The following is a 144,179-nucleotide window of genomic DNA, read 5'->3' as shown; positions in this document are numbered from 1 at the left end:
CACACTGGCTTCTCAGACATATGTGCTGATCCCTCACCTTTGAACCTGTCATCGGAGTCACTTTCACTCTCACTGTTGTCATCTACAAACAGAGAAAAGAGGTTGTTTGATGTCGAAGGGTCAACTGACAACGTTTTTTTGGTCTGGACATGAACAACTGGAGCACATTCTGAGAGTTTACATCATGGTAAAATCTTTACCTCTAAGAGACGCAGTTTCTATGTTTGAAAGTGAAAGCTTCTTTAGTCTCTTCTTGCCTCTTTTTGTACAGTAGATAGAGTTTATTCTTTGCACCACCTGACAGGGAGAAAATGCATTTTAACAAATTGAAAAAGACTTTCAAGCTGCCCCTTATGTACACATTTACCCTGGAATGTTATTAAGTTCTGCAAATAATATTTTAAGAGGCTGCTGTGTCCAGATGGAAAATATATTGATTTTAGCTATCAATGAGCTCCTAAAAGCCACTGGGACCACTCTATAGCAACTTGTAAAATGTCTGGAACGGGAAAAACAGTCAAACTAAATCTTTCAGTCCTTCAGGGCATTTTTCTTGAGAGTGATATGTGAACTTAAGAAAAAAAAAAAAGTCTATGTTTTTCGCTTTTCTTTTTAAACTCTGCAGCATGTAAACATTACGGTTATGGGCATTCAAATTGTGTTTGGTTCCCTACAAAAAAAAACAGGCGCAGCGGAAAAAGTAGCTGTAAGGCTGATGGGTGTGTTGCACCTAGTTCTGATGAGCCAACTTTAACTCTTAAAGGTAGGGTAGGCAATTTTGGAGAGGCTAGCAATGGAAAAGCTAGCTTTGAAACCATGAGATCCCTTCAACCTCCTCCAAAACACAGCAGAGTCTGCAAAGTGGCCTTGTACCACCTGACTGCTGCAAATTTATTTCGGCATTGATAGTGTTTTAGTGATAGTGATTTACCATCGTATATTCTGCATAATTGGATGTTTTTAAATAAACATAAAATGATAGTGATCACGCAGATTTAGACCTACCTATATTGTATTTACGTATATAAAGCCTTCACAGGCAACTTTGCTTTATTTATTTCCCTCAGCATCGAAATCAGGCACATATGAATGCCAGGAAACACGATTCCTTGCTGCATGTCAATATCCATGGATCACTGGATCTTTGGTAAGTTGTAAGGAACACTATATCGAGTCCAACCTTTAGTGTAAAACTGCTAATTGTTTGTTTTACTCGCGTTTTTGCAGTTTCCCCTATTAAATCCATTCATGCAGCAGGCTCTTTGCCACTCAGTCCAGCTGAGGGAGCGTGTTCTGGCAGGAAAGTGACGTTAATGCATACTCTCTGTTCACAGCACACAAAGACAGCTACATAGACTGCTTTTTGTCTCTGTATTCCCTATTTATTCCAGGCATATGGATCTTGAAATCCATTTCCCATTCACCTTAAAGTAGGGTTTCCCAAAATGTGGTTCTTCAGTTGATGAAAAGCTAATAATTAAATAATAAAAATGTAAAATAAAAATAAATAAATAATTTCAAAACAAAACAAGAACCTTGAATGTCATGTAGCTTTTTTTGTGAACAAGTGAAAGTTGTTAAATTATTAATATATTAACTTAAAATCTCAGTTACTTCAAGTAAATACTGTATGTCAAAGGGGTTTGGCTGACAAAAAAATTGTTGGGAATCCCTGCCTTGAGGAAAGACTTAAAAAAAAAAATCCATTTCACTCCAATCTACCCTCATTGTTTACCTTGGGGACTCGTTTCTGCCTGTGGGAGGCCAAGGTATCGGTGGCAGGGTTCAGGCTGTCATCTAATAGGCCACAGGGGGAGGAAGGCATGCCCAGCTGAGGCAGCAGCAGCATGTCATCATGGCTGTGCCTCTTAGACAAGCGGGATGGGCGCTGGCTCTTCCTGTCAGCAGGAACTGGCAGCCGCAGAGACTGACTACTCGGTTTAGAGGGCAGCTGGTGAGAGGGAAGTTGATAAGAAATGAAACTTTTAGCACAACTAAAAGGAACGTATAGGAAATTCGATATTTATGCATAAAATACAGAACATTATGTTCGGCATATTATTACTAAAATTACTAATAATATGGTGAATTAATGCATTAATACAGAGCATTGATTTTAAATAAAAATCATTGAAAAGCAGGTGTTATCATCACTATCTTACACAGCCAAGGAAACTACCTGGGGAGATGTAATGGACTTCCTGTCCTGGGAGGTCCATAGTCTGTTGAGTGAGTCCCGAGACCTCTCGGGTAACAGGCGGGAATTTCTGGCCAGACATCTCCTCAATGGATCTACATCCTCATATGGATTCTCTTTCTCTGTTTGTAGAAGAGCAGAGGAGAGAGAGAGAGAGAGAGCACGACTCAGACTAAAACCAAACACCAGCTGCCCAAGAGCCAACTTAAAAGGTAGCGAGGTAACATGTCTTCTTAAGGAGTGAGTGGGAAAGAGGCAAACTGATAGGGAAAGGGTGGGCAGAGGTTATGGAAGGCGGTGGAAGATGATAATGAAAAGAAGGAGCCGGAGGCACCCAACGGGGCAGCTATTGAGTGGTGGGAAAGGATTATTCATGGAGGTTTACTGCTTGGCTTGAAACTCAAGTGCATTGTCTCCAGAAACAGTTTCTGCTGGAAATAAGCCTTTGGACAGCACTCTGTCTCCTGAAATAAGGGCCAGAGATGAGTCAAGATAAGAGAATGCAGACAGTCCAGAACCCTAGTCTGACTCCATAACAACAAAAAAACATTATAAATATTTTGAATCCAGCTTCTTTGACCAAATGTGTTGAAGATGATTTCTCTTTTTGCTAACATGTTTTCTCATGTAAAAGGGTGGATCACTTGCTCACCTAAGGATACAGTATAAATAAAATGTTGCTTTCCCCTTCAAGAACCTTTGGTAGACTGATGGGCGGCGAGAAGCGAGGACGGGGTGACCTGAATAAGGTCTGCAAGAGGTTTCAACTCTAATGTGGAAGCATACTACCATTACATATACATACACTATGAAATGAAAACAGTTGTGATGCTTAATATTTTTGTGGAAACCATGATACATTCCAGGATTCTTTGATGAATAGAAAGAACAGCATTTGAAATAGAAATATTTTGTAATATTGTAAATGTCTTTAACTTTTGATCAACTTAATGCATCCTTGCTGAATAAATGTATTAATTTCTTTAAATGTTGCTATATATGTATGTATGTACAGTATGTATGTATGTATTGTATGTATGTAGGTATGTATGTATGTATGTGTGTGTGTATATATATATATATATATATATATATATATATATATAGTAGCAAATTTAAAATAAAAAATAAAGTAATATTATATTACAGTTATATAATAGTTATTTTAAAGGGATGCTGCTGTGAACATATGCCCAGGCACACACAATATATATAAATACATATATGTGTGTGTGTGTGTGTGTGTGTGTGTGTGTGTGTGTGTGTGTGTGTGTGTGTGTGTGTGTGTGTGTGTGTGTGTGTGTGTGTGTGTGTGTGTGTGTGTGTGAGAGTGTGTGCCTGTGCATATGTTCCCAGCAGCATCCCTTTAAAATAACTGTGTTATTCATATTGATCTGATTATTGCATCAATTTGTGCCAGGTCAATATAATGAAATCCTCTAATTAGTTATTCTTTCCATGTCACCAATTCCTGCCTGTCAAGAAAGTGTAATGAAACAAAAGGTCTGAATGCTGCCAGTTTCAATATTATGTAATAGCATTTGTGCACATCCCAAACAAAACATTGCCCTACTTTTCTATTGTTTATCTTATTGTAACACATTGGCATATAACACATCTTTCTGCCCTGTTTCCCTCCACTAGATACACAACAGGGGCCATTTAACATTAATATCCTAACCCTAGAACACCTAATCTAATCTGTGTAGTAATCATGCCGATTTCAGTTAGAAACCTAGCCTGGCTAACGTCAGACCTCTTTCTCATTGAGACGTGGTCTGGGAACCACATGTTTATATTCTCGTATTTGAGGCGTGGTTTACGAATGCCCAGAGCCGTTTATTGGCCGCTACGAATGTCTATCAAATGCGCCTGTACGTAGCTCATAGCCAATCGTTTCAATTATACCAGATGACGTATGTAGAGCGACAGAAATTCGACGAGGAAGAAGACGAAATAAACTTGCGTTCTAAACTACTTAGAACACTATCTAAGGCTGCATCGAAAGGTAACTTCGCGTCTGATGCCATGTTGGATCCATAGATATAAACAAACTGCTTCGGTGTGTTGCATAGACGTCGTCAGCGTCTTGCTGCTCCCTCCCCGTTCTGTGATTGGTTCCCTTTTTGAGGGGAAAATCTGGTCCATGGTGTCCAGGCTGCCTAGCAGCGTGAATAAAATTGCGCTGCGCGAAAGGCAGCATGGGGAAACCCAGGCTATTAGAAACCTGGATTTTGGCAGAGTATAAATTAAGGCTAAGATAGTATGTTTCTGTAATACAGCTCCAGGTACTCTACAGAAGAAAGCAATCAGATCTGTTCAGTTCATGTAGGATCCCTTCTGCAACCATTATGTAATATGCTGTACATATTAACACTTTCGCAAGAAAAAAATGCATGACGTCAAAAGTGCTACTAAGTCAACTTGAGCATAATAATCATAGTGTAACTTCTTGTGAATAGCTTGAGAGAAGGCAAATAACTAGCATACAAACAACAAACTACAGCCTGACCTCATGAGATGTACTACTGAGATTTGCCCTAGTGCCATTAAGGCTGAGAGGCACAATGACAGGCCAGATATTGCCCAGAGTGCTCTGTGAGTCTCCCAAACGAAGCAATGTAATGACAGCATGCTGGAGAAATGATATGCCTTCCTGACCACTCACATACAGGAGGGCACTAATCAACTTCTCTACTTACAGGAGCTCCACAAAACACACAGACAAAAGGAGAGAGAAAGCGGGCACCCCTAACCAAAACATACTGTGCTTCTGTTTACACAATAGGGTTTTCAAAGGAGAGGACGTTGAGTGCTTGATGAGTTACTGAGCAGTACACAATGTCAGTATCAGACTACCAATAAAAGCAACAGACGCAACCATTTTATGACTATTTTGCGGTCTTCCGAAGAACACCATGCAGTCATGTGAAATGAGGAATGGCCATCACATGAAATGGCTTTGTGACATGTAAACAAGCAGAAAGAAAAGCCAAAAAACAGGAATGAAAGGGAGTCTATTCAAAATAATCACACACAGCAATATGGCTACTTCTAAGACCCTCAGTATAGGCTAGGGGTGTAACGGTACACAAACATAACGGTTCGGTACATACCTAGGTATTAAAGTCAGGGTTTGGTACAGGTTCGGTACAGCAAGGGGGGAGTGGTAGACTAAACACAAAATTGCTTTTTTCACAAATGTGTATATGTTTAAGGGCTGCACGATTAATCGCAATGATACCTCACGCAATTTGGCAAAGACTGCGATTATTTTATGCTCAGCTTGTCAGTGCAGCACGGCTGATCGGTATAAATGCTGCTCCATCTGAACGCCAGAGGGCGCTCTCACGCAGACACGCCAAATATGTCCCACCGCAGAAGTACAATGGACATCATTCCAGGGGGCCAATGTTTCGGAAAAAACTGAAGCTTCCCCGGGCGCCGCCATTGATTAGCAGACCCCCACCTGCTGTTAGCATTCCATTGACTCCCATTCATTTTGGCGTCACTTTGACAGTGAATAACTTTACATCTGAGGCGTTTAAAGACTCCATTTGTCCATTATTTGTTTCTAAAGAAACACGAAAATGCTCCATTACCTTGTATCTTAAGTTATGGCCCCGTAGAAGCAGTTTTTGTAAAAAAAGGCTAACGATTGCGTCATAACCACGCGACTCTCTGTCGCACAGTAGAGAAATTACCGTATGGACAGGAGGAGAAGCTCGCGGGCAATCGGGGGGACGTGGAGGCAAAATGACAAAATAATTAATCAGAATACTTAGCAAAAGTTGCTCCTGCTCCTAGCTCATGGACACCTCCTACTCACACTCTCCGTCTCTGCAAGTTTTGGAAGGGAATGATTCAGATTTCTCTTGGCACAGCTACTAGAAGACAGACGGGTTGCTCACATCACATCTACGTCGTCAAGCTCAGTTTGAGTCTGCGCAGTACGCTCAGCCATCAGGAAGTGAGTGCTTCTAAGTGACTTCACTTTTCTCTGTTGAATCCAATGGGGTCGCTGTGTCCATTTATTTTACTGTCAATGCATCATTCCAGGAAATACCTATCGGGCATCATACTATTGAATAAACAAAAGATTGAAACGCTTTGATTGATTAAACATGACTAATAAACACACTACTGCTTTATTCTGTGTAAGAAGCCACATCATCTCACAGAAGGATGCTGTTGTTATGAAGTGAGTTTGGAGTAAAAGCATGTTTTAAATGTTGTCTTTTGTTGGACAAGAGGTTCATAAATGCTTCTCATGTTTGAAAAGATGTTTGACGCGTTTCAAATACACTTTATATGTGACTCAACTCACAGTGCTTTCAGATGGAGCAGCGTTTACAGAGCCGTTCATCAATGACAAGCTGTGCATAAAAAAATTATCGCCGCCTTTTCATTTCAAAATCGCAATAAGCCATCTCGATTTAAGTGCGATTACATGTAAATTGCGATTAATCGTGCAGCCCTAAATAAATTATATTATATTAATATAAATTAAACATTTCTTAAGGATAAAAAAGCTTATCTTAGCTAATGCTGTAAATTATATGGGGAGGCCTTAATTACACATTTCTATAATATTAAAGCTTACAATTAACAACAGAGCCCAAATGATTAAATTGAGTTGCTATTTATTTTTATATATAATATTTAACACTCAAATAAAAAACATGTACCGTAAATTGCACATAAGGCAGGTTTTGCAATAATTTCTAAATCTAATTATAAAGTACATTTTCTACTCCAATTCATTTTTGAAATATAATAATTTACACAGTGGCTGTCATAACTTGTTTCAAATTATTTAAACATACATCAAATAATCAATACATTACTAACAGGTAAAGTAAATAGAATAAATAGTCTCTAGCGAACTAACCTGCTGTCGACACTTAATGCCTGAGGTAAATGTAATGCTACGTGAGATGTTATTCTCAAGCTGTTTTATTGATATCTTTCCGCAGTTGAAACACTGGTTGAGAGATGTAAACATACATAATAAAGGCTAGATGTCTCGTCCGCGCTGCTGGCCAATGGAGGTCGACGTCCGCACCTGGCGGTTTGGTTTGTTATAAACGTCAGAGATGTAGTTATGACACTGCATACTTATGAATAATTATAACCATGGACTTCCATATGAAAATAACATTGAACAGAACAGATAGGTGCAATGAATATACACACGCACAAGGTATTTATGTTATTTGATAAATCAATATATAGGCTACTAAAACTCAGTGTACAGAATGGCAACATGAGATATATATACAGTATATACACGCTTTTATAATATGAATATTACTATTATAATAAAATAATTTGAATTATTACATTTTTATTTTAACTTCTTCAGGGTTGGGCCATAGGCTTTTCCCCCCAACATTGCACTGTGCCTACTTCAGAGATCACTGTTACCACCTATTTTGGCCTACCATCAAATGCCTGACCTCTTTAGAAAGCTGAGATCCTGTAGTTTCTTAGGAAACAGAATAATCAGAATAATTGTGTGAAGTACTGGCCCAGAGTTATAGAGGCTAGAATATTGTTTTTTCTTTCTGCCGGATAACAAGCATCTCTGAACTGAACCTAGAGACAGCTAATTACTACAACCACATCCACAAAGATTGTAATTTAGACAAAAGATTAGTTGTCATAAAATCGTTATTGGTGTCAGTAAAACCTATATATTTGAACAGCTCGATTGTGGTCTCAACCTTGATAACTTGCGCAAGTAGCCATGATACACAACTATGCTGCACGATTAAGTCGTTTTTCGAAAAGCTGCAATTTCAACATGTTCAAGCATCCAGAATCATAGCCACGTTAATAACGTTTGTAAGAAACCAAACCGTTTGTAAATCCGTCAAGATTTCAGCGAGATAAGAGTATTTGTGTTCGTGCAGATCATTCACCTTACATCAGATACCAAAGAGCCCGCCAGAAAGCTTGCCTGTGACAAGATGGCCGCCGGTGATGACGTTAGAGACTCCGCCGTAAGACATCTAGCCTTTATTATGTATATCTATGGATGTAAACATAGAGCAATCGTCTCTTCTTCTGCGCACGCCCCCTTCTGGATTGGAGTGTGGCTCGCAAGTGACTGAATGTCTTTGTCATGCAACTGCATGCACTGAACCGTGACGACCATACCATACGGTTCGAATACATGTACCGTTACACCACTAGTAAAGGCCTTAATTTACTTCCAGAGAAATCGAAGCAAACAAACTGGTGTGATGTCATTTCAAACAAAATCAGGCTAAAACAAGGTTTGTTTGGAGTTAATTTCGGGAGTTTGAAACAGCTTGCCAAAGCGAACTTTGCTCTGGCTGGTAAACACCTTTGACTACAATTGGTCAGTGGTGATTACGTAATAGGTAGGTGTGCTCTGAGATTCCGCCTTCTTTGAGGTGGAAATTTTCTCCTCCAGTCAGACACAAATAAAAACATAAACATGCTGGAGAGCTGCTTTATAGTAAACATTGAAGTTGTAATTCTAATCAAAAGCGACACTGATACTTTATAATACTGTAAAGCTGCTTGCTTTAAAGCAATATATTGTTTAAATTGGTATATTATTAAAATTGACTTGACTGAAGTGCCGTATTGCAAAGCTTGTGCAAACATATGCACATCACGAGGATCAGATGCTTCCCTAGCTGCTATTTTAACACCACTGTCATTTTTATCGTGTTTAACCTATTTTGTTAGGGAGGAAAACACAGAGTACATATTTACATATTCATCTTAACGGGCCCTCAGTAGCATTGGCGACTTTGGGATGTTCACTAACAGTATACCATCTAAAAGATATTTCGAACTTCTTTTTACCCCTAGGTGAAGAACAAAAAAGAACTTTGCCATGAGTATATTGGGGCCTTAAGGACTAAGGAAGAAAGTAGCCTTTGTTGAGGACTATATATCATTGTGACATAAATATGTTTCCCTACAAGAGATTTATCTCTTTGTAAATGTAATATGACCCTGTCATCTGGAGATATTTGGCCAATCCATTATCACTATACCAATGTGCATTGCATATGGGGGATATGTCATAACTGCCACCAGACCAGACAGGCTCTGTGCCAAAATGCCCAAAAGTTCAACCTAAAAGGAAGGTTGCAGGCTAACATGTATACCATAAATACTGTTTACGTTTTAAACTTTTTGTGATATTTTAGTAGGAAACAGGGCAGAAACCTTGGGTTATTTAGTGACAGCCTGAGAAAACAGCCTGATGTGCTAACCACAGCTCTGTGCTTCTGGAGACCACCCTTAGATGCCTCTGTCAGACTCTGTTACACCAATCCCTAGCTCAGTGGTTAGAGCTGGAACTAATCAACATTCGTAAAAATGTGCAACCGCAATGCTTGATCCCACACCCGAGGTGTTCGATGGAACAATGGAACCATTGTCATGGGGAAAAGGCTGAGTCACCCACAACCCAACCGCTAGAGACTGATGCACCACCTTGACCCAGTCGCTATCATCATTTCTAGAACAACATGCAGCAAAGGCAGTATTATTGGCTGTAGAGCTAACAATATGACATGTAAACGTCAAGCCTACCAAACAATGACTGTTTCAACTCATTTGCCAACTGGAGACTTATTTAACCAGACTTCTTAACAGCACCTGATGCCCTAGCCTCATCAGCAATAGCAAGACAGAGATTTACAGTTTGGCCACAGGGCAAGACCCATGAATGTTGTAACAATGTCAACCCCCTCAGGGTCTGAGCATTAGTGCACACAGACTATTTCCTGCCAGAAAGGAATTTAGCACATAAAATCAGCCAGCGCCACATGCCAGTACTTCATCACCTTCAGTAGACAAAAAAGGGAATTTAACCAGGGCTTATGTGAAGAGTGCACAATCAGCACAAATGCTATAAAATATTATATATTATTGTTATATAAAAAAATTAAAGTTAATATAATCTTTAAAAAATAAAACAAAAGTTTAAATATATAATAAAAAAAATGTTTAATAAAAAACATGAAAGGATAAATATGAAAGGGGAAAAAATATATACAATATATAAAAATGTATAATTTATGACATTCATACATTTATTATATAAAATAAATAAATAATTATATAAATAAATGTTTTTGTTATTTCTTATAATTATATATGTTATAATTATTATATAAATTATTTGAAATATATGAAATAAAAATATATATTAAAAACTGTTATTATTGAAAATATAAAAACATATTTAATTTTGTATTAATATCTTTACATATATATATATATATATATATACACTCACCTAAAGGATTATTAGGAGCACCATACTAATACTGTGTTTGACCCCCTTTCGCCTTCAGAACTGCCTTAATTCTACGTGGCATTGATTCAACAAGGTGCTGAAAGCATTCTTTAGAAATGTTGGCCCATATTGATAGGACAGCATCTTGCAGTTGATGGAGATTTGTGGGATGCACATCCAGGGCACGAAGCTCCCGTTCCACCACATCCCAAAAATGCTCTATTGGGTTGAGATCTGGTGACTGTGGGGGCCATTTTAGTACAGTGAACTCATTGTCATGTTCAAGAAACCAATTTGCAATGATTCGAGCTTTGTGACATGGTGCATTATCCTGCTGGAAGTAGCCATCAGAGGATGGGTACATGGTGGTCATAAAGGGATGGACATGGTCAGAAACAATGCTCAGGTAGGCCGTGGCATTTAAACGATGCCCAATTGGCACTAAGGGGCCTAAAGTGTGCCAAGAAAACATCCCCCACACCATTACACCACCACCACCAGCCTGCACAGTGGTAACAAGACATGATGGATCCATGTTCTCATTCTGTTTACGCCAAATTCTGACTCTACCATCTGAATGTCTCAACAGAAATCGAGACTCATCAGACCAGGCAACATTTTTCCAGTCTTCAACTGTCCAATTTTGGTGAGCTTGTGCAAATTGTAGCCTCTTTTTCCTATTTGTAGTGGAGATGAGTGGTACCCGGTGGGGTCTTCTGCTGTTTTAGCCCATCCGCCTCAAAGTTGTGCGTGTTGTGGCTTCACAAATGCTTTGCTGCATACCTCGGTTGTAACGAGTGGTTATTTCAGTCAAAGTTGCTCTTCTATCAGCTTGAATCAGTCGGCCCATTCTCCTCTGACCTCTAGCATCAACAAGGCATTTTGGCCCACAGGACTGCCGCATGCTGGATATTTTTCCCTTTTCACACCATTCTTTGTAAACCCTAGAAATGGTTGTGCGTGAAAATCCCAGTAACTGAGCAGATTGTGAAATACTCAGACCGGCCTGTCTGGCACCAACAACCATGCCACGCTCAAAATTTCTTAAATCACCTTTCTTTCCCATTCTGACATTCAGTTTGGAGTTCAGGAGATTGTCTTGACCAGGACCACACCCCTAAATGCATTGAAGCAACTGCCATGTGATTGGTTGATTAGATAATTGCATTAATGAGAAATTGAACAGGTGTTCCTAATAATCCTTTAGGTGAGTGTATATATACATACATACAGTGTTTATATAAAATACATAAAATATTTTAATTAAAAATAAAATTATAAATATAAAATACATATTTTTATACCATTATAAAATTAAATATCTCTTACTAATAAAAAGTTTTCCCCAAGCCATTTTCATATTCATCAGTAGCTGCGTTTACATGGACCCTGATTGTAATTGGACTACTAGCACAGTCGGAATAAAAAAAGTCACATGTAACCAAGTCAATTGGAATGAATTGGCCAAATTTCATTCGAATTGTAGGGGGTGGTTTAAACCTTTTGCAATCCGATCGAGAGGACATGTAAACTTCTCCCTAGTCCTTGTTACAGACTCTCATCCACAGATGAGTGCGGGAAGGGGCGTTTTTACTGCTTGATAAATATAAGCTGCATGGCACAATGGTTCATGTGCTTGTCATCTCCTAATTAGGACCCAAAATCAAAGAAAAGAAGCAATTTAGGAGAATAGTATGCGCAAACAGCAGGAAATTGTAAATTTGTGCAGTGAGCGCATGTAAAAATAAATAAATAATACAATTCCGATTTGAAGCTTGTGACGTAAACACTACGATCGGATTCATCAATGAATTCATTCCGAATGAATTCATTCCGATTGAAAAAAAGGTGCCCTTATAAACATAGCTAGTTAAAACTTTAGCACACAATCAAAAGGGAGCAAGTAGGATCTATCACCAACTGTTGGCTGTTCTTACCCACTATGTCCTCATATGCATTCTCCTCGAGTGTGCTCTTGGAGCTGGGCCGACAGTGGTTCTTCGTGCCATTCTCTGTGGGTGAGGAGGGGTATGAGGAAGGCAGACTGACAGCATCTTCTGACTCACACGATTCTCTGGAAACAAATAGAGATAAAAAAATTAAAAATTAAAAAAAATCACAGCTTTGGACATGACTTTTGATGAAGAGTAGTTCTGTTAGCTTGGCTTAGGGCAAACATCTTTTATTTGCATGATCACATTCAGACCACCTAAGAAGATGAAAGCATCTTTCACTTATGAGGATCTTAAATGTGTCCAATCGCTCAACAGTTTTTCTGGAAGACACCAATTAAAATGATAAGCAACAAGAGAGGATTGAACAACGTGCTTGAATAAACATGACATATGGTTCCCGCCTCTGATCGGATGGTATTTATTGTTTATGTAAAAGAAGCCAAAATGCATTTGCATGAAAATATACACACAATAACATGGTTAGAAAGCTAACCGAAAGTTGGAACCCCAAATTAGCAGTTTGACATGACACAATCTAATTGCTGGCCTATAGTCTCTAAACGGTCAACTCTGGACCAGTCACAGGAATGTTAAACATGGGCTCAATTGTAGAGCAGTAGAAATGCTCCAGTACACGAGGTTCCCATTCAGTCAGTCACGTTCAACGTTACGTCGGAGCCCAAACACATGCAAGCAGTAGCAAAAGGGGCTTTCGCACCGGAGGAACCTTTTCATAGTTCCTAGAACTATTAGCGGAAGTAACCAGATTTTGGGCGTGTTCGTACCACAGGAACTAGGAACGATTTTAGTTGTAGGAACTAATTTAGCTCCTACTTCAGAGTAGGGTCTAAAGCAGCACTATAGGAACTATCCGTGACGTTAGTGTACGCTGATTGGCCGAACGCACGCAAAACACCAGCACCCGCCATTTAAAAAAAACAAACAGACTTGCTTCGGAGCCGAGCGTTTGTGAACAGCGATCGCTCATTACAGTCATCCTTCAACTGAAGTGGATTCCTGTGCAGAGAAACAGCCATTTTAATTGCTAAAAATTGCTTATTTTGAGGAGATCTCTCCTGCCGTTGTGAGGGTGCATACAGCTGTGATTCACATCCTGAAAGGGCTGTGCACAAATAAGTGCAGCGTTTTACCCCTCTGTGTTTCGGCGCGTAAGAGCAGATTTCCTAAAAGACCTTTTTGAAGACATTTCTCCATCCGTGCATTCCTGGATGCGGTCATTTCCTGTCCTCATTTGACAGCCACGATCGTTGTCTCGCATGCCTAGCATGCTGAGATGGCGTTCGTGGGTGGTTCATGTTCTCGCATGGGAACATGTCCACGTCGGCACGAGGGTCGTGACTCTCCTTTCTCGTAAATGCTTGAGTCCCCTTTGTTGTTGCCCAGGCGCCGCTTGTGTGTAAAAGCACAGCTGCGGGTCTGCTCAACACTTTGGGAGACCAAGGGTTACAGCGAGAACTTTCCGCAGGGAATTCCGACGCGAAGAATGCCTCGCCCTGCCCCCATGCCTTTCTTCACGGAAGTGCATGAAGAGCTTTGGCAGTATGGAGGTACATTAATACAAAAATCTGTTCAAAATGTTTCCTCTCTCTCTACCCTCGACTGTGGGGCGGTCAGGGGGTTTGTGGGGATTCCCCAGGTGGAGTGTGCAATGGTCTGTCCAGCAATTGCAGTGCATTTAAGCCCGCAAAGTGCCACCACCTGGAGGAATCATCCATGGCTCCCGTCCAGCGACGGTGAGACAATGGCAGCTCTGGCTTGCTAAGCCTCACAGTGCCACTGGACAGACCATCTCTGCCTTGCATACAATGGCCATCCTGCAGGCCAAAGCACTCAATGCACGAGGGTAGTTCTGAGCCGGGGTTGATGCAGGAACTGTGCACGGTGACTGACCTTGCCCTCTAGGGCCACTGGCCCAACTGGACCTGGTTCCCAGAAGTGAAAGCTTTAGCATAAGTTCTGCCGGGAAGACTCAATTACTACGTCACCTATTGCCTTCACTTCTATCCAATCTTATTCTTATGCTCACTGTATAAAAGCTCGGTACTTACACATGTTGAGTTCGCAGATACTGAAGCGACGATTACCCCCATCCTCCCCACCACCACCAGGATGGTCCTGTCCATACCTCCCGGGGGGGTCGGCTGCGCCCCTGCCTTCGTCTTCAGGCAGGAATTGCAGATCCGATACCCTCGGATTATGCACTACGGACGGGGCCTACGCCAAATGACTTTGTATATTATCAGCTTGCTGAGCTGTCAATAAATGTACGATTTGTTGAAATAATTCTACCGAGTCTTTCTGGTAGAACTGATGATCCTTGCGACAGCCCGTCCCTGGCGGATCCCTCTGAGAAAGGACCTGCTTTCTCAGAGATGGGGCACCTTGTGGCATCTGCGGCATCTGCGTCCAGACCTCTGGAACCTCCACGTGTGGTCTCCGGAGGACTTAAGTGACCCACCGCCAGCGGTAGTTGACACTATCACTTCAGCGAGAGCCCCCTCTACGAGGCGCGCTTATGCTTTGGAGTGGAACCTGTTCACTGAGTTGCTGAGTGGTGTTCTTCCCGGTGGGAAGACCCCCAGAAATGCCCTGAAATGCCCGGTTGTGTTTTCCTTCCTTAAAGATGGCTTGGAGCGGAGGACAGGGGTTAAAGCAAAAACAAAAACAAAAGTCTTGACTGTAACATTTTCCTCGGCCAAACCCCATTCCACAGCCTGTCACACACCCAGTTTAAGAGCAGTTTTTTTCTTCTTGTAATTAGGAGTATAGTGAGTACATGCTATACCTTTACAAATTAAATACTCAAAGAACATTTGCATTTAAAGAAAGGCCATTTTGAACTGCATTTCTATTATTTACACACTTTTATGAAATTTTCATGTTTTCAATCTAATACTTTTACAAGACTTAACTCTTTGTGATGTAGACATACAAATAATTAACCATTTGCATAACTTTAATACAAGTTTTTATTTCTCAAATAAAAATCCAACAGAGCTTTTGCCGCAAAGTGAGCCAATATCACAAAATATATAATATAATATTTGTTTTTAACCTAGCCATTATACCCTGGACAAAATAATAATAATAATAATAATAATAATAAATTCAGTTTTAACCTGAGCATTATAATAAGAAAAAATGTTCTAACTCAACCTGTTAACACTGAACAGAAGAGGGAAATTAAAAGCACCAGCATCAAAAAGTGCATTTATGGTAGGGATGGGCATTTCAAGCGAAAATAATATTCAATGATCGCTGGGAATTATTTGATTATTATTTGAAAATCGCACCCCTCCCCCATATGCTCACTGGTAAAATGCGTTCGCTCAAATTCTGCTCCAACCTTAAATTTCTCTGTACTGTAGCCATTAAAGAAAACACATTTAGTTTCATATATGTTTGAATAATATAATGTTATTTTTTTATTTCATCTATGTTGATTATATGAAAAGTGAACAACGTGAGTAAGATAGCATCATTAGATGCGCAATATATCGGGAGACATATGGAGTGGATCAGACATGATTTTGACCACTTCATTATGTTTTGTTTTGTATAAAGCCTTTCTTTAAAGTGAATTTCGTTTTGTATAAATTGCATCTTAATTTTAATCAATGTTTCATCAACCAATTGCCTAGATTTAATAAATGAGAAGCAAATATAGCAGACAATATAATCAGGACATGCAAGGCTCCACTCCAGGGTTTGATCATATCCCCCTCAGCAAGGTGAATACACCTCATCTTTTCTTAATTTAAGACCTATTCAAACTAAATTTAAGACATTTATTACACTATTTGAGAAAAGTAAGCCTATTTACGGCCTTAAAGTTATGAAAAGTGAATTTAAGACATTAAGGACAGACGGGAACCCTGCAATTGACGGAAATCCATCATAGGCTCGCTGCAATTAACAGAAATCCGTTGTAGCGATCGAGAACTGTCGCATCACGATGCCATTGATGGCAGGTCACTGGGAAAGCACAACCTGATCATCAGGTTCCTAAGAGGTGCCAGGAAGTTAAATCCTCCCAGGCCGCACCTCATACCCTCCTGGGATCTCTAAGTCATCCTTTCCGGTCTACAGAGAGCTCCATAGAGCACCTAGAGTCATTTGAGCTTAAAATCCTGTTTTTAAAGACAGTTCCTGACCGTGCTCGCTTCCTTCAAGAGGGTGGGGGACCTGCAGGCATTTTCAGTGAGCGAATCGTGCTTAGAGTTTGGGCCGGCCCTGTCTGATACCATCCTGAGACCCCGACCCGTATACGTGCTTCAGCTAAGAGCAACTCTTTGTCTGCTTGGAGGTCAGCAGAAGGAAAAGGCTGTCTTCAAACAGAGGTTGACCCACTGGATAGATGTGGAGCCGGGCCCCCTTGGGGTGAGAGCTCACTTCACTCGGGGTGTTGCTTTCTCTTGGACAATGGCGCATGGCGCGTCTCTGGTAGACATCTGCAGAGCTGCGGGCTGGGCGACACCTAACACATTCGCAAGATTCTATAATCTCCGAGAGGAGCCAGTCTCTTCCTGTGTGTTGGGTACAAACAGGTAATGTGTGGGAAGACTGGCTCGGTGTCTCGCTTGCGGCATCATTCCCCTCTAACAGAGGGATATAAGCGCCTACTTGCTACTGCAGAGATCTTCCATATGAAGCACTGCCCCACGGGTCAATCCATATGTATAATCTCCACACGTTACCTCCCTTTGGGCAGGCTGTGGTCTCTCTGTAGTGTGTTCCCCTCTTTTGGTATTGGGCACGCTTCCCCAGCGTTACCAACATTGGTTTTGGCTGGGAGCAATGGGAATTGAAATCCAAAGCACTCTTCCCCATGAAATGTCACGATAAAGGAACAGCAGCTATGACCATTCCCACAGTAAGTCCTGTCCCTTTCATCCCGAATGGTATGGAGGCCTTCCCCTCGGGCTTACTTGGGGTGCTGGGTAGGTTATGATATTGTGAGAGCAGTTGCCAAAAAGGCATGCGGCAGCTTGTTAGTATCTGCATCTCCAACACCCGTAACACAGTTCAGTGGCTATGGCGCTTTCCATAGGGACCCCATGACGTCAGTCCGACTTAACGTTGAACGTGACTGACTGAATGGGAACTTCTAGGTTTCTATTTCTAATAGGGGTGTAACAATATATTGTGTCACAATATATCGCAATACAGAAATGCAACAATATGTATCGTGGATAGTGACAAGTTTTAGTGTCAGTACTACATTAAACTACATAATGTTGAATATAATGTATAATAATGCAATGGGGGAATATTTGTAGGTCCTGATAATGCCAAATGACTGTAAAAAGTGGCCTACATTATTTTAAATATATCTAGTCAGTGACAGAGTGCAAGCATATTCGTCTGATATAATTCTGTTTTCAGCTTCAGAATCACGAATATTTTTATTCTGGTGTCACTATTGTCCTGTGCATTGGTTCCCAGCACCAAGCCTATTCATTTACACCCAACAATAATATAAAACTTAGCATTTTAATCAACAGTACATTTTTTGTTAACCTTTTACCATATGTCTTGGAGTATCGCAATATTATCGTATCGCGAGTTCAGTATTGTGGTATCGAATCGTGACATGAGGGTATCGTTACACCCCTAATTGTAGGAGGGAACGGAGACGTTAGACCCCCCATACCCCCATCCTGCCACAGCCCTAAACCACCGCTGAATGGCCAGGATCCCTGTCTCAGATCCTCAGCAAAACATGAATGAAGTGAGTAATGCCAGTCATATTTATACCCGTATTTATGGTGTGATTCGGCATGCAAATCTCACCGGCCAATGTCCATTGGCTCATTTGTTACCACTTGGAGGTGATTGGGCTCCCAGGTGAGACCCCATGACGTCAGTCCGATGCAACGTCTCCGTTCCCTCCTTCAGGGAGCGGAGGTTACATTAGTAACCTAGACGTTCTCCATCTCGAGAACCTGGCAGCTCTCCATACCCAGTAACTGGGCTAAACAATCTTTGTGCCAAAGATCATTCACAAGGACATGAGGAATATAAGCTATAAACAACATGAGAGCCCTCAAAAAAGCCAAAAAAGCAGCACCATGAAGCAGTGTTATATCAACTTAACAAGAGGAGATGAAGCAACGTCTCTGAGGTCTTTGAACCTCCAAAAACATTACATTTTCTGCATTTTACTGGTGGGTTTCTAAAAATGAACTCAAAAGTGTTTTATGGAACTGTTGAAGTTATTGCTCATGCTATTTTTGGACTTCTGAACTAAATTTGGAAAATTAAACATTAATATATATAGCATTGACTATTTCAGCAGTATCAGTTTGATGTGTAGATATGTGAAGATGTGAAGATAAAAGAAGGGAAAAAGATGATGTGTGCCATTCACAGAACAATTATGTAACATTTGAAAAAGCAACAAATTCACCTAATATGGTAAAATTATGAAACCCTGAGAAAACTAGCATCTCCATGTTGATCTCTGCTAGTCGTCAAATGCCTGACAGGAAATTTCATTTTGCTTACTTGATTTGTAACATAAGAATCTGTGAAACTGTAGAGGCCAATTCACTGTGAGAGACTTTTAAGTCAGAAACAAAAGCCAATATTTCAAAGTCCAGAGCTATATCAACAAAACAAATGCTTGGCCTGTGGTCCTTATCCTTTTCAACATTCTTGGGACAAGTTTTATACACTTCATTATCCAAGAAAAATAAATGATCTCTTGTTCGTGGGGGAACCGACTAAGTGGAAGTACACAAATTCAGTGCTTCTCAGTCATTTTCTGACATGTTATTTCTTTCTCCAACACAAATCTGCCTGTCTAGTCTTTAGTTTGGACTTATTGGAGGTTAACATCTAGATATTAGAAACTTTTAAATATGACAAATCTCCATAAAACAGTACTATGACATGTACTACAACAACATGGAGCAATGTAGACAAACAAAAAGTTACACCGCTGAAACTAGGGAAAAGCTATGATGTTTTAAATAATACTTAACCTTAAAATTCTCTCATTATTTACTCCTCAAGTATTTCCAAACATTTCATTGCTTTAGTGATATTGACTGTATTGCTGTAACGATTCCTCGATTTAAGTCGAGTACTCGATTAAAAAAATCCTCGATTGCAATTTGCCGTGTCGAGTAACCGGAAAAATACCAGAAGTGGTGCGTACACAGACGACAATCCATGGACCGCAGTATTACACTGTTTTCTAAGGCTACAATTTACAATAGTGCTAGTGCATAATACTATTGTGAAATCACCAAGGCTGCGATTCAGTTAAATAAATAGCACAAGGCTTTAATTATTTACATGTGTGCAGATTACATGTTAAAATTACCTCAGCTTCGTTCCCAGTAATTGGTGCTCCACGCAAACTCAGTATCTGCATGTTTGTTTAGATTTCCAATAACGTGCATTTGGGAACGCAAAAAGTCGGACGCGGTTTGTGTTTCATAGTTGCAATGTTATCATTTATAAGCGTGGAGCGTCTCGGGTTTCTCCAACTCCATCTCTGCACGCTTTGAGTTTGGGTTGCTTAACGTTCATCTGGGAACACATGTGTGCGCTTCTGCGCTATTTCAAAAGATTTGTAACGTAACGCATTTGTAAAATCTACGCCAGCACAGGAGAATACATAAATATGTTTCTAAATTGTTGTTCATCGCAATTTCAAAATAAAAGTTTAAACTCTCGCTCTGAGTTTGCATGTTTTGATGTGTTCTTGTTCAAAAAATTACAGCGGCTGTTGCATTTCTATCATATAGAATTGACCAAATATTAAAGGTTAAGTGGACATTTGAATTAAATGTTGTTTGGCCAATATTAAACAAGGATTTGATCATGCCATAGTGCAACAACAACTAACACCAGGCCGTTGACGCCCTCTGCAGGCATTTGTTATAGTAATGTACATAAGTTATGTTAAAGGAACCGTATGTAAGATTGTGGCCAAAACTGGTACTGCAATCACTTTCAAATTACTGTAGAGCAGTGTATCCCCTCCCCCTCCCCCCTGACTTGAGGTTGCCAGTTAGGCTGCAGGATCCAGCAGGAACGTAGGCTGCTACAAGGAGCTTCCAATGGCAAGTGACGAGTCCTACACAGTAAGTTTTTTTCTGTTAATTTATGTTTATGCTTCATGAGAGATGTTTTGCGAAGAAATTATGTATCGCAAATTTTTTTGCAACGTCTGTCTTCAAATTCTTCTCCGTTTTCAGCCGTCTGAAATACTGAAATTCAACTGAAATTGAAATACATTTCTTACATACGGTTCCTTTAATATTAGTTTATATAATTTATTTGACATGGTGTATTTTAACAGTGTTGTTCAATAAAACCCATATGATTACTTACTTTGATCCTTTATTTGAACCAATTTTTATTGCTTGTTATCATAAATTTGTATTTTAAGTCATTTTAAAGGCTGTTGTTTAACTTGGATCTCTTTTTTTCCCACTTAAAAAAAAAAAAATCTGATTACTCGATTAATCGATGAAATAATCTGTAGAATACTCGATTACTAAAATAATTGACTGAAAATCTTTCCCTGCACCACAGCTCTAATATCTCATTCACATTCAAAACACCATTTTTGACATCAGAATGGCATTGGTTCTTGTGCAGTATGAATAAGTAATTTGTTAAATGAATGAATGCAACTGTAAAATACATCTTCAGGCAGCATCCCTGCAAAGGAGATGTGACAGATGCTGTTTTCATGGGAAAATAATGTACAACAAACCGAAATATATGGTTGAAGACTTGGAATATAGCACATGGCAACTGTATGCTTGCATTGTATGAAAAATATCAAATTAAATATTCTCCTAAACATTTTTATATAGGTTGAAGGTACCTATTAAGCATCACAGCTAGTAAACGTAAGGTTGTCCGTTTGATCCTCACAAGGAGCAAGCCCTGAGCCATCACCATTGTGCCCTTGAGCAAAACACTTATCCCCAACTTACGTTGTGTATCTGTTACATGATTCTGTGGATAAATTAATCTGCTAAATAGCTACATACTACTATACGGACAGGCATGCCATTCATCCACTGTTGAAGATAATCATGTTTCTCACCTATCTTGAGTCTTCTTGGGCAAGCTTTCATCTGTCTTGGAATTTCTCATTATAGCAGGTGCTGGGGTGGAAGGAAGTGGAGGTGGAGATTCAGCATTGGGAGGTAGTCCATTACCAGGCAACAAGCCTCTGTGATTCCGGTTGGCATCATACTCAAATGTTCGTTTGGGTTTGGGCAAAGGGTTCACTGTAATTCCTGAAGAGTCCTGTGCAGTAGGGAGTTCTGGGCTCTCTGATCTGGTAGAGCTGATGCTGAATCTCTGCTTGAGCTTAGAAAGTCTATCAGAGCCTGGAGAAGCTTCAGGTTCTGTGGCCACAGAACAGATGCTGCTCCGCTTGCTGCCACAAGTGCTGTCCAAGTCCTCGATCCCACTGATAGTGAAAGACTTCTGTCTGGACTTGTCAAGGCCGTAGCAATTGCTAAGATACTGCGGTGGGGACGAAGAGGGACTTTCCTTTAATACCTGTTCAATTTTTTTAATGCGGCTGAGCACGGCTGAGGTCTCCTTGCGTGCCGAAAGCGTGCGGAGGAAAATCCCTGAAGACTCTGTTTTTGAAGGCCTTTTCTGGAACCTTACAGGAGCTTCTCGATCCGATACATGCTCATCTTCCTCAGTCTCAGGGTAGGAGCACTCAGAAAATGCTGTGCTCATCCTCCTCACACCCTTAAAGTCAAAGGTCTTCTCGCTGCAGGGTGAGGACAGCAGACTTGGACAACCCTCGCTCCCACCTCCAGGCCTCTTCTCCAGGCAAAGGCTCATCCTAGGCAGAGCCGCCTTCCGACCCTCCCATTCCGAGATCTTTTTGCGTATGGCGACGGATGAGCTGCAGGTCCCAGTACAACTAAGTGAGAGTGTGCGCTTGTGCCCAAGCTTGGTGGTAGGTCCTACTGAAAGAGTACTCCAACTGAGGGGTCCAGTATTCAATCCATCCCCCACAGGGGGGGTCTGTTGTGGCTGGTTCTCCTTCTGATCCTGGTTATCACTGCTTGGTGGCTTATGGATGGTGAGCCTCTTGTCCAGACAGCTAATGCTCCTAGATTTGGTGAGCCTGCTTTGACATTCAAAGTCAGTGGAGAGAGAGGCGCCACTCCTCAAGTTGGCAGTCGTACAGCTCCAGTTCTTTTGGGTCCAGAGTTTAGTGTCAGCTTTAGCGTACCTTCCTGGCTGACTGGTGTCCTCACTGCCAGTGAGATGAGAGGAGCCTGGCTCTTTTCCAGTAGTAAGAATTGGAGGTGAGGACACAGATTGACACCTGAAACAAAAGTAAATCAGCAGAAAGATTAAGAAATCCTAAAAAAAAGTATGCTTGGCACAGAAGAGTGTTATATCCTCACAAACACTTACTATGAATAAGAACACAAAAAAATACTAGTTACTACAAAATGTGTTATAATCAGAACAAGTAACATAATACTACAAGTAATGCAAAAGGAGAACTTTAAAAATGATTTCAGATAAAAGGAAATATTAGTTGTCTAATATGGGAAAGAACAACAACCTGACATAAATTTGGCGGTATAGAATCCTTCACATCAGTGGTGGCTGCTGGTCTTTCAAAGAGGGGAAGCTCATTTTCGGCCTACATCATAAAAATTGTCCATTTATTTATACGTAAATTCTGCCCTACGTTCCTTTTCAAGAAAATGCTCTGTGACCATGTCGTACCAACTAGGCGTCTTTTCCAGTGACTTGACCAGTGTCCTCTCAATGGCCAGCAGACCAAGAAATAGGTTGCAGCAGTTTGTCTTTCGACTACACTTGCAAAATCCGCGATGGGACTGAGCTCGAATAGCTTCAGCGTCAGCGACTTTTTATAGTACAAAATCGCTGTCAATCAAAATGAGATGCAGTCTTTCGACAGACCCTCCAATCATCACGCAGAAGCCCAGGCCAGCCCACTCCTCCGTTCACCCCCAGAGACGCTGAGCGTCCGTGGGCGGGACATTAATGGCAGCATTTATCCAATGACCGTCTAGTTTCGAAGCACTGAAAAAAACTGTTCAAAGCAGCCCAATTGAAGTCAATGGACGCTAGGCTTCAACAGTGAAGTGCACTGTGACGCTACGGGAATGTATGAGAAGGAAATTGAGTCAGCCGACCTGCTATATGTAGCTGATTCTGAACGATTTCTGTTCTAACGCATTTTTAGTCAATAAAATGTTAACACAATAGTACATATTTGACCATACATTTTTTGACATTATAGGGGAAGCCGAGCTTCCCTTGCAGTCTTAAAGAAATCCCCACTGCTTCACATCAAGCCAACGTAAACAGAATTACAAATCATTCCACACAATCATTTTGAAGAACATTTATATGGACCTCCCAAACAAAAAACATTGAAACTATTAAACTTGAGGAATATAAATGAACTCACCCTCACTAACCCTCAGCTTTTTTTCTTAGACGTATGTTCTCTGTAGCAACTGTTTGTTTCTCTTTGCCTACATGGCATCCTCAGGCCGATTGTTCACTTGAGAGAGACACTTCTCACTGCTGCGCAATGATATTAAAGACCCTGCTGACCTCATTTCAGTCTCCTCAGACACACAAACACTTTCTCATCCACCTCAAAATCTAATGCCGCTCATGAGCTTCCAGGAACTAGAAATCGACTTGGCCCACACCTCAGTGAAATTAAGGCAGGCAGATCTGATGTCACAGCGGTGGTTAGAATAACAAGTTGAAGCTGGGAGGAAGCCAAGAGCATGATCCAGGGTGCAGGTTGGGACAGATCAACCAAAAACCTCACCATAACGCCCTTCCCATGAAAAAGGGCAGAGAAACACCATGGCACCTGCAGTCTCGCAGGTGTTGCATGGAAATAAGTGTACAGTCATCCCCCCACATTTACAGTACAATATACAGCACCACCAAATATTACAAGCAGACAAACTTGCACAATCTGTTGTTCCCAACTTTAAAAAAAAATCGAATTCATTTTACATACCAAACACAGTTCTGTTTTAAATTGTCAAAAGGTTCACCCAACACAGGCATTAACTGTATAAAATTAATTTTACTTTATCAAAAAGAAACCACTATATTCTACATTACCATCTACAGTAGAGAAGGGCAAATATGAAAAAAACAAAACAAGTATTTAATATAAATATAAAAACATATATACTACTGTTCAAAAGTTTGGGGTCAGTAAGATTAAATAAATGTTTATTCAGCAAGGATGCATTAAATAGTACAAAAGTGACAGTAAAGACTTTTACACTGTTCCAAAAAAAATCTATTTCACATTAATGCTGTTCTTTTGGCATGGCTTTCAAAGAAAATATTAAGCATCACAGCTGTTTTCATGATATTATGCTATCTTCAGCTGAGTTAAATCTTTCATCATTACTGGCATAATAAACTTGTACTTCAAAATCATGTACACAAAAGAGCTGATTCAGAAGGGAATTAAAGAAAAGGGTATAATACTTCCTCTGAAGATAAAGCTGTAGGCCTCTTTGCATGAAAAGGTGACATATTTGAGTCTGACTGTAATGTGTGTTAAAGCAGATTCTTCAAGTTCAACCTTTACAATGGATCCCCGGCCTGAGAAAAAAAAAAACGTCTTATCCTGGCTAATCAAAGGGGAGGGATGGACAGATGCCAAATCTGTCAAAAGGAGATGGAGGATATTGTTTAGGAGGACAATTTTTGCATCAAGGCTGGTGTTTATAGCACAATTAAAGTTATATAATCTTTGGTCAGATGTTTTCTATAGAATAACACTGCATATCTAAATATGTCTCCACAACTGTCTGAACGAAGACTCCAACAAAGCATAAATTATTGTTTTTATAACTGCAGTATTAGGCTCATGTAAAATCCTTCGCTCAAAGAAAAGCATCAGTTTGAGAATGCTTTCATTGAATCCGCCATGAGTTTGTGTCTGTGGTCTGACGAGGTTCTCTGAGAGGCCGGACAGGGCCAGTAAAAACAAGGCCAGCTCTGGGGAAGCCAGCTGGTCTGGCCACACATGGACCGAGTGGGATGCCAGAGCTGGTTTGGCTCTTTCTGGGTCTTGAGGGCAATGTCAACCACAGGCCATTTCCTGTTGGAAAGCTGTGCCAGGATGGTGAAACTATGAGGTTCCAGGAACACACATCAAAAGAAATATGTCAAGCCCAGATCCAGTGGGTTCTCCCCCACAAAAATGTGGATATTTCATCTGAGATTGAGTTATTTTTTCAGCTATTATCTTTGCTATAAAAAGGGCATATTCTCAGTGCAAGGCCTACCTACCGCCACCCTCATCTGACATATCTGCTTCTTCAGCATTCTCCTATGCTTGTGAATTACAGCTGAAGCCGTATTATCCATGTCTTGGAAGAGAGACTAGCAAAAACTATGCCATCATTTTCCCCACACTCTTCTTTGCATAAATCACAATTTACTTTGATAAATATTTCTGACATCAGAGAGTGTTCAAAGGTAATTATGAAATTAACTCCTCTCACTCTTCAAAGACGTTCTTCACTTGTTCTGATAGCAACTGCAAAGATCCATAGTTAAGCAAAGGCCACAAATAGAACAAAGCCTCTTTTTCTAATCAACTTCCTGGCTTTTACTCATAACCAGGATGTTTACTTTAGCTTTGTATACAACAGTTTGGCCTATGAAGCATCGATGGGCTCATATGTCTATTTCAGCAACTCCTCAATTATGGATAAAAGTTTTGGTTATCATAAGCAGTCGTTGCCTATGAATATTTAGGCAAGCTGTGGAATGGAAACAATTTACCAACTATTTAGAGCTGTCAAATCTAGCACATCTAACTATGAATATACAAAATAAAATCTTCATTCTTCATACAGAGTAAATGTGAATTGCTACAAAAACAACGGTCCAGATTTTTTTCTGATACATTGATCCTCTAAATCTCAATCTCAGAACAGAGCTAAAAAAAAATTATGTTCTAAATTAAACTAGTATTATTAAGCCCTGTTCACACCAAGAAAGATATCTATAAAGATATCTAGATAGATTAGTGTCCACGCCAATGGATGATAGCATTCTGTCCATTATAAGAGCGCACTACAGTTATGTAGCCTGCTGCTTTTAATGGTTCTTTAAATTCGTGTAGATTCAGATTGACTGTCAATGTTTTTATTGTTAATCAGCTGGGAAAAAATCATTCTGAAAGTGATTCCAACAATATTGTTCCTCTATGTTGTTATCATTATAGCTGTGGTGTGGCCTTGGCTATTCTTATTAGAATAATTCTTAAAACTTTATAGTTAAACTAGTATTAGTTCTCATCCTAGCTCTTAAAGGGCCCAGCAAGCAATAGCCGTCATTTCACCTTCTCGGTTAACTACAGACCCGATATAGTCCGGCTATGAGTAACCCACTTCTAGCCAAAATAACCTTGAATTTGGTTACATGTCGTTTTTGCCAAAATAACTTGTGAGATGTTTGACATTCCATCATGTAAGCAAAGTCAACAGTTACAAGTAGAGGTCGACCGATTCATCGGTTTTGCCGATTAATCGGCACCGATAGTTGATTGGTGGAACTATCGTTATCGGCAAAAATACATACCGATAGTTTTTCCGTTGCTGGAGCGGCTGAGAAGCGCGCGCTGTCATTCATTACACAGTAAGAGAGAGCTGAGAAGGGTCTGCTGGCATCATGCAGTACAAGAGCGGCCTCTAGAGGTGTAATAAAAACTATCGCTGATGCCTCGTGTTGTTTATTTCGACACGTGATGCTGCGTGCTGCACTGAGAGCACACGCTGCGTGGAGAGCGCTGACATCAGACGCGCGTTCACCGACAGCTGAAAGGTAGCCTATGTATACAATACATTTTGTCATATCATTATAAAGTGATTCATTTGTTGACTAAATGCTGCATTAGTAGAGAAAGAACAGCACAACTGTATGTTTATTTGCCTTCAAGGCTGAGAGGACGCTAACATTAGTAGTACCTCAAGCGGTTAAAACACTGACAAAAATAAACGTCCGACCCGAATGTTTAATGTCACAATTGTTACCATCTATTTGCATTAGTTTATATCGAGCTGGTCACTTTTATGCATTAAATATGCAGAGAAGTTGCATATTTAAAGACGAATCAGAAAAGCATTCGATTTCAGTTATTTTTTCATCATCACTTTAATACATATTTTGTTATTTTGATCAGATAATCATCAAGTGTTTATAAAATAAAAGCAAAAGTGTGAGACTATACATGTAATATTAATGTCATTTCAATGCTCTGGCGTTGTAGATATTTAAAGTTGGCCATCTTTAAGCATGACTGTTGGATTTATATGAAATGATAACACTTACAATAAAATTCCATATGTAACATTAACTAAGGTTAATAACTGCTGTTTAAGGATTGTTCATTATTTGTTAATTAACATGTACTAATTTATATTAAGTACAATATATACATTTAAATTAAGGTTTTTATTTGTTAACCATAGTTAATGCACTATTAAACTAACATGAATGATCAAGGTGCAATTGTATTGCTCAAATATTATACAGATCAAATTTTGTTACTTTTTTATTCATTAAGTTGGCTTGAAAAAGAACAGTTTAACAGTTACATTTTTTAAGAGCATTACTTTTTGTTTCAGTTTGAATGAATGTATTTTATTGACTTCAATATTTATTCATATTTATACATTTATTTCATTTAGCATGTTTTCATGGTTCAATACAGTTTTATTATTTTTATAATAGTTTTACTTGGAGTGTTATGTTTGTTTTTATCCAGTATCAATTTAAAAAACTATCGGTTGATTAATCGGTTATCGGCAAGTATGGCCCAACCTAGCTATCGTTATCGGTAAAATCCACTATCGGTCGACCTCTAGTTACAAGGTGTTTGGTTAAATTTCATTGACATGTTCTATGCGTAGCCTGTGCGTCTATTATTGGGCTATGGTTAGACGTCTATTAAATTTTCACTGACATCCCATATTTCGTTTTGTTTTAGCCTAGACGTAAGGGCTGTGTTTGGACGGATATTAGACATGTTTTAAAAGCAAAATTGCTATATAATAGTGGTACCGTCATTTTGTGTTGCTGTTTTACCACAATGGTCACAAACAATAGCTTCCTGTAAATAACTGAAAAAGCACAAACAATGGACAAAAACTGCTGACTCATCATCATGACTCTCACCTGTCTGAGTTTTCCTGTGGATCTTTAGCCGCTCCTGATCTCGGTGCAGTTTTGGAGCTCTTGTTGGCAGTCATCTCCCTCTGACAGCTCCCTCACCTGATTAAAAAAAAGTTACTTTCATAAGAAAGCTGTATCATGACCTTTAATGTACTATGATTATACAAATACTGCATTTCTGAACTGCGACCATAAACCAGCCGATCTCTCTCTATGGACAAGACAAGATGTATTAAATGCAGATGACAAAGACTGTTTCAGTTTGATCCGAAAACATATTCAATGAACAATGTAGAGAGTGAACTGGCTATGCATAGTGGGAAACTTTTCTTTCTAGTGATTTGAAATTCTTGGCCCAAAAGACTAACCCATGGATTAACCCTGACTGGCAAATATGAGTCAAAACACAACAAATATGGACCTTGATCTCTACAAAAGAGCAGCAATATTATCCCTGTCATGTAAATAAATCTCTGACCCTCACAAAAAATCCAAACAGCCCCAGCATGTTTCAAGAGAAGAGTGGGTTTGTGTTTTTAGATGCAGGTAATAAATCCTGTTTAAGATACTGAGGTAGAACGTCATAGCACATATCATTCAGAGAAAGAAATACATGCCAGCTTAAAAACAGATGTCTACATTCATAAAAAAGATTCTTTTTTAGTTGTTGCTGCCATGATCCTAGGGTGGTTGACAGGGCATTGCTATATTGTTGCTGAAGTAATCCAATTGATTTTTAGCACGTTGCTTTGCAATTACTACGGTGTTATGGGTGGTTGCTAGGGTATTATGGTCAATTGCTTACTGGCCCAAGTAAAAAAAAGAAGCCCAACCCAGTCTCTGCTTTAACATATAGAATTTTCTGGCCCATTTTATTAACTGTCAGGTGAAAATCCTGAACTACAGTGTAGCCTATCCCCTAGAAAAGTATAAAGCAAATATTGGTTTTAGGTTTTTAAGGGTTTTCTTTCCGACCCCCAGGTTTGAGCAATAATAATAGTAATTCTTGCCAAGCACCACTAATAATAGCAACATTAAATTGTGAACTGATTTGTACAACCCCAGAATATGCAGTCTAAAGAATGGCAGCACTAAGACCTGAAGGTAATTACAGAGCCGGTTTACATGGCCTGTTAGTATAAGAGAGGTTCTAAAAAATCTGTTTGTAGAATCAGAGATCCATGCCAAGTGCCTTTAGTCTATGAAGCAATGTTTGGAGTGTGTTTGTCTTAATGTCTGTTTGAATAGAGTAGCCAAGATTAACAAAGCTGAGCTAGTCTCTTGGCTCATTAAATAGTGATTGCTTTTTCCCATGAACATTTGCACCTTAGGACTAAAAAAAACCTGTTTAATGACAGATATTAGTTTTACAAGCTGGGTCAGGGAGTTGTGGTTTTGGGAGCTTTGAGCACACTGGGACTCAGGTTGGTTGTTGAGAGAGGGAAGGGGCTGGTTTTTCATTTTGTCAGTTGAAGCCATAACAAGACTTGAAAATCTTTGATGAGCAGTAAATCAGATTTAAAAGGCCATGCTTTGCACAGCAAGTCCCTTGGATGATTTTGGATGAACAGATCTTCTTCAATTGACTCTATATCCCAAAAACTATTAAAAGGAATATTCTGGACTAAATACAAATTAAGCTCAACCGACAGAACTCGCGGCATAATGTTGATTAGAAAAACTTGCACAAGTCCTCCTCTTCTTCAAAAAAGTCAAAAATCTGGGTTACAGTGAGGCACTAAACATCAAATCACTTTTGTAAATAAATAAATATTTACAAAATAGAAATAAATAATTAACCTTATGAGTTATATCCAATTCTACAACTTTTTGAAAAACAACTTTACAGGTCACAGTTTTTAACAGAATAATTAAAAAATTTATAAAATTATAAATTGTAATATAAAATTATATTCTCTGCTTTTTAATCATCCAATAATTGGCCTAAAATTACTACTGTTGTAAGTGCCTCATCATAACAGATTGTTGCTCTTTTTTAAGGAAACAAGGGAATTATCTATTGTGGTAATTAGGGCTGTCACTAACAATGATTTTGGTAATCAAGTAATCGTTCGATTATTGTGACGATTAATCGGATCATTTCTTTTTTGTGCTAATAAAAATAGACCTAAGTGAAAATAGCCTTTACATTTATTTAACATACATATAAAATAACAAAGAGCCAATAATAATTGGTTAAAGTAATAACATAAAGCAAGTAAGATAAGATATATGGGTTTTATTGAACAACCATCCTAAAATGCATAATGTAATAGCCTACATAATATACATATAATCAACTTTATGTACATTATGTAATTAATGCCTGCAGAGGGTGCCAACGGCCTGGTGATTTTTTACACTTTACGTTTTAGTTACACTTTACAGCATGTTCAAATCCTTGTTCAATATTGGCTGAACAACATTTAATTAAAATGTCCACTTAATCTTTAATATTTGGCCACTTCTTTACAATAGAAATGCAACAGCCACTGTCATTTCTTGAATAAGATGTGGACATGTAAGGGTTTGAACGTTTATTTTGAAATTGTGATGAACAACAATTCGCCTTTAGAAAATATTGATGTACTGTGTTGGCGTAGGTTTATAAATGATTTACGTTACAAATCTGGTGAAATGAAATGACGCACGTTGAGATCCCAGATGTTATAAACAACCGTACGCAGCAAAAATGCAAAGATAGTGTTTTTTTAACCGAGCTGCTGAGATGCGCAACCATACTAAAATGTAATGATATAGGCCTACATGTAAATGATAACACTGCAACACTTCGATATGAAACACAAAGCGCGTCAGACTTTATAAGCATTCCCATGCATGTTATTGGAAACCCAAATAAGCAGCACATGCAGAGACTGAGTATGTGTGGAGCAGCATTTACTATTAACAGTAACAGAGCCGCTCTTACCTGGATAAAACGCGTAACCTGCACGCATGCAAAATTATTTAAGCGTCGAGCTTCACTCTAAAACCCGCAGTGCATATTAATTTAACTAGGATCGCAGCGTTTGTGATTTCAAAATGGCACTTATGCTATATTATGTATAGCATATATGCTATATCGTGCAGCCTTATAAAACGGTTTAATAATGCAGTTCATTGGATTCTCATCCGTCGAATGGGCCACTTATTTTGATTTTTTTTTTATCGAGCACTCGAATTTAATCGAGGAATCATGACACCCCTAGTAATCTACGAATACTTAAAGTTGCAATCTAACGAAAGTAGCAACAAATATATTCTTCCATGTTGTAATAAATTTATAAAAAAAAACATAAATTTAGTACGGTGTCTTGGTCCATCGTTGGTAATTGGATGAAGGCAGATCTAAATGCTTGCAGTCAATTGTAAGAAAGAGGTGGGGTTTAAGGTCTAAATGATTGAAGAAGTCCAGCACCAGAGAGAAGTCTGTTGTTTGACCCGGATGATCAAGTTATGACATTTTGATTAAAAATTAAACAGTTGGGGGGAAAAAAAGAAAAAAGAAACATGAATGGCTGAAACAAAATAATACATTTCAATGCTAATTCATTCACAATAAGGTCAATTGCGTGCATTTCGGAAAGAGATTTGAATTTCCGTTTACTGCCAACTTTAACTTGTATTGAATCCAGAGTTTCCTTTTAACATAACTATGATCTCAGATTTTCTCCTCACCACAATCACAAGCTCTTCACACCAACACACACACACAGCCATTGCAAACTGTCTTCACGCCAAGAGACATCTTAACTAGCCACCCCTCACAACCACAGTGCCATGTGCAAACACTTGCCACTTCCTCCCATCAATTAGAGGGCCTCATCAGAGACCGAAGTGGGAAAGAATTATCTTCCACATGCAGAAGGAACACCTCCCGTCTTGGCATGCGTTCACTCGTACTGCTGTTTATGGTTTATAAGGAGGTCAATATTACAAGCACTCAAATACAGAGGGGGCTGGGTGTAACTGGGTGCACTGGGGGCTTGTTTACAGGAAGTTGTTGTATGTAGTAGTCGGTCAACCAGCAGCAAAACTAAAAGCCCAACAGAGACAGATGAGAGGAGAGACAGCATTCCTTCTGTCAGCCATTTCCTGTTTCGGAGGACTGCAAAGAACATGCATCTTCATTTTCAATCTAACTGGAGGGCCCTCTAACCGCTCATATTCAGACTTCTGTCGTTTATTTTCAACCTTGATGAATTATTGATAATATCTTGATTTCTTCTGCTATAATACCACTAAACTGGCATTGTCAATGCTGTCCTATGATTTATCACTAATGTAGCTTAGAAACTCTTACTCAACAGTTATAGCATAGATTTTTCTACTTTTGAAGTAACTACAACCACAACCCACAGCTTCACAATTAATAGTGAGATTAATTCACACACGCAATCACTCTGTCATTAATGCATTCAAATAAATGTACTCATTGTGCTAATTTATCTGTAGCTGGTTTAGAACGAGCAGAAATATGTAAGAAATGTTATGACCGTCACCCATAGACAAAATAACTGCGAGAAAGTGAGCTGTTATGTAGGAGCAATCACACTGTGGACAGCGCCATTACATTTCCCTTAGCTCTGCACAAGGCAATCCGTATTCGAGTCCCGGTTCAATTATTTTAAAATCACAAAGATAAAGAAATGCACTCTTTCATTAGGAATAAAATATCCCACATTTAATAGTTTAGCATATATTTACAGTACAAACCTTGTCAGTGAACTATAAAGGGGGGGAAACAAAGCAAAAAAACGTAATAATCGTTCATTAATCGTAATCGAGGTAAAATGTTCAATTAATCGAGATTTTGATTTAAGGTCATATTTACCCTAAATAAAAAAAGCCCTAAATGGTGAAGATTCCAGTGGCAATGATTTAACAAGGTTCATACAAATGAAATAATCTATCTTGTTAGCCACTGAGTTAAAAAGTCTGATGGGAGGTCATTACTTCAGTAATAGCTGACTTTCCCACAGCTTTGTTTGCAACAAAATCAGCTGCCCTTGGGTTACTTTTGACTTACAGTGCAGTGATTACCGTAGAATATTTCCAGCTGAAAACTTCAAAGGGTTGTTGTTATTTTTACAAAAATCACTATAGCTGCAAACAAAAGATAAAGTTATGACCAAACATAACTGAAAATGAAAATATTTTCTTTTCTATGACCTGGGAGGCGAATTTTTTCCGGAACCTATTTTTTCCAACCAGACTGAATATTTTTACTGAGCTGTTGAAAGGTGAACAGCTGTAAAAATAAAGCAGGCTGAACATGGAAATATTGTACACTATCGAAGCATCACTATCATTGAGACTGCAGAGCACTTTTTCTTCCAAAAAGCACAATACAAAATTTAGTACTTAAAATTACAATTAAAGGTGCATTAGGTGATCTGGGAAAAGCTAACTTTAGCCTGCTAACATTGAAAGCATACAATCCCACCCCCCCCCCCTATACAAATCACCGTCCAAAGCCACACCTCCTCCAAAACACATGAAAGCACACAGACCAGAAGCGAGACGACCAGAGGCAAAGTTATTGGATTACATCATGTGTCATTCACAGGTGAGAAAACTTTACAGTACAGTGAGTAACAGTACTACAATAACGAATATAAACAACTGATTGCCTCCCATTCTTGCTCTGTTTACAGCTTGAACAATCTGATGTCGTATGACGTCTGCGTGAACAGGCTGCGCAGTGGTATGCAAATGCACATTGACTGACAGGGAACACGTGCTTTTATTTCATTCGGACCGAATGCAAATAATTGAACAAACATTTTATGGTCCTACGCCTTCCACAGACAATATATATTTATAAAAATACATTTAGACCACTTAACATAGTGATTGCTATGTGAGGAGACTTTCAACCAGCATAACAACAAATATTTCTGTAGAGAATCACCTATTGCACCTTTAAACTAAAAGATGCTGAAAGGTTTTGGATACAGAATTGTTGATGTAGTTCAGAAAAGTAAAAGTAATTTCTTCATAAAACGAGTTATGACTTGCAAATTGACTGAGACGTATAACCTGCTTATGTCAAGGAATATTGAAGGGAAAAAAGACCTGCTGAGTGTGATTGACAGTCTGCTTATTAAAGATGCTGTTCCACGTCAGTCTGCTCTGCATGGATGACTGCAAAGAAGCAGGGTTTGTTCCAACAATGTATCACTAAAACATAAAAATGTAATTACCAAAGCCATGAACTCATAATGCCGGCATACAAGCATTACAAAATATTGATTTCACAGGAAACAACGGTCATATTTATTTTAGCTTGCTCACTAAAAGCTGGCATCATTAAACATTCATCAATATGATTCATTACTCCAGTTTCCATGTTTAATATGCTCAGTAACCATGTGACTCCAGTGGCACCGTTTCAGTGAGAAACAATCATCTCTTTCTCTCAGATATTGATCTACAACAGGAAGAGCAAGAGCTGCTCCCATTTCTCTGAGAAACTGCCAGAAAACCACATAACCTTAAAAATTCATACTGGATATATTGTAAAAGACAATAAATGATTTATGTTTATTTAGACTTGGATGAAAATAAAATCATTGGAATCATAGTTCTTGGATTATCATGTCTGCCATAGATTCAATAGATAGAATAACATTTACATAATATTTTTCCCAAACACAACTCTAGAGTCTGAAGGCCCTAAAAATCTGGAAGAACATTTGCATTTTTCAAGAGTTTATGTACTGTACTGGTCAACCACTAACACAACAGTAAAAAAACAACAACAAAAAAACATACTACAGACACTCATAATTAACTGGTTAAAAGTTAACCGACAGTAATTTTTTAAGTAATGTTTCAAGATATTTAAAATTGTTTGATGCATGGTTAAAAAAATATGCTACAAATATAAAATTGAATTTTTTAGAGAAAAAAAAAACATAAGTCACTAATAAGTTGCATTTTATTACATTCAGTAATGTTTACTAAGTGTAAATCAGGAAACTAGATGGGGGAAATTAAACTACAAATACAAGTTGACGTTCTCTTAATGTGTGCTTGCTCACATGAAAGTGCAAAAACTCTGAATAAATGTAAAAAGAAAATCCTCAAATGACAGTAATCGTGATTATAAATTTTGAGAAACATATTCGTGATTATTATCAGTTTAACCATTGTCGTGCAGCCCTACTCGTGACTCTAATTTAAATGAGTACAAAGACATTTTTAGAGGTCATAACTTCTCGAAAGAAGTAACGCAGACACTAAACAAGGGCAAACTTTCTAGTGCACATGTCAAGCGCTTGTGTTCACGCACACTTTCAAATGGAGTAGGCCTACTTTGAAAGGCTATTCGGCTATACGTATACAGCAAGTGTTCATGTCAAATGTGCAGTATTCTTTCGGCTTAAAGTATGACAATACAATTTATGATGTAGAACCCAATGATAAAGTTTCTTGTATAGCTTATTTAACTCAAACCAATAAAAGCTATTTTAATGGGGTCCTATTATGCCCTTTTACGAAGTCTTGATTTTGTTTTTGGGGTGTACTAGAATACGTTTTATGCTTGATTGTTCAAAAAACGCATAATTATTCACATATTTTACATTAGGGTTAGGGTTAGGGTTTTACTCTCTCCCCAGTCTGTCTCGAACGCGCCGTCTAGGTCCTGTTTCGATGAAGCCCCTCCTTCCGAAATACGAAATGTGCTGTGATTGGTTAGCTGGCCCAGTGTCGTGATTGGCACCCCTTAGCGTGTGTTTGGGAAATGTCCCGCCCTCCCTAACTGCAAGTTCTGCTCTAGTGTAAACATTAAAGCAACACTACGGAACTTTTCCTCTTCGGTCCCCCTACAGGTTGGAAGCGGAATTGTCCATTACCGCTGTCATAAATCATTTTGCAGCCTACTGTCACACGCACACTCGCTGTTTATCCAGCACCGGCTTTGGAATGAACGATGTCCACAGACAAGGTAGAGTATGTTGCATGATTTCATGAAAGTATGATGTATTGCGACATCAGAAACGAAGAAAAACGAAATAATGACTATTGTAACGCTTGACGTAAAGCAAGTCAAATTTGTAGTTTTCTTATGTCTCATTCGAACTACAGAAACGCGACCCGGTTTGGCAAACTTGCATAGTGTGGTTATAGCAGATATAGGGCTGCAAAGCGAATGATGAACCACTGATACGATTTTGGAAACATTATTTTAAGGTCAAAAATGTTCCTTAGTGTTGCTTTAAGGATGGTGTCAATTTCAAACCAATTCAAGCCTGATTCAGACCCTGACAATGTTAATGAACAAGAGGATCATGCAAAACGGACTGCATTCGCACGTTTCAGAGTGGTACGTTTTTTTGTACATTTAATCGTAATATTTGACAAAAAACATAATATAATATAACAGTAATCCGTAACAAAACCATGGTTTATTTTTCTAATATAAAGCGGTGAACCATCTTACAAAAGCGAGAGCTTGAAAAAGCAACAGAAAACAAGCTTTTCTCCATAAAATGTGCAGCTCACAGATAAATGTTGGGGTTACAATGTTCAGGAACAGTGTAAAAAATAAATTTGAACCACTCTTAAGTTTGTCCACCTTAAGAAGGCCAAACAAAGGGTGGAACCAGGGTGGGGGAAAAAATTACCAAGGGAACTGATGGCGAACTAGCCTTCTGGATTGGCCAACAAATTGATGTCATGACTGAATAGCTTCTGATGTCATGACTGAATAGCTTCACAGTCACGAACAGCTCCATTTGCAATTTTAGCAACAGAAGACAGAACATCTTTGTTCGATTTATCCTTGAACAGAGTGTGGCTAAAAAGTAAGCTTCTTTATCAGTGGTTCAAACAAACACTATCTGACCAGCTTCCTCGGGTGAGTGACACAGTTAGGAATGTTCAGGGTTGAAGACGAGACCATCGGGCCATGTTCTTGTCAGCGACGACAGGTCAGTTGGCTAACGGAGCGGTACTCTATTCAAAAGGAATGCACTAATATTTGCCCCATCCGTCAAGGCACACATTCAACACATCAGAGTTTCTGAAAGAGGAGGAATTCTTCAACTGATAGGGAGAGACTCATTTAATGTCAATAAACATGACACCACAAGGTAGATTTTAGTAACTCAGCCATAGAGATTGCGTTAAAATTGGGGTTGAAGCTTTACTCGTTTTGCTGATCATTGACCATAAAGTTATTTATTTCTGTCGGAAAATATTCAAAAACTCATTGGACCTGAATAGCAGAGGTTGACTTGTGTCAAGGCAAAATGCACATTGTTGTGCACATTAGATGAAAAGCTCCCAAAAAAAAGACCAGAGTTTTTAATTCAATTTTCCTGTCAACAGGGTGAATTAGGGTCTTCAGGGACTTTTTGCACTTTCGACTTCTCCAATTTACTGTGATCAGATTTAAGGTGTCCCAGATTACTCCAATTCACCCTACATTTGCCATAATGTTCCCTGCTGATCAGCCACTTTAACTTTAACATCTCTAAAACAAGCAGCAGAGTGTAAACCACTGCACATTCTCAACTGCTCCTACACTTCAAAACCCCTAAGAGGCAATGAACAGGGTTATGTATTTACCAGAGAACATTTTGCACCAGAGACGATTACTCTTTCTCCGTTCTTTACTCATAGCCTGTAAACTCCAAGTCAGTGTTGTTATTACCAAATCAGACATGACTGTGTGAGAATGGGAGTTAGATTACAGCATAAATACCAGAGGAAAGAGGGACCCCCCTTCCAGACTCATAGCTCGCACCATCATATGGTCCTCATCAGGGCTCTCGCTGAGATTTATATACTGCACGAGGTACGTTAATGCTGCTGTTATCAGCCAAGCACGTTGTGTTTAGATTGAGGCAAGAAAAGATGATCAATGCGTCTGTGGTATCGTGAGGAGTTTTTTAAACACGCTCCCACCTGGACGAATCCCTCTGGCACTGCTAATTAAAATTTCCCTGAAAAGTCTGACAGGGAAAAAGGAAGAGGCAGAGCATAAGGGGGCGTCTTTTGTTTCCCTTTCACTCCGTTTCAATCCCAAGTCCGCAGAGCCTGTGAATAATGACAGAGGGTTTGTATCCAGGTTGGGGGCTGTGGGGTGGAGGGAATAGTTGTACCCTGTTGAGCTGCTTAAACGTCTTTCCTTCTGAGCCTTTCATGAACTGTGGAACTTGGCCTGTCACAGATTGCAGCAGCTGCACGTTCCCCACACAATATACCCACGATTCCTTGCTCCCATAGTGCTGACTGGACAGGCCAGATGGAACCAATTTTTAAGCCCTTTTCAGTCTCTGTCTTTCCTGACTTTCAGCTGTTTACAGTTCTTTTTGTTTTCCAAGTCACTAGCAAAAGGAGAGATTCACACATTGAGGAAACTGAGGAATGCTGCTCATAAAAAGTGACATGCAGGAAACTAAAAATTAGAGGCAAATGGATCTTATTTGATTTCAGTGCTCATTTGTAATTGATGGCTTTTACAGCAGTGTTTCTTAAACATACAAATTGTTGGGTTTCTTCAATTTGTTTATGACTTTCAATCAAAACTGCAATGCAAAACCATATTTGTCCTAATAGCCTTCTACTATACGAACACTAAAAATAGAAACGTGTATGGAAACATGAGTGCATTCGGTTCAAAAGACTCAAAGCAGTCATTTTCCTTAAACAACTCAGTACACTGTTCTTATCAGGATTTACAATATTGTCCTTTATCAGGCAGACTGAAGACAGAACGGCTGCTCACACTGAGCCATAAAACTTTTAGAGGTCCTATGAAATCCCAGTCATAAATACTTTTTTTGTGCAGCACACATTTTTGAAGAAAATTTGCAGATTTTCTTCATAGAACAATTAATAGTTACCATATGCGTCAAGCATAAAACAACAAAATAAGACAAACAAATGCAAAAGTAGCATAATTTTAGTCTACATGACTGTATTTCAACCCATATCATAACTTTTGCCACTCTAGCAGTTAATAAACAAAACTGCATGCATCGTGCGGAAGAACTACTCTGCTGTTTATGTATATGACAAGTCACAAAACAAAAGTTAGTGTACCGTTTTGATGGCCAATGCCAATATCTTAGAAAGCAAAGTGGCTGATGCCAATATAAAGATATCATTTATATTCATAATTTATATTTATTTTACTAATTATTTAATAAAATGAACCCATAAAATAAACAGACATACTTTACAACTTCTTGATTCTGTAATATTATTACAGGATTTTTAACAAATAAAGAAATTGTTAAAAAAAATATATTAATAAAAAGGAGGTAAACACTGTAACCAACCAGTTTGTCTGCACTGGGAATCCTATTTTTCCAGTGAAAATTACATGAATATGACATAGTGGGCAACTGAAAATAGCATAGCTTCAAGGGTTTAAAGTTTGTCGATCGTGCGTGTTCCTGTCCGCATTCAATTCGCATGGACAGACAGTCACATGCAGAGTAACACATATGTATGAAACATACAAAACTTTGGCCTTGGCAATATATCAGTCGACCACTAGTAAAAAAAGGTCACGATGAATGAAACGGAAGTAGCGACAAATCTTGGTCAAACTTTAGATTAGGTTCCAATTCCCACTATTAACTAGCCTTACTATTAACTATGACTTTTGCCTCAATAAACTTCAAATTACTGCTAATTAATAGTTAGTACTTAAGGTAGTTGTTAAGTTTAGGTATTGGGTAGGATTAAGGGATGTAGAATATGGTCATGCAGAATAAAGCATTAATATGTGCTTTATAAGTACTAATAAACAGCTAATAGCCTAGTAATATGCATGCTAATAAACAACTAGTTAATAGTGTCAATTGGAATTTAACTGAAGTGTTACCAAAATATTTTCTTCCTTTTGTGATGCAAACGGCTTATCTAAAAATTTAGGGCAGGGACCACTGATAGATCAGTGGCGGGGACTTGGTTCTATCCATCGGTTTGATTGGATTTTGAGATGTGGCCATTGCACTCAAAAATGAATGTGGGCTTGCAGTTGAGTTTAAGCAGGCTAAATGATTGGAGATGTACTGCATATCACCAGAAACAAGTTGTTTTCACAGGAAGATCAAGTATACATTTTGATTTAATATTATAGGTCAAACTGTACAAAAAAAGTAACTTTTTTAATATTTAACTTTACCTTTAAACAACCAACCATTTGAGTAATGTAAGGAAACCAGACTTTTATGCATTGATGCATCAGACTTGCATCATAGTCTATTGTGTTTGATAGCTTACAGAGTAGAATCTCAGACATAGACTTAGAGGATGTTACACAATAACAAGACAAAAAACTACCTTCTCTCCCATAAGAATAACACTGACTCATGTAAACTTAGTATAATCACAACCTTGTCGGATTGACAGGTGGCAGGTGCTGTTTCTGTGTAATACCAATGACACACAACATTACACTAAGTTCCTTGTTATAACTCATAACTCAACTTGGAATAAAATCATCCCTTAGACAATTGTTTTATTAAGGCCTAGATAGGACACATTTTGAAGCACATTGTGTAATCTGAACGTCAACCATCCAACTAATAATGCAAGTCACAACGTGTTGCCTTTTTAAAGTGTATAAAAATTATAGGTGCGTCAAAACGAAAACAACAATGCACTGTCTTTTAAAGGCAATGTCCATTCAGTGTACCACATTGAAAAGGATTTTACAAGTTAAATTGTTCTTTTGTTACAGTGCTTGCTCTCATGGATGAATCGCTTTCATTTAGCCTACAGCCTTAGAAAAACACAAAGTATAACAATTACTATTATCAAACTAGTAAATTAAAAGATAAAGTGCACAAGCAACACAGCTCTGCATCTCGATAACAAGACAAGATACTGAATCTGGGAAGAAAGTGCATAAATGCACAATTGCACATAGTACTGTATTGCATTTTTTTTACACATGAGATCCAGTGTAAATAACAGTCCTTGCATCACTGTTATAACAGCTGACCGTTTGTGGACGAAATCACATTCACACTGGAATGACAAGCAATGGATCAACTAGGCAACAGCTTAACACTATGAAAAGGTTTGATACACATTATAGCAGCAGGGCTGTGCATTTTGTTCAAGGTTTGGTGACATCCCACCCTTATCCATATTGCGCAAGCACTGGACAGAGTACAGAGCGGCTCCCATGGTTGAGCTGACAATCCAGACCAATGAGAAGGAAGGGTCATTGTTCCAATAGCACAATAGACAGTCTGTTCAGAAAGTTCAGGAAAAAAGGGCTTGCAGCTGCAGTAACTGCTAAAGCTGAAAGCAGGGGGCACTATATACTTGTGATCTACAGTGATCATGTAACATTCATGTGTCCATGTCAGTTGGTGTGCTCAAATAAGTGCATGATTTTAGTGGGAATAACTGATGTGACATTAAGGAAGAACTAATTTGCTGTCAATCCTCTCTCAATCAACATTTGCATTACATTTATATTTAAGCATTTAGCAGATGTTTTTATCCAAAGTGACTTACGTTGTATTCAATTTATGCATTGTCTGTAATCAATGTATGCATTCCCTGGGAATCAAACCCATGACCTTCGCATTGCTCAACTGTTTGAGCTACATACAATGCAATACTCAACAGTATTTTGGCCACTAAACAAATCCATAAACTTTTTATCAGGGAAATGTATAAACTAGACTTGACCTTGGGGCACCAAACTATTCCTCAAAGAAAATAAAGAAAGAAAATAAAAAACTCAGCCTATTAAACGTTTGAGTAACGTAAACAACCAACATTCATAAGAGTTGGGAAATTACCAAATAAGGTAAACACATTTGACGTAATACAGTTTCAACCACATTTTTAAGAAAAGTCATGTTCTGACCCACAATACATTTAAAACATCTACTACTTTGGCTGTGACTTAAACCAAGTGAGTTAAGTTAGCATTCATTTTTTGAGCATTTTGAGGTGCCACGCGCCTATCATTTTGCTCCAAAGATGCTCAAAAATGCTTTCTATCAAGGAAGCGAACTAGGTTTTGACACACAGCCTTTGTTTGCGATTGACTGTGCTCATTTTCATACAATGTAACCCCGCTAGAATGAGATAAAAGTTTTACCTGAACGAAACGTCCCGCTGATCGTGCCATTTTGTTCAGCGTCTCACAAACACTCGTAGCGATTGCAAAAAAAATCATCGATTTGCCGGTAATACCTGGAACTTTTCCCTAAACTTCCAGGCATGTCCTTTCAAGCGGGGTAAATCCCTCCCTACTTGAGAACTCTCTCTTGGCAGAAGGCTGAGCTAGTCGCCATGGAGACGGATTGTTTTGCCCCCCACTCGCCTCTCCAAGTTCTCGCGCTCCCAGCCTCCCACACGAAACTAAACTCTCTTCTCATGAGCCACATGGATCTGAACTTTACACGCTGCAATGACAAATTAAGCGCGGTTCAAATAAATACCTTTCACACATAACTATTTTGCCTGATAGTTCCTTCATCCTTCCACAGGAAAAAAACAGCCAAGAATAGCTCCTTATTTGAACTCGTAATTAAAGCTCATCGTACAAAACGGTCTGACAGGGTACGTAACGTTACCGAAGTACTTCAGCTTGCTTACATATATTTTGAAGTGGGTGAAATTGAATTACATTAATGTAACCATTAGCTTACTTTTTTTTCTACTCAAATCTTGCATAAATGAAACGCGCGCTAATCTCAATATTTAATTTAATTGTAATTCGGAATATTCACCACCTGATAAAACACTGAAAGGGATATAGACCTACAACAACAATGTAATATCTAATCTATAAAACCAGTTATCGGTAAAGCAGTAGGATAAACATTAACAATAACAATCTGCATAATTTATTCATGCCGCGGTGCATTGCTGGCAACACGAAAACTCTGCTTTTTTACTTATAGAATTATATATTCTAAATTATTTAATACCAATACACACGTTATTTCGTTTTACAGTATGCTATTTTAAGCTTTATTTGTACATAGGCTACCAATATTTTTCCCCACTGATGTCTTAACGTTATTTAACTTATGCACGGCTATGCCTCTTTTTGTTGCACTAAATAAATATTTACACACAGTTATGTCAGTAGTTGATATAACATTTCAAGCAGTGTCCTTCCGTGTCACATGTCTACAGCGGTTGAATGGATGATTTAATATTATGACATTTTGTACACCAGCGGGGCCCATTTTCATGATGGGCAAACCCACAGGCTCGCCCTGAGAAAAGATAATGTGAAGAATAGGTTACTTGTCATAGTGAACAACATTTATTGATTAATTTTCTTGCTGCTATGGGTTTCATTTTTACTGATTATTAAAAAAGCTTTATATAAATATACATTTTGTGGAGTCATTTACCATTATCCGTATGTTCCAGACATCTTCAGTTTCTCAGCAGCAGCGGACAAGCATAACACATTGCAAACAGCTGTCTAAACTGTGGTATGCAATCACATGTATGTGAAGTATAAGTTCGAGAAAAAACAGACAAAGAACCTTTGAAAGTGTATTTGGGGACAAGACTGGAAAGAAGAAGGCTACATTAAGTATAGAGTAACATTAACTTTGTATATTAGGTTTGTGACATTTTATTAAAAAACAGCTGTTGAGTGTCTGAAATTGACAAACAGTTGTCAAACTATCAAACAAAACTTCAGAATATCTACAGAATAAACCATGCCTGCCAACTTTTTCACATTTTAGCTCTAACTGAGAAAAAAGTAAAATTTTGCGCAATCTGAATATCACTTTTTAAACTGATCCTCCAAGTTCTGTCAAAAGCCAGTCTAATATTAAAATCCCACTTTCAATAAGGTTTGATGCTTTAAAAGTAGTCTATGTTGGACTGAAAGCTGTGCAAATAAGCAACCTGCTGCCAAATAAGCAACCGCAATATAAGAAGCAAGGATCTGTGGTTGACAAAAGCTGTATGATGACAACTTTCTCTGGAACCCTTTCAAATTGTACCAATACCTAATCAGAAATGTGGTATCTGGTGTGTTGAAACACACTGTGGGAGTTTTTCCTCAAATCTGTATTAAATTGCTGATTTAATAGCTCAGGGACAGTTACGCCACAGATCATCACTTCATTCGTTTCCAAGAACAGTCATTCACTCCAGGTGTTTTGAGAGGGAAATAATTCTAGTGTTGGGTCAGTCCAAATACTGAATTGGACCATGACTCTATAAGGAAATACAGAAATGTATTTTTGTTGCAAAACCTTGAGAGACAATAAACCTGAAACTAGTGTTTCTACTGCAAAACCATATTATTATGAATAAGACAAAAGAAATTTGGTACACTGTATATTTGCCAAGGTCATATCTTAGCTTGTCATGCTATTCTCACATTTCAAGCGAGCATTCACTATATTTAACCTTGCATCCTGATTTTTTTTTTCAAGAACACCACGAGGCCCAGACTAAACATCTCCCATGGTAGAGGAAGCCTGTTACGGCGATCATGACACCAAAATATGTGGCTGGAAATGTTTGCAAGATATGGACTAATCTAAAAGCCAAACAGCCCTTTTTCTAATCATTGCTGTTGTGCTGCAGTGTTGACCCAATCGAAACATAATGCATTCTCGATATGGTTCGAGCAGTTGGAACCACAAAACGAGGCAGATAACTTAATTTTGTTGTTTTGTGCAGAAAAAAAAAATCCACAACTTCTCCAAAAATGAAAATTCTGTCATCATTTACTCACACCAAAGTTGTTCCAAACCTGAGTTTCTTTCTTCTGCTGAACAAAAAAGAAGATCTTTTGAAGAATATGGATAACCAAACAGTTTATAGACACCATTGACTTACAAAAATGCAGACATTCTTCAAAATATTTTTTTTTGTGTTCAGCAGAAGAAAGAAACTCATAGAGGCTCTCCCGTTTCAAAACTAATTGAAACTACCAGACTTTTCCTTTTGGGGTGAACTATCCCTTTAAGTGATTCAAACAAGGGTATAATACTAATTAATATTTTTGTTGTTTTTTAACTAATTGCTGATGGATTAATACTGCAAAGCACTTGCACCTTTCAACTATTATACAATGAGATTAACATGTTACATTGCCATGATGGAAAACATAATAACTATTTGGTTAATAAGGTATTTCCTTATGTCTCTGTGTTTATTTTCAAATACTCTTACATTTCCAGTAGCAAGTCAGTTACAAGTCAAAAGTACAATTTACACCTGTTAAAGTAGTTATGAGAAACATTATGCCAGAGCTGTTAAATTGTTTCTCCTTCCTTGAACACATTTGTAAGGGCTTCATCATTAGTCATGTTCAACAAAACCCACAAAATCTCCAAAATACAACAGTATCCATTTGCAACAGCCCTGAAAGTTTAACACACCCTTACCGCAAAACATTCCTGTCACAATCATTCTGTTCAGGCATTTGAAAATACAAAGCAGAATATTGTAGTCTATATTAAATGTATATGAATAATGGCAATATATAGCCTAGATATATATAGATTAGATAGATACATAATATTTTTTTGTAATTGCATGACCTTGAGCACAAGCATGACAATTTTTGTAACTGTCAACATAATTACCATAAACTGTTATCTTTAATTGTATCCTAGCTAGCATATGCTAAAATTTATTATTATTTACTATATTATTATTTAGCTTATTATTTATTATTTTGATTGCGATAACACTTAAAGGGATAGTTCACTCAAAAATGAAAATTGTGTCATCACTTACTCAACCTCGTGTTGTTCTAAACCTGTATGGGTTTCTCTGTTCTGTTGAACACAAAAGAAGATATTTTGAAGAATGTCGGTAACGGTAACCAAACAGTTGATGGACCCCATTGACTTCCATAGTGGGAAAAACTGTTTGGTTACCGACATTCTTCAAAATATCTTCTTTTGTGTTCAACAGAACAGAGAAACCCATACAGGTTTAGAACAACACGAAGTTGAGGAAGTGATGACACAATTTTCATTTTTGAGTGAACTATCCCTTTAAACATAATAGTAATATGTCTGACAAAATGTTAAAAAAATGCACATACATTTTTATACATAAACCATTGTTTTCTGAGTTTCTTGCAGTAACAAAAATTACATTTTGAACAAGGACACACCAAAAAGAAACATTTGAGATAGATCTGTCAAGGAACCATGATAAGGCAGAGGGAAAGGACAGTCAAAGACAGCCTTGAGGGAGGCAGAGACACAGAGAGAGGAACAGAGAGAGCTGCTGTGGCCCTGGGGGACAGACACACGTGATGGTGTTATTTAAGTGTAAAAACAGTGAACTGCTGCTTTAAGTCTGAGGTCAGACTGAAAATGGAGATTTTACTAGCAGTAATAAGAGCAAAACTCAACCAATGAGCATAAAATAATTCATTTTTGAAAAAAATTCTGATCATTATCATAATGCTAACTGTGAAACCAACGATTCAGAGGCGTCTATTCGTTTTCTTGGTGATTTTAGAAGGTTTAAGAGCGCCTCCTTGTTTCTGCTTCACAGTAAAACACCACCGAGGAGTTTATGAATCTCTCTAATGCACATGATGAGATATCCATTCTGATTAGTAGCCTACTGTGCTGTGTGCTGTCATAAGCGTGTGTATTATAGCCGTTATCTGTTATGATGAAGGAAATGGTTTCGCCTTTGTTCTGGCGACTTCAAAACACATTTGAGTCTCTTGTCAGTTTGAATTGTTCACATCAAAACGCATGCCGTCTTTTCTGTAATTTATGCTATTATTATTATTATTTTACTTTTCCCACTGTATTTGTTCTGTTATTGTGCTTTTCTTTATGTCTCTGCAGACTACTGGACTAGTTAGGTCATTTACAATCAGTTTTAGCATTAATGACATAAAGTGAGATTTTTTTTCATGCATTTACAAAACAAGTAATTCAAAAGAGTTACGCACAGAAGCAGCGAACATAAAGAAGGCAGTCAGATAAAGAAATCCATACCTTTTCTAGGTAAGTGACGCTTGCGTTGCCAAGGTTACCTTTTCACATATCCATGCTGTGAGTTTGCGTAAGTTAGTTTTCAGTGGAGTGCGCGCTGAATTGTCTGTCCCCGGACTTTTGGCTGGGAGGAGGAGGAGGTAGCGCAGGAAATGAGGAGAACCGTTGTTTTAGAAATGTGATATGCGTAGTCTGTGTAATGCTATTTCAATTTGTCTAGTTCGTTTATGAGGTAAATATTTCGGCTAAAGTAATACGCTCAGCTTTTCAGCAAAACAGTTTAAATTAACTGTTCACCGTTTATTATTTTAAAAGTGGTGAATGAGTTCTAGCATATCTGGATGTACAGTCAAGAGAGTATATGAGAATTATCCTAACATTAGTACTAAAATAGCTTGCAGTTGATTCAATTTTATTATCCTTTTTAATACTAAAGATAACTGCGCGTTTAATAATAAATGAATCCAGGGCTAATGTAAAAAGACATTAAACAGAGAAAACAGCGCCTCCTGGGGATTTAAAGTACCATTACCATTACCCGAAACTGCGTCATTTGAGCAGCGGGTTTGCCAACACTGATATGGCCGGAACAAACTGAGTCTGACACAGGAAACCATAGTTCACCTATTAAGAGAACTGTAATGTAAATCAAAAGGTCAAAACAGCTCTCTCTGTTAAATCATGTACCTGAACATTTCAATTATTATATATACACATATTAATGACAAAGAGTGTAATTCTGAAATCTTCAAAGAATGTGCCATGGAAAATACTGTCCGTCAAGAATGGTAAGAACTAAAAAAAAAAAGAATATTTTTACACCATCATGAATCAGGAACCTGAATCTACACAAAGCTAGAGAAGAACTGACCTGGGAAGTTAGTCATTAAATAGCATATTATTAGGGAACAATGACAAAACACAGCCACAGATTATTATTTACATATAATAGTTGACAGCAAACTGCAAGGTAAGAAAGAGAAGAGCAAGAGAGGGGAATTTTACAATGTACAATAAACTACTAAAGACTGGATATCAATATTTTGGGGTTAGTATCAATTCTGACATTTATATAAAAACATTTTGAGAATAAATGGATCAGCAAATTTGTTGAGGAAATTGGCACTTCTATCCCCACATCAAATTCAGTGTGACTGGACTGCAGTAGAAGTAAACTTTTTTTGTTGCTAAATTCAGAGTGCATGATTTCAAAATGCAGGAACACAGTGATAATTAATGCAAACAGTCTGTATAACAAGCAAGACTAAATAATAAACAAGGTTTTGTCGCATGCATTGGTCAAGACGACAAACCTACACACACCAAAAAGAGATGTACACACTGGGGTCACTGGGGGCTGCTCAGACATCATGGAGAAGACCCAGCCTTCAGCACAGTACCAGAACCCACATATAACAGTCCAGACTGCGAATGCTTTTAGCTGAGAACCACATGACGGTCGAAGACAGACTTGCGCTGTTCTTGGACCTGCCTCCTCCAGCGCTGCTGAGCATGCTCCACTTTGTTGAGCATGTTGGAGCGAGAGCGAGAACGGGAGAGCACATCATGGGCATTGGCGAAGGGCTGTTGGTCCTTTTAACAAAAGAGTGTAATAATGTTATCACATTATTTCTAATACCATATGCCTATAATTAAAAACACAAACCCCCAGTTTCACAAATCCAAACTACCAACATTTACAACTTAAATGTAATCTTGTATCCAATAAAGAAGTAACAAAACACTTACCCCAACATCGTCCTCACTCTGAATGAGCTGTGAATGGCCAAACAGCCTTCTCTTCAAAATAGGCTCCAGCAGTGTCAGATAGACCATATACAACAGCAGAAGGCCCAGAATAGATAGATATATTATAATAGTGACCTGTAAAAAAAAAAGGTGAAAGATGATTATTTAGCTAATATTTAAACAAATTTGAATATTGTATCTATCATATAAAGACAATGAACGCACTTTGATGGTTCCAGAGCTCCTTTCTTCATATTTGCATTCACAACGTAAACAGTAAGCCTCCACATCCTTGCCTTCAACAGGCATCGGCTCCACCACATGAAGGCAATTGCTGTGCAAATGATTATATTTCAGGCGTTATGGATCAGTAGATAGAGAGTCATGGAGTTAATTATTTACAAAAAGTATTGTAGTCTCTTATTAAGCCTAGTAAATCATTTACCAGTCCTTCAAGGAAACGTTTTGATTGTAGATCTGCCCATCTATCTCCTTATAGGGTGGACAGATACATTTGCACCTGATGTCTTCTGAATTCTGAGAAAAGTGACCACAGATACACAAGCTTATATATTTACACCAATGAATGACATGAAACCAACTACTGGCGTAGTCAGTCTACCATACTTATGTAAGTTTGGAAATCATTTTACATCGTTTGCAATCAGAAAGTGTTGATTTCCGATTCCGAATTTATCACGCTTTCAATTGGCAGAAACATTGAAACATGCTAACGGCTAGTTAGCTCTGCCAACAAAACAATCCCAACAACAAAATGACTTTCGTTAATATATTAAAATACAGTGATACATGTCCTAATTTACCTTAGCTTCTGATGTTTGTGCATATAATATCAGCAGAGAACACACTAGCGATGAAAACGTCAACATATTGACAGCGCATCTTGGGGTCACTCGATTCATCTTTATCGCTTCCGCTTAAGACAATGTTGTCAAATAATGAACAGAGATGTCACAGAATAACGAGTAAATATTCCTTTAGTAACGCATACAATGGCTAGAAGACTTTTGGTCCAATTAAACGTCAACAAAACAAAGCTTGAGGGCTGGACTCTGTCTGACACATCAGCTGACCATCAGCAGCCGGTCCGCGCATTACCACTTTCCTCCGGAAACATGCGAGTGGGAACCATTCTTCCGTACCATACAGCGCTGGCAGCGGCAGGTCGCAGCGCCCCTTCCGGTGGCATCCCCAGAAGTTTGTGCCAGCAGGTGTCACGCTCTTGTCTGGCAGCTGCCAGAGTTCAAGTCAAGTCAAGTCAAGTTTATTTGTATAGCGCTTTTCACAATACAGATTGTATCAAAGCAGCTTCACAGTATTAAATTAAAATAATACAACAAAGTTTGTTTGAAGAGGAATTTATTGATTGATAAAATTAGATTAAATATCCCCAAAATATCCCCAACTGAGCAAGCCAAAGGCAACAGTGGCAAGGAACCGAAAAACTCCATCAAGTGACCTAATGGTGTCCTAAAACTCCATCAGGTGACCTAATGGAGAAAAAAAACCTTGGGAGAACCCAGGCTCAGTCGGGGGCCAGTTCTCCTCTGGCATTTATGAGCTAGAGGACGGATAGTTTGATCTGTAGGATTATATGAATGCCTGGCTGAAGAGATGCGGCTTTAATCTAGTTTTAAACTGGGAGAGCGGGTCTGAGCAACGAACAGTATCAGGAAGACTATTCCAGAGTTTTGGAGCCAAATGTGAAAATGCTCTCCCTCCTTTGGTGGTTCTGGATATCCTAGGTATGACCAAAAGCCTTGAATTTAGTGATCTTAAAGAGCGCGATGGATTATAGGGTGATAGAAGATCCGTTAAATAGACTGGAGCTAAGCCGTTTAGGGCTTTATAAGTCAGTAGCAATACCTTGTAATTAATACGGAACTTTATAGGTAACCAATGCAGTGATGATAAAATCGGTGTTCGTGCCAGGTGAGGTGCCACGGGAGTTTGTCGCCGTTTCTGCTGTTTACTCGGTAATAACTACACTGTTTTGAAAGAGGTGCATTCACATCAAGTTGTCGCCAGGCTACACAGCTTTCCATAAAACACTCATATCATCATGTTACGTTAGTCAGGTGTGACCTGAATGACGCCTCTGTGGTCATGACCCAGTACCAAGGATAAAGGGGTCATGAATTGAGAAATCAAATGGCAAATATTTTTTTTCTTTTTTCTTCAAAACTGCATTAGCTACAAAAGATAAATAAATCACAGTAATTTATTTTAAACTACTGATCCTGAAATATTATATTAGATATGATTAAAAACAATAATTAACAAAGAAAAGTCTGATCTCTCCAAGAACCCCTGAAGTGTGCGGCTGTGTGCCCCATTTGTAAATCACTGATATAGGCTACTTCTGTGCATTTTAAACAACAAATATATTTTGAGTGTATTTCTTTATTTACATGTTAGATGTACAACCATAAAAATATAAACATTTAATTTACTCTGCACGTCATCAATGGGTAATCATTCCTACATCTCTAGAGCATCTTAATCCAAAAATCAGTTTGGGTGATGGAAGTGTGAACAAAGTGAATGAAGAGGAAAAATTGATAACTGATATATCAAATGACCATAATGTCTACTGAAAATATTGTGTATACGTGATGTTTCTTATTGGAGACAAATGAAGAATACATATATGAGATGTATGAAGAAGGCTACAATGCAAACAAAGAATACAATGCAGTAACATGAGAGCTGATGCTAATTTTTTTACATAATGTACAACACATTCAATCTCGCAAAAAAAAAAAGAGCCTTTAACTGCTTTAACTTCCACTACATCCTTAGTAGTGCTCTGAAGTTTCTAAATAAGCTGGTCAAACATTTTCACAAAAAAAAAGGCAAATTTTGTGAAATGACCTATAATATATAACAAGCAATCTATTTGCTCTTCTTTTTATATGACTAATTTCGGCTGTAATTAACATGTTTCGGTAACAGTCACTTCTGGGCGATGAAGGAATGAAACAGGAAGGAACTTTTTCTTCAAAGGTGGCGTCTCATGTTATAATTGTAGAAGGGCATTCACTGGAAAAACTGTTCATTTTCTTCAGGAGAAAAATGTTCCAATGACTTATTTAGGAAAGTCTCTCATGAGCTCTCTTCTCGTCAGGTCCAAGAAGTTGTCTTGAATCTCCAATATGCTGCCAGCCAAGAACATTCAGGAATATTTGTTCCAGGGCAGTCATTTAAAATTTGGCTGGAGCGCCAAATATTAATTCAATAAAAGATTATTTTACAAAATTCAGGGCCGTAGAAATCTCAAAACTTTGGAGCGGAGGAATCTGATAAATGATTTGGGAAACATTTCTCTAGACTCTTGTGCAGTGTAGTTGAAGAAGTTTTGTGGATGGGCTAGGACATCAAACAGGGCCTTCATTAGCTTCTTGTCCTGTAAAGTTAATTAGAAAACATAAATGAACTTTAAGCCATATACAAAAGCACAGTATATATTTTCCCATCTTCCACATGGTGGCACTATTGCCTCTTTTTTGACTACATGGACCTGGAATGGCAAACCTCTTGATTATTATTTTAAATCAAGTTGTAATAAGAGACCTGTTAAAAATAAAGTTGCTCTGAAAAACAAATGAACTGTGCACTATACCTTAAGAATTTCTTGATGATTCTCAGAGGCATATAATCTTCCATCCCTAACAATGTCTTCAATGAGCTCCTGGTAGTCCTCTAAGAAGCATATTAACACATCATATAAATACTCAACATGAATACTTATCATACAATAAAAAATGTCAGTAACAGTTCTCACCATCATACGTAACATAAGGCACTTGGAAGCCTTTTCCACTGTTTCCTTCGTTTGAGTGAAACTGGATCCAGAGTTTCTTTGAACGGGAGGTGAAAGCGATGGGTCGCTCGTACGTCTGGCACGTTTCATAAGTCGTCACTGAATTGGGCAGAGCTGTGGGAACAGTAAAGAAACTTCTAAAGACCTCTGAAGTGGCTTATTCGAGCCCCAAGAGATGAAGGAGAGCCCTAATGAGCCCATCGATGCATCTCCTCCCCCCATTTCCTCACATGTGTATTCACAATCACCCTGCTGAGCCGATGCATTCAACACCAGATCACAACCCTGCAACACTCACAGCTCTTTCGCATGACCAAATAGTCCCCACACTCGTCTTCAATGGGAAGGTAGATCTCGGGTACCACAACGAGGATTCTGCGCTTGGGGGGAGGGATGATGGTCCAGGTGCACTCGATGTTGGCCGGGTAGTTGCCGGGGTAGTTGGGGGATTCGATATAGCCGGTGTATTCTCCCAACTCTCCTCCACAGTGTCTGTCTGGCAACAACAAATCATACGACTTAGATGGGACTATAGAGAGAATGAATACAAATAAATTTGTAATAGAAATAGGGAGGCTTCATTAAAAGGATAACCTTTGTGAATTTTGCTTACTTTTGCACTGCATAATGTTTGTGGATCCGTCAAAATCAGTGGTAGTGTTTCCAGGGCAGGCAATGCAGTAGTTTTGGCCAAACTCCATCTGATAGGTTCCAATGGGGCAACGGATACAACGGTGGGTGCTGGTATTGTAGTAATGCCCTGGGGAGCACTGAACTGTAAGGACAACATGGATTATTTTTCTGAAATCAGTTTTTGTGTGGAATTTTGAATGTGACACAACATCTGCAAAAAACAATTACACAGTGTCCTAACAAGATGCGACGCCATGACACGACAAAAGGTATTCTGTGTTAATCAGAGTTTTTGTCCTTAACCAGCCATGACAAATTCTATTTTAAAAACATACAAAGTACAGAAATGATCATCTCAGGCACTGTTTATGGACTTTATTTAATGTTCAAAATGACAAAAAATAAGCCAAAAGCTCCCATGAATTTTTATTTTAAAGTTTTTATATTTTATATTTTTGAGCTACTTATGGATCTGCAAGGAGTTTGTTCATTCATCTGGTTTGGACTGGTGTTTGGCGTAACGCTTTTCCGTTCTCTTTATTTAATGTTTAAAGCGTTTAATGTTAGTTTGAGTATCATTTTGTGAGACCTTTATTGCCATACTGAAAGCGACAATGGAAAATTCACCTCAGATCTTGAAAATAAATCAAAGGAAACAAGAATGTAACTCAATGTGAACAAACAAGTGTATTCTATGACAGATTGTTTCAGTCACACTGTATGTATTTTTTTTTTTAAATGTTAAAATGGTTTAATATTTATGAAATATATTACGCACTTATTAATTTCGTTAAAAGAGCTGTGCGCTTACAGAGAGACTCCGTCGACATACTCTTCTGTTTGATTTTTGATTATTTTTGTTGTGTCTCGTAGTCTCGTTGTGTCTGGTGTGGACAGACAGTTTGCTTGTCGCTGGAATCTTATTGCATTGCGTCTGGTTAGGACACAGTGTTACAAAAGCAGGGTATTGCCTAAAAATGTATAAAGCCTAGTGTAGGTGTCCCAGCCTGACTAGTTAAAAAAGTGCCGCAAAGCCTACTAAAACCAGCCAACAAACCAGATGGGAGACCAGCTTAGGCTGGTTTAAGCCTGGTTTTCAGCAGAAAAGTTACATCTCAGAGTCAGTAAGAGTTTCTTTTTGAAAGAAATGAACTTTTTCTTCATTAAAGGATGCATGAAATTGATCAATTGTGAAAGTAAAAAACATTTTTTAAAGAAATGTATATATATATTTTTAAATTTAATTATAAAAGGACACATTAAATTGATCAGTAAAGACATTTATAATGTTTCAAAAGATTTCTATTTCAAATTTTGAAAAAATGTATCATGTTTCAACAAAAATATTAAGCAGCACAACTGTAATAAGACATTTTAATAATAATAAGAAATGTTACTCGACACCAAAGACGAGTAATGATGCTGAAAATTCAGCTTTGATCACAGGAATACATTTTAAAATACATTAAAATAGAAAGCAGTTATTTATAATTGTTATTTTACTGTATTTTTTTTTTAAAAATAATTGCAGCCTTGGTGAACATAAGAGACTCCTTTAATTGAGGTCCTCTAATTAATTACATTTACCTGTTTTACATTAAACTGAGTAACTCAGAAGAGATTAGGAATGAATTCTTCTCACCTTTGGTCTCACAATTCTGAAAGGACACAGCACCATCATATTTGGTTGTGAGGCTTCCTCCACATGGGAAACAGGATGTGCGGCCAACCTCAGGCTGATAGGTGCCTTGTGGGCAGGGCAGACATGGCACAAAGCCATCATGGGAGAACTGACCAGGACGGCACTGACCTAGGATCAGAAAAATGTTAAGAAAATGCCAGACAAACCAAGTTGAGTACTTTATCGCCTTCCAAAGAAAGCAAAGTACAATGATGTCATGCAAGTTCATTATCTAAGAAAGTGCAGGCCTCCCCTCATCCCTCTAGTGACCACAATAAATCGGCTGCCACTGAGAAGAACCCTAATAGCCCCTTCTGTTGTGTCTATGAGCAGAAAGCAGAAGATGGCATCTGAACCGCAAGCTGCCTTTGATGACTATGTTTGAGGAACAGAAACACTGTGGTTCCTCTTTTCTTCACACATTAGACTGATCTGGGATTCTTTTTTGGTGTGAATGAATCAGACATTTGAGGATTTGCAGGACTGCATGAGATGGCCCCTCCCAACACACTCACAATCACAAAACTTAACTCAATCTCAACAAACCATGAGCCTGTGAGATTGTTATCATTACAGGTAAGCTTCCTGCCAACTGCATAAACAAAAAACAGGATGTGATTCATACTCTCCCCTTTTCAACCTTAAAAATCTTCACCAATCTGTATATGACATCTCTGAGGATAAATACCAGGATGAAAAGTGGTACATCTTATACAATGATGATGAAAATAAATAAGCAAATAAATATTTTAACATTTCAATGTTATTTTCTAATATAGACTGTGCCTGTGATTGACATAAATCCTTCATTTTTAAGATAATCTCTGGTCTAATTACATGTTTGTCATCTCTGACTGCTTAATACAACTTAATATTCAGGAGGGCCTCTACAAGGTCAAATGCCATGCATAGGTAAAATAACATGAATTAACAATAAACAATTGTTTTAACTAACATTAACAAACATTAATAAATACTACAACAAATATGTTGCTCATTATTAATTAGTTAGTTAATACAACTGACATTAACTAATGAGACCTTATTGTAAAGTGTTACCAAGTAGATAACATACAGCTGCCATATTTCTCTTTTAAGTAACATATGGATTGATTTATTGATATATTTATAGCTGGCAAATGTCAATCCTTGCTGCATTGCTGTATTTCTTGTTAAAACCAATAAACAGATTATTTTTAAAAAAATGGACAGACATCAACCTCATTGGAAATGTGTAATAGCGGAAAGGCTATAGACTTGTTTGTTCATGAGCAAGTCTTTGTGAAGTCTCACCTCCACACTCTGAGATATTGCGTGCTCCTACGGATCTTGGGATTCCCCTGCCCTCGGGTCCTGGGCACACGTCGCATGACACCTGCCCCTCTTCATCTTGGTATGTCCCAGGGGGGCAAAGAAAACACCTACCTTGCTCTCCATCATAGTATGTGCCAACAGCACATTTGACTAGCACAGAAAAAACTCAGAAATTAGATGAAACAGAGACTAAACTTGGAACACAAAAGAGGGCCTCACATCAAGCAGCTAAAGAAGCACTGCAAATCGACCTGATGCAGCTATGCCAAAAATTCAAACAAATAAGAGAACTGAGCCTTTCCACAGCTGCCTGATCCCCCACATCAAACAGCCTCCACACGCATACACAATCCCTCACCTTACTGAACATGCTCAAAGGGAATATTACCTCGCATAAACCTATGATGTCTGATTAAAGGGAGCGGAACAAAGTCTTTTTAATGTTCACTTTATAAACTGCTCTGATTTATAGCGAAGGTTTCAAAAGTGTTTTGCACACACTTAGCCTTAAAATAAGCCACTCACTGGTACAGTTCAGTCCTTTAACCAAGCAAGTATGGCAATTTAGAAATGTTTCTTTCATCTCAGTGTCTCTATGCAAACATTCAACTGACAGTGTTCGGGAGAATTTAGACAAACCTCTTACTCCTGAGATTTTATGGTAATGATGCCCAATTCCACAAAGGTTGAACAGCATGCCAATTATGTGTGCCTCAGCAAATTGCCCGATTTTCCAAGAGAAGAAGAAAATGTAATTCTCTCAAGAGCAGTTCATTTTTTCCCTCTCTTTTGTTAATCCTGAATGACCATGAGGAGCCACCGTCACATTGTCCCGGCTTTTATTTGACAGAGCGACGGAGTAAGAGAGAGGAGAGGAAGAGTTGAGAGATGGAGAGAAAGAGAGAGAGAGAGAGAGAGAAAAAACCTTTAAGCCTTTCAAATGCAAAGCGATGATTCTATTGAATCCTCGAACTGATGGTTCCAAAGAGGTTTAAAGGACCTTTCACCTCTATTCAAGTCCCCCGGCTTTTGCCCATTTGATGACATAGGCAAACACTATGGTATCACAGTGGTAAGGAGCTGAACCCAATAAAAGAGGTCAGGATTGTGAATCCCCCCATTCAGAGGAGTCCAATCGCTCCTTGCGCTTATGAGGCAGGGGCCCAAACAGCTGATGCTAATTGATTCCCATGGTGTCGCTGAAGTCAATTCTCTTGAGCCGCTCACTGGCTGGGGTCGCACAGAGTGGCCCTGCCTAAGGAGGAATTTGGCACTTAAACTGCTTGCTTTAATAAACAGCCCCCCTCCACACACACACCACAAAAACAAACAAGCAAACAATAACTTAGAACATTTAAGGACAGGAGAGGAAAGCGGCAGCTGAGTGGGCAAACTTATGCAAATGCCTCCTTATGCGACCGTTTAGCTTTGCTGTTCATCTAGAGTTCACCATTGTGTGTTTTAGTAATGTCTAACTAATGGATTACATGTCCAAACCCTTTCAAATGTAGGCCTATGTGCGTTTATATACATGTATGTCTTTAAATATATGTGTGTTTTAAGCGAATTAGCCTTATAATACAAGCTATTTTGAACAATGTTTTTGTCCATACAGTGAAAGTCAATGGGGTCCAAAAATGGGGGGGGGGGGGGGGGGGGGTTCTTAGATTAGACCTTTATATTTTAAAATATCTTCCTTTTTGTTCCACAGAAGAAAGAAAGTAATAAAGTTTTGGAATGACATCAGGGTGAGTAAATGATGACAGAATTTTAATTATTGGGTGAACTATCCCTTTAATTAGGAAGAATACGTTCTCTTCACTCTTTAGGGTTTAGAAAGCAAATGTAGGTCTGCAAAGCGGTGAAGAAGTGTTGAAGAACAGACTTTCCACCCTCACTCCAGGAGCTTGAACAAGCCCCACTGGGATTTACAATGGAGTGGGCAAACTGAAAAGGCTAAACTACACTTAGTGAAGCGAGCCAGTGGGGGAGGCCAGAACAGGGAGGAAAAAATATAGCCCTTTTTAGAGCTCGATTTAAGCTGGCACTTGGACACTGCATGTCTGTGTACCTTAATTGTATGCCTGTTTTACTGAAAATAGCAAAACTTACAATCCCATATTCAACGTGGATTCAATTCATTACTTATTGGCAAGCGTGTACATTTCACTTGGCATTGCTTTCGAAACATGTTAAATGAGTTGTAGACATGCAGCTTGGATCCTTAAAATGGTGCAATCCGACTTAGGTGAGAGGTTTTTATTTCTTTTAGTTGGACTTGTGGGACTTGTGATTTGTAAAACGATGAGGGGGGAGCTGGTCAATGGTCATGAATTTTCTCACTTCACTCCTCTCCATTACCATTCACCAGTGGAGAATTAACCCACTCCAGTTATAATGGACCAAACAATCAAAACCCACCCCTTAAGGCAAAGAAGAGAGAGAACCACTGCACTCCCTAAACTCCCTAAACTACTTAGGTAGAGGTAGACAGATAGACAGGTAGAGACAGAAGTTATGTGGACAGTTACTAACGTTCAAAAGGGTGGGGTCTGTAAGAATTTTTAATGTTTTTGAAACTGCATTTATTTGTAAAAAAAAATAATAATTATACAAATAAAGCTCTTTCTGACTATGCTATGTTAGCTACTTGACAAAGTAGTGTTGTCTCTGGTGCATGGAACAAACATAAAAATAAATCAAGAAAACAAGAGATTCAAACAATCAGACTAACCATGTTGAAATATACAACAATGATTCGTTTTCTGATGATAAAGGTATCTAAACAGTTGCTCACCTGTCAAATAAAACACATAATATACTGTCTTTGGTGTTTACACGGTTTCTACGGAAGTAAAACCAGAAATCGAGGGTAACGTGGATATGACGCCATTGACAGGAGACGCAATGACACGGGCAGTTACACTGATTCAATTTACACTTGATTTCTCTGGATTTAAAAGTTGGAAACATTTGGGATAATATAAGTAAACACGTCAACAAAATATATAATATTGTTCAAGTGTTTTTACATATTGTGCATTGAATGCATCCTTGCTGAATAAAAGTACATTTAAAAAAATCTTACTGACCCAAACTTTTATACCCCAATAACTTGAAATCATTTAAGATCATATCACAAGATCATATAAAGATCTTATGACTATTAAGTCTCTAAAGCTATGAAAGATTAGGCAATAACAGACTGTTATAAAGAAGTCTTTGAAAAAGCTGAGAGCCTTTGGTTGTCTGCACTACTGCTGAAACTGAGCCTGTAAAAGATAATGGACTTTTCCACCATAAAAGAAGACAAACAACCTCAGCAATACTGTCCCCTTAAAAAGACATCTTTGAAAGGCCCTTATGTCAAAGACAATGAAGGCAATAAGATAATGTTCAACACAATGAGTCCTCCAGACAAAGAGTTTGCTATTCCTCACATACAGACCCTTTGAGATGTTTATTCTAGAGGCTGAAGAAAATGGATGCCAAGTTGAACATATACAGTACCGAGCTGATATGAAGTACGCCTGCCACAACCTTCACAACATGTAGTCGACTTGGAACAACATTCAGCTGTAAGAGCCAACAGCAGCCTTCTGTTTTCCAGTCTTGCCTCTTTAATAAAGCTCATGCCAACTCTCTTGCACCATACGTATTATACTACATAACACCTAATACATATATATCAGTTATCTGGCCTGTAATACACTTCTACAATATACTAGTTGAAACACTATTTAAAATAATGTCAGATATAACTGATTCATTCCAACAAGACATAAACAGTGACCTGGAGCACAACCAATATGTAAAGTGAATAATATAATACATATTGGAATCTTAACAAATATTTTGTGTCCTCAAGCAATTGTAAGTTGCCAATAAGCATATATATTTGAACTGTCCACTCACCACATTTCTTGTCCAGCTGAACCTGTCCGGTGCCGCAGTGATCTGGTGGGTCAGCGGGTCGGACCAGTTTCTTGGCCAGCTCGTACTCCGACCCAGCAAAGTGCAGGTGAAACTGCTCCCGGTTAATGGACTTTCGAAGAGTGCGGATAGTCTTCCTAAGCCGCTTCTCAGAGCGCCGCCGAACACATGCCAGGTCACAGCCCTCTGCTGAGAGAAACATTGGATACCATATCTTGTCCACAACAAAACACACACACAGAGTGCACACAAACGTCCACTATTTAATACAGAACCCACTTCCATCTTAAACCAGGAGATACTTTCACCTGTTGGCTTGTTTTAGTAATAGTGACAGGAGCAAGAAGAGGGTGAGATGCGAGCAGGCAGTGAGAGGCCTAAGGTTTCTACTGAAACATACACATGCAATGCACGAAACCAACCTGTTACCTCCTCCAGGTTCACATCCAGCTCAAACTGGGCAGTAATGGAGGATCCTTCCTCCTCACCAGCCTTCCGCCCATGGCGACTACGTTGCTGTCTGCTTGAAGAGGCACAGTGCAGGCTAACAAAGCTGAACTGGACATTCTCGGTGGCTCTTTTATCTGAGTAAATAGATTTTAAAGACTTAATGGATTTAGTGGATCCAAAATGTAAAAGCACTCAGCTCTGGTTTTCTTTTGTTATAAAAATCTAAATATTTATTTTCCTTTTGCTTCGCTTCTCAGTATGGATAACAGTGCAGAAAGAATCAAGAGTGGATGAGGGGAAAAAAAACTATTTTAAGTTCTGGTCTTTCACTGAAGGGGAGTCTTTCAGACTCTCAGACCCTGAGTCTGATCAGGAGGTCAGTGTGATTGATGGTCTGGGTAAGACTCTATTGAAAGGCATGCCATGGCTAATTTCATTTAGCTCTTTCGAACACTGCTGGACAATGAGTACCAGCAAGACTAGATTCTAGCTTGAACTTTCCCCTCACATCCACCGAATGACACTGACCAGTATCAAATCAGTTTTTCCATTTATAAATTGTAAAATATAAAGTATGAATATAAAATAATAATATATAAACATTTCAGTGTCTGGCTTGCTGCATCACTCACTTACTTTTTATTTCCACTTAGTCTACTTAGAGAGGAAATAAAAAGAAAGTGACAGATGCAGTCATGTCACAGTGTTTCATTTATATTGGGAGGCTTTAGACTTCGGCTTAATGCCTGTGCAAACGCTACGTGGCCAGTACCTGACAGGGTGGTTTTGAAGGTCTGTGCAAGATTTTCCTGACTCCGCTTCAGATTGCACTTCCCTTGTCCAGATTTAAATGTAGCAATGGTTTTGATTCCTGAACCTGTAACAGGAAGATCACTGTGACTTTTACACTTTTACACATTCATCATTTGGGAACAGTGTTGTTATTAGGCCCTTTTCATCACTCATATAGTCTTCACTGGTACATTTCTGGTAAATTACCATTAAATTACAGTTAATAGATCATTTGTGAACAGGACCTTTTCAAAAATACCGTTAAATCAGCTTTGGCAATTTCCCGGTATGAGAAGTATTACCAGTATGATGCTGTGCGAGAACAAAGAATGAAGATTACCGGCATGAGCATATACCAGGTCTGAACAAGTTTACTTTGGGTCAGTCATAAAGCTCTGTTGTGCTGTTTATGATAATTACTTTTAATTGTTTTCCCTTGTAAACATGTGCTAAACAAACGATGCGGTTCTGCATATACTATTACGTACTGTAATAACTGCTATACTATAGTAACTATTATAGGCCTCGTATTCTGTGTATGCCTCGTCGTGTCCTTACACCTGTCACTCGGAAGTAAAAAAAAAAACTGAAATGAAACTAAAGCGCTTTTCCTCATCCAGGTGGATGAAGAAAACAGCTCAACGTTTAAAGGTCATTTCTGATGATTGACATCACAGAGTTTACCAGTATTTTAGTACTGATGTGTATCTTACCGGTAAAAAGACTGTTGTTTCTGTGTACCGCACATTTGTGTATTTACCAGAAAAGTCATTCAGGTAATTTTACGGTAGGGGCTATTGTTAACTAAAGCTAAAACGAAAACTATTAAAATATTAAATATTATACTATTAAATATTATATGAAAACCTTGGCAACTAACTGTAAAAATTAGTTTAAGCTGAAGTACTAAAATGAATAAATTGCTATAAATAAAAGTCAAGCTAAATAGAAATGGAAAAACAATAGCTTTTAAAAGAAATATTAAAAATTAAATTAAAATTAAAATATTGAAAAAACACTAATAAAAAATGACAAAAGACGATTACAAAATTATTATTATTTTTTTTAAATTAGATTAGACAAATGAAACTGAAAATATAAAATAAAAGCTAATTCAAAATATGAACAATACTAACAATACTATATATTATGCTGTATATAAATCATGCTAAAACACTAATATATTATTCTAAATTCATATAATAATAATCACTCTGTTAAGTGTGAATACTTCATCTTTTAAACAATAACATAAAGAATGAAGCTGAAGACATTTGGAAGAGTTCAAACCCTACCTGGGCAATATGACCCATTCCTGTTCCATTGTCCTCCTACGTGGCACGGCAGGGGCATGCCACAGGTCACCGTGTATGAATCTTCAGCTCCTACATGTGAAGGTGAAGGTGTCAGAGAAACTCCACGCAAACTCCACAAAGATCTCAACAAATCTACATGTTGGAATACTTACCACTGCTGATATGAACCTGCGACTGGCAGGTCAGGTAGCAGAGCTCACCCCCTCCCTGCTTACTGCAGTTGAGAGTGGGCCTGGCAGGTGGCGGCACTAGTGGAGAGTCCTCTGCTTCTGAATGTGAAAATCACAATGCTTAAAAGTGGAGATATGGTATACATGCTGAGAAGGGAGGTGGACGGAATGCGTTAGAGAGAAAGATCAGAAAGCTCAACAATGCAGTACATTCAAGATGAGAAAATGAATGTACAAGGGCACATTTGAGATTTGAGTTTGGTCAGCAATAGCATAGACAGAAAGAGCCAGATAGAGAAACTCAAAAGTATCTCCTGCTTTTAACTCCCAGAGATGAAGAACTGATTTCCATCTAAGCCGACACCATCAGATATAGAATCCCAGCATTCAGAATCACTCAGGCTCATCTTACCGATACAGTCTTTCTTGTTCCAGTGCAGCTTGTAACCAGCATGACAGTGGCACTCAAAGCTTCCCATGGTGTTCTCACAGGTGTGCTCACATCCTCCATTGTTCAAACTACACTCGTTTATGTCTGAGAATGGAGGAATCAACAAACAAAACAGATTTCTGGTAAGACGTTTTCAGGTAAACAGGTAAACAGTTGCACTTCCACTGTATTCCACATCATTTCCGTGAGATTGACCAAAAATCAATAAAACTGTATCATGAACCTTTGATATATTTTTTTTAAATAGCTGTTTGAATCCTCACCTCCACAATGGGCAAGCCCATAGAGAGTGTAGCCCTTGTTGCAAACACACTGGAAGCTACCAGGTGAATTTACACAAGTGTGGTCGCACGTCCTCTCAAAAAAGCACTCGTCGATATCTGTAATCAAGCCAAAATTCACTTAAATGGCAAATTACACAGCATCTAAATCAAGCATACTCTCATTTCCTGTTAAAAGGCTCAATATTCAGTTTGAAAGAAATCAATCAAGGTTTTTTATTAATAACCGGGAGAAGTACTTTATTTAGAACAATTGTATCAAGGACAGGGAGTTGACTATGTGCTTAAACGAAATGTATTCTTTTAGAGTTGAGTGTTATACTCTTAGTCTGCGTTAAGGATCTTCAAAGGAATCTTGCAAGTCGATACTGGCACCCTTCAAGAGACTCCCACCCTGTCTTATCTCCGAGCCGAGTTACAAACACAGATACTAACACCAACCCCCACGCTGCTTCTCTATGTTCTGTTGGACCCATAGCAAAAGAAAAGTGTCCTACCCTGGCATGAACGCTCGTCCGTCAGCAGCTTGAAGCCCTTTCGACAGCTACATTCAAAGCTGCCAATGGTGTTCCTGCAGTAGTGGTCACAGCCGCCGTTATGAAGTTCACATTCATCAATGTCTGAGAGACAGAGAAGGACCAAATCACACTGCAGAACATAGATGGACTGATCAGCTATAGGGTGAATCTCACGAAACCAGTCAAAAGTATTATCTATGACATTATCACCCCACAAAAAATTAGATAGTGCTTAAATTGCATATAATATAATTTTGTGCTCAAATCTCCTTTGGTGTTCCGCAGGGCTCTGTTTTAGGTCCTCTTCTTTTTGCCTTGCTTCCACTTGGTCGTATTATTCATAAATAACTTATTGTATAATTTCTATGCTGATGACACTCAGCGTTATCTTTCAATTAAATTTAACAACTGTTCTCTGTCTAATCTGTTTGCCTGTCTTCAATTCATTAAATGCTGGATGGACACACATTTTTTTACATTTAAATAGGGATAAAACTGAAATAATAATTTTTGGCCCAATGTTTGCTAATCAGCTTGGTCCCCTCTCTTCTAATGTGTGCTACTGTGTTACCAACTGTGCTACCTTGGTGTTATTTTCGATCCCACATTGTCATTTGTGATCAGTGCTGTGGTGAAAAGTAGTTTCTTCCAGTTAAGATCAATTGCTAGAATCAAGAAGATGCTTTCTAAGAAGAACCTTGAAACTGTAATTCATGTTTTTATCACATCAAGGTTAGATTACTGTAATTCACTTTATTTGGGTTTGCCTAAATCATCTTTGGAACGACTGTAATTGGTGCAAAATGCAGCAGCCAGAATACTGACTGGCACAACAAAACATGCACATATTACTCCAGTACTTGCCTCTCTACACTGGCTACCGGTCAAGTTCCGTGTTGATTTTAAAATGTTGCTTTTGTTTTTAAAGCTCTACATGGATGTGCTCCCCAGTATATTTGTAATCTATGTTTTGTAAAACTAAAGGCGACCAGGCATTTTCTGTGGCTGTCCAAGGCTCTGGAATAGTCTTTCCTATCACATAAGATCTTCCCCTTCTATTTCTAGGTTTAAATCCTCTTTGAAGACTTATTTTTATTCTTTGTTTTAATTCTGTTTGAGGGTGTAATTGGTTTTCAGATGTTTAATTATGTTTTAAGTTTGTTTTTACAGCACTTTGGTTTCAACATCTGTTGTTTATAAATGTGCTTTATTAATTAATAACTAAACTAATAAACTAAACATAATATAATACAATATAATCAGAAATACTATGAAATATTATAAAAATTTAAACTAACTATTCTATTTAATCTCTAAAGATAATTTACATTTGTCAAGGCAAGGCTGAATTTTCAGCAGCCCTTACTTCAGGCTTCAGCATTATGATTTGGTGCTCAGGTAACATTTCTTATTATTATCAATGGTGAAAGCAGTTTAATATTTTTGTGGAAATCATAAAACATTTATATAAATAAATATAAGCAGGATGCATAAATAAATATTCCTTTCATCATCTACACATTACTTCAATCATTGTAATATGTTGATTTAGTACTCAAGAAACATTTTATATTATAATGAATGAAAACAGTGCTGCTTAATATTTTTGTGTAAACTTTTGATTTATTTTCATGATTCTATGATCAATAGAAACTTCAAAAAACATCCTTTAATTATGTGTAACGATCATCAGTGAGAGTGCCCGGGATTTCCATTAGAGGGCACTCCAACCCGGACAATCACCACACATCCACAGACTCCATTTCCCATAATCCTTTGCCCAGACCATCGTCCATTATCAGATTCACCTGTGTCTCATTATCTTGTTTAGCTCACCCATTTAAGCCTGGTTTTCTCATTCATTCTCTGCAAAGTCTTGTTTAGTGTTTGTACTGCAATTCTGAGCGTGTTTGTATCTTGTTTCTCCTGTGTCCTGGTTAACTTGATTCTCTGCCTGTTCCCTTGGATTTCTCTCTTTGCCTCAGCCCTTATCTGTTATTGTTTGGATTACTTGTTTGTGTATGACCCTTGCCTGGATTTGGATTACGTCTTTGGATTATCCTCTGTTCAATAAATACTGCATTTGGATCCTCAATCTTTGTGTCTCAGAGCAGTACGTAACAATATGAAATAGGAAGATTATAAATGTACTTTTGTCACTTTTGATCAATTTAATGTGACCTTTTAAAAAACAATGGGACTGTTGTGAGATTCAGCCTAAAGTAATTAAAATATGTGTGTAAAAGAATATCATGTGAAAAATGTTGATTCAGACCTTTGCAGGATTTGACGTCAGGTTGGAGAGTAAATCCCACTGGGCAGCTGCAGCGAACACCTGTGGATGTGTCCTTACAGGTGCTGTCACAGCCTCCGTTATTCACCGCACATGTCTCTGAAGAGCAAATGAAAGAGAGACGCAACAAGTTACAAAGGGCAGGACTGAGAAATAAATCCTCAGATTGATCAGAGACGTAAATCTGTCATTGCAAGATCAATCAGTTCATTAATATTTAAACAGTCTGTGCAAAGAAGACTATATACTATATCATACTCCACAGATGTAGGCCAAGGACAGAGAGGCCATATGCAGTGCGTTGTGTAAATATGAGCTGGCAGAGACAAATACAACACTCAGCACTGTACGATAAACATCCTCAGTCCCTGTCTCTCTCAGCATGAGAGGAAAAACATGTGAAATGTACCACTCTATCACCAGTACATATTTTACAAGAGAGAAATCAGAGGTGGTGAAGTGTGGGTCCCCAGTCATTTCACAGTTTACCTAAAAAACTGTGGAATGCTCAGCCTGGCCGGGCTATACACTTCTAAATATATGCACTATAGGTTAACACACAATACTTCTCGCTTTTCTCTAAAAGCACGGACATATTTAACCCTATGTCTCTGGATGAAACTGCATACTTTAAATTTATTTGATTAGGATTGGATTGTTGGAGGTAGAATTTTACCCATGAGCAGTCGACGCTTGACTCGTTTGTCCACCTCGGCCAAGGACGTGGCATTGTGATCAGGGGTGGTGGGGGCTGTTTCATCCCTTTCTGAAAAAGACGGAAGTTGAGAACAATATTGTCTATAGACTGTTAAAAAGTTACAGTGCCAGGTAACCTTAAAAAAAGCTTTCTAGAAATGGTCAAGATAATTTTAGAAGATTTCAACCTGATTAATCAACCTACACCAATAAAATTTTGTTTATGATTGCCAGGTCTGGAAGAAATATGTAGCAGCTGCATAGTTTCTCTTTTTATGATGCTACCTACATATAATCAATATTCTACACATAAGGGCATAAATCATTTTATAAACAATTGCATATAAATTTGCAAACAATTGCATATAAAACCCCTTTGAAAATACACAATAAATTGCCTGTAAGATCTTACCTTAAAGTAAAAAATACTGTATAAAGATACTATATTTATATCTATTCAAAGTGACTTTCAGATGAGGAACATCAATGAAATATCCCACATGACAGTACACAACACTGAATAATACTTAAGAACAGGCACATTTAAAGCAGTAGACTGTTTATCAGATTTGCAGTTGTGTTTTCCACTCTGGGATCACACAATCATCCAGTTCAATCTAACCAAAATAGCAACCACACTGATAAGCACACCTTTTAATAAACCAAAAACATCTATAACAGCAACCAATCCCAGGCAAAGAGACCTCCGTGACTTCTTGACTCTGTCATAACCATTGTGGCGTTGTGTTGTAGTGTTTGCAGATAAATACAGATAGTCATGTTCAAAATCATGGACAAGGCCGACAGAATGGAGAGACAGAGAGACAACGATAACTGCAGACCCCACACACACAGCCCGCAGGCTCCAGCTGTACTTCCTCATTATCAGATAAAGCGTGTGTTTGTGTCTGAATGAGAGATCTCTATCACCACCTTTGCACATAAGTGAATCAAATATGGATCAACTTAAAATACTTGCCAAGAGACCATCGTAAATTCTAGCTGGAGAAGTGGGTTGGGACAAAAGCTAGTAAAGCAGCCTTACCTACACAGGTTCTGCCATCTGCGTGCAGCGTGTACCTGACGTGACACCTGCAGATGGGCCCCTGCTCTGTGTCTTCACAGATGTGCTGGCAGCCCCCGTTGCCATGGTTACAGGTCACTATGCAACAGAACACAAATAGCATCACATCAACAGCTCCAGTGAGTCGTCCTGTGGTATTTCTCAGCTTAACGGTGGGTCAGAAATGTGAGTCACACGTACGGATGCAGCCCCGCTGGTTCTTGGCCAGTTCAAAGCCCGGCCGGCACTCACAGGCGACGCCACCTTTGGGTGTTTCCTTACAGATGTGAGCACAGCCGTGTTCCTTATTCATGCAGCTCATGCCTTCTGTGAAGAAGAGATACAGTCAAAGAGCCTGCAACACTTATTTTAGTTATTACATAAATGTATTGATATTTTAGAGAAATATTCTGGGATAAATTCAAATTAAGCTCGGTGGCGTTCTGTCGATTACCGCAGAAAATAATTTTGACTCAACTTTCAGTCAGTATTGGCATATTGATTGGATATTTCACCCCAAGAAAAATCTGTCATCATTTACTCACCCTCATGTTGTTCCAAACCTGTATGACTTTCTTTCTTCTGCAGAACACAAAAGAAGATATTTTGAAGAACATTGGTAACCAAACTATTTTGCCAACCATTGACTTCCATAGTATGGACAAAAAAAATTCATTTCTCAAAATATCTTCTTTTATAAAAGAAAGAAAGTCATCGAGGTTTGGAAAGACATGAGGGTGAGTAAATGATCGTTTTTATTTTATTTTTGGGTAACCGATCCCTTTAACATCAAATCACTGCTCTATTTGCTTTACTGAAACAAATATAATACATAATAAAATAATTTGATTTTGCCAGCTGTAAAACCAACTGAAACCGTAGGCAGATGCAATAAATAAATAAATAATTATATATAAATATATAAAATCAAAAAAGCATAATATAAAATTTAAGGCCAAATTTATTTGTTATGTAACGAACTATACATCCCTAATTAAATTAATAGCTACAGTACATTAGTTAATCTTTACATTCCTAATCAGTATAAGAGAGGAAATAATTATTATTATATTTAATACTACCTGTTGTTAAAACTCTCATCAAATTCAACGACATTTAATGCCACACAACCTGACCTGACATCAATAGCAGGTCTATGGGTCAGTGTAGAAGGCCTTTCCTCCCATTCACTCTGCAGCTCAGTGGATGTGCTGACAGGATTTAGCAAGTTTACCCAGAGAAAGCAAATGGGGTGGAAAGCCTTGCAAACCTTAGCTCAATTTACTGAGGGGAAAACAATACTCGCCGCTGAGAAGCTACAGACACATAAAAAGGTTTTTTTATTCTCATCTATGACACAGGCCACAAAGCCCTGAGTGTTGCAGTTATTAACTTGTTTTGTTCCTCTGAACATGGGGCTCCCTTTCCCACAGCATGGGCCCTTTGGAACTGAACCGCTGTAGATAATGCCCCGGAGAGGGAACCCAACTTAAAAGCTGTCATTCGCCATTGTGCTGTCAATCATGATCTTATGTGAGAACATTTAGAAATTAGGTTGGCTTTCCTTTGCATTTACCCCTGACTTAGTGCACTGACATCTCTGCAAATACACACTCCACTAAACAACACAAGCCTCTCATGATGCACTTTTGACATCCAAGTTCGTGACAAACCCGAAAATGAATGAACCCGAAATGTCCATCAAGACTGAGATTTTCACCTGACCTTTTTTGAAACGTGTTCACATCACATATAGATAAACCAGATGAATACACTCTGATACCTTGATTGTTCAATATGATAGTGAACATGTTAGACTGAGGCATTAAAGGTTTGTTAAAAGCAGCGGCTCACCCACGGAGCGATGGATGCATGTGTGTTGATTGTCACTCAGGAAAAAGCCTTCCTTGCAGCAGCACTCATAGCTTCCCATGGTGTTGACACATACATGCTGACAGCCACCATTGTTGAAGACACATTCATCCACATCTAGAGACAGAGTATGTTAAAGCATCACAAAACACCACGTTTCTAAATACCTCAATAACTTTGGCAAAGTCAATTGGTCAAAGTCATAAGACTTGGTTATGTGGATATTGCAATTAGCCCTACAGTACAAATATACTGTCTGTTGCTTTTAGTATGTGGTGAGAATAACTCATCCCATGCGATCATTAACCTTTACCCCTCGCACATGTATATGTGATTTCTTCGTGGATTTCTACTTACCGAGACAGTTGTGTCCATCATGTGCCAAATGAAACCCATCAAGGCAAGTACAGCGGTAATTGCCGGGTATGTTGTTACATTCGTGTACACAGCCACCATTGTATTCCAGATCACATTCATCAATGTCTAGGAAATGGAACAGAAATCAAGGCTGACCAGTGTTTGCAATATCTGCAATTTTAGGGGCACTGCCCTTCCGATACAACTTTTAAAATGTTGAAAAAGCAATTTGAAAGAAAGGAAACATGAGCATCCTCCTTTAAATCAAAATACAACACAGTTGCATAATCAATTCGCAACATGTAATAAAAAAATATATAATAATAAAAAAATCACCATTACTCCAAAAACAAACTATTTAAATACTCAGTTGCATACTGTGTTTACTGTGTGTACAGCATTATGAACAATAATTTAAAAAGTAAGGTTTTCCATCCAAATTACAGGTCTAGTCCACTGTCTGTTAAACTGAAGAGAAAGGGAGCTGTTACCTTCACAGTGTTTCCCGTCCCCTTTAAAGCCTGTTTTACAAGTGCACTTGTATGAAGTTGGGGTATTTTGACAAATAGCATCAATGTGACAGGCATCGCTTCCCTCTGCACATTGATCTGAATCTGTGTATCACAAATGTAAAATTAGACTTTACAGTAAGCATTGCTCACTTATTATATTGTTATATTAATGTTTCCTTAGCAGTGTGATAATGAACTGCTAAATGTTTAATCATTTGTGGAGTTGCTTGTAAATAAACTTTCTAATTGTTCTGACTGCAGTGATTACAGTAACGTGTAAAACACAAACACATCATGTAAAGTGTTACGCAAAAAACCGAAATGAAATGTCAGGGAAATCATTAATACATATTCTAAAATGTGTGTTTTAGTGCTGAAGTAAAAGTAAAAAAAAAAAAAAAAACAGGGTATCAAAACAAGGGGAGGTAAACAAGTTGCGTACAGCATCGCGAGTAACAAAGTGAAGACTCTTACCAGTGTTGTGAAGAAGTGCGGCGCTTTGGCGAGTATTTAACAAGAGCATAAACAAACAGAGGAGCCGTGCAGTCCAAACAGCTCCCATGGTGATCAGTTCAGAGTTTAGAGTCGAACTCAATAACACGCATTTACTCAAACACGAGTATCCCACTCATTTTCATCCGCACTTTGTCAGTGGCTTCGCGCTTGTGAGCGCTTCAACAGAAGATGTGTGCAAGAGAGTAAGCGCGCGCCCGTGTGCGTGTGTGTGTGTGTGTGTGTGTGTGAAAAAGAGCCTTTTCTGTCTCTCTCCATGATTCTGTGTCGGGGGATGGGGTGTAAGCGCATTCACACAGAAGTGTTTCTTTTATTGATCTCCAAGAGCCCATGTGGATTGAATCGATTTTAATTTCACAGAATAAAATAGGACAAAGAAAAATGGAATAGATTTTTTTTTTTATAAACTCAAGATTAGGCAAGCATATTACATTACAATATAGTTATTTATAGTGTTAACATTTGTGTGGTCCACTTTTAAAATAGCACAGTTCCATATACTATGGTTGACTACTTCTTTAAACAATGTTTCATCAAACGATACAAAAAAATGACAGTAGCCAGTCCTGTAAAGTTTTGTTCATGGCCTTGGTCTGCCAAGTTAATTTTAGTAGGCTATAATATGTGTTGGTGTGAATTTTTGATATTGAGTGTGAAGGTAATTACATTTTTCACTTTTGGGGAAAAGTTGTACAACCCTATCATTGTGCAATCATTATCATGATGTAAAAAATCTTAAAATGAATGACGTTTTACTCTGCCAGTATGAGAGACTTCGTTATGAAATCATTATATATTATAATCATGTAATTATAATATAGACATACTGTTTAGTTTTTCATTAAAGTATGTTCCTAAAGGTCAGAAAAGGCCTTGATTGATAAAATACCCGAGGATAATATTATGTTAAGCTGTTAAAAAAAACAGTAGCCGATCCAAGGATTTCAAGTCAACCTTTAATTAAACCCAATTAAACCGCGACCTCTGCAGGCGGTTAATTGCAACAATATGGGGACATATACCGATACCCTTTACATTTAAGAAACTCCACGCCGCAGCGTGGCGCTACTGTTCCTCAATATGATGGTCAATAAAACCGCCAAACGAGAAAAAACGAGTGAAAAGGAAGAAAGGCAGGCTACAGCGCAGGTTGTTGTTGTCGTCGCTGGCTGGCTCGTGTATTTGTTTGTCTGCCATCTGAAATCTCCCCGTGGTGACATAACAGACGTGTCTTTACCGAAATGGACCCGAGCACGACCATTCTGCGGGTGAAGAGGAAGAGAGGTACTGATCCAGCGGACGCGCTGCTGCTGGCCTGTAAGCGGATCCGTCCGGAGGCCACGGCGGCTCAACCCAGCGATGAGAGTGAACCAGAACCTCAGGAGCCTAAGATAGAGAACTCTGTGTTCAAACTAGTAGCCACCGTGGTGTCACAGGTAATGACTGTACGGCAGCTGCTTTGCCGTCAGCAGAAACAGTGCTCTCTGTGAGATTGTATTGTTTTTGGTGGTCATTGATGACGTAAAGACGTCATGACTTGCCAGCGCACAAGTCAATGCGCTTGTCAAAAATCTTTGATTTTACCTTGTTTGTTACATTTGAGATGTTATTTAACCGTCTCCTTGGACAGTATAATTCCTTAACAAAATGAAAAATGTGCTTGTAAAAATTAGGCAACAGTGTATGAAATAGTGAAATTACACGTGTTTATGTTTAATGTTAACCATTGTCGACCATGGATGGCTTGATTGATAGATCAATTGATGGATTGATATATAAGTATGAAATTAAAGGGATAGTTCACTCAAAAAGGAAAATTGTGTCATACTTACTCAACCTCGTGTTGTTCTAAACCTGTATGGGTTTCTCTGTTCTGTTGAACACAAAAGAAGATATTTTGAAGAATGTCGGTAACCAAACAGTTGATGGACCCCATTGACTTCCATGGTATTTTTTTTCCCACTATGGAAGTCAATGGGGTCCATCAACTGTTTGGTTACCGACATTCTTCAAAATATCTTCTTTTGTGTTCAACAGAACAGAGAAACCCATACAGGTTTAGAACAACACGAGGTTGAGTAAGTGATGACACAATTTTCATTTTTGAGTGAACTATCCCTTTAAGTCTAGACCGTTCAGAATAATTGTCAAATGGAAATGATTGCTGTGGTTAAATCTATATAGTCACAATTCTTGTCTGTTTCAATATTTTTGCCTATTGTTAAAATATATCAATTATTTTAATAGGATGCTCCGGTACAGCCACATGTCCGTGAAGCTCTGGCACGTCCACGTCTGGCCCATCATGCCTTGCGGCCGTCACAAGGAAGCTCTCAGAGGATCATTGGTGATCTGCGCAGTGTCAAATGGAGCACCAGGCGAGAGGAACGGTACCGGATCCTGTCCAGCCACAGGGCCGGACTGCCAACAGAGCCTGCACCTGCAAGAGGAGCAGAGGAGAACGATGACAGCAAAACAGAGAACTGTGACAACCTGGCTTTGGGAGAAGTGCAAGTGTTTGATATTGTGCATGAGGATGGTGATGTCAAGGTGCCTGGCAAGGTAAAGCCAGAAGATTTTATTAATCAGTTTCTGTCAATAGAAAAAATTTACAAAATCACAAACAAATGTAGTTTAAGAACCCCCTCATTCTTATTAATATTTTATTTTTATTTGAAGTTTGAACACACCTACTTGTTTATGATATTGCTATTTTCAACATTTACTTATCTTATAATAATAATAATAATAACAACAACCTTATAACTAGTATCCACCCTTAGTCTTTGCATTTTCTCAGCCAACCTCATGCAAAATCCACTTTAAAGGGTTAGTTCACCCAAAAAAGAAAATTCTGTATTTTTTTTTTATTTACTCGCCCTCGTGTCATTCCGAACCCGTAAGACTTTTGTTTATCTTCAGAACACAAATTGAGAAATTTTTAATCAAAGATATGAATTTCTCTAACTTTTTGAAGCATCAAAGTGTCAGTTGCGTAGCTGTCTATGGAGAGACAGAAATCGCTCAGATTTTATTAAAAAAGATCTTAATTTGTGTTGAACGAAAGTTTTACGGATTTGGAACAACATGAGGGTGAATGTTGACAGAATTTTCATTTTTGGCTGAACTAATCCTTTAAATACTTTTTAAACCTCATTGAATATAAGTTTTGGCTACATTTTCTTTTACCATCCATTTCTTTCAACTCGTTAATTTAAAAAAACTCTGACGTTTTAACAATTTAGTTTGTGGAGAAATATGCATTCACAATTTACACTGGTCTACAAAAGTAATTAACCAGAAGCTAATGACTTTTTATCCGCTTATTAAAATGACTAATAGTTGAAGTTTTCTTTTTCCTCAGAATGTTGTGTCTGACCCAGAGACAATCCTTTGTAACTCTGTGAAGATGATTCGTGAGAAGCTGAGTGTGTCAGGAGATGGACTCGGTATTGAACATCGAGAGAAAGAGGATGATTACGTGTATGACTTGTACTACCAAGAGACGGCCACACCAGGCTGGATCCAAGACATTCTGTCTGTCAGACCTTACGCACAAGAGGGAGAGCTGGTTCGTTGCAGTTACTTTAGTATTAACTATTTACTATTGGAGTTTTAATTCATATTTTGGATTAACTTTTATTTTTATATCCATTCTTGATTTAAATTTTTTTTATATATATATTACTATTCAGCTTTAATTTATTAAGTTATATTTCAAACTAAGCCTGGTTAGTTGAAGATCTATTTTATCTTTGCACAAACTCATTTGTCTTTTTCTCTTTGAATACACAGGTCCCTGATGTAGTGGCCTGGGAGGAAGAGGTGTATGAAGATGAAGATGATGAGAACGCTGAAACCAACTGGAGAAATGACTACCCAGATGAGAGCAGTGAGGGTGACAGTGATGCAGAGGAGCGATATGGAGGTCATACACCCAAGCTATTATATTGCTTCATTTCTGAATCTTTTTAAAAGCTCCTCTATCCCTTGATATTATGACATTAAAAAGAGCATAAACTAAAGTTTAAACAAACAAAAAAAATGAGCCTCCACTGCTTTATCAAATGGCATATCATAATATATTGAATGTATTTTTGGGTCCAGGTTTCTGGAGTGAAGAGCACTCGTATAGCAGGAGGAGCTGGGAATGCTACCGGCAGGACGTGATCCAGGAGTTGGAGAATGACAAAGATAAGGATGTTGATGAGGAGGAACGAGAGTATAACGATTCTGACTGAGAGCCTCCGTGTGTTGTAACAAGCATGAGAGGCCATTTTTACTGACGTGTGTTGAGTGAAGCTGTATGTTCTTTTGTCAAAAGTGAATGTATGTGGTAGCCCATGTGCGTGTACTTGTGTGGGTTGCTTTGACTTGCGCGTTAGTGAGATGAGTGATTTACTATTTGCAATATTTGGCGATTGTTTGATGTGAAGATAGTATGGGGAGAAAATGGTGATTATTTGAGTTTGTGTAAGTGTGGGGTGCTTTGTGTTGTCAGTTATGTGTGTAGTGTTTGTAAGTTCCCCATATCCAAAGGGGTGAAAAACAACATACCTGTAAATATGTAGATGTGTATAAAAAAAAATAAAGACTTCAGAATTAAACTGAAAATCTCTTGAATTATTTAATTTATTCAAACAGTTGTCTGGTAGAAAAAAAGTTGATACTCTTTTGAAATAAATTAATAGAAACACTTGTACATTTAAGGCAAATAAAAAACAGTTTGAAAGTGTGGTTTCGGTGTGCATCACGCTACAAGGCAAACCTTATCAGAATAACCTGTTTAAATTACTTCTGGAATTGCATCCTGAGTTAACTGGGATTTTCACTAGTAAAAAAAGTATTGCTTGTTTGGCTGATGGACATTTCAGGCTGATTTGACAAACCCATGACACTTAGTATTGCAAATGGAAAAAATGAATTCAATGAAACAATCGTTTAGTTTAAATCTGGAATACAATTTGAAGTTAACAGAATTTGAAAACTAGATATCCAAATTTGGAACAGATGTACTTAAAAAACATTCCTAGATTGAGTCGACAAATGTTTCCAGCACATCTGATGTACTCTTCATCTTTATTCCTCTTCTACAAGTGAATGTGATGCTTCATTACATGTACAGCAACATAGCAGCAGATTTGAACGTTCAACTGTGTACAATCACCTTCCCCCTAAAAACCAGTTAAGGCATGTGGGCAATTATACAGGTCTGGCCAACTCCAAAAACACACAAAAAATTATATATAAAAGAACTGACACATTTGTGCGAAAGTAAATCACGAAGAGGAAGATAAAATATCTTGCTTAAAAAATGTGTATAAATTAATTGAAAAATTGTAAAGACTAGATTCTAAAATAAAAGCATGTTAGAAAAACAGGGTGGAAAATGTTACATAAACGTATAAATAATCGAATTCAAGAATACAGATAGTGTTTGCATCATGCCTGGTACCATTATGAACCTTTAAAATGGCCTTAATTTTCATACCATATGGTTCATAAGGTCGTATTCCCAATACTTGCAGTGCACCGTGACCTTAACCGACACCTTAAAATAGGAGTGCATCTGTGTCTTAAAGTGTGGAAGATCTTTTTCCCTTATCTCCAGATATTGGTTTCCTCCTCCTGAACCAGTGGGTTTGTGGGTCAGAGGAGTGCAAGTGTTCTAATCAACGGTGTCCATCTCGGTGAGCACACAAAAGCACGTGAACTGGGTGAAACGTGTGATGGCATCTGTGTAAGGGAGACACATGTTAAAGTTCCCATTAAATCAAAATTAACAAATCAATAATATTTGTATATTTATTATAAATTATTTATTTGTGCACATCATTATTTCATTTTGTATGTGCCCATGTATTATATCGGGACAACCTGTCACTCGCATGAGATCACAGAAATATCACAGAAGCCGTTTCACTCGAATATACGTCACAATAGGGAAAGAAAGACTATTACAACTTCCGTTTCATGCCAACTTTATATCCAATCACTGCCACTGTCATTTTGGCTCTGAATTTGTAAACAAATGAAAGTTTTAGTGCTAAAGTCTGTGGTACTTACTTAGTAATTTAGTGATGATGGGTGGGCGCTTAGACTCAGGAAGATAGATACCCAAGAAGTAAACAGGAACTCCGGAGAGGGCAATAGCAATTCCAATGAGTGAGTTGAGTGTGTCAGAATAAAGTGGCACAGCCACTAGGAACACAACACACATGCAGAAGATGATGGGATACACCAGACTCAACTGATCACACACAAACATGGAAGAGAGGAGAGGAAAACAACATTTTATTTCACATTCAATGTCCCATTTCAAATTGCACCTGATTTCTATGTTCCCCTTTTTTAACAACAGTTATTCCATTTAAGTTTCGACCAGTCCTAACTAACCGTTTTTTTACACTTACATTGACAAGTTTGGGGTCATTTTAAGTTTTTAAATTGTTAAGATTTACAAATATTTTTGAAAGAAGTCTCTTATTGCTCACCAAGGCTGCATTTATTTTAATTTTTTTAAGTAGAAACAGAAATATAATTTAAAATCGCCATTTTCTATTTGAATACATTTTAAAATGTAATTTATTTCTGTGATGGCAAAGCTGAAATTTCAGCATCATTACTCCAGTCTTCAGTCACATGATCCTTCAGAAATCATTATAATATGCTGATTTGTTTCTGCAGTAACATTTGTTATTATCAATGTTGAAAACAGATGTGCTGCTTAGTATATTTTTGTGGAAGCCATGATGTATTTTGGGGATTCTTTGATTCTAAAGTTAGTTCAAAAGAACCGCATTTATTTGTAACATTACACTATCTTTACTGTCACTTTTGATCAATTTAATGTGCCCTTGCTGATTTAAAGTATTAATGCTAAATAAAAGTATTTAAAATAAATCTTCCTAACCCCAAGCTTTTGAATACAGTGCATAGTAGGCTATAGTTGTTTGTAACAGGTTTATGTGTCACACACTTCTTCATGTTATTGTTAAGTTATGAAGGTGGTAAAAAAAAAAAATTCCCATCTGTACAGTGTCTACTGCCTCACCTTCAGTGGTCGGGGCCTGTCTGGCTCCTTCCAGCGAAGGTAGATCTGCCCGGCGATAGACAGGCCAACGAAAAACCAGTAACTGAAGCTGTAATAGTTAATCAGCTGGAAAACATCTTCCACTGTAAGGTAGATCAGAGCCATGGCACACTGCAGACAGAAAGCACAACCTTAGTTACTTGATCCACTAGATGGAGACAGAAAACCTCAAACATCCCAGACTATGAGACACCACAATAACACTTATATTTGAACTAAATGTTGGTAATAGAAAGTTTAAAAACGTATTTATAAAATATATACATTTTAAATATTTAAAAATAGAAAAAAGAAAAGAAAAAAGAGTCACAGAAAAAGTCTCTCTGATAAAGAGAGAATGTTAAGAAGCATTAGGCGTTAAAAGTGTAACTGAAATGTACTTGCGTTAAATAGCAGTGCAGGAACTGGTGTGAATCTCTGCATATGAATCATGGACAAAGCATCTGGAAGATGACCTTCTCGAGCTCCCACGAAGAACAACCTGCAGCAGCAAGAGACTTGCTTTATTCAAATGTATCTCAAATGCACCCAGGAAGGGTTATTAAGTTAACTTAAAATAAACGTGAACTTAAATAAAATAAAATATAAAACACTAAACATTTTTTTTATATCAGCTAGTTGCCACAGGCAACATTTCTCATTTTAAGTTGTCTAAAATAGCTAAAACTGAAATAAAAAAACTATATGCATTTTTTATTTAAATCCTAAAAATGACAAAAACACCACAAAAGCACTAAAGTTAAAATGAAAACAGAAAAATATAAAACCTATAATGCCATCTTATAGTGATAGTGAAATAGCACTGCACCTATTTAACGTGCTGAGAAAGCAAACCAATTACGCAAACTAAATGCATAATTGCAAAAAAAACTAAAACAAACATTGTTTGCATTTTGCATGAAAATTATCTTCATACTAATATGCTCGCACATTAATGACCTAAAAGCAAAATCTATTTTATTTGAAGATTTCATGCTAATATATCATACATGAAACTGGGTTCCCAAAGCATCTGAATTCCCATCAGCACTGCATATATTTTCTTAACACGCCCAAAATTTCTCAACACTCCTCAGATCTCATTATCTTACACATGGAATAGTGTCAGGCCCCCCACACAGTCATTACCAGAAAGCTGCTCCAGATGGTCTGAGCAATTGAGTAGCTTCCTATAAAAACCACAGGATCTGAACTAAGCTCTGTTCCTCCTCCTGGAGGTTAACAGCAGTCATTAAGAATAAACTTGAAGAACAAAACGGAGGTTCAAGTGGAATAATAAAACTATAAAGCCACTGCAATTGTACAGGAGCATTTTCAAAACATATAATACAAAATCAGTCTCTTTAGACTATGAAAATAGAATGGACTTAAAGGGCTAGTTCACCCAAAAATGAAAATTCTGTCATAATTTACTCACCCTCAAGTTTCTTTCTTCTGTTGAACACAAAATAAGATATTTTGAAGAATGTGGGTAACCAAAAAGTTGATGGAACCCATTAACTTCCATAGAATGGAAAAATACAACAAATGATGACAGAATTTTCATTTTTGGGTGAACTAGCCCTTTAAGTTAAATTCTTCATGATGGTGTGTAGAGATCAACAAAACCACTTGAAGGCAAGCCTGCAACCTTAGCTGAAAAAAGCATAACACCTGCAAACGCTGTGGTACACAGAGAGGGAGACAAAAGGCAGTTTTTTTTTAATGGATGTCAATGGAGATGTTTCACTACGCTGAATAGACTGCTTTTGTGAGGAAATAAATTATTTAATGAATCGACAGCCCATGGGCTAATCCTCAACATGTTTGCTCTTAAACATTATTTTAAGATACACCAGAAAAAAAATGCTGTTTTATAAGAGAAGTCACAGACAATTGGGCGATGGGTATGATTCATTTGACTGCATTTCTCATTCATTTCTATGGTCTCCGGAAACATTGATTGACTGTCGCACAACTCTGAACTAAATTCAATGTCAAGGCTGTAATGTGATTGGTTACCAAGGTACACGTAATTCAAATTAGCCGTTAAAGGGGATGTATAATGCTATTTCATGCATTCTGACTAATTTACACTGTTAAAGAGTTGGATTCTCATGCTAAACATGGACAAAGTTTCAAAAAATGAGTTGGACGTATGACAGAGTATTTCTGTGCCAAATACACTTCAGTGGTTGTGGGGAAAAGATAACCTTGTTCAGCTTCCCAAAGAACCCAGTGTTATAGGAACAGTAGATGCAGTTAGTTTATCCGGGGTGTGTTTGTTTGTTTGCATTTCGGTGACAAATGTTTTTTAAACCAGGCCCAGTTTGAAACTGGGATCGTTTGAAACTGAAAGATGAAGCGGTTCCAGCGCTAAAATATCCAGGTCATGAGTAGGATTTTCAGCCGGTAGAAAACATAAAATGTCTGTTTTGTTGGCAATTGGTGCGTAACTGCATATAATGTTAACAACACGAACGTTTAGTGAATCAAAAGTTATCCAGGGGTAATGCGATGTGCTTGACTCTTTAGCTCCGCCCACGGCACGCCCCCAGGACCTCGGCTGTTTTCGGAAAGAATCGGTACAGCGTATCTGTCTTTTATAAATCTGATAAAACTAAAGACTCTTCGGAGATATGAAGGATGCAATACTACTCTATAGGTACTCAAGATTAACATGAGATTGGCAGAAACTGTGTGTGTTATGTCCCCTTTAAGCTTTTTCCAATGGTTGAGCCATGGACCCTTGTATCTCCCAATTATAAGACCATCTCTGAAATCAAGCTTTAGACTGACCTAGATGCAGCAATGATGGAAGCATTAAGACCTCCGTAACAGGATAAAGCAACCGCAATGGGGATGGTCCAACTCATCACTCCCAGGGTGCGGTCTGCAAACGTCTGTGGGAAATATTAGCTGTTAGATTACAGACACAACAAACATTATGACAACACAGAGGTCTATGAACTCACCACAGCAACAGCATCACTGGCAAGGATGGCACTCATGTCGAGCACAGCGTAGTAGGCCACGTTTGTGAGGATGTAGATGATCGTAACGATCGGCATGGAGATTGCAATGGAGAGGGGAAGGTTCCTGAGACACGCATGAATAGAAGTATTAGCTATCTTTATCAATACCTATTTTTTTCATGCTGTATGTTCACAACAGGAACAGGAACTAAGGGTCAAGTCTGTCTCAAAGAAGTACCTTTCAGGGTTCTTAATCTCTTCTGTGACAAAGTTAAGAGTGTCCCAGCCTGAGTACGAGAAAAGAGCCGAGTACAATGCCAGAGCGATATCTCCTGGGTCACGAGACGAGCCTTGAAAAGAATCCTCAAAGTTCATTGTGAAACCTGTGTGGGAAACATTACGAAAAGTACTGAAAAGTTTAGCGGATCTTCAAGATTAACATTTCTTAGAACACTTTGCATTGCGGTTTTGCTCTTATAGTGTTATTTGGATTTATATATCAAATATACAGTACTATGCATTCTGTATGCTTTTGCATGTTTATAACATGATTTAATTTTTTTATTTTTTTTTGACTTCACATTTTGTTTTTGTTTTTAGGTTGACTTCAACATTCTGTCCAGGGACTACAGATGAAAATCCAAACTCAGTCCTGGAGTCCTGTCCTGCAGAGTTGAGCTCCAACTTTCCTCAACACACCTGCCTGGAAGTTTCTAGTATGCCTAGTAAGACCTTAATTAGCTGGTTCAGGTGTGTTTAATTAGGGTTGGAGTTAAACTTTGCAGGACAGTGGCCCTCCAGGAGCAGGATTGGACACCCCTGCTTTAGACTTACTCCGCCGCATTTACAGTAATGCTTATTTGTGTGCACTGTCTCTGTTAAATAAACTAAAAGAAATAAATTATGTCATCATTTACTCACTCTACTGTTCAGGCCCGTGTGCCTTTCTTTCTTCTACAGAAAACCAAATACGGTATTTTGAAGAATGCTGGTAACCAAACAGTTTTGATTACCACTGATTTCCATTGTATGAATAAAATAAATAAAAATAAAAGATACTGAAAATGTCTCTTTCTTTTTATGTTCTGCAGAAGAAATAAAGTCATACAGGTCTGGACATGAGGGTACTATCCCTTTTGCTGAACTATCCCTTTAAGCTGATTCAAATCTCACAAGAGAGCAACATCTGTAGTAAACTGTAGTAAAACATTTACAAAAACATCTTTATAAGATTGCTGATTGTGTAGAGTAAATTTTTTTACCTTGGCACATTTTCACTATCCCAGTGATAATAATGACAATGAGGGCCAGCACTTTGGCGTAAGTGAAGACATCCTGCACCCTGGTACCCCACTTGACATAAGCAGAATTAATAAAGGTCAGCAGGCCTGAAACATCATGAATAGTAAGCATGTTAGCATAAGAATAAATATATGTTGACATAATTACTCTGAAAATCAAATTGAATGCGCAATGAATGACAACAATGGTTACTCCCTAAAGCCAAATGATAGGACCAGCAATTAAACTATTATTACAACTTGAATGGATTAGTAGGAAGTAAAACGAGTTTGGTGGTATTCATGGCAACAGTAATGTTTATTTCATTTAGAAAGGCATGTCTAATGAGGCTGCTGAAGGTATCCAAGTGAAACGGGTATAAGAGGAGAGGCACCACAGAACCAGAAGAATGGGCTCCATGAACTCAAAAACAAGTTATTCATTAACTGCCCCATGACATTTTTAAAGTTAGACCTTAATGGGACTCAGCAGCTTATCAGATCTCAGGGTGAGAAAACAGAGAGAGGAAGAGAGAACACTAGTGTGAGAAAGACATTAAGAATGTGGAAAAACAAGGGTGCAAAGCAACAGTACGGTATACTCACAGATACAGGCTGCAGCAATAAGTCGAGAAGCAGAATACGGCGGCTCGCAGGTGGGGAAGAGCGGCTGAACCAAGTAGTTGGCAAAGGTGATGGCGATAACAGCCTGACTCGTGGGTTCGATGATGAGCAGCGATGTCCACAGACGTATGAACGCTATGAAGCCTCCAAAAGCCTCCAGGATATAGGCGTAGCTGGCACCAGATTTGGTGATTGTTGTGCCCAACTCGGCATAACAGAGAGCACCTACCACTGAAAAGATGCCACCGATGGCCCAGATAACTAGAGACAGTCCGTAGGAGGAGCTGTAGATGAGGACACCCTTTGGCGACACAAATATGCCTGAGCCAATCATGTTCCCCACGATGAGGCTGATGCCGTTCAAGAGCGAGATTTCCTTTTTGAGCTGCATGCACTCTTTGGGTTTTGAAAGGGTTGCAGGACCCTCAGACTGGCCGTTCAGTTTTCTAGATTCAGTGTCGTTCTCCATCCTGTTCCACAGACGTACGTGTTGGTGCGCGGAGATAGAAGCGGCCCTCGTCGGCCTTATCTAATTTGACAGAGAAGAAAAACCAGAAAAAAAGTTATATAAGGAACATTCTGTCATCATTTGCTTACCCAAATGTCATTCCAAACCTGCATGACTTTCTTCTATGGAACACAAAAGAAGATATTTTGAGAAACAATAATAAAGATAATAATAATAATGTCTCAGTGGGTTTTCTGTCCATACAATGAAAGTCAATGGGGAAGTGTAGCTATTGTTAACTTAAAAGTTAAAACTATTCAAAATACATTTTCTGAAATTGAAATAAAGGTGAAATAACTTAAAATATAAATATGAATGACTTAAAATTGGAAATGTTGCCTGACAATTAACTGAAACAAGTTTAAGTAAATACAAAAAACTAAATAAAGCTAAATAATATTAAAATACTATGACACAATATTAAATATTAAACTAATAAAAATGACAAAAGCACATGACAAAAATCACTAAAACTTCAACTAAAATTAAACTGAAAATATACAAATAAAGGCCTTTTTTAATATAAATACTATAAATAAATAGCCTGTAGACAATAAATAAAATAATTGCAATGGGCTTCGTGTTGTTTTGGACCCCACTAACTCTCAATGTATGGAAAAAACAGTTCTCCAAAGAAACATTCTTCAAAATATATTATTTTGTGTTCCACTGAAGAAAGACAGTCATACAAGTTTGACAAGATATGGTGGAGGTAAAAAAATAAATAAAATAAAAAAAGACATTGGGTATCAAAGCAATAACCCACACATAATTAAAAAGTCACATCTGGTCTCTAATGTCTAGTGATGGTGTGAAGTCAGTATAGGTCATTGTGAGGAGTATATTGCATACGTGCTAAATGTACTGTAGCTAATTGACGAAAAACTAGTGTGAAGAGTGCATCACTGATATTATGTAAACAAGACCGTTTTTCTTCCTTCAAACATTTCACAACCCATCTCCCAATCAGAAGGTGAAAAATTTGCATCATATGTACACGATATGTTAACGTGCAAGTTTAATCAGGGTCTATGGGTTTCTAAATCACATTTAGTCCTGACTGTTTGTTGACCCTCTATAAATGATTAAGCACAAGATGTCCGCTGCTGTCACCTCTCCTACTGTGGAGAGCTGATAGCACATTCCTCGGATTATTTGGCTTGAACCACGTACATCAACATTTATCCTTGTAAAGCGGTCATTACACTAAGTGTGTTCGAAAACCAACAGTCCAACCTAGCTTGTCTTTCAAACTGAGGAAAAATAAATTTTTAATTATTATGTAATGGTAGCAAGCAATTGATAAACAAGCACTGATTCAATTTTTCCCAAACTCTCCCCAGAGAGTTTTCCTTCCCTGAGGCAATTGTTTCCCATCCTAGAAGAGGTTTCTCAGAACTGGAAAATTCACAAAAACATCTGCACTGGACACATCAGTTTACAGTGGTAAAGGCAGTCCCCTGTCGTTGTCTTGGAAACTCAATGACATAATTTTAGATTTGACTATGAATGAGCCAATTGCGGCCTTGTTGTGGAAACCTGTCTTGCTTTTGATTGATGCTTTTGATGTTTTCTTCTTATTGTGAGCTTATCTGTTTGATACAGACTGATAAGCACAAGATAATATGTTTAAACCTCACAGGTAAATATTTAAATGGAAGTATTACTGTAAGTGTGTGTTTGAATGTGTTGTAGATCTCTCTTTAGGAAAATGTTTTGGAAAGACGCATTTTCCATGTTGCATCAGCTAAATGTTTAACGCTCAGAAAACTTACTGTACTGTATGTCTATCCCTCAAAGTCTCATTGTCATTCATGTCTAATTAAATATGGCAAATAAGGTCCACGTTGTTTGTTATTCATTTTAAGCATTTTTTTAAGTAGTAACCTGCTGAAAAAAACAGCTAACTAGCTTAACGTTAGACTGGTTTTGGACACTTTTATTTCAACTGACCAGGCTGGTCTTAGATGGTCAAGATGGGAGACCAGCTGAACACCAGCTGGAAGTCCAGCTTAAACCAGCGAAGACCAGACAACCAGCCTAGGCTGGTTTTAGCGTTATTTCAGCCGTTTTTTTGTTTTTGTTTGTTTTCAGAAACCAGTAATTGTCATAACTTTTCATTAACACACTATTCTCAAGAAACTGCTAAATTTTGCAGCACATAAACAAAAGATGGTTTTAAAAATCACTTAAAAACAACAACAACTTGGCACCCCGCGATCAAAACAAGTTAGTATTTGGCAACCCTCTTTGTTACTAGACGCACTTCAGTGTCGCGTTAAAGAAAAGAAAGATAGGGCTCTATACAAAATAAGATATTAGGCTACATAACATGTCATCAACTAACACACAAAATAAAAGAAATAAAGAAACAAGTTTCTGAAACTGCATTACGACGTTTACTTTTTGAGACTTTAGCGTTGAGTTCATCCGTCATTCCCCCTCCAGCAAATCAGCTGTTCAACAAAACAACTGTATCAGAGTGTTTTAAACGTAAGGCAGTCTGACTCTGTACTGTGTGTACGATTTTGGAGTGGTGGGCTAATTAATACAGCGCTTATAAATCACTTGTTCAGAAAGTAAATGTCATCATCATAGTGAATGGCTTGAATAAAGGTAAAACATTTAGTAATCGATGAGATGAGACGAGACGCTAACGTTACATCCTGTTTTTCTAACGTAGAGGGCAGCAGAATGAGCCACGACCACTGCGTCATTTGAACGCAGAAATTCCCCTCTCCGCTTTGCATTAAACATTTTGAAAATATTCAATTCGAGCGTTTAGGAGAAATAAATCAAATGGAATTAAAACGGGATTTTTTTTTTTTTTATTTTTTTTTGCCGATTTAACACAACCTGTCCAGCCCTTCTTATTCTTATTCTTTAAGCGTAAAGTTAAAAACAGATATATGTTCTTACCTTGTCGTGTCCTTTCTTTATCGTCTTTGTTTAACTGGTGACATTAGCAGCAGACACAGCAGCATCTTTAACTACAGCAGATACACCATGGGCAAGCTGCCAAAGAAAGTCACGTGATACCGGTAAAATTGATGTCACGTGGGTGGTTTGCAAATCAGACAGATCAACCCAGCGTGTCAGCAAGCCCATTCAGCCTGATCAGAGACAATTTGGCCTGATTCAGGTGCTGTCCTGCAGCCAAAAGCGAACCATTTAAAGTAATGTTTTCTTGAGTAGCCTATGTGTTTAAGTGGTTTCTGATTAACGCTGGTTCACACCCGATACATTTAATGTCCGGCGATTTGCTTTAAAGTGAGAAATAAGGTTTTGCTTTAGAGGAAAGGATATAAAAGAATAAACAAACCTAATGATTTTTTAAAAATTATTATAAGTTTTTCTAAAACGACATAGCTGAAAAAATAAAGTCCATAAACCTTTTTGTTGGCTATTCAACATCAAGAAATCATTCTAATATGCTGAATTCAATTTCTAAATAATATACTGATTTGGTGCTGCAGTAACATTTATTATTATAATCGATGTTGAAAACAGTTTGCATAAACATTTTTCTGGAAACGGAGATTTTTTTTCAGGATTCTTTGATAAATAAAATGGGACATTATTTATTTGAAATAGATTTATTTGAACATTATAAATGCCTTTACGGTCACTTTTGATCAATTTAATGCATACTTTCTTAATAAAAGTATTCATTTCTTGAAAAAAAAAAAAAAAAAAAAAAAAAAAATCAGCCCACCCCAAACTTTTGAATAGTAGCCTAGTGTATTTATAAGTTATATAGTATATAAGCATATTTGTATAAGGGAATGAGTATTTTAGGTCCTGTGTATGGTTACCATTACTTTTAATCTCATTTTACCTTCACTGCTTCATTTTAAATTGCCCTGTGGTGTGAAAAAAATATGTTGTACTTAGCAATACAAAAGCTCCATGTAGTTTATTTTATGAGCATGTAGCATTCATTGTTCATAATAATTCTAATAATTAAAAACAGAAAAAAGTAGTACGTCGCATCTGTTGAAGCAGCTTGAAATTTCATGTCAAAGACATTTCACATCTCATATTGCAATGTTTGTAAAGGCCCCTATAGCAAGGTCCATTCATGCCCTTCAGCGTAAAGACCATCCATGCAATTAGATAGTCTGTGAGGAGGTATGTGGCATGGTATTGACATGACAGTAATACCAAGTAATAACTGTTCTCCAAGAAGTGGCTCTAACATAAGAGTTCATGTGAAATGCTGAAGGGACACATACTGTTAAACTGTGTTATTAAAGACACAACAGATAACAAAACAGTGTGAACATTTAATGACATTTCTTATACCATATCTGTTTTTTCATACATGAATACTTTATTCATATTCTTGCTTTATACATTCCGTGCTACATACATAGAGCACCAACCAATACTATTAAATGCTTTTAAAAATAATGTCTTGTTGCAAGATACACTACCATCAGAAACTACTGCGTCTGTTGTGCAACATGCACAAATTTAAGTCTAACATCAAAAACACCCAACCTTGGAAATGTGTGGTACACACACAAAACTCAAGATAAATATGGTTATAGAAAGAAACGTAAAATATTTGATGAGTCTATCAAAACAATATGATATATTAGGCTGAAACAACGGTTTCAATATTAACAGCAACTGAGTGTGACAGTTATAAAGCTGTTAAGAATGATTAAGAATGATTTACCTTTCACAAAAGTTCCTTTGAAAATAATCTATTTTTGCGCTGTTGACTTTTTTTTCTCTTCAAAGGAATGTAATCAAATCTGTAATTGCCCATTCATCAGAACATGATCATGTTCAAAGTCATTTGAATAATCCCTTCAGTTTGTGAACTGGGAAACAATTAGATCATCAATACCCTTTACATTGGGTGTTAATTTGATGATATTTTTTGATTAAAAATAATAAAACTGCATGGCAGCATTCCCTTCCAGAGGATCTGACCTCTCTTCATCTCTTACAGACTTGTCTAATTAAGAACACAATAACAATCTCAACATATTCATGACACATTATACTGGCATACAAATCTAATATCAATTGTTTTGTGAGCAGTTACTGCATTACAACACTAATGTAAAGGCATTTTTGATCAAATTTAACCAGACTGCCACCTCTGGGCGGTTTGAGTATTTTTAGTGGATACTAAACCTAAAGTTGTAGCCACCAAGATAGCAACATTTTCACCAAGGCAGGCACAGATATCAAGCAAACAGCGCGTGCGTGCAGTCAAGGTCAAGGCCGCAGTGATGATCTCATACGTCTCACGAGTCACAGCATGTCTAGCACGTAACACGTCAAGTAGGTGGTTGAGTCGTCCTTCAGTCATGCAGCGAACAATGGCCTCTCGTCTCTCTTGCAGAAGCCGGCAACAGCTCCTTCCCACAGACAGTTCACATTTAACTAGAGAAAGAGGAAGCATTAGTCAATAGTGTTTTCATGAATCTTTTAAATTCTGCAAGAATATTGCAAATTTATCAAGAACATACTTCGCAGACAAATGAAGTCACTTTTATTTATATAGCGCTTTATACAATACAGATTGTTTCAAAGCAGTTTTACAGTGATAAACAGGAAAATAACGATTCAGTGATGCAAACAGAGTTCAATTCTGCTGTAATCCAAATAAAAAAAGACAATAGCAAACAGTCATTATTCAGATAAAATCAGTTCATTGAATCTATAAAGCAGCTCTGGAGAAAACAATGATGTCATCATCCAGCTCAGTTCAGTTCTCATCCAATAGAGTCAGAGCAGTCAAATCAATAATATTGCTGAATATTACGTGTCCCCAACTAAGCAAAGAACCCAAATTCCATCAGGTGAGAAATGGAGAAAAAAACCTTGCCGGTTTTTCAGTTGGGGGACCAGTTCTCCTCTATCCAAATAAAAGATACAATAAATATATTAAAATTAAGCAAATTTGAAAAATCTATTGAGCAAGGATGCATTAAATTGATCAAAAAGTGACATTAAAGACATTTCTAATGTTAGAAAAATATTTTAAATTCATCAAATACACATGAAAGAAAAAAAAGTATTACAGGTTCCATAAAAAATATTAAGCAGCACAACCGTTTTCAACTGTGATAATAATAAGAAATGTTTTATCAAATCTACATATTATAATGATTTCTGAAGGATCATGTGACACTGAAGACTGGAGTAATGATGCTGAAAATTCAGCTTTACCATCACAGGAATAAATCCCATTTTTAAATATATTCACTGAAAAAAATTATTCGTTGAATTTAATAAAAAAAATGATGGTAAGTGGTTGCACACAATTAATCAATTTTAGTTCAACTTAATGCATTTGTTTAAATGTAGCTTAAATCAATTGTGTGCAACCCCTTACCATAAAAAAATTGATTAAATTCAACAAATAATTTTTTCAGTGTTGAAATAGGAAACAGTTAGTTTAAATTGTAATAATATTTCATAATATTACGGTATTTACTGCATTTTTGATTAAATAAATGCAGCCTTTGTGAAACTTCTTTCAAAAACATTTAAAAAATCTTACCAACCCCAAACTTCTGAACGGTAGTGTATTTTTTAAATTGCCTTTACTCTTAACCAGTTACTTCACTGCGACAAAACCTTCTATACTACTTACATTTAAATGAACAAAACAAGACAAAAACAAAAACCCTCTAGAGAGGAAACACACTGGACACAGATAAGGCATTAGTGGGGCGGTCATTCAGGAAGCGAGCGAGCACAGTCCCACAGAACTGCTTACTGCGCACATGTAAAAGCACAACACAAACAAGAACTGATACATTTTGCTCTGTCCAGGTAGTTATGCCAACAGTATGTACACAATATGTACACAAAGCTCCTCCAGATTTATTTAGCTAAAATACATCAGGCAATTGAGACTGACAGAGAGCAGAGCTTTTTCCAGATGGATTAAAGTATGCAACAATGGCATGTTTATGCTTGTGGTCCAAACTCATATGTTGGAAATGTGCAGGACAGGAATGGAGGGAATTAGAGAGATTCAAACAAAATGACTGTTAGGACATTTTGGAGACAGAACTAATTGCTTACCCTGGTTGCCAGCGTTGTGTTGTGGGGTGCTCTGAAACAGCGTTGAGGAGGAAACACATGGGGACCTTAAAGATGTGGGACTCTGTCTCTGGGAAATTCCACTACGCCCATTAATCTGACTGAGACCATGATTGCTGCAGGAGTTACTGGACTGGACTGAACTTTTTCCAGTATCTATGAAGACATGAGCAGAGAAAATGTAATTATAAGACATTTTACACTAATTAAGTGAGAAAATGTATCCAAAATACTATTAAAAGAGTGGTCACTAACCCCTAAAGCATCCAATCTGAGGAAAATCTCTTGTTGCCAATGGCGGAGAGGACTTTCCTTTTGCCTTCAGTGAAGATACTGGCAGAGTTTCATTCTGTGGAATCACTTTTGAGGTCCATTTTTTTGTGGGACCTCTGCAACTATTGTCCTGTTGGTGGTAAAAGACATTAAGCGGTCAAAAGCATGGCCGTACCAACCATTGAGATCCCAGCGTTTTCATAATAAAAGTCATTAAATAACTGCCGAACAATAAATGTACTTTGGTGCGGCAAAAATGTTCTATAACACAAAGATAACCAACTTTCTCATTTATGTTGATCAGCAGTATAACGGCGCAAGTCAATGTCAAAATGACAGAGATGCCCAATCAAATCAAAGATTTATCTATTCAAATTTTGTCATTTCAAACCCAAATGCTATTTTACATTAACCTTTTCATGCCATGCGTTTTCTTTTTTCACAAACACAGTAGAAAATGTAAAAGACTAACATGGTTTTAAAGCAATTGCTGTCCAATATTTGCCCTTCAGATATCTTAAAATGCACAAATGTAGATAAAGTGATTTTTTTTTCTAGGGGGCCCACGAACACCCCAAGCAAGTTTTTGGACCTCTGTTTTGCTGTAAGAAGTGTTATATTTGCACATAATTTATAATGAACACATACAATACAAAATATAGCATTGGACTGAGTACCTGCTCAACAATCCTATATTCTAATTTAAAAAAGAGAGAATAGGTCTACACCAAATCAAGTAAAACCTGCAGCAGTAATGTCTTACCTCTAGGTTATGTAGTTCAATAGGCAACTCCCAGGACGATTGCATTTTACAGCTCAGTAGCCTCCTCTCCTGGTGAAACAGACAGATACACACATAATCATTACCACCTAATAAATACACAATCCTTCACATAATTTGAAATTAAACAATATAATATTCAACACAAAGTGGGGTTCACAAATCTCAGACTACTAGTGAAAATGCTTATCATTAAATACTTCTGCATAACAATTGGGTGAAAAGTTTATTAGAAAATTTTAGAATGTTTAATGCATTTCCTGAAGCTGAAGAAGATCAGGTATACCCTTAAAGGCTCCTTGCAAACATTCAGGAAGGTTTGGAGCCCCTTCTTAGAATACTATGAGAGCTTACAAACACCCTTAAATACAGATGAATAAGAAGTTATCTTCAGAGTGAAGCGGCAACATCCCCATCTTTTTTCCACTCATTCCTTTACTGTACTGGTAAGGTTATTATGTATTGTATTTGCTCCTGCAATCCTTAGCTGGATCAGCACTTCAAAGGACAATCATTTTAGGGGAGATCTGGATTTAAAGGGACAAACTGGGATGGTTGGTTGGGGTGGTTGGGAGGGTTGGGGTGGGGGGGTATCTTCATAGGAATTAATATTTGTATAACAATTTGTATAACATTTGGTTGTATACATTTGGTCCAATATGTGTTGTAAAAAATGTTACATGGTCTAATAGAAAATCAATAAAAATTGTTAAATAGAAAATTTTAGAATGTTTTAGTATTCAGTTTGTACTCCTTGCTTTAATCACAGCAGCACTCGAGCTGTATGAACGCCAACGTTTTTGTAAAACGTGATGATCTCGAGCATAGCATTTGAGAATGAAAGAGCATCTTGTGCTTCAAATCAAGAGCATCTGACCATTTGGAAAGAGTAAATAATGTTTATACAATTTGCTTTTTGGATTAGTGACCAGGAAATCTTAATGTGTTTTCTTTGTTTTAAATATTTATTTTAAGTCAACATGGAATTAAAATGGATAATTCATATTTATTTATAGAATATTGCAGTATTTATTATAACCGATGTATCCGTGCACATCATTATTATTCTTAATTCATGTGCCTTCATATTCTTTAATCTAAAACAATAACTTCCATTCTAGTAATCCCTATTAGCAAACATCAAATCAATTCCTGATGGACAAAATCAAGTCCTGCCCTAAAAAAAAATCTTGTTTGAAAAGCTGTTTTACTTGGTTATACATCACAATAGGGAAAAAAAGCAGATCTCAGTCTCATGCCGACTTTAAACTTATTTCCAGACTACAATGAAAAAAAATCTCTGTTTGTAATGTGGACTTTTGGACCCCACTATATAAAAGAATTTAGAACTATTATTAAGCTCATTAATTCTTAAACAAGTACCTTGCATTTTTTCAGATGAAGAACATCTTCAGTCAAAGTCTGAGGATCAAATGCAGCCAAAGCTGTCCTTAGAACCACTGCACACTCTGTATGAGCAGAAAATAATAAGTGATGAGCAGATTTAAAATAACACCTCTAAGCTCCACAAAAAAAGCTGTAACTAACCCTCAGCTGATGGCCGTTTTCGAGGTTCACTCTTCAAGCATCTAACGATGAGCTGGGTAAGAGCATGGTTTCGAGGGGTCATTAGGGGCAGAAGGTCAACCCCTAAACCAAGCTCTAATTTGGTCTGAAGCTGATCAATACCTGTATGAAAACAAATTTAAAGGAAATGTTTCAGGTCAATGAATGACTGAAAAATCCTTCTCCCAGAATAAGACAAGATGCATTGAAGAGATGACAACATACCTTCACATGGACGCTTTCTGTTCAGTGTTTCCCACAGCAGAACCCCAAAACTGTAGAATCATTACAACGCTTAAATGAACACAACAATTCAACTCTAATATACAGCTGAAACACTCTAGGATTTCGAAATAATGCACCTCACCTATATATATCCGCTTCCACAGAAGGAACAGCACCTTGTAAGACTTCAGGTGACATATAGGCCAGATCTCTGACACATGGCCCAAGGCCATTAGAAGTGGTAAAGTGCATGTCTATCTCTTGACCCCAGTCACACAACTACAATGACACACATATTATAAAAGTAAGAAAAATGGTAAAGCATATGCACACAAAAAAAAAAAAATATATATATTTTAAAGAACTTTGGACTATGGCAATACTTTGGCATGGTACTGTTGGTCGAGAAGAACATTAGTAGCTTTCAGGGCTCCATGAGGCACCGGAATGGCATGGATATGAGCTAAACCTTCAGCAACATCCAACAGGATCCGAAGACAAAGAGCCATGGAAAGCTCTGGGTACAGATTTGTCTTAAGAAAGCAAAAAAAAATATCACTTGCAGTTTTATGAAATAATAATGCACAGAGAGACATTTCCTAACAATAAGAATTATATCACTGATGATGATGCAACAACTTCTAAAATGCTAATGTATTGTATTGGAATGCTACGGCTCTATAAAACTTCTGTTTGTTGGTACTATTTTTAGTAGGCTACAGTAACATTACTAGACAGTTCCCTGCCCAGGGGGTTTCCATTCTCTCACTGTCAGGAACATGAACACACCTACACAATTCAAAAACCAATTTTCAAACTTCCTGCTTTAGATAAGACTCGTCAGGTATTTTTATACACACCTGCTGTCTGTGACTAAAATTATCTTTTAAATGAAGTGCATTGTTTAAGTAAGTGCTTACATCATGCAGTGTGGACTCTAGAGATCCTTCAGCCATCCAGTCCCACACCAACCCCACTAGAGAGTGAGCTGAACTTGTGTACACACCCAACGGGACCAGTACTTGCTCAGCGCACACCTGGACCAACATTCCTACTTTCTTTAACCTGTCAATCCATTTACTGATACCACACACACACACACACACACACACACACACACACACACACACACACACACACACACACACAAAGCATTTAAGTTTTGTTTTCCATTTCTTGGAAATACCCTGTAAGCTGCTCCACAATATAGCAATATTTAATAGCATTTTGTTTTAATACGTATTCATATTAATATGAATTATTATTATTAATTCATATTAATGCTGTATTAGTAACTCTTAATTTACTACGACTTAAATAATATATTTTAATTCATTTTTTTATATAGGCTATATAGAATAGGCCTATATTTGCTATGCAAAGCACAACAAATAAACGTGCAAAAATGATCTGCCACAGGTATGATGACCGAAAATGCACTTTACCTATCCTTGATTAACTTGACAGCCACTTTGCGTCCTGTCCTTCCGAGATGGCCTCGCAAACACGCACCTACACTCGTTCTGACCAAAACTACGTCTCGCAAGTCCTTCTCATCAATCACCTGCAGATGACTGACCTGAGCCATTCCTCTGGACTCAGTCAGTTTCAACTCTGCTGGAATGCTGAGTTGACTGAGACTGCTCGACTAGATTCATTTGCTGTCATTTGCTGTCATGGATAGAAAAGATCTGTAGTCTTCAGAAAATGAAAGGAATCGAGAGCCCGGCCCCAGATCGCGTGCTCATGACGTCACTTGTTTATGTCGTGTCTTATTGGCTGAGTTCAAAGAAATCCCCTGCTATTTTTAACAAAGTCACGTAGTCGTGAAAAACAACTTCAGGACTGCATTTTTTTTTAAAAAAAATTATTTTTATTTATTTATATGTATTAGCAGTTTATACTATTTCGTAGCAGAAATAGCCTCTTCTATTTAGCCTCGCACATTCAAGTTTAAAATTGCCGCGCCCACTCTAGGCTACATTAAAAATAAGGTGGAAAGATGAATCGTGAAAATGTTTTATAATTACCAAGGGTCTTGTTGAATTAGTGTTGTAAATATCGCCAAAGTCGGGGTTAACTAAAACTGGTAATCTAAGGGTGAGAGTAATTGGTGTGGTTTATGAAGCCATTTTAATAAACTCTTAACACATCTAACAACTGCACATCTGACATCAGACGGGTCTACAGACAGTTGCTATTAATTATTAACCTCTCAATATTTATTGACATTTTAGTTTTGTTCATGTCTGAATTGTCTCTCTATATAACATAGGCTGTAACAGCTATCTGGAGTTGAGTTCATCAGTGTGATAGTGACTCCAGAGTCACTGAAGAAAAAACGAGGAAAAAAACCGAAAACAATTTCCCCTTTTTCTCAGATGTCTGCCGAAATTGCAAAAAGAGGTGACTGTCACACACTCAGGGGTTTTTTTTTTTTTTTTTTTTTTTGCAAAGTTAAAGTTTATAATTAAGTCTTACACCATTTGCTGATCACTGTTCAGCGTGAATGGGAAGTGATATTTCCATCTTACAGAGAAGGGGATGTCCAAAATGACTGAACTAACAAAAGAAAGTGGAATCTTGTGAGTCATTTATTGATTTATCACTTTCATGCTCTGTTATCTCAGAAGAAGAAAAAAAAAACTATTGTCAATTTAAATCGCTAGCTACAGTAGCTATATTGTTATTTTATTGAACCGTTCTTTTACATTACAAAAAAAAGTTTTAGTTAGTTTCTGTGCTTAGAAATTATAGCCACAATAGATTAGATAACAGAGGCAAAAAGACACTGATTAACACTGTTGAACTGTAGTAACCTATCCAATAAAACTAGTCAATACATGAACTTTTTATCCAAATATGATTAAAATTTATCATTACCTGAATTGGAATGTTTTCTAAAAAAATTTAATATAAATTATGAAAGGAATTACATTCACTAGAAATGCCATTAATGTCTACATTTCCATGTTATTTGATGGAATTAATTGTTCTTGTCTTTGTGCCATGTCATATTTATTGACAAAAAAAGAACAAATGACTCAATAAAGTAACACATTAAATAAATGTCTTTACTGCTTTAATTGTATATATCATAAATAATTTGCATATTAAGTGACACGTTATGCCTCTAGTAATTGCAGCCTATACTTTTTTTTGTCTTATCTGATACATTTCTTGTAAATGCATGTCAGTGATCCATTGCAAATGTGTCAGTGATTACTCAAATCTCACATAATTGTAAGTAAAAAGTCAGTAAAACCACTTTTACGTAACTTTCCATGGAAGAGCTGCAACTCAGTGAAGAAGTCATAGACAATGAGTTTAGATGAAAATCAAGTTGAACAAAGGGGAACTTTAACGCAATGCTCATTGTGTAACATCATTTTGAACTTCAGAATGCAACACTGGCTTACATTCCATGTCTACTAAAGACAATAGAACATTAAAGCAGTTCATCAAAGAATTTAAAAAAAGTTATTCAAAAATACAGCATAAAGATATATGCGAACATTTCCAATGCAATAAATGTACGCTGGATCAAAGACTCAGTGTTAGTGAGTCTTTAATACTCATTAAGTTTAAGTTTACAATCCTAATGTGACGTCATAATGAAACCATAAGTCCTTCAATAATAGTAACACATAAGGGTGGACTGTATTGTTTTTCATGTATAGTCATTGCTATGAACATATTGTGTATTGTTTAAAAATAGATTGTGCATTCTATGTAATGTCTTACCGTATTATATGTCTACTTGTTTTTGGAGAAAGGCAAATTCTTTGTAAATGCAACTTACCATGGCAAATAACATGAATTCAGGTTGTTGTAAAATGTGGTAGTGGATCCTTCAGTTATATTTTATCTGTTAAGATGACTGGAAAACTCATGATATGAATAATGAACGGAAGTAAGTACAGAAATCTACAGGTGGAAAATTATGAAATCCACAATAGCATTGGGACTTGGATGATGGTTTGTCTTCCAAACCAAAGTGACTTGGAACATACACATACAATCCCAGTAAGTATCTGTGATATGAATAAAAAAAGATATGTTTTTCACAAAGAGTCCCTATCCAATTAAAAATTTAGGATTTTTGCATAGAAGAACAGGCAAAATTCCAGTAGCAAAAAAAAGTAGCATCTTTTTTTAAAGATGAGCTCCAAACACCAGCCACCAGAGGTCACCCATCTGGACTGAATTATTCTACCTAAGCTAGGCTATTCATTCTTTAAATAAATGCTCAAGGTCTCTTGTATCTCCAACTATGGTTTTTGAAGCAATGTTTATTTTATTTTATTTTTTAATATACAAAGATTGGAGCGCAAACACCATCGCACACCTGCAGGTGATAGGTGCGTGGGAAAAAAGACCATGTCATATGCCTGATGAAGGTCGTGAGACCGAAACGTTGCTAATAAAAAGTTTTTGATACTTTTTTGCAAGTACGGATAGTGTGCGAGATTTCTTTGTTTTTTGTTTAAATATACAAAGATTAAAAATGATAAAAACTCATTATCATTTTCAGGTAAATTGGGACAGTGCAATTGGTAATATGAGACACACACTTTCATCTTATTTGTGCTTGGATTATACAATTGCTTACAACAGCATATTGTACAAATCTTTATTTTTTCAACAGAAATGTTTCAAAATGTAATGTAAAATAAATGTAAATAACTTTATTTTACATTACCAAAAAGGTTGATGTACCCCATTGACTTTATTTAAAAATTGCTATATAGAACCTTAATGTTGTTATATATAACCTTTTTTAATAATCGCTTACTTTTATCAAATGGCTAGTTCACCCAAAAATGAAAATTCTGTTATCATTTTCTCACCCTCAAAATAGTTGATGGAAGTCAATGGGGTCCATCAACTGTTTGGTTACCCATATTCTTTAAAATGTGTTCAGCAGATGAAAGAAACTCATACAGGTTTGGAACAACATCAAACACCCAAACATTTTTGGGTGACCTATCCCTTTAATATTAGTTTTTTTTTAAATATTTTTAATGAATATAGTAATATGGTTCCCCCTTGGTATGATCTTATAAAATGTGTCCAATTACAAAAAAAAGTAAAAGAAAAATCACCAAACACCAAAAATATTGATATTATGTATTACATATTATTATATTCCAACAGAAATACATATAAAAAATTACAAATACACAAAACAATACAAACTAAAATGTAGTTTGTGCTTTACTTTGCTTCATTACAAGACTCTAAAGAATAAACAAAAGTGCAACTTATGTTTTACAAAACTAAACAAAATAAAGAGTTTGCACGTTTACCTTGATTCTGAAAATACACAATTGAGGAATGCACTTTTTTGGCAGTTTAAACTTGCACAAACACCCTCATCTCCACAACTCACTACTTTTTGACGACAAAATTAAATTATTTTTTATTTATTACTAAAAGTGATTTGCAAGAACTCCTTATATCACTATAAATACAGCAGTTTTACACAGTAGTAAAAAAAAACAAAAAAAACCCTAAAGTGCAAGGTTTGCTTGAGAAAATGAAACAAACTATCAAACTCGCACTAAGAATATGAATACAGAAATACAGCTTATGACAGGTGAAGCAATTACCCAACGCTCTGTGACTCAATGTCATCTGAGGAACTTTCAACTTCCTGACCAGCAGGATAAGAGAATATCTTTAAATGCCCTTTGATGATAATCTTTCATAGTAAAAACTTGAGAAATTTTTGAAATTTGGCAATTTCAGAAAGACACTGTTTGAGCATCATCAAACTTTTAACTATTTTCATGAGTATGTAGCATATGCTGTTTTGAAGATCCAGAACTGCTCCCATCCGAACTGGAGTCATCTTTCTTTTTTATCCGCTCAAGAGCATAGTATCGCAGCATTAGAAAAAATCCTGTTAGGACACATGGGAATTGGATATTATCATGCAATTTTTTTCATATCAGAATGGAAGCTAATGAGTTAAAAGCAAGATAAAAAAAAAAAAAAGGAAACAAGTTCGAGGGCTTGTTTTATTTTTATATGCCACCACAGGAACTCAACTTACATTGACACAATAGCCTAGCCATTATTTGACCTCGTGTATTTTGTGATAGAGCATTCAAGAAAAAGCTTACCTTGTAAGGAATTGATAATACAGAAGAGGAAGAGGGTGGCCTCTGAGAGAGGGCCAAAACTGAGGAAACCGAGGCTCCACGTTGTGCCAAACAGACAGGTGAGACCCCAGATACTGAGAAAAGCCACATGAGTCTTCTTCCAATCGGGTCGATTGCGGATCTCCTTCACCACAAGGAAAAGCATGACTGTACCAGAGCTCACCACAGCAGCCAGTAAGCCAACATTAATGATGTAATGGGCCAATCTGCTCCTGTCAGAATCCAACATCCAGCACCTGGATAAGCAGAGCAAAGATTATTTTAATTCTTGTATACTGAATGCAGGGTCACATCTAAGTAGTAAATATCTCTTCTTACATGTGGTAAGGACCGGTAATATTTTCACTTGGTACTATATCCCTTTTGCCATAAATCCCCCCTATTGAGAGCAGTACCCCAACTGGCAGAGCTGGGAGACCTATAATTGGAAAACATTTTTTTTATATGTATATCTAAATATATATATATTCTTAAAAAAAACAGGTGAAAATTCAATTTCTGCTTGTTTTAAAATAAATAAATAAATGTATGTTTATACTCACCAAATCCCCCCAAGTAAAAGACCCATGGAGGTGTTGTGCTGAACACCTTGCGGACTAACAAGAATGTGTGAAACACTTCCACAGCCATCCAGCAGAGTGTGCTGAGTAGCGAGTAATGCAGAAGAGTTCCTGTTATCTTACAAACTGTATCATTTCCAACATTGGCTATTGTACCGGTAAGGATGAAGAACAAGCACAAAAGAAATATTGCCCCCACCAGACCACGATGCACCAGTGAGGACTGGTTTTTCTTCACTTTTCTGGAATGCAGAGACAAAAACAATGGGGGTGAGATTCAAAATAGATTTTGTTTCACTAAACAAGCTTCTTTTTTTTTTTAAGAAAGAAAATTTGTGATAGTGTAATAAATTCCAAGTCAATGAAATCATAATTACCTGTGTTTAGACAGCCAATAGAAGAGAACCAAACAGCTAACTAAAGACACGGCACAGCCCACAGCGGTAATGAACGTCAGAGCCTTTAGATGGCGAACTGTAGCCCTCTGTTCCACTTGCTAAAGCATTGAAGAAAAATAGACATGGTAAAGTCATAGACAGTATAAGAAGTGGACAGAGCCATCTCATTGGAACTCAATTGAGACAAGTGAAGCCCATTTTTAGCGATTTTTTAGGACTTCCGTTCCTGACGCGCAGACTCAAACCGAGCTTGACGACGTAGATGTGACGTGAGCAACCCGTCTGTCTTCTAGTAGCTGTGCCGAGAGAAATCTGAAACATTCCCTTCCAAATCTCGCAGAGACGGAGAGCGCGAGTAGGAGGTGTCCACGAGCTAGGAGCAGGAGAAACTTTTGCTAGGTATTCTGATTAATTATTTTGTCATTGTGCCTCCACGTCCCCCCGATTGCCCGCGAGCTTCTCCTCCTGTCCATACGGTAATCTCTCTACTGTGCGACAGAGAGTCGCGTGGTTATGACGCAATCGTTAGCCTACTTTTACAAAAACTGCTTCTACGGGGCCATAACATAAGCTATAAGGTAATGGAGCATTTTATACATTGTCGTGTTTCTTTAGAAATAAAGTCTTTAAAGGGATACTCTACCGTTTTTTCATATTAAACTATGTTATTCCCTTAACTAAGACGAGTTGATACATACCTCTCTCGTCTCAGTGCGTGCACTAAATCCCTCTGTCTTGCGGCGAAACTTTGTTAGCCCAGTTCATTTAATATGGGCCAAGCAGAGAAGCTACCAAACACCTCCACGTTTTCCCTATTTAAATACAGTTACTCGCGAAGTGTAACTCGACCTAGGACGGTGACACAAAACAAAACGTTGCGCTTTTCTAAGCGTGTAAAATGGATAACTATTTTGTATGGCGGAATACCATAGCAAGTGCTTGTAAGCACTTCGACTTCGGCGCAGTAATATCTTCACTCGTGAAAAATCCTCTCACCGGCCCCCGCTTCCTCTAGTGAAGATATTACTGCGCCAAGTCGAAGTGCTTACAAGCACTTGCTATGGTATTCCGCCATACAATATAGTTATCCATTTTACACGCTTAGAAAAGCGCAACGTTTTGTTTTGTGTCACCGTCCTAGGTCGAGTTACACTTCGCGAGTAACTGTATTTAAATAGGGAAAACGTGGAGGTGTTTGGTAGCTTCTCTGCTTGGCCCATATTAAATGAACTGGGCTAACAAAGTTTCGCCGCAAGACAGAGGGATTTAGTGCACGCACTGAGACGAGAGAGGTATGTATCAACTCGTCTTAGTTAAGGGAATAACATAGTTTAATATGAAAAAACGGTAGAGTATCCCTTTAAACGCCTCAGATGTGAAGTTATTCGCTGTCAAAGTGACGCCAAAATGAATGGGAGTCAATGGGATGCTAACAGCAGGTGAAGTTCTGCTACAAGATGGTGGCACGCGGCCGGCTTCAACTTTACTGTGTAATCCGTTAACACACTCTCCCATTGGCTATGCAAATTCCCAAGAATGAAAGAAATACCTTTTATTCATAAAGTCTGGCTCTCAGTGTAAAATATTAACAGCAATGAGTAAAAGCGCTACTCACCACAAGAATAGCGAAGTATGTAAGGTGATCACAGTGACATTCTGTCTCTCTTTCATTGATTTTAATCGTATCACAACCATCGAATCTCCAATTCACTTCATTGTCTGCAGAAAAAGACATCAGTAGAACAATCAGTTACTGCTTAAACATTTACTTGATGTCAAATACTGATTGATGATGTGTCTATGAACATGAAGACTTGAACACACCTTTTCTTGTGTCCCATGAAACACAATTTCTAAAACAGTTAGCCTGTGGAATGAAACAGAAGAGGTTAGGAAGAGAGATTCATCATAACAATTGCAAAGTTCAGCTGTTATAAATTCTGTCATAAATGAGGCCCTTTTGATTTAAATGCCAAAAACAAGATGAGCAATCTGATGTTTATCAGGCTTCACCTCACTATCCTGGTCATGCGGTTTTCAGTGTTAAGGAAATGGAAGACATTTAGGGTGGGGGTGTTCACACTTGTAGTTCGGTTCTCTCTCTCTCTTTTTTATTTTATTTTTTTGCTAAAGAAAATAATACATTTAGTCCTGGTTTGCTTTGCGTTCACACTGTAATTTTTAACACCAAACCTAAACATGCAAAACGAAAACCTCTTTTATGACGTATATATTTGAACAGAACTTGCTGTGTGCTAGGCTAAATGCTTGTGTGCGTACACAAACAGATTATAAAATATGTAAAGGAGTTAAAACAGTGTCAGGAATTCCTCCGTTTTAACGAAACAAATAAATATCTGATGCACGGAGACAATGGTTCTGACGCCTGTACCAAACTGTAATGGGCAACATAGCTCCAATGACGAGAAGGTCCAGGTATGCTTGAGCATTCTGTCCTTTACAGGGCTGCATCTTGTTACATAACATCTTGTTTTTGGTTTGTTTAGATGTCTTTGGCCCGTGTTGCATTCATATTTCTCAAACTAAACCAGAGTTCTTTTGGAAGCTGTTTGTTTGGGGCGCACAAAGGTTCGGATGACAGCGTTCACTCTTACTCTAATAATAAACCGCACTGTAAGAACAATAACACCAGAGTTTGACTTAATCTAACCAAGTGTGAACACACCCTTAAGGCGGCCGCACACCGGACGCGCAGCTCAGCGCCGCGTCGCGCCACGTCTAGGACAACTCTCACCTGAAAATCCGATAACATCAGCAATTTTCTGATTTCTGTAAATAAATATAAAACTAAATGTATATTGCAGCACATGGTGAAGTCCGTATATACATTAACTACGATTTGAGACACATAAATGTAAATTTTATATAAAACTATGTAAATGGCGCTCTGTGGCGCGGCAGGATTTTGAACACGGTCCTGAGCCGCCGCGGACAGACGGCGAAAGGCGCCGCCGGTGTGTGTACTCTCATAGAGAATAATGTGTTCGAATTTAAAAGACGTGGAGGTGCGCGGCGCGGCGCTGAGCTGCGCGTCCGGTGTGCGACCCCCTTTAGTCTACTTAGTGCAAAAATGATGTGAGCTACAGTTGTTGCTAAGCTTATGAATTGCACTTTATCACCATAACAAACATGGTATAACTTGAAAAAGTAAAAAAAAAATACTACTAAACAACAACTCAAACATACTTACTGGTAAGGGAAGGTGATGGAACCGGATTTTGACAGGCTCTGAGAGGTTTTGGGTGGTTTCGTTCTCTACAGAGAGTCCAACTATGCCACCCAGAAGAGTTGAATTAGAAGGTCCCCCCTATACATCACAAATACTGTTGTATCATACTGTACATTGCTCCACATGATTTATTTCTGCTTGACAAATATTGTCATACCTGAAATAATTTCTGTTCCTTGTAGTAAGTACACACCACTTTGGATTTAGTCTTTGTTGTTGATTTCAGGCAAGAGGGAAGATAAACTGAGGGTATCATGTTTGATCGAGGGGCCTGGAATGCAAAACATATTTATTCATATGCAAGAAAAAGACCTTTCTGTGAATCAAAGATTATTTGAACTCTGCTTAAAAAATGTGAATGTCATTTACTGGCAGAGTTAAATTGAGTCCTTTGAAGCCCTCTTCCATCTCAATAACTGTGCCCTGAGCACAAGGTAGATCCACACGACCTATTGTATTGGATTTCATCACTACTTCTTCTATCCTGCAAACACACACAAACACATGTATTTAGACATGACCACACTATAACAGAATCAGATACACAAATGTTACTTATTGTACTAGGTGTTATAAATTATTATAACATATTCACGTGATTCAGCATGATTATTAAAAGATACAAGAACTACAGTAGTATTACATAAGGCATAGATTCTGTCTGCACTCTCTAGAAAGTCAGATTCATATGAACTCAAATTGCACCAATGCCTCAATCCCACCACAATTTTCATTCAAAGAAAAAGGTTTATTTATAGTATTTCATTGTGGAGGGTGTGCATGTGTTATGGTTGCAATACAAACCACAGTAAATACTTACCTATTATTGTAACCACACAAAATGTACCCACCCATTTCTGCACTATGCATAAGACGATACTCGTTTAAAGATTTTAATATGATGGCTCAGCATATTAAATGAACATGCACAATATATGAAATAAATAAAATGTTGAAGATGTGATAAATGTACTAAAAATCCAATGATGCACTTGGCAGTTCATGCCACAAAGGAATTAGTTAGAAAGCCATTGTAAGCATGTGTTTAGCTTCCTGTTTGGTGCTCAACCACTGTTTTTCACTCATATTTAGGCTCATCCTGATTGCACTCTTACAAGCATGCACATTCACAACATAACCTCTTGCAATCTGCATGATTGATCACATCAGTTCATAACACTCTACAGTAATAGTGAAACTACCAAACTAAAATAAAATGATAATTGGCTTACATGTTTGCTCCTCTGGACTTCAGACTTGCCTCATCACAGAACTTCTCTTCTATAAGTGGGAAAACAGATGAGATATACTGAAACCAAAGTAATTACATATTCAAAAATGCTAAACTCACTCAGTGTAACTTTTTATATCTGAAACTTTGACAAAAATGAACATATTACATTAAAGGTTCTTACTGCAGTTGATTGAACCCCCTTTAAATGTATATATTTCCATCACATCGTTACTGATGATATCACCATGGATGCTGCCTTTCACAATACCATACAGACTGGCCTTTTTCTGGTACCCTGGTGAGAGGTCAGTGCAGCAGGATCCTTGAAGGCCTTTTCGTTCACACAGAATGTGATTCTTTCCATTCATCTCCACTATCAGCAGGTCCAGCAGCGGATCCCAGAACACACAGAAATTACTTTGATTTTGAAGAGGGTTTGAATCTAGGTGAATGGATGAAGATCGTGTGCACTTCGCTGTGATACTGCCCCGAATAGAGAGTGTGTTCTCATTTGCTGAAATCTCAATTTTCTCACAGCCTGTTCTCAAATCATACTCCAGATTTCGGGATGCGTTGCCATGGCTCCATATTCCACACATCTTAAAGTCTCTGTCATTCTCTAATGTTGCTGGAGAAGTAAATAAAATTGATATACATACATTTTATCTTCAAAACTATCTCAAAATATAAAATTTTTGCACTAGTCAAGTGTGCAAAAATAGATTTATTTAACAAGATACTAACAGCAATTCTTATTATGCATCATTATACATAAAAAATAAACTTAATTTCACTTCCTTGCTGGTCGCCTACTTACCCAGACCCGAATTGAACAAAAGACAGATGATCATCCACATTCTTACAGTCTTTGGGTTCTGCTTCATTGTAGCTCATAGATGATGCCTGAAAAACAACAGAGAACTCAGTTAGAGAGAAATGAAAATATGCACAATGACGTGCCTTAGTAGAGCCACGCAAGGGCTTCCCATATGAAAAGGAAATAATGTTATCAATATCTTGGCTGTTCCTTCCCCTTACCACCTAGTTTAGTGAAAAAGATACATGTCTGCATTATCTGTATAGAAAAAAAATTATTTCCTCTTCCACTATTCGTGAGATAAAAAGGCAGCCATCTAGTAACACATCTATTCCTGGACTCTTATCAATAAGAACACATACATCCAAAGGTAAAAATACATTCTGATGCATGTTTGGCTGCAACTGCCATCTCTTATCCATGAGAACAGACTTTCTTTTGCAACAAAGTGACTATTGTGGCCATACAGACATGATGCCATCTTTATGTCACAATCTTTGTTTCATTTTGTGTAGTAATACGTGAATCCTCATGGTCAAGACAAAGAGCATGTCTCAGATATACAATACAATGAATCATAACACACTGCCAGTCCCAGTATGCTAAAACATGTGCAAGTGACAGTGGATGAGTCAGCATGGATCACTGAGGCACACAACAGATCTACAAGTCACTTCTCCAAATTTGAGTGTTAGAAGCTGATGTTTTTTTTCTCACTTCGTTGAGAGACAATACAGACACCAGAAAACTGTGGTATCTCAGTTTAAAAAATTGGGTAAACATTCAAGTTGCTCACATCCTCTCATGTAAATTAGGATATTAAGTCTATGCATCAAAACGATGCCAGAATATCATTTAAGATTGAAACGGACGAAAGTGAAACGAATTCTCGAACAATAAAACATGTAGGACAGGACTTAATTCTGTCTATCAGGAATTGATTGGATCGTTGTGTTAGCTATTGATGTGATCTCATGTGAGTGACAGTTTGTCCCGCCCCACGCCGAGAAACACGTCATCAGAGAAGAGAAGAGATAACGCTGCAAGAGTGAGGGGAAATTACTTTGATTAAAGATAAGAGGGCACTTGACTTTTAAAAAATAATGATGTGCACAATTAAATCATTTATAATAAATACAGCAATATTCCATAAAAAATAAGAATTGTCCATTTTGATTTCACGGTGACTTTAAACCCAGATGATGGGCTTAAGAATAAGACCACAGGGTTAAAAGGGCAGTATGACGTTTTCACAATTAAGTCTAACCTTCCTGTAGATAACAACCATAGCATCAACTACTTTAATTAGTTCTCACTTGTATAGTGCAGATCTACCGTGTTGCTTTTCTGCATGTTGACCTTTACATCTTTCAAAAATATGAGCCAAACCAGTTGAAATGAAACTGTAAGAGAATGTAGCACACTGTTAAGATCAGACACCACTGTGGCTTTCCTGCATTTACCAACTGCAAGCGCAAACATGCGTCAACCTGTTGTGGCAGGCATTATGCTAAACACAACATCTGCAGATACTCGATTTGGTCTGAAGACGAAACTACATCATGTGCTTTACCACTGATGCTGCTACTATTATGAGATAGTGTGTTCTAGAACTACTAAACTGCTATGAAATGCATGCATGCATAAACAAAGAGAATCAGAGACACATATACTGTAGGAGAGATAAAAGAGATGAGAGATATTAACATAAAATGACTGCCATCTGTGTCAAGAGAACAATGACAAATCAATGATAAAAAGATCTAAACAGAAAATGTGCACATACTGTTTAGTATACTTCCTTTTGCCATACTGAGACAGTGCACTTTAGAGTTGACAAAATTCTGCAACAGATATACAGTGTAATGGAATATGTGTGAGACATTTCTGACACTGTAGCAACAAATATTGTTAGGGTTTGACCGAGCTGTGTGGATAGGCAAGCTGTCTGTATTAATGCATAATTGTGCACATTTTGGCTCCTGTGATCTGTTTTGACAAACTTTTTGAAAAGGAATAAAAAACTTTTCGACAACAAAAACAACTTACACAACAGACAGTTGCCATCGTCTTGCCTATGTTGTGGTAAACCGTTTATTTTGACAGTTTTTCCTCCCACACTGGCCACCGGATAATATCAGGCCGCAACAACATCTTGCCATGCAAACTACTTGCACATCAATCAAGCACACTTTATTTATTGCAATTCAAAGTACTTTTCAAGTGTAATCAAGCAATTGACAAAAATAAAAGCAACGAAAATAAAATGGATATGATATAATGATATAATGGAGTAATATATATATATATATATATATAACAGATACATTCTCTATATAGACATACATATATTAGGCACACCTGCTCAACTGCTTGTTCTAATCAGCCAATGACATGACAGCAACTCAACGAATTTAGACGTCAGAATCCAATGATCTTGTCACATCCTGTCAACTGAGCTACCTTCAACTGATCGATTTTTGAAAGACACATATAAGCTGTGTCCCAATGTGAAGGCTGCATCCTTCGAAATCTGCGGCCTTCACTTAGGGACACAGCTATAGGCTTGGCCTATATGGATCCTTCGTTGCCTATGATATCCCACAATCCTTTGCGTTCCATTCCTCGGCAGTTGAGCTAAAAAATAAAGATGACATCTGAAAGTTGCGGTTGGTGGTCAGTTTGTGTGTATATGTATGTTTTTCACCAACTTTTTCCACTTTTGATGTTATTTCCAGTAAGGATGCACGAAAATGTAATCGAAAAATCGCGATTTGGCTTAAGGCTAGGCTGTGCAATTTTCATCCGTTTTTGAGCCGAATTATGACTCGTGCAACTCTTTTTTTAGAGCCGATTTTCAGCTTTGTGAACGCACGACAAAGCTGAAAATCGGCTCTAAAAAAAGAGTTGCACGAGTCATAATTCGGCTCAAAAACGGATGAAAATTGCAGTGTACAGGGGAAAACAAAAGGCGATAAACTCTCCTGACCAGCAATCGGATGGGCGGATGAATTTCTGGCATGTCAGAAATTTTGGTAGCCCCTCATGAGGATATCATACACTTGAAGCAGAGCTACAAACCGATTGCCCTAAAGTCAGTGTTTTTCCCACACTGCGCCTGCACGAAAACAGAAGTTAAACCATTTCATCTTTAATGCAGCAAGAAAGAAAACAAAATGAGGGAGATCTTTGAGTTCTGCAGCTATCAAACAGCTGCAATTAAGCAAACTGTTGCTTACCTCCAGTTCGTGTTGCAAAATGGATAAACCATATTACACACGTCCACACTTCCAAGCCACCAGCCTATAGCTTACATATGGGGTCTAGGCTACACCGGCACCTCTTTTATTAATTTACTTGATCATTAATTTACTTGTTTCACATTTCCCTTTCACTTTATTTACTCATTTATTTAATATAGCCTGTTATCACGGGAAATATGAACCGTCTATCAATTGTCAATAAAGAAAAATGTCACATCACAATATTGGACATTTTTCACCATGAAGGTGGTTCAGTGGATATTATACAAGCAATGTGCAAACTTTGCGCGAGACTTAAGTCTCAAACCCCAGTCAATTATCACTACAGAAAGTTTCGGCAAGTGAAGACAACGAGAGATAAATCCCACTTCAACATATATATGCTGATAACTGTCTTAATTTATTTTCTTAATATTTCTCTTGTGACCCATTTATGTAGTGAAAAAAATTAGAAGATAAGTATTTCGTGTTAAACAAGTTGTTTTTGAAGTAAAGCTGCTCTTAAAGGGTAACTCTCGCCAAAATGCAACATAGGGTCTTTTTGTTAATCTACCCGAGGCAAACTTTCGTTTAAAAGCATAATTAGAATGGAAACGGCACTTTTAAGTTTGACAGTATTTTCGTTTTTGGCCAAACTGCCTTTTGAATGGGAGTGCTTGGGGCACTAATATGATAGCATCAAAAATCGCTATTTTTAAAACACTAAGAAGGCTCGACACATGAAAACATGAAACTTTGCTTGAAGTATCACAAGGGGCTCTACACATGAACTCGAGCATTGAGAACATTGTTTGTGTACGCAGAGTTTACTAAAAGGAAAGATTTTGAACAACTCACTGTAGCTGTGTCCGCCGGCATTTTGTCAGTCAAAAATAGTCGATCTCCGAATGCGAATGAACTGACTGAATTTTAGTATTGTTTCCTTTTTCAGACGATCCTGCTATTTTCTTTTTCTGGTGTATCCTTGTTGCTATTTTGTTTAGTTTTTTCCTCTGGTCTTGTTCAAGTTAGTTTGCCCCTGTGTCTTGTTTTTCTCTTTTGATTTTGATTTCATTTCTACTTAAGATTTTCACCTCCAGTATCTAGTTTCCTGCAAGGTTGTTCTTTGTATTATTTTATTTGTTTGCAAGTTCCAGTTATTTCTAATAGCAAGTTCAGTGTTTTTTTTCATCTAGCCATAGTTATTTAAATCAGGTTTTAGTTTGCCTCTTGTTTCATTTCTTATCTTCTTTCTTGTCTTGCTCTGTTATCTTGTTGTGTTGTGTCTTGTCTTGTTCATTGACTTGTCCCTGAATCCTGAGATTTCCTGGCCACTGACCCTCACTAGACTGTGGGAGCAGTCTGATTCCCAAGTGTCAAGCCTCTGGCTCTGTGAGCCTCTGCCAGGCAGCAAGACTGCAACATCAAAGAGATTATCAAGCCCCTGGTTCCTTGTGTTCCTGCTTGTCTTCCTCACCATCATCCCACCTGGTGCCTCTCCATCTGCAGTCCTCAATCCCGTTGTCACCCCAGGACTAGTTTCAGCCTCAGACGTCATGCCCACGGACCGTTGGCTGAACGTCTGATGCATATGGCACATTTTTCTAGAAACACTTCAGGAGTTTCGAAGTCGTGATCTGATTGGTTGAATTCTACAGAATGTCCCGGAGACGTGTGTGTGTAGCGTTCTTTAACAGTCTGCATGGAAACAAATGTTGTGATGCCCAAACCCCCTCGTGGAAAAAGAGCACATACCAGGATCAACAAAACGATGGATTTTCAAAAGTATGTGAAGTTCTGAGTCCTCTCTATCTTGCAGAACTGTGACACTCATAGATTGTGAGCTTTTGCTTTACATCGCATGCAAAATACTTGTACAGTGAGAGTTGGAAACCTTGCTGAAATCGTGATTTCGATTTCAAAATCGAGGTTGTTGTGAGCCATTACATACGAGTCACGAGTCAGTTAACCTGATAATTGCGTCAAAGCAGCAAGTAGTACACGGCACGACTGTCCTGCGCGACGAGCCAGCGGCAATCACATGTGCTTTGCTTTCACGCTAAACATGCAGACTGGAGCCTTCAATGTTGCTGATATAGCTTCGGATAAAAAAAATAAAATAAAAAAAAAGATGATTGTGCAAATTATTTGGTGAAAAGCAGAGATCAACACAGCAATGCCTTTCAACAAAAACAAGAGTGTATTTTTGTGTGTCAGTGTATGCACACACTAGGGTTGCAGCTACTAGGCTATAACAATATGCATATTGTTATAGCCAAGAATATGTGATGTGGTTGTGTAGGATTTTGCAAAAGGGGACAGCCTATACACAGGTCAAAGTCGGCAGATTCCCTGAATTTTTAAACATGTTTGAAAATTATTGGGAGGACAGGAGGCTCGTAGTCGTAATATGCTGGGCTTCGCACGTGATTCTTCTCACACAATGTGAGCCATGACCATATGAGCATCAATGATTTCCAAGCTATTTCTACAGAGAGAAAAAAAATTGCCTGCGAGCTTGTACGACAGCAAAAATCACAACATGTGCCCCCGGGGGGGCGTGCACCTGAGACCCGCGTCTCTCTGTAGGCAAGGGCGTGGTGAGCTGGTACCTGCTTACGTCACGCAGTACCACAACATCCAATAGGAAAATTCAACTGCAGTAGCCACCGTTCAACCTGAAGAGGGCAGCACTCAGACGTTTTTAGACAATATAGAATTAAAACACTTTATACCCAAATGTCAAAAAATGTACTCGAATCAATGAACAGCACTAATGAAGCCCCAGTCTTACAGATCATTAACTAAAAAAGTTGTTTTAGGGTTTAGTTACCCTTTAAAGGTAAGAATGATCGAAATAGGTACTGCAGTCCAAATTCAAAATATCGGAGATCATTGATTCTCCCGCCACCAGCTCTTCAGACTGGACGGCGCTCACACGGGTTAGCAGTTTGAGCACACGCAACATGAACGAGTGCAAATGACAATGAAAATTGGCAAATTAGCAACATGCAGTATTACACAGACCAAATCAAAAACAAACATTCCAGATGTTTGAAACGGACATTTCAAAGTAAAATAACTGGCTGTAGAAGTGTTTTTCAACGAAACGAGTATGTGAACTTAGCATGTTTCCTCAATATATGCAAACATATTATGTATTTTTAGGCCTCTTTTCTCTTTCATCCAAAAACCGAAAATGCCATTTTCGGACGATAATTTTGGTGCATATAATAATTGCATTTTAAATTGCAAAAGCAATTTTAACCAAAAAATTGCAACTACATTTTTCCCCCTAAATCAAGTAGCCCTAATTTCTAGCGAGAAATTTGTATTGTAGTAATTTAATATTCTCTTAGTTATCGCCAAAGCTCTCTATATTTTGTTGTAGATCATTAAACAGTTATGTTGCTTCAGAAGACTGCCCGAAATCAGTTTCAGCAGACACCATTGTGTGCAAACGCTGCCTGCAAAGTCATAGCCAGTCAGATGCCTAAGCTTTCGGATGCAGCCCTGGTCAAGACAATCTGCTGAATTTCGAACTGAGCATCACAATGGGGAAGAAAGGTTATTTAAGTGGCTTATTTGAGTTGAAATTATTTGAAATTCAGAAACTGCCAATCTTTGGGGATTTTCATGCACAACCACAGAGAATAGTCAGAAAAAGAAAAAATATCCCGTTTGCGGCAGAGGTCAGAGGAGAATGGTTCCTGCTGATAGAAAGGCAACAGTAACTCAAATAACCACTCTTACAACCAAGGTCTGCAGAAGAGCATCTCTGAATGCACAAATTGAACCTTGAAGAAAATTTCAATATCAAAATATTTTGCTATAGCTCTAAACAAGTGAACACAGTAAAACTGAGGCTCACCAAAATAGGACAAAAGAAGACTGGAAAATTGGAAAAAATGTGTTCACTATACTCAAATGGCCTCCAGAATCACCAGATCTCAATCCAATAGAGCACCTTTGGGATATGGCGCACAACGTATGTGCTGCTGACAAATCTGTAGCAAATGTGTGATGCTATGTCAATATGGACCAAAATCTCAGAGGAATGTTTCCAGCACATTGTTGCCACGAAGAAAAGAAGGCAAAAGGGGTCCAACCCGGTACTAGCAGGTGTACCTAATAAAGTGGCCGGTGAGCATATACACTGTAAAAATTATTGTAATTTTATGCTATGGTGTGTGTCTTTGTCTAAACATGTCCGCAGTGCACTGTATAAAAATTACAGCCCAATGTGGCTATTACAGAGCAGCCTATTGACTACCACTGAGAGTACCCAGTTCCTCTGTGCTATGTTTGAGAGGGTGCGTCTATGCCTCCGCCTTTTCTGGCCCTCTCTGCCTCTGCCATTGTTCCAGCAATGTGGACCTCACAGCAGTCAAAGAATGTCCCTTTTCTCTCCAAGCACCACTGAAAGGAAGCTGGTGAAGTCCATTTATTCAGGGAGCATGTTGCCAGTTTTAAACTGTGCAATAAAAGGAATTTTTGGAACATTCTCTCACCCTTATGTTATGTTATTTCCCAGCCATTAAAAAACAAACCATGCACACTCATATAACACTTCCTCTTTTAGTTATGATGACTGTGGAAATTTTAATAACCTGTTGTGTTGTGAAGTCATGAGTCTTTCAGCTACCTGAATGTCGTTGCTCTGATAAAATCTCTTGAAATGATTGAACTCGTTTCGAAGTCCTACATATAAGCCTCAAGAGCAATAAACCACAGAAGACTTGCGTTTACAGTATTTCCACGGCTGATGTTGCGTCTAGCAAAGCTAACAACCCGCACAGAACAAGAATGTGAACTTTGAGATGAACTAGGTCAAGCTATTGTGCTTTTCCTTTGTGACATCAGTGCCGGACTAAAAAGAGAGAGGCCTTTCAGCTCACTTCATTCTGAGCTGCACTGACAAGTAGCAGGGACTGAGGGCAAAGGTCTTTCGATCATTTAGTGGCGAAAGCACTGAAGCTAAGTTGCATTACAGCGAAAAACTCACTGACATTTAGTTGCACAGATCAAACCACCATGGTTCAGACAGGAAAACCAACTTACACTACACGACAAAAAGAGAAGCTAAAATGAAAACATCTTTGCTTGCAATTTAATAAGCATACCAGCAATTCTTATAGAACAATAATAAAAGCATCAGACGGTTGTAGTCACAGGCTCAATCTTCTCAGTCAGTTTAGAAGGCAGATAAAGGAAGCATTCCTTTCTATTGAGGCGGACTGACTGGGGGGGGGGTTACAGGATTGTTGAGGGTTTCACTAAAGCACACAGTCTCAGTGTGTCTTTGATTTGTTCATAGCCTCAGAGTAAATATGCGGGTGCTGCTCCTCCACCTGCGCTCCAATTTCCCCAAGGAGATCCTTGTCTCATATATTACTGCAATGAGCGTGAAATGTTGAAACGAATGAGAAAAAACTGCATGTTTATCTTAAGGTTTAGGTTAGCTCAAAAGGTTATTGCATGTTAAGATGTGTTAATGTGTTACTTTTTAAGCTCATTAACATGGTTTATTTTATTTAACAAAATGTGGTCATTTTGAGAGTTTCTTCTGTTAGTGCACTTGCAAACACATGCAAAACATATGCAAAACATGAGGGAAAATAAACCTAGCCCATTTATTTGAATACAAAAGAATTACGAGAGACCGGGGCTAGTTGTCACAGGGGCTAGGCTATATCTCAGCTTTTGATAACACAAATGTATTTACTCTAGCAGTACATTCATATAGGCTTTTAAGCACAATTACTGTGAATTCAACCCTTCCAACTAAAATTTCCAATATCGAAATATTTTGCTATGGCTCTAAACAAGTGAACACAATTACAAAAACACTGTAGCATCAATTATGGCAATGGTCAGCTATATAATGAAGGTAGATTTAAACAGAAAAAAATATATTGTTATTAGATATCAAACCGGGGCAAGTTGTCACATTTTTATCATCAGAAGTTATTGTTGTTCTTACTGTGACAACATACCCCACATAGAGCGTTTCATTTTGTAAAGGGGTTTGATGGTGTTTGACAAATTAAAAAGTGTGACAACTAGCTCTACATCTCGGTTAATATTTTTCTAATCAGTTTAATAACGGCGAAGGTACAAATTACCCCCATTTCACAAGTAAAAAAGCAAAAGCAATGGATTCTGATCAAAATGTATGAAAACACACAATTCACACTCTAACACCTTTCTCACAGAGTGTGATCGGAGATCATATCGTGCATCACATTCACATTGGCAAACATTTAGAGAAATTGTCTTACCTTTCATACACAAACGTAGAACACTTGCTTTCCGCCTCTCGTAGCCTACGCAAAACAGTTGGAAAACGGTCAGCGAAATCGCGTAAAAGGTCGCTGGTTATTTTGAAGTAATGTTCCCGGTGAGACAGTATAGCCTACATATGTCAAAACAAGCGCAATGTAAAACCAGTGGAAGAGCGATAAACGCAGGTGACTTTCACACTGAAGGAACCGCGCGCACAATGACTCAGTCAGTCAGTCCCTCAGAGCGTGTGAATACTACTGAACTGAAGGAGCTCGTGTCACATTATCATGTAGGCTACGGCTAGTCATGCCATGCGAAAAGCGTAGGTAGTCTATTCGAGCACAACAGTCAGTCTCATAGATACACTCCATCAAAGCGAACAGATGACAGCATTAAAAAGCTTGATGGTCAAAGAAGTTTTCAAATGAAGCTATTGTAACATGGTTCCCTGTGTTATATTTGTGAAATAGAAATTACACAACGTTTATAGGCTACAGCAGGTTTATAGAAAGGGGGGTGCAATGCCTGTGAACATTGGCTATAGGCTATACAGTAGTTTAGCATAATCAGGCTTTATTTTATGCATTTCAAATAAAAAATACAGACAAACTAATGCAAAACAATTCTTTTCATACTGTTATCAACATGGTCTTTTCAAGGGCAATCTCTTTTATGTCTCTTTTAAACCCTACAATAAAGCCATAATGTTGATAAGATTCCATTGCTAGGTGGACAAGTAGGAGAGGGAGAGCTCTCTCTCTCTCTCTCTCTCTATCTCTCAGTCTGTGTGTGTGTGTGTGTGTGTGTGTGTGTGTGTGTGTGTGTGTGTGTGTGTGTGTGTGCTGTCTGTTGATCAGTTAGAGCACCTGGCTTCCTGTGCGTCTCAGCTGCTATTTCGACAGCATTTATGAAGGCCAAGGTCTGACAAAGGCTTTTCTGTTTCAGAAGACTGATGTTGAAAGACCATAAATGTAGAGTCAGACATTTACACTTAGGTCATGTTTGATTGGTTTTAATAAGTCTCTTATTGCTGTGTTCAGAAACATTAGTAGGTAATCGGTCTGATCTAAGCCATAGCTCTTAGACATTTTTATAAAACGTAACCCAGGAAATGACACATACAAAAAAATCAAAATCATAGTCTACCTGTGTTTAATTAGTTTTTATACAGTACTGAAAGCTCTAAATTGGTCTCCACATCCTGAAAAGAACTAAGAATTTCGCTTTCGCTATTTAATATTCATGGTTAAGCTATAGACAATGTGTAACTTGTTCCCCAACAGGACATTAACTCCTTTCAGTGAGGTTTCAAATTGCTACGGAAGTGTTTATGTCTGAACATGTATGCAGGATGAAAAAAACCCCAGCTTTTTCACACAGATCCAGTCCTTCTGTTAAGAATCTTACTATGGATCTCGTTTGCAAAAGTTGTCAGTTTTATTGGACTTTAAGGTCACAACAGCACCAACGTAGCAATACAGACAACTGCTTTACGACGGCATGAGGAAACCCTGTCTAATGTATTCACAGTATTTTCACACCATGGCTCTGCCTCTGTGCAATGAAGCAGTGTAGCTGAAAAGCAATTCTACAGCTCATGCACACTCAGACATTTTTAGTACATCATGCCATTCTCTACAGTTTACCACTATTTTGGCCTTATCCACTATTTAAGCATCACGAAACAGATGGCAGCTAGTGCAGATGGTAGATATAGTGTGATGGCAACCAACAAAGGCAGTGGTTCCGCTCTTTTGTTGCCTCTTTCAGCCGTCGTGAAGTTGCGCTGACTCCCACTGTGTAAATGGTGATCTCACAGGCCATGGGGAACTCCAAATTCATGTTTATAAAGAGAGATTAAGGCTACCAGCATGAAAGAGTTCTGCACTCATGGACAAACACAGACACAAAAATGAAAACAGATTCAAGCCCACACCATAAAATGCTTCTTAACCAGATAATGAAAATAACTTTGAGGTGTTTGGACAAGACAAGCAAATTCACTAGTCCTACACCTACCAATTGTTCTATTTGTGGACTCTGAAACGTTAAACATCTATGTTCCTGTTCTGTTCAATTCTGTTTTGCTTATACAAACATGAACGTGCTTTAATATTTTACTTTCCTGTTCAGAATGTGTTGAGTAGAGTATTAGTGTGTAAATATGGGTGTGAGCCAGTTGTAATTTTTTATTATACATAGCATATTCTTCTCTCTTTTATTATTTAAAAGTTCCATTCATCCATCCATATATAACGCTGTATCCTCTGTATAGGGTCATGGGCTATTTTAAAGTTAAATATGTGCAATTTTTATCAGTCACCTGTTTTTCTTTGTTCCATTTTCCCGCTCCTCGTTTGTGATTAAGGAGTCATTACCTGCTCTTCATTTGAGTTCTATCACTTTCCTCCTTTTCATTCAGTTGGTGTCTGGTATTGTTCGTGTATCTGTTTCACTGCCTTCCTGCTATTGGATTACCTAAGTTTGTTTTATTAAAGAACCTTTTTTTTTGTGGAGACTTGTTTGAACTTTTTTTCATCATCTTCATTTAGACATGATTGTGACAAACACATATTTATCTCATAAAAATGTTTTCTGAGCTTTTTAAAATAAAATGTATTTTTATATAAAATATAGAATTATACACTATAAGGCAAGTGTTAAATAAAACTAACTTAAAAATGTCAGGTTTAATTCAATATTACCTGCCATTCCTCTGTAATTATTTGAAATAGTTTCAAAGTAAATCCTACACCAGTTTTTTGTCAGCTTATGAACATATCAGTATATTTTTCAAAATCATATTGACTCTCTGCCATTGATACACAACACCAGGGACACACGCTGCAGTTCCACTAGCCTCATGCTGTATCTTGTTCTAAGGATTTTTCTTTCCATTTCTACTTCTCTCTTTTTTAACCTATTCTAGCTGTCTGTTTCTGTTTCTTTTCTCAATCCCTCATCCTGCTGTGGTAAGTCAGAAGGTTTTTGTATGTCATTGCGGTGTCTGCTCCGCAGTAGCAACTGCATGATGTCTGCAACATTACGGTCAACATCAGTTGGTTAGCCTGTCAACTGACAGATGGGTTTACCAACATCTCCAGATGGATACACTCACCCCTGCATTATTAAAATTTATTCAAAGACAGAATCAGCTGCTCTCGCCTTGTGATTGCAACTGGGAATTGCCCATTCTACTGTCACCATGGTTATTTGATTGACTAGTGACATGCTGTTTAAATCTGGTCCCAAGGGGGTCTGTGGTCATTTCTGGGACTGCCAGCTTTGTAAGTGGTGAATTACTGTGGTTTATTAATAGCTTAGACTGAAAGGTTGCCAGGGTTTCCTTAATCTGATTTTATTACTGCAAGTCCACTGCATCAAAGAAATGAAATATAATATTTTATTGCCTAGCCTACATAAGCAAATTTACATTAACAACATAGAATTGAAGTAGAGCCACACTTGGAATTCTTTTCTGAAACCCCTGAAGATAATGATTGGGTTAAATGTCCTACAGCTTTAAGGATTACATAACCACTATTAAATGTCTATCCCGCCCATGTAAACTGTGTTTACTGGAGCAGTTCAAATGCTTAACAGGAAGGAAGGAAACACTGCTTAAAAGATAGCAGATAAATTAGTCAAAATGTGATTTTTTTAAACCATAAATGAAAAAATTTCAGCCCACCTCCCTTGAGCACACAGAGAAAGACATACAGTAATATCATGATAGGCCAATGCAGGTCGGATTTTGCTACATGAGTCACTACAGCCACTAGAGGTCACCATCACCACCCTGTTTCTACATGTAGCCTACTCAGCAATTTTAGTTATATATATATATATATATATATATAAAGAATGTTTATGTAATTTATTTAATCTGTGCTGCTTAATGTAACCATTAGGTAGTACCAAAACAAAGTTAGCAGTAGGCTAGATATTTCCATTGAGAAACCTGCTCACTGATATAACTAAAGTCTTCATTTCCTGTGTACATGATTGTAAACATATTTTTCAAAATGATACTGCTGTTACTGTAAAATGACTGTTTTGGATCTTGAGTTTAGCTAGAGAGCAGCTGTTCAAAGCAAGAGCATAATTGCAAATGTGATATTGATTTTAGTTCCAAAAACAAGAGGTCAATATTGAATAACTTACATTTTAGAGACAGTTTTGCCAGTTTCTTTGTCAATATTTGCTCCACCAATAGAAATAGTTACATATGAGACCAAAGCTCTTGCGCTTCTATGAGCAAAACAGTGTAATTCATCAGTTTTTTATTGAATCGGTTAATGAATGATTCAATAACTCACTCATAATATACAAATAAAGACTTGTCACTTCCTACTGTTGTACTCAACATCAATCAGCAGTCAACAATATCAGCTTTTACAAGTTAGTTTCAATTATTTTTTTTATTTTTTTTTGACTGGACATTTAAAGCTGCCGTCTGCAACATTTTTTTGATCATATTCAGTGTAATCGACACTATAATCCGACAGAACAACATAAATAAGGTGGTTTTAGAAAAAAACCCGAGCTTCTAACTCCACCCGGAGCGTGTTATTTGTTTTGCAAAAAACCAGCGCTCCCGCTTCATCAGGTCCAATCAGCGCAGGGGGGTGTGAGATCTGACTGTCAATCACAGGTCGTGCACACGCCACAGATCCCCCCTCACTCGCGCACGTTAATATCACATGCATACGCCACGCCTGAAGTTCGCCTGGAGATTGCATGAAGCGTGATGGCGGAGAGAAAATCTACTAACAAGCTTCAAATTCCTCGGTTATTGCTATCTATGGATAGATTAGCCAGGGCAGCCTACCTCCGAGTCCATGGTGTTGATAGATGCTGAAGAGACGGACGTTCACAGAAAATCAGGTACACACGCACAGTGACGCACTGACGAGCACGACCTCGATGGGAGGGTGCTCGCTGGTAGTGGGGAGGGGCATGAGAGTTGTAAACATTCAAAATTTTGGCTAATCGACCCAATCTGCCAGACTTGCCGACGGCAGCTTTAAAAGAATAGTAGTTGAATGTTCTGTTTCATTCCTACTGACCGCCAGAGGCAGTGCAGAGCACTAGTGGATAATCGCTGCGCCAGCTAGATAGATCGAGAAGAATATAAGAACAAAGTCACGTCATGACGCAGACCGAGACGCGAGGATATAAACCACAGTGACTCGGTGCCCAGCCTCTTTCGCTTTCTCGCTTTTGATAGGTCGTTTGTTTTCACGCTGTCCCGTGCAGCTTACATGAGTTGCGAGGATTCGCCCTCCCAAGCTGTGACAGCGCGCTTTCCACACCATCATCAGGACGGATATCTTGGATTATTTTCTTCATTACGTGAGTGCATACGATTATTTGTTGTTGCGTCGGTGATACCCTGTGCTTCACGGTACTATCCGGTGGCTGGTTTCGACCGCGTTTAGGTTGCGTTCACCGCAAACCTGTAACGTTATCTGTTATATATATATATATATATATATATATATATATATTTTTTTTTTTTCATATCTTAGATTCATTGCATACTCGCCGTAGTGCTAGTCATTGAATGCCTCGCGGTTCTATCCGAAGGCAGACTTGACTTAACGTTACTTGTGAGAACGTTTCATGTTATAGAATTTTCGGTTCTATCCGAAGATTTTTTCGAACTGCTCAGTGGGTGCTATTACAGTTTTAAGTGCCTACGGTGCTAACCGAGGACGTGTTATTGATGGAGTCATGGATCATAGCTCTCACATCTCCGTTTCAAGTTGCAAATTGTGTCCGAATACGCTTCTTCCCGACGACGGACACGATCGATGCCCATCATGTTTAGGCGCTCAACATCTGAAGGAGGCCCTGACTGATCCGTGTTTGCATTGTAGTATGCTACCGATGTCAGAGAGACAGCTTCGCCTTGCTGAGTTAGACATTAACTCACCTGTTACCCTCGCACAACAGCCGCGACGCGCTCAAAAGCGTCGCGCGTCAGCAGCGGCTGGCTCTCCGCCTAGCAAGAAAAAATCTGTACTACAGAAAGACACTTCAGAACACTTGTTATCGAAGACTTTAGCTTCTCTCTCTTCAGAAATGATGGAGATGAAACGTCTTCTTCAGTCTCTACAACCCCCAGTATCGGCCCCACATACTGAGAACACACCAGTGGATGAGAGTGATTTCCAACCCCCACATGATATAGATTTTGACGCTCTCTCCATGAGCGCGTCTAATTCTCATTTTCTTGATGGAGAATCGGTGGAACCTGCCATACAACCCACCCTCCCAAACGATGTCTTTTCTAACCTATATGCTACATGTGGTTCAAGCGGTGGGTCTGTACATTCATCGGGCGCAGGCCCATCTGCTCCAGACGATGTGTTATCTGTTCTGCAGATGGCGGTGGCTCGTTTGGGTCTTGACAAATCACCTGTCCAACCCATTCAAACCAATGTGTTCTTCAGACAAGCCGCTGATAATAATGTGTTCACAATGCCACCGTGCAAGGATTTTGTGACAGAATTCTCCAGTGCACTTACCAGTCCCAATGTGCCTAGGAGGAGGTCAAAGACAGCTCGCACTCTTGCAGCAATGGCTGAGGCTGACTCCATCGGGGTAGGACGGGCGCCTGAAATTGAACAGCCGGTTGCAGCTTTGGTGGTATCACCAGATGAGGCTCTAAGAGGCAATGTACGCTGCCCGAGTGCACAATGTGGACGCACTGACACTTTCTTGAAGAAGGTATACGAGTCGGTAGCCTATATAACTCGAGCTGAGAATACTATCTGCCAGCTGCTTCTTGCCTGCAATAACACATTAGAGTCAGCGAGCGTTGACGCTTCTGCATCTCAGTTCTTACAGACGGCTCTGTTGACTATGGGCCATGTGACTCGGGAACTTGGGACACTTTCAGCGACCCTTCTAACAGCCCGGCATCAGGTATGGCTTGCTCAGGCAAGGTTACCTGAAGATTGTAAGAAGACACTGAGAGAACTGCCAATTGTACCAGGACATCTCTTTGGCACCAATGTTTCTGAGGTATTGGAGAAGAGAATGAAGTTGTCAGAAGCCACACGACAACTGACTCAGGTTCCACGAGCACCACCTTTTAGAATGCCTCTAACTCCGGCTCACCCACGCTATCCGAGCTCGGAGCATCGAGTGCGACAGCAGAACGTTTCTCAGCTTCAGGCTCCACAGCGGCATAGAGGGGCTGAGGAGGCCCAGGGACGCCGCCCTTTTCACCGTCACCAGCAGGGGAGACCACGTCAGCGCCCCCCCACAGGTCCTAAAGGCAGAGGCCAAAAACCCTGAAGCTATGGGGCCGGCGGTCGGTCGTTTCACTGTGCAGCATCTACATTACTGGGAAAATTCAGTGTCCGACCCCTGGGTTCTGGCGACTTTGAGCAGGGGATACACTCTGCAATTCCGACGCCGGCCTCCCAAGTTTTCAGGAATCTTTCCGACAGTTGTCAAAGATGTAACCAGTTCAATGTCCCTTTCCTTAGAAATTCATTCACTGTTACTGAAAGGAGCCATAGAAAAAGTTCTTCCCCTCAGTCAGAGGGACGGGTTTTACTCCACGTACTTCCTTGTTCCAAAGAAAGATGGCGGTTTTCGTCCAGTTCTGGACCTGAGACGCCTAAATGTGTTCTTAAAGTCTCTTCCTTTCCAAATGTTATGCACAGTCGACGTTCTTCGATCTGTGACGAAAGGAGACTGGTTTGTGAGTGTGGACTTGAAGCACGCTTACTTCCATGTTCCCGTTGCTCCCCACCACAGGAAGTTCCTAAGATTCAGCTTTCAGAATCAAGCCTATCAGTTCAGAGTTCTACCATTCGGTCTATCTCTGGCTCCTCGTGTTTTCACAAGATGCATGACTGCGGCCCTGACTCCTCTTTGGTCCAAGGGCATGAGGATTCTGCCCTACTTAGACGATTGGCTGCTCTGCGCCACAACAAGACGACATGCGTTACACAACACCAGGATTGTGCTGGAGCATATCCAGAGGTTGGGCCTTACTGTGAACGACACAAAGAGTCACCTGGTCCCAGAACAGACCATAACCTTCATAGGAATAACACTCAATTCAATCACAATGTCTGCCACATTGTCTCACGCACGAACAGACAATATTTGTCAGTTACTGACTCGTTTCGGTCAGGGGACAAAACTTCCTTATGGTGTCCTTCTGCAACTAATGGGGATGTTAGCCGCCGCAACATCCGTGATCCCCTTGGGCTTGCTTCACCTCAGGCCTCTTCAGAGGTGGAGCAACAGCTTAGGGCTAGATTCAGCGAGACATCGCCATTGCATGATTGTCATTTCGCCTGCCTGTGTCCGTGCATTGAAACCCTGGAAAAAGGTAACATTTCTGAAAGCCGGTGTGCCTCTAGGGGTGGTGTCCTCCCGTCGGGAAGTGATCACGACCGATGCTTCACTAACAGGATGGGGGGCAACTTGGAACCAGAGGGGAATTGGTGATCACTGGTCACCCAGGGAGGCCTTAGAACATATCAACGTCTTGGAGTTGAAGGCAGTGTACTTGGCTCTACAACACTTCTTACCAAACCTGATGGGTCGTCATGTGCTTGTCCGGTCCGACAACACGTCGACAGTCTTTCATTTGAATCATCAGGGCGGCACCAGGTCTCTTGCGTCTTTACTGCTAACTCGCAAGATCCTCACATGGTCTCAGGGCCGGCTGGCCTCATTAAGGGCAGTTCATCTCCCGGGATTGGACAATCAAGTGGCGGATGCTCTGTCCAGGGATCTGCTGCTCCCGGGGGAATGGAGACTTCACCCGGATGTAGTACAGTTGATTTGGCAACGGTTTGGCAAGGCAGAGGTAGACCTGTTTGCATCGGAAATGACCACTCATTGCCGCTGGTGGTTCGCGAGAGCCGAGGCGTCCAGCCCATTGGGACAGGATGCATTAGCCCACGAGTGGCCGAGTTGCCTGTTGTATGCATTCCCTCCATTTCCACTTCTGTGGGAAACATTACATCGTATATTCCTAAACAAGCACAGGGTGCTTTTAGTGGCACCTCGATGGCCATCCAGGCTATGGTTTCCTCTCCTTCTGAGTCTGTTACAAGGCGAACCATGGCAGCTTCCCACCAGACGGGACCTTCTTTCTCAGATGCACGGCCGTGTTTGGCACCCAGATCCAACTCGTCTTCAGCTCTGGGTTTGGCCCTTGGGTCCAGATCACAGTTAATGGATTGTGAACCAGCAGTAGTGAACACTATCGGCAACGCTAGGGCTCCTTCGACACGACAGCTTTATGCTGCTCGTTGGAGGATATTTTCTTCTTGGTGCGGGGATCAAGGAATTGACCCAGTTAACTGTACTGTGCCGACAGTTTTGAGTTTTTTGCAGCATCTATTTGACGACAACAGGGCGGCCTCCACTTTAAAAGTTTACGTTGCTGCCATATCTGCTTATCATGACCCGGTTGCTGGTGCTTCCCTTGGGTCTCATAACCTTGTTTGTAGTTTTCTGAAGGGAGCGAGGCGTTTAAAGCCAGTTCGTTCTACTCCTTTTCCTGTGTGGGACTTACCGCTAGTCCCTTTGTACACCACCATTTGAGCCGTTAGCTGTGGCAGATATTAAGTGGTTGTCCTTAAAAGTGTCTTTTTTGTTGGCCGTTGTTTCCACTAAACGTGTTGGTGAACTTCATGCCTTGTCAGTGAGTGAATTGTGTTTACGTTGGTTACCAGAGGATTCTGGGGTCATTCTTCGGCCTAATCCAGCCTTTCTCCCTAAAGTTTTGTTACCACAATTTGTGAATCAGTCTATTCATCTGGCTGCTTTTCAGCCGCCTTTCAATCACTCAGATACAGATGGGGGGAGGTCTCATCTTCTGTGTCCTGTACGAGCTTTAAAGTGCTATGTTAAGTCTACTGCTTCTTTCAGACAGACAGATCAGTTATTTGTCTGTTATGGTGAGGTACGCAAGGGTGCATCTTTATCCAAACAGAGGCTATCACGCTGGATTGTCGAGACGATAAAGTTGGCGTATAATAAATCTCATCAACCCTTACCAGTGGGTGTTACTTGTCACTCCACTAGGGCTGTGTCTTCGTCTTGGGCCACTTTACGGGGAGTTTCCTTGGCGGATGTCTGCGAAGCTGCTACCTGGCCTTCTCCATGTACCTTCGCGCGGTTCTACAAGGTTAACGTGGCTGCTTCCCATGATGTGAGCTCTGCAGTCCTTCTGGAGCAACCCTGATGTTGCAAGTGGGTGGCATTCCTCATGACTGTGTTGATATGCGTCATCCACTAGTGCTCTGCACTGCCTCTGGCGGTCAGTAGGAATGAAACAGAACGCTAGTTACGTATGTAACTGTGGTTCTGTGAATTCCGGATGACCGCCAGAGTCCCTCGTCACTCGGAATGCGCGAGAAAGCATTCTGAGGCTGGGCACCGAGTCACTGTGGTTTATATCCTCGCGTCTCGGTCTGCGTCATGACGTGACTTTGTTGTTATATTCTTCTCGATCTATCTAGCTGGCGCAGCGATTATCCACTAGTGCTCTGCACTGCCTCTGGCGGTCATCCGGAATTCACAGAACCACAGTTACATACGTAACTAGCGTTTTCACACAAAAAGCAATACAATTCCGAGCCAGTCGATATGTGCCACAAAGAGAAAGCTTAAGAAAGAAACCAAAGAGAACACCCAATGGAATATTCAGGTTTTTGTTAATCATACTACACAATCACAAAGCTCTTAAAATATAAAAATATAATTTAGATTAGAAAATATTTTGTGAATATTTTTAAAAGATCAGATCAGCAAAAATTATTAAAATATAAAAATATAATTTCTATTAAAAATAGTTTGAAAATATTTTTTAAAAAGCTCAGGGAATATAGTGCAAATATTGTTAAAAAAATGTTTTCATTACTGTAACTTCAAATATACAAACTCAAAGATTACATACAGCAGATTTACACAAAAATTGCTGAAGACTTTCTTGAAAAAAAATGAAGCTATTACTTTCACACAAATAATAAGATAAAAAATTTTTTAAATAAAACACAGCATAATACGTGGAGCATTTATGTTTTATTCCCTAGACTGTGTTCTGGAGCATAATGTCATCTGAGAAACATTGAATATTATGACCTACAGGATGAGAGCATTCGACGCAGTATAGGCCTACTCACTTATAAACACACCATCTCTGCACTGTAACATAACAGATCCTGTACTGCCCCCATCCAAACTCAATTCACATCTCTTTTTCATCCATTCAAGAGTATAGTATCGCAGCATGAGAAAACATCCTGTTTAGATACAGAAACATTGATTATTATATAGATTATAATCAATGATTGAGAATTATAACTCTAAAAGGCTTCTTAACTCATTTGCATGCATTATCAATGGACCTAATAAGTTCCACGCAAGCTTTCTGAAACAAGCTTGCAAAGAAAAAAAACGTACAGGAACTTACTGTTCCTATTTGATTATATTATGTCACATTGACGCAATAACCTTGACAAGGCCAGTATTTTATCTTTCGGAAACACTTTAGAATATGTTCCTTCATTAATGAATAACTACACAGGAACAAATTTGAGTAACGCACTATTAACATTCTAGTAACTACAATTAACTAACAAGAAACTCTGATTAACAAATTAGTAAGTAATAGCACTCAGTTGAATGTGGTGGTTCACTATTAGCTAGTTTTTTCATACCTCCCAGAGAACTACTATATACAGGTTCATAATGAATATGAATAATGCATAATTTATCATAAAATGTAAAGGTAACTCACCAGTAATGACTCAAGTGCTACTACATCCTTCTAAAGGAATTACTAATTATTTGGATCAGTATTCTAAAGTGAAAAACATGATAACTACCTAATATTTACTGAAGTCATTGTAAGCTTTTGAGATTTTTGTAAGATTTTGAATAGTCATTACTAGTGTGTTGCCATGATCTTCACTTAATACTGATCCAAATAATGAGTAGTTCCTTTAGAAAGATGTAGTAACACATGAGTCATTACTATCCAAAACCTTACAAAAACCTCAAAAGCTTACAATGACTTAGGTTAATATTAGGTTAATAAGCTTTTTACTTTAGAATACTGGTTCAAATGATTAGTAGATCCTTTAAAGGATGTATTAACACTTGATTAATTACTAATGAGTTACCATTACCTTATATTATACATTATGCATTATTAATATTAATTATGAACCTGTATATAGTAGTTCTTGTAGTCATGTCAAGTCACATTTATTTATATAGTGCTTTTTACAATACAGATTGTTTCAAAGCAGCTTTACAGAGATAACAGGAAAATGCAGCAAAGTTTGTTTCCAGAAGAAAATAGCGTCAGTCCAGCTTAAGTAAGTTCAGTGATGTTTCATTTTGTTGTAAAAAAGTTATTTAGTTCATTTATATATAGCCGCTCTGGAGAAAACGCCTCGGTTACGACTGTAACCTCGGTTCCCTGAAGAGGGAACGAGCGTTGCGTCGAAAACTGACGCTATGGGAACGCTTTGCGTGATGACGTCTTGAAGCACATGTAAAATCAGTCCAATGGTGTGGCGGAACGTCAGAGGCGGGTGACGTCACGTACCAGGAAACTATAAAAGCCGGCCCAAAACAGAAAACGAAAGCTTCGTAAAAGTCTGAAGTCGAGCTGACAGGCATGAAGGAGATATGGCAGGGCGACGCAACGCTCGTTCCCTCTTCAGGGAACCGAGGTTACAGTCGTAACCGAGGCGTTCCCTTTCAAGGGAACTCCCGTTGCGTCGAAAACTGACGCTATGGGAACGTCTATACCAACGCCTCCATAGCTACAAATGTCTGTCCTGTGTGTAATCATGTGAGCAGCACTAAGAAGACAAAACATGAGACCCTGGAGTAGAGTCTAAATCCAGAGAGTAGAACCTGACGAAGGTGTGCGGTGAGGACCAGCCTGCCGCATCACAGACGTCCTGTAACGATACTCCTGATATAAGGGCCTTAGAGGCCGCCATACTCCTAGTAGAGAGCGACCGGACAGCCAAAGGAGAAGGCTGTCCAGCCGCCTCATAAGCCAGTGAGATAGTCTCAACCACCCACTTGCTCATCCTTTGCTTAGACACTGGACCTCCCTTGTTAGGGGAGCAAAAGTCACTTTTACGCCACAGGGCAGCTCTGTGGACATACGCGTCTAACGCCCGAACAGGGCAAAGCAAATTATTCACCTCCTGGTCCGATTTCGAAAGGGAGGAGGACCTCCAAGTGCCACGAGGGAAACGAGATACCAAAGGGTCTTTCCCCACAGACATTCCACCCAAAGGACTGTGGTAAGCACCTACGGCCGCCACATAAACCTTTAAAGTGGACGGGGTCAGACCTGCAGTGAACCGGTCCTGCAGGAACTCCAGAACTGTACCAATTGGGCAGTTGACTGGATCCAACCGACGGTCACTACACAAAGAGGTGAATACTCTTCAGTTCAGGGCATAAAGTTTCCTCGTGGAGGGAGCTTGGACAGTAGAATGGTCTCAACAACCTCAGTTGAGAGACCTGACTCTATGAGCTGGGCCCCCTCAGAGGCCAAGCCCACAGGTTCCACAGTTCTGGGCGGGGGTGAAATATTGAGCCCCCTGCTTGGGACAGAAGGTCCCTCCTGACGGGTAGCTCCAGAGGATGCCCGTCGAGGAGGGACACAAGATCGGGAAACCATACTCTGCCCGGCCAGCGCGGGGCTATAAAAAGCAGGCAAACCCGGTCCCTGCGAACTCTTTCCAGAACTCCCGGGAGCAGAGCAACTGGGGGAAAGGCGTACAGACGTAGCCTCGGCCACGTCTGTACCATAGCATCCAGTCCCAGAGGAGCTGGATGCGTGAAGGAGAACCAAAGTGGACAGTGAGACGTCTCTCGAGACGCAAACAGATCCACTTATAATTTCCATATCAGCTCCACCACCTCGGGGGTGGAGCCACCATTCCCCGGGCCTCGGCCCCTGTCTCGACAGAGTGTCTGCTCCTATATTCTGGACCCCGGGGATGTAGGCTGCCTTGAGTGACAGCAACTTCCCCTGGGACCACAAGAGGATATGGCATGCCAGCGCAAACCCCCTTGATATAGGCGACTACCGACGTGTTGTCCGTATGTATTACACATGGTGTCCCCTGAGACCTGTGATAAAGCTCCTCAGAGCCCGGAAGACAGCTAACATCTCTAGGCTATAGAATGCCAGGAACGATGATGGTCTTCCCACAGACCTTGAGATGAGCGACCCTCAGGATCGCTCCCCAACCCGTGAGGGAAGCATCCGTCGTTAGCAGTTTGCGACGACAAGGAGCTCCCAGCACTGGGCCCTGGGACAGGAACCAAGGTTTCTTCCACATAACCAAGGCACGTAGGCATCACCGCGTGACCTTGATTGTGCGAAATGGGTTGCCCCTCGGGGAAAAACCCTCTGGTCCTGAGCCACCACTGCAGGGGCCTCATGTGCAGCAGTCCAAAAGGTATCCCGTTGGAAGCTGCTGCCATGAAACCCAACAGTCTCTGGAACTGTTTGACAGTGAGTAGCTGGCCTAGCTTTACACTTCTCACAGCTGCCAGGATGGAATCGAAGCGTGGCGATGACAGGCGCGCCTGCATCGACACTGAATCCCAAACCACGCCTAAAAAAGTGGTCCTCTAAAATGGAGAAAGCACACTCTTCTTGGCGTTCAGCCGTAACCCCAACTCTTTCATATGGGCGAGAACAACATCTCGATGTTGAACCGCCATCTAATGCGACTGAGCTAAAATCAACCAATCGTCGATGTAGTTCGTGATGCGAATACCCCGGAGGCGCAGAGGCGCCAGAGCTGCATCCACGCATTTGGTGAAAGTGCGGGGTGATAAAGCCAGGCCGAATGGAAGAACTCGATATTGGTATGCTTTGCCCCCGAAAGCAAACCTCAGGAACTTCCAATGGCACGGACGGATGGAATATGCGTCCTTGAGGTCTATCGTGACAAACCAGTCCTCGGACCTGATCTGTGGCACGATTTGTCTCAAGGTGAACATTTTGAACTTGAGCTGCATGGCTGACTCGTACAGAACTCGAAGATCTAAAATGGGACGCAATCCCCCGTCCTTTTTTGGAACTATGAAGTACCGGCTGTAAAACCCGGTTTCCCTGTTGGAGGGGGGTACATATTCTATGGCCCCTTTCTCTAACAGAGTGTTTACTTCATGTTCCACAACCAGAACCTTTTCCACGGTCTGCAGGACCCAACGAGAAACATTTGACAGTAGCTTCCACGCTGTCAAATATTCTACTAGAGGTACCAGTCTCTCGAGACTGGTTTCTGGATTTTGTTGCTGTTGAGTAGTCGGTTCGTCGCCCTGTAACGGCGCACCGGCAGGGAACGACCAAACAGACTGCTCCAGCACCCTCCTCAGAGGGGGCGGGCATCCCGAGGCCACTACGTTTCCGGGTGGACCTTGAGATATGTGCTCGCCGGAGACCGCTGCGCCCTGTAACAACGGAGGCGGCAGGGTTGGCAGAACGGTCCCCTGAGGGCACCGAAGAGAGACGGCACCGTATTTTTCTCCTGCTGTTGAGTAGTCGGTTCGTCGCCCTGTAACGGCACACCGGCAGGGAACGACCAAACAGACTGCTCTAGCACCCTCCTCAGAGGGGGTGGGCATCCCGAGGCCACTACGTTTCCGGGTGGACCTTGAGATATGTGCTCGCCGGAGACCGCTGCGCCCTGTAACACCAGAGGTGGCAGGGTTGGCAGAACGGTCCCCTGAGGGCACCGAAGAGAGACGGGCACCGTGAAAAGAGGTGTTAACCGCTCTGCTTCGGGGGGACTACCCTCATTTGTCCTGAGCCCTCAGACATCAGGACTTTTCCCCAGCAGCCTTCTTGGCGGTAATAACGGTCCGCAGATCCGTTTTACCCCTCGAAGACTGCTGGGTTTGAGAGCGCCCTCCGTGTCCCCGAGATTTTTGTGGGGGAGCACGGGAGGAAACGCTCTGTTTCTGAGTGGCGCGGTGCTCAGCGCTCTTTTTAGACTGCTCCCGCTCAGCAGCCTCATAGAAAGAACGGCGGGGGAGAAGATTCTGAAGTGCAGCTGCCTGTTTTGAAGCTTCTTGTGACTTCGCTACAGCACTATTAACTGCGTCTCCAAATAACCCTTGCGTGGATACTGGTGCATCTAAAAGAACATGTTTTTCTTTGTCCTTTATGTCACTTAAGTTGAGCCACAGATGCCTCTCAGTGGCCACCAGGGCCTCTCAGTGGCCACCAGGGCTGCCATAGAGCGGCCGATGGATTTAGCCGTCTCCTTGGTGGCCCTGAGAGACAAATCTGTGGCTCTACGCAGTTCAGACACCGTATCAGCACTAATACCCCCGCCATCCTCAGAATCACCCAATAACTCAGCCTGGTAAGCCTGCATTATGGACATTGTATGTAAACACGCTGCAGCTTGACCGGCGGCGGCATAAGCTTTATGAACCAGGGAAGATGTAACTTTTACTGGCTTGGATGGAAGTGCAGGAGCCTTCAGAGAAGATGCCGTTGCTGGAGAGAGATAGCTCGCGAGCGTCTCTTCCACCCTCGGCATCTCCCCATAACCATGCTCTTTATAATTGTGAATGGATGAATAGTGTGATGTTTGTGCAGTATACACTCGATATGACACTGGTTTCCCCCCACGATCTCGACACCTCAGTGTGGAGATCGGGGAAAAACGGAAGGCTTCTGCACTGAGGCTGTGCACGAGATGGCAGGAAACGTTCGTCGAGCTTGCTTTTCGAACGAGCGCCCTGCCTATCTTCTGGCCACTCAATAGATAATCACTCGACAGCTCTAGTGATAACATCAAGCAATTCTTCACACGCATGATACTGAGGTGGCGAATCCTCAGACTCAGCGTCAATACTAACAACGTCCAACTCCTCAGAGCTGGACAATTGCAGTATTGGTGCCTCCATCGGGGGGGAAGAAACCGCAACGCGTGCTTCCACACCCTGATGAGAGGCACTGGATCTATCAGAAGGAGGCTGAGATAAGGCAGAGCCCGTCTCAACATCCACTGATAGATCCATTTGCGAACCCCAGGTCTGTGATTGCCGCCGTGCCTCGGCAGCGGCGGGACCAGAGCCCTGGGGAACGCGATCGCGATCGTGAACCGAGCCAAGCGGGATCGGAGCGAACGCAATGGAAGCGCGTCGCAATGCACACAGTCACCACCCTCGAGTGCTGACTGGGCATGCTCCTCACCCAAACAAACAACACAAAGAGTGTGAGTATCACCTCCCGTTAAATAACGCGGGCAGGGATGGACACACACTCTAAACTGCTGCTTGCTCGCCATACTGAATATATATATATATATGTGATATAGACAGACAACACCAAATATACAGACAGATTTCACACAGAGCGCAACTGAAGACTCAGAAAGCTTTCGTTTTCTGTTTTGGGCCGGCTTTTATAGTTTCCTGGTACGTGACGTCACCCGCCTCTGACGTTCCGCCACACCATTGGACTGATTTTACATGTGCTTCAAGACGTCATCACGCAAAGCGTTCCCATAGCGTCAGTTTTCGACGCAACGGGAGTTCCCTTGAAAGGGAACCGTGATGTCAACGTCCAGCTCAGTTCACTTCTTGTATAATAGTGTCAATGCAGGCAGATCAATATTATTGTTGAATATTAAATTAAATGTTAAATTTAATGTCCCCAACTAAGCAAGCCAAAAGCCAATGGCAACAAAGGTGAAAAAAGCGACAGTGAGGCATGAAAAATGTCTCAGTGTGATACAGTGTAATTATACATTTAAGTACTGTGTAATATTACGTAACTACTTGTACTTACTATAGGGTTAGGTTAGGAATAGGATTTGGTTGAGGGCTATTTGCATGTAATTATGCATAATTTACTGTTATTACTATGGTAAGTACATGTACTGTAACATATGTAAATAATTATGTAACACTGTAAAATAAAGTGTTACCCTGATTAGCTAACAGTGAACTACCACACTCGACTGAGCGCTATTACTTAGTACTAATTTGTTCATCTTGAGTTTCTTGTTAGTTAATAGTAGTTACTAGAATGTTAAAGGGATAGTTCACTCAAAAATGAAAATTGTGTCATCACTTACTCAACCTCGTGTTGTTCTAAACCTGTATGGGTTTCTCTGTTCTGTTGAACACAAAAAAAGATATTTTGAAGAATGTCGGTAACCAAACAGTTGATGGACCCCATTGACTTCCATAGTGGGAAAAAAAAATACTATGGAAGTCAATGGGGTCCATCAACTGTTTGGTTACCGACATTCTTCAAAATATCTTTTTTTGTGTTCAACGGAACAGAGAAACCCATACAGGTTTAGAACAACACGAGGTTGAGTAAGTCATGACACAATTTTCATTTTTGAGTGAACTATCCCTTTAATAGTGCATTACTCAAATTTGTTCCTGTGTAGTTATTCATTAATGAAGGAACAGTATTCTAAAGTGTTATCGATCTTTCTTATATGTTTTAATGAAGTATTAATGCATTAATGGAAAAAAAAACTCACCTTGACAGGAATTGATAATGCAGAAAAGGGAAAGGGTGGCCTCTGTGAGAAGGACAAAGTTGAAGAGGCTCCACGTTGTGACAAACAGACAAGTGAGACCCCAGATACTGAGAAAAGCCATGCGGTTCTTCCTCCACTCAGGTCGGTTCTGTATCTTTATAGCCACAAAAAAAAGCATGACTGCACCAGAGCTCACCACAACTGCCAATAAGCCAATATTAATGATGAAATGGGCCAATCTGCTCCTGTCAGAATCCAACATCCAGCATCTAAGTAAAAAAATAAAATAATAATAATTTTAAAAATATTTTTTTTCGCAAACTGCATGATTACAGCTTAAGTAGGTCTGCTTACATAAAATATAGACCGGTGGCATCTTCACTTGCCATAATATTCCTAAATCCATAAATTATACCTATAGAGAGCAATCTACAAACTAGTATAGCTGGAATACCTAAAGGGGAAAAAAAGTATAGAATAATTTACTTTCATTAAAAATTAGGAAATTTAGCAGTTTTTGAAAGGGCTTTTAGGACATAATCATTTATAATTTAACTATCTCACCAAAGCCTGCCAAGTAAAAGACCCATGGAGGAAGACTTGAGGTGAATACACAGCACACTAACAAGACCGTGTGAAACATTTCCACAGTCATCCAGCAGAGTGTGCTGAGTAGCGAATAGTGCAAAAGGGTTCCTGTTATCTTACAAATGGTTTCATTTCCAGTGTTTGCTAGGGTACTGGTAAGGCTGAAGCACAGGCACAAAAAAAATGTTGCCACCACCAGCCCACGATGCACCAGTAAGGACTGATCTTTCTTTCCTCTGGAGACCAGGGAAACCAATGGAGACAAAACGAGAAATAGAAATAATCAATTGGGCAGATTCACAATAGCCATGCACTAAGCATTCCATGTACCAATGAAGTCCTAGTTACCTGCGTTTAGACAGCCATTAGAGGAGAACCACACAGCTAACTAAAGACAGGGCACAGCCCACAGCGGTAATTAATGTTGGAGCCTCTAGATGTCGTGTGGCTTTCTGTTCCACTTGCTAAAGAAATGGAGAAATAGACATACAATCCTTTATATGCTGTAATCCATTAAGCAAGTTGTCCCACTCCAAACTTGATAGTATACACATAATCTAGTAAGAGGTAAGACCATTTATGAAGTAAATAAGTAGGCTACAAGTGATTGAGTTCAAATATTTTGGGTCTCAATGAGAAATATTAACAGCAGTCAGAGTCAAAACACACATAGTCAAAAGAAAATTTGAATTATATATTTATGTTATTAATTATTTTTCTCTGCTCATGAAATTGCTGCTCACCATAAAAACAGTGACGTAAGCAAAGTGATTACAACGACACTCTGTCTCTGTTACACTTATGATAACCATCTCGCAACCCTCTGATCTCCAGTTTACTTCACTGTCTAAACAGAAAGAATACGAGTTTGAGAAGAACGATCAGTATTTGATACCAGTTGAGTTTGAAGATCTATACACGCACCTTTTCTTGTGTCCCATGAAACACATTGTTTAGAGTAGTTAGACTGTGGAATGCAATAGAAACATCAATATATATTTTTAAGAGTCAAGAGGACTTATTTGTAATTTGCACAATTTACTCTTGGGAAACTGGGCATTGAAATGCTTGTGAAGAGGTTCAGATTTACAGTAACATTACAGGACCATACAAAATTTAGTAAACATAACCATATACACAAATATAAATACAAAGTTGAGGGCACTGGGATATTAAAGTGACATGCTATTTCATATGCAGAACAATAAATACAAATAAGTGCAGTAACAAATACAATAAAGAGTAAAGAAAAGTAGAAAGAGTAGCAAGTAGTCAATAATATGTCATATGCACGATAAGCACATGTAAGGCACTTAAACAGACATGGTGACTCTAGAACAGATGATGTACAAAGAAACAGGCGCACCGGGAGAGCAGAGTGATGGAACCGGATTTTGACAGGTTCTGGGAGGTTTTTGATGGTTTCGTTCTCTACAGAGAGTCCAACTATGCCACCCAGAAGAGTTGAATTAGAAGGTCCCCCCTATACATCACAAATACTGTTGTATCATACTGTACATTGCTCCACATGATTTATTTCTGCTTGACAAATAATTGTCATACCTGAAATAATTTCTGTTCCTTGTAGTAAGTACACACCACTTTGGATTTAGTCTTTGTTGTTGATTTCAGGCAAGAGGGAAGATAAACGGAGGGTATCATGTTTGGGTCTACAGATGGAGGGGCCTGGAATGCAAAACATATTTATTCATATGCAAGAAAAAGACCTTTCTGTGAATCAAAGATTATTTGAACTATTATTTGAAAAAATGTGAATGTAATTTACTGGCAGAGTTAAATTGAGTCCTTTGAAGCCCTCTTCCATCTCAATAACTGTGCCCTGAGCACAAGGTAGATCCACACGACCTATTGTATTGGATTTCATCACTACTTCTTCTATCCTGCAAACACGCACAAACACACATTCAGACTTAATCACACTATAACAGATACTCAAATGTTACTTTCTGTAGGTATTTACCAAGTATTACCATGCATTACCAATACCAAGTTATTCTTACATACTCAGACATGAATGGAGCAAAAATTGCATGATTACACAAGTGCAAGTTTTGAAGATGTTATTAATGAATTAAAGATGCATTGATGCACTTGGTCCATGCATTACATCAAAGTGAACATATAACTTATAAAGCCACTGCAGCGTGTGTGTTTAGCTTCCTGTTTGTGGCTCAACCTCTGTTTTTCACTCAGACTTAAGCTCATCATGATTGCACTCTTACAAGGAAGGAAGAGGTGATATCTGCATGATTGAACAGATCAGTTCATAACACTCTAAAGTAATAGTGAAACTACCAAAATAAAATAAAATGAATTTCAAATGAAGTCGAGCCTCCTCAGAGGACAGCAAGCCAAGTTAGTTTTCTGTTAACCTTTAAGGCTGAATGGGCAGGCGAACTAGTGAACTGATAATTGGCTTACTTGCCTCATCACAGAACTTCTCTTCTATAAGTGTGAAAACAGATGAGATATACTGAAACCAAAGTAATTACATACTCAGAAATGCTAAACTCACTCAGTGTAATTTTTTATATCTGAAACTTTGACAAAAATGAACATATTACATTAAAGGTTCTTACTGCAGTTGATTGAACCCCCTATAAATGTATATGTTTCCATTACATCGTTCCAGATGATATCACCACGGATGCTGCCTTTCACAATACCATACAGACTGGCCTTTTTCTGGTACTCTTGTGCAAGGTCAGTGCAGCAGGATCCTTGAAGGCCTTTTCGTTCACACAGAATGTGATTCTTCCCATTCACCTCCACTATCAGCAGGTCCAGCAGCGGATCCCAGAACACACAGAAATTACTTTGATTTTGAAGAGGGTTTGAATCTAGGTGAATGGATGAAGATCGTGTGCACTTCGCTGTGATACTGCCCCGAATAGAGAGTGTGTTCTCATTTGCTGAAATCTCAATTTTCTCACAGCCTGTTCTTAAATCATACTCCAGATTTCGGGATGCGTTGCCATGGCGCCATATTCCACACATCTTAAAGTCTCTGTCATTCTCTAATGTTGCTAAATGGACAAGAACATTAAATTATTTGATGAAAACAAACAAACAAACAAACAAACAAACAAACAAACAAACAAACACATACAAACAAACAAATACAAAAGTTGCAAACTTTTTTGCTTTGTTGATTTCTAAATATTTCTTCCTGCTACTATCCTTAAATTCTTATTGAATTCTTTAGTGATCACTTTCTTACCCAGACCAAAACTGAAAAAAAGACAGGTAATCATCCACATCCTTGCGGTCTTTGGATTCTGCTTCATAAATTGTGCCTCAAAAGAAACAGAGAGAATTCAGTTAAGAAGAGATTAAACGTCCTCAATGACATGCCCTAAGTCAAGCAATGGCTTCAATATAAATTCAAAAATTTCATAGACGTGTGTATACCTTTTTGATAAAATTCCATTATTATAACTAATTAATTTCATGAGCATTAGTATCCTTTCTGCATAACATGAAGTCAACTCACATCGCCTGTGGGGTGTGACCTGATGCACATCTCTTGATTTGTTTCTTGCTGCCTGGTGTCTCGTCTCACTCTTATTTAATTTGTTAAATTCCAAGGTGAGTTAACGACAAAGATCAGAGACCAGAACGGCTGCATACAAACAAACGTGTTATTGGTCAAATAAAGCAGAAAATTAATAAATGAATTACGGATTCTTTACCTCTGTATATAGAATAGGGGGAGACCGGGGACAGTTGCAACACTTTTTGCATTTCTCTCAATTACTCAGAGACTATTTGGACTAGACCAACCAAATTTGTACATATATTAAACTTGCATCTGTCTGCTAATTACCCATACCATTTAAAGATGATTATATATAACATATCGTTCACAGTATTTATTTGAATTGAAGAAGTCAGATGTTGCAACTGACCCCGACCCAGGGGACGGTTGCAACACAACCCAGGGACGGTTGCAACATGTTAAAAATACCTTAAATTTCATTAATTAACTTAAGCTTTTTGTTTCAATGAGCAAAGAATTCTGAAAATATTAACTGTTTTAGGCCTACTATAATATTATAGTATTATTTATTTCAATAATATTATTGTAGCTTATTATTTATTTATTTAGTCATATTTATCAAATAACAGTTATTGAGTTTTGTTTGTTCATGTGTAGAACATAGGCATACATCGATTCAGTTTGCAGGTGTTACAGATGCTATTCAATCTCTCCATATTTCAGTGTCAGACAGGAAGAATTTAACAATTTGCAACAAACTTTTATTAAACATGCAATTTATAACTTGTTGCAACCGTCCCCGACCCTATCAGCCATGACAGAACATCATATTCCTGCTAGACACAATGACTTTGACACATGCTAACCATGTCACTTAGAAGTCAACAAAACAATAATTCAAACGAAGTAAGTTTTGATTAATTCATACAAAATTTCAGGACAGTATGACAAAAATATATCTCATGAAAAAATTTACTTTCATACCTCCAAAACAAGTTTTGTTCAATAAATGCAGCAGCAGATGTTGAATATGTCTACTGTCTTCTTGGTGGGTGGAGGGTCTAACTTTGCATGTGCAGTATGAGTGTCATCACTCTAGCTTGTTTCTGATTGGAGAAAAATGACATGTTGCAACCGTCCCCTGTTGCAACTGTCCCCGGTCTCCCTACCTATAAGTCGTTCCTCTTAGTCGATCGTGAGAAACTTTACAAACTTCAACGAAGCTGTCTCAGGGTGTGCAGTTCAACCACACTCTCAGACCACAGCTAAAACTCTTATTAATAGCAGAGCAACACTCTAATGTGACACATAACAACTAATGTGACACATAACAACCAAATGTACCTAAGAACATGTTATAAGAAAGTATGGTCTGCGTCTGTTCCAGACCACTTCAACTCCAATATATCTATATATCAAAATGTTCCTTCACTTAAAAGAGCTTACTTATCATATAGAGACGATTACATCCAATCTCAGTAATATGAAAATAGTATCACAGAGGCACAGGTGTCACCTATAGCTTGGGAGTGACAGAGGGCAATCGAGAACCATCTTGATTAAAGGGACTTCAAACAATCTTATCACTTTAACCTTTGGCTGTTCTTATTTGAAAGAATAACAGAGAACCTTCTGTGGGACACTAGGGACCATGGGGTGTTTCAATTTCATTAACATACAGACCACAGCTGTTGCAAGAAGAGCAACTTCATTTACATTAAGACCAGGATAAAAGGTTTAGGATTGGGTATGTTCGGGGTTCATTCTGACGCCGGTGAACCCAAGGTGCTTCGTGTACCTTGCCACTACTATGGTGTAATAAACTTCATTTTTGAGATCTTCGACGTCCACTTCAATTTCTTACAATGTACAGAACTTATAACTAATAGAACTAATAACTAATAACTTCAAAGCAATGAAAACTGGCCTGCTATGGTCTGCTTGTTCTCTCTCTCTCTCTCTCTCTCTCTCTCTCTCTCTCTCTCTCTCTCTCTCTCTGTGGCCATTCTGTCATGGTTTTGAAAAAGTAAAAGTAAAGTCACAGTTGAAGTTTCCTGACTGTGATAATGTACTGGTCTTGTGTTTCATGAAGATAATGTACCATTAATCTTCTTTGGAAGGAAAGTGGAGTGTGTGAAATGTGTGTATTTTGGGATAAAGAGTTGCTGGGTGGAGTACAGGTGTGGTATATTTCTTATGTGTCCCTGCTTTATAATAATTTCAGCATGAAGAGCATGGAAAAATAAGATGTGTCCAGCAATAGGAGGTGGTCCATGTTGTGTAAAGGATGGGTGTTCTGATGAACCATTTACAGGAAGAAAACATTATGTAATCCCAGGAGGAAACTCTGGCAATTTCTTAATCCTGAAGGGTTGAACTAAAACTCATGCTAAGAAAACTATTGAAAAAGATTTTTATGTTACACCGAAAAGTATTCAATAAAATCTTATTTCTAAACAACTAATACAAATTATTTCAAAATGTCATAGCCTATGATTTAGGCTAAACATAACTATTTATTATCAATCATTTTTTTTCACAATTGCTAAAACACATTTTCTTGAAAACTTCAACTATTTTCTTACAACCAAAACTTCAAACTAGGCTACATAAAAAAAAATTAAAAAACTGACTTCTTTGGAAAAATCAAACAATCGCCTCAAAACCATTTCACCTGTACTCAAAATCAAAGAATGCCTGCAGATCATACACACAGCAAATCGGCGGAGCTAGGGAGTGGCCACCCTTGGTCTAAGCTTGGCCACACCTTTGGCCACCCCTCTCACAACTGCTGTTTCTGTCTCTTTTTTTATTGACAAAAATTGCGTTTTTTTAAAACCACAAAAAACGTGAGACTTTTCAGACGCACACTCCAACTTCACCTCAGCGCCAGGCGCAAGTCAAACGAGTGCAGAAATGTGCAAGTGCCGAATGAGCTTTAGCAGAACATCAGACAGTGATATGCATGCACATAGTAAATATAGAGTCAATCTTTCTCAACTGGTGGGTTGCAAGACCGGTTTGAGTAAGTCGAATAGTGTGCAGTCAACAACAAACGTAATTATCTTTTTTTCTGATGCTACTTTTATTTTAGAAGATGTGTGTGAAAGCTTGTGACACTTCTGTCAGATGCTGAGAGAAGGGCGTTGTCCATATTCTTCTATCTTGCTATCTTCGGTAAGATGAGTTGTCAGGCCAAATGTCAGTAAAACTAACTTTTCTGTCATACGGCTGACAGCCGTTGTGCTGTGCTTGCGGTAGGCCTATACGCACATCACGCGCAAATGCGGCGTGCTGTAGCCGTACGTAGTTCTGTCGTCAATTAACTCATGTAAGAATCAAAAAGGCGATTAAAGCTGTCAAAACTGCATGCATGTATTTGTTATATATGCATCACATGTGTCTGGATTAAAATATTCTGCTATGTGAGATCGCAATGTGAGATCACAATATAAGGCACAAACTGATAATGTTTTAATGTCCAAATAAATGTGAGCACTGTGCATTTGTACTAGACGATAGGCATTCATTTTGCGTTAATTTGTAAAGGACAAACAAAAATGGATAATTTTTAAATCCATAAAACAACTAATTTTACATTCTGGCAACATTACATTATGAAAAACATAACATTTTACATGCTGTTGACTTCCGCCTTGTTCACATTCTTGCACATGGGGATTCAAAAGAGAACTTTTGTTTTCCTTTTTAATTTAGGTATGATAGAACTGTTGCAATTATTTATTTTGACAACTAATATAGAAGGTTTTTTTTTTTTGACAAACTCAGAGTTGGTTGAAGATTTCATTGATTATATAAAACGCATTGAAGGTTGAATAATCTTTGGACTACAGTAGTTATCTGCATGTTATCTCATCCATGAAGATGCAATGTAGAACAAGCTATTGGATATTTTGAGAACCAGAACCAAGCTTACTGAGCAAATTGAACTTTAGCTATAGTGTGTGCCCTTTTATTACTATTTAATTAATTTTAATATGAGGTGGTGGGTAATAATAAACAATTATAAAATTCGCTCAGTATTCCATGATTCCTAATTCACTATCTCAATTACAATTAAGTACAAATTAACTTTATTCAGTTGTGTAGGCACTAAAACAGTTCAATACATTATAGTCAAATAATTTTTTATGATAAAATAATTAAGATTTCTGTGCCACCCCAGACTGGTTGCTGGCCCTTGCCTGGCCACCCCTATGAAAAAATCCTGGCTCCGCCACTGACTACAGCTCATTCTTTAGACACTAAACATGGAGAACACAGCATACAGAGCATATAGTTACAGAAAATCACAACTAGTAATATATTACTGTATGTACTGCAATCATATTGTATTGAATATTGTGTAATACTAAATGTCTAAAAATACAGCAGTCCAAATGCAAAAGGCCAAAAGGTCAAAGAAAACTGTAAATAAAAAGCATGTTACAGTACACTCAAAAAAGTTGTGCAACTTCATTGCAAGGTCAATGAGAGATTCATCCTTCCTCAGCATCATGTCTTCTTGTTGGGTCCAGCCTGATGACTTTGTCCACATTACAGGCAAAGTTGTCTCTTGCCAGGCAAAGGAAAAAAAACCTCTGGTGTGCCGGATCCAGCCTTGAAAACTCTCTCCACACCTTGGACTTTCTCGTCCTCATCCTCTTCCTCCTCATCCACCACCTCTTACACATGCTCTTCCTCCTCTGCCTCTCAGATTGTTTCCGTTGTTCATGTAACATTCTTTTTTTACGATTGCTTACACATTCAAATTAAAAAACAAACAGTTAGTGAAACCTGACACTCAAGAAGCAAAACCTCAGCCTCTTTTAAGCCTCTACATCAACATCTCTCATCATGGGGGTGGGGGAACAGATTCTGACAGCTGGATTGTTTTCCGTCGGATTCTGTTCTCCCCATGTTTCTTACAAAATGAGGTTCTAATATTTACAAAAGTGACAGCAGCGACGTGGCGCCGATAGCCTAGTGGGCAGCTCGCTGACATCTCACACTGTTGTGTATTTTGAGTGACCCGAGTTCGAAACTTGGCTCTCTGACTTTTCCTGAACCTGTCTCCCACTTTGCTTCCTTTTTAACAGTATCCTATTATGATAAAAGGCAAG

General features: G+C 38.7%; 7 protein-coding genes, 1 long non-coding RNA gene and 1 pseudogene across 21 annotated transcripts in view; 1 reads left to right on the top strand and 8 right to left on the bottom strand.

Annotated features, from left to right (window-relative positions):
* The window catches only part of dennd2b (DENN domain containing 2B), a 64,836-nt gene extending 21,300 nt beyond the window's left edge, over positions 1 to 43,536 (bottom strand). Inside the window, exons 1-8 of the mRNA XM_082149921.1 lie at positions 42,768 to 43,536; positions 28,679 to 28,774; positions 21,537 to 22,790; positions 12,425 to 12,561; positions 2,180 to 2,319; positions 1,736 to 1,951; positions 201 to 297; positions 38 to 82 (exon numbers count right to left, since the gene is read on the bottom strand). Coding sequence (XP_082006047.1) covers positions 38 to 82; positions 201 to 297; positions 1,736 to 1,951; positions 2,180 to 2,319; positions 12,425 to 12,561; positions 21,537 to 22,790; positions 28,679 to 28,752 — 1,963 coding nt within the window. The 5' untranslated portion in view covers positions 28,753 to 28,774; positions 42,768 to 43,536. The remainder of the gene's footprint in view (positions 1 to 37; positions 83 to 200; positions 298 to 1,735; positions 1,952 to 2,179; positions 2,320 to 12,424; positions 12,562 to 21,536; positions 22,791 to 28,678; positions 28,775 to 42,767) is intronic.
* Positions 3,250 to 10,284, bottom strand: LOC309484278. Its single transcript, XR_014200813.1, has 2 exons — positions 4,425 to 10,284; positions 3,250 to 3,932 (listed from the first exon to the last, which is right to left on the bottom strand). It is a non-coding gene; the product is annotated as an uncharacterized lncRNA (long non-coding RNA).
* A 4,706-nt stretch (positions 43,537 to 48,242) lies between the features above and the next one.
* Positions 48,243 to 50,464, bottom strand: tmem9b (TMEM9 domain family, member B). The gene is made up of 5 exons (XM_082150469.1): positions 50,202 to 50,464; positions 49,823 to 49,914; positions 49,603 to 49,711; positions 49,378 to 49,512; positions 48,243 to 49,221 (listed from the first exon to the last, which is right to left on the bottom strand). The coding sequence occupies exons 1-5, from the start codon at positions 50,298 to 50,300 to the stop codon at positions 49,066 to 49,068; spliced, it is 591 nt and encodes a 196-aa protein (XP_082006595.1). The 5' UTR covers positions 50,301 to 50,464; the 3' UTR covers positions 48,243 to 49,065.
* A 1,319-nt stretch (positions 50,465 to 51,783) lies between these two features.
* On the bottom strand, positions 51,784 to 72,274 carry scube2 (signal peptide, CUB domain, EGF-like 2). 6 transcript variants are annotated; one of them, XM_082149975.1, is made up of 23 exons: positions 72,028 to 72,274; positions 71,533 to 71,655; positions 71,042 to 71,167; positions 70,667 to 70,801; positions 69,014 to 69,139; positions 68,795 to 68,911; positions 67,730 to 67,819; positions 67,036 to 67,152; positions 64,740 to 64,862; positions 64,225 to 64,341; positions 63,923 to 64,045; positions 63,493 to 63,609; positions 63,320 to 63,409; positions 62,005 to 62,109; positions 61,205 to 61,366; positions 60,765 to 60,971; positions 56,829 to 56,999; positions 55,497 to 55,664; positions 53,835 to 53,996; positions 53,520 to 53,717; positions 53,183 to 53,335; positions 53,021 to 53,100; positions 51,784 to 52,804 (listed from the first exon to the last, which is right to left on the bottom strand). In XM_082149975.1, exons 1-23 carry the CDS (start codon positions 72,113 to 72,115, stop codon positions 52,658 to 52,660), a joined length of 3,045 nt encoding a protein of 1,014 aa, XP_082006101.1. In that variant the 5' UTR covers positions 72,116 to 72,274; the 3' UTR covers positions 51,784 to 52,657. The 6 variants fall into 6 exon arrangements, with proteins under 6 accessions (XP_082006101.1, XP_082006102.1, XP_082006103.1 ...); XM_082149976.1 differs by having other exon boundaries at positions 60,765 to 60,968; XM_082149977.1 differs by having other exon boundaries at positions 69,014 to 69,136.
* An 887-nt stretch (positions 72,275 to 73,161) lies between these two features.
* On the top strand, positions 73,162 to 77,365 carry slc7a6os (solute carrier family 7 member 6 opposite strand). The gene is made up of 5 exons (XM_082161373.1): positions 73,162 to 73,502; positions 74,314 to 74,628; positions 75,431 to 75,637; positions 75,862 to 75,994; positions 76,174 to 77,365. The coding sequence occupies exons 1-5, from the start codon at positions 73,308 to 73,310 to the stop codon at positions 76,305 to 76,307; spliced, it is 984 nt and encodes a 327-aa protein (XP_082017499.1). The 5' UTR covers positions 73,162 to 73,307; the 3' UTR covers positions 76,308 to 77,365.
* On the bottom strand, positions 76,681 to 87,575 carry slc7a6 (solute carrier family 7 member 6). The gene is made up of 10 exons (XM_082161372.1): positions 87,445 to 87,575; positions 84,000 to 84,546; positions 83,376 to 83,501; positions 82,352 to 82,496; positions 82,114 to 82,237; positions 81,938 to 82,041; positions 79,544 to 79,640; positions 79,121 to 79,270; positions 78,133 to 78,316; positions 76,681 to 77,802 (listed from the first exon to the last, which is right to left on the bottom strand). Exons 2-10 carry the CDS (start codon positions 84,484 to 84,486, stop codon positions 77,735 to 77,737), a joined length of 1,485 nt encoding a protein of 494 aa, XP_082017498.1. The 5' UTR covers positions 84,487 to 84,546; positions 87,445 to 87,575; the 3' UTR covers positions 76,681 to 77,734.
* Positions 87,576 to 88,791: 1,216 nt separating this feature from the next.
* On the bottom strand, positions 88,792 to 96,172 carry LOC309493183 (receptor-interacting serine/threonine-protein kinase 2). 2 transcript variants are annotated; one of them, XM_082162300.1, is made up of 11 exons: positions 95,890 to 96,172; positions 95,365 to 95,524; positions 94,828 to 94,977; positions 94,587 to 94,723; positions 94,445 to 94,494; positions 94,202 to 94,342; positions 94,037 to 94,122; positions 92,636 to 92,704; positions 91,855 to 92,002; positions 91,582 to 91,755; positions 88,792 to 89,928 (listed from the first exon to the last, which is right to left on the bottom strand). In XM_082162300.1, the coding sequence occupies exons 1-11, from the start codon at positions 96,030 to 96,032 to the stop codon at positions 89,624 to 89,626; spliced, it is 1,563 nt and encodes a 520-aa protein (XP_082018426.1). In that variant the 5' UTR covers positions 96,033 to 96,172; the 3' UTR covers positions 88,792 to 89,623. The 2 variants fall into 2 exon arrangements, with proteins under 2 accessions (XP_082018426.1, XP_082018427.1); XM_082162301.1 differs by lacking the exon at positions 88,792 to 89,928 and adding an exon at positions 90,027 to 90,403.
* A 3,388-nt stretch (positions 96,173 to 99,560) lies between these two features.
* LOC309483997 (adhesion G-protein coupled receptor G5-like) lies at positions 99,561 to 140,200 on the bottom strand. Of its 7 annotated transcripts, none has more exons than XM_082150129.1 (15): positions 140,041 to 140,200; positions 139,051 to 139,179; positions 138,778 to 138,853; positions 138,137 to 138,583; positions 106,052 to 106,100; positions 105,189 to 105,303; positions 104,977 to 105,090; positions 104,781 to 104,897; positions 103,394 to 103,436; positions 103,185 to 103,288; positions 101,549 to 101,667; positions 101,154 to 101,413; positions 100,930 to 101,029; positions 100,573 to 100,847; positions 99,561 to 100,349 (listed from the first exon to the last, which is right to left on the bottom strand). In XM_082150129.1, the coding sequence occupies exons 2-15, from the start codon at positions 139,078 to 139,080 to the stop codon at positions 100,225 to 100,227; spliced, it is 1,974 nt and encodes a 657-aa protein (XP_082006255.1). In that variant the 5' UTR covers positions 139,081 to 139,179; positions 140,041 to 140,200; the 3' UTR covers positions 99,561 to 100,224. The 7 variants fall into 7 exon arrangements, with proteins under 7 accessions (XP_082006255.1, XP_082006257.1, XP_082006254.1 ...); XM_082150131.1 differs by having other exon boundaries at positions 138,778 to 138,835; XM_082150128.1 differs by lacking the exon at positions 138,137 to 138,583 and adding an exon at positions 106,235 to 106,681 and having other exon boundaries at positions 140,041 to 140,195.
* Positions 127,446 to 137,873, bottom strand: LOC309484092 (adhesion G-protein coupled receptor G1-like; annotated as a pseudogene). Its single transcript, XR_014211751.1, has 11 exons — positions 137,544 to 137,873; positions 137,323 to 137,437; positions 137,100 to 137,222; positions 136,903 to 137,019; positions 136,461 to 136,503; positions 136,280 to 136,383; positions 135,885 to 136,000; positions 135,513 to 135,772; positions 135,303 to 135,402; positions 134,949 to 135,217; positions 127,446 to 127,685 (listed from the first exon to the last, which is right to left on the bottom strand). The product of XR_014211751.1 is annotated as an adhesion G-protein coupled receptor G1-like (transcript).
* Positions 140,201 to 144,179: the final 3,979 nt, after the last annotated feature.

Source organism: Leuciscus leuciscus (genome assembly GCF_965113295.1).
Source record: "Leuciscus leuciscus genome assembly, chromosome: 2".
NCBI classification, from domain to species: domain Eukaryota; kingdom Metazoa; phylum Chordata; class Actinopteri; order Cypriniformes; family Leuciscidae; genus Leuciscus; species Leuciscus leuciscus.
This window is presented reverse-complemented; position numbering and strand designations above follow the sequence as displayed.

Bases quoted from the DNA above. Each gene is read 5' to 3' on its own strand.
- scube2 (XM_082149975.1), bottom strand. From the start codon at position 72,115: ATGGGAGCTGTTTGGACTGCACGGCTCCTCTGTTTGTTTATGCTCTTG. The intron at 67,153-67,729 runs GTAAAATTCTAC...TTTGCTCTTCAG, and splicing joins CAAGCGTCGACTGCTCATGG to AGACATGTGCGGTGAATAAC. The intron at 63,410-63,492 runs GTAAGTATTCCA...CTTCACATGTAG, and splicing joins GCAGGTTCATATCAGCAGTG to GAGCTGAAGATTCATACACG.
- slc7a6 (XM_082161372.1), bottom strand. From the start codon at position 84,486: ATGGAGAACGACACTGAATCTAGAAAACTGAACGGCCAGTCTGAGGGT. The intron at 82,497-83,375 runs GTAAAAAAATTT...TTTCCCACACAG, and splicing joins GATAGTGAAAATGTGCCAAG to GTTTCACAATGAACTTTGAG. The intron at 82,238-82,351 runs GTACTTCTTTGA...TGCGTGTCTCAG, and splicing joins GAGATTAAGAACCCTGAAAG to GAACCTTCCCCTCTCCATTG.
- slc7a6os (XM_082161373.1), top strand. From the start codon at position 73,308: ATGGACCCGAGCACGACCATTCTGCGGGTGAAGAGGAAGAGAGGTACT. The intron at 75,638-75,861 runs GTTCGTTGCAGT...TTGAATACACAG, and splicing joins ACGCACAAGAGGGAGAGCTG to GTCCCTGATGTAGTGGCCTG. The intron at 75,995-76,173 runs GTCATACACCCA...TTTTGGGTCCAG, and splicing joins TGCAGAGGAGCGATATGGAG to GTTTCTGGAGTGAAGAGCAC.
- LOC309483997 (XM_082150129.1), bottom strand. From the start codon at position 139,080: ATGTGCATCAGGTCACACCCCACAGGCGAT. The intron at 105,091-105,188 runs GTAAATGACATT...TTTGCATTCCAG, and splicing joins GACTCAATTTAACTCTGCCA to GCCCCTCGATCAAACATGAT. The intron at 101,030-101,153 runs GTGAGTATAAAC...TTCCAATTATAG, and splicing joins CTTTTACTTGGGGGGATTTG to GTCTCCCAGCTCTGCCAGTT.
- LOC309493183 (XM_082162300.1), bottom strand. From the start codon at position 96,032: ATGGCTCAGGTCAGTCATCTGCAGGTGATTGATGAGAAGGACTTGCGA. The intron at 94,495-94,586 runs GTGAGGTGCATT...ATGATTCTACAG, and splicing joins GTGGAAGCGGATATATATAG to TTTTGGGGTTCTGCTGTGGG. The intron at 92,705-94,036 runs GTACTTGTTTAA...CTGTTTCACCAG, and splicing joins TTCATCTGAAAAAATGCAAG to GAGAGGAGGCTACTGAGCTG.
- tmem9b (XM_082150469.1), bottom strand. From the start codon at position 50,300: ATGAATCGAGTGACCCCAAGATGCGCTGTCAATATGTTGACGTTTTCA. The intron at 49,915-50,201 runs GTAAATTAGGAC...CACTTTTCTCAG, and splicing joins CACAAACATCAGAAGCTAAG to AATTCAGAAGACATCAGGTG. The intron at 49,513-49,602 runs GTGCGTTCATTG...TTTTTTTTACAG, and splicing joins GGAGCTCTGGAACCATCAAA to GTCACTATTATAATATATCT.